Source organism: Bos indicus x Bos taurus, chromosome 28, assembly GCF_003369695.1.
Source record: "Bos indicus x Bos taurus breed Angus x Brahman F1 hybrid chromosome 28, Bos_hybrid_MaternalHap_v2.0, whole genome shotgun sequence".
Taxonomy (NCBI): Eukaryota; Metazoa; Chordata; class Mammalia; order Artiodactyla; family Bovidae; genus Bos; species Bos indicus x Bos taurus.
The window spans coordinates 43,613,694-43,716,297 of NC_040103.1; the positions used below are offsets into that span (position 1 = coordinate 43,613,694).

General features: G+C 44.5%; 1 protein-coding gene across 2 annotated transcripts; it reads right to left on the minus strand.

The window, feature by feature from the left end:
* Positions 1 to 17,266: 17,266 nt before the first annotated feature.
* Positions 17,267 to 90,260, minus strand: ERCC6 (ERCC excision repair 6, chromatin remodeling factor). Of its 2 annotated transcripts, none has more exons than XM_027530364.1 (21): positions 90,147 to 90,260; positions 85,091 to 85,526; positions 83,152 to 83,272; positions 81,214 to 81,325; positions 75,447 to 76,158; positions 58,976 to 59,104; positions 54,796 to 54,954; positions 47,671 to 47,806; positions 37,098 to 37,268; positions 36,419 to 36,595; positions 32,951 to 33,067; positions 31,653 to 31,748; positions 27,356 to 27,571; positions 26,760 to 26,870; positions 26,152 to 26,271; positions 25,507 to 25,601; positions 25,012 to 25,157; positions 24,229 to 24,927; positions 22,146 to 22,350; positions 21,456 to 21,534; positions 17,267 to 20,362 (listed from the first exon to the last, which is right to left on the minus strand). In XM_027530364.1, the coding sequence occupies exons 2-21, from the start codon at positions 85,510 to 85,512 to the stop codon at positions 19,940 to 19,942; spliced, it is 4,446 nt and encodes a 1,481-aa protein (XP_027386165.1). In that variant the 5' UTR covers positions 85,513 to 85,526; positions 90,147 to 90,260; the 3' UTR covers positions 17,267 to 19,939. The 2 variants fall into 2 exon arrangements, with proteins under 2 accessions (XP_027386165.1, XP_027386166.1); XM_027530365.1 differs by having other exon boundaries at positions 85,091 to 85,522; positions 90,147 to 90,229.
* Between the last annotated feature and the right edge of the window lie 12,344 nt (positions 90,261 to 102,604).

Genomic DNA, 102,604 nt, shown 5'->3' on the forward strand with positions numbered 1-102,604 from the left:
CAGCTTCTGCCCCGCGGCGCCAGCCGGGAAGCGTCCCACTGCCGCTCTCCGTCTCCCCGGCCTTCCCAGCGTCCCGCACCCGAGCCTGGCTGTCTGCCCGCTGGGACGCTTAGCCGGGCTCCCGCAAAACACTCACCCAGAGCGGGGCTCAGAGCCAGCGGGACCCTCGGTCTCGTTTCCCCGAAGTTCCTCTCCCCCAGCCTCGAGGCCGGGCTCGTTCCTGTTGGCAAAACAGCGAATAAACAACCAACCAAGCAATCACGGAAAGTAAAGGCTACAGCAAACTTTGATGACGGCTCTTTTTTTCCTCGGATTGTCTCCGACCCTCCGGGCCGGGACCGGAAAGAGGTGACTAACACGTATTGCTACCATTTCCCTCCCCTCTAAAAAAGAGCTTCGGTAAGGAAAAGGTTATTTTTTCTTAATTCTTGTGCGGTAAAATGTATTTTCCAATTAACCAAATTCACCGATCTGTCCCGCTTGGACACTCTGATAATTTACAACCTAAAAGTGTACTTTCTTTATCTAAAGACCAAGGTGACTGCTTTTAATTTTCTCTAACCTCTTTACACTTGATGTTCACCAGACTCATAATGTTAATTGGCTTCATATACGGATCATCAGTTTAATGAAGAAATAAATCCTGTGTTGCTTTATGTTTTAACAGTGATTGCTTTAATGAGGAATGTGACGTGTTCCAAAATCAAAGCTGCAGGAGACATTAGAGGGGGCTTCTATTAGGACGGGAATGCTTATTTAAAGTTAAAACCACGGGTCATATTTCAACAGATTCTATATCAGCACGGGCCTTCCTCACTCCCACCTGGGTTGCTTCCGTCTCTAGAAGGATGCAATTGTGTGGTTGGTCCTCAAAGGCTCCTTCTCTGTATTTAATACACAGCAGCCGCAGTCTTCATTCTAAGAATCATTTTCTAGTTACTAAACAAGCATGCTACCTTACCTCCTGCCCAGCAGAGCAAAGAGAAGCTGGAACAGAGTAGTGAGTCCAACTTTCAAGGTTGTTCACTTAAAAAAAATAAAATCAAGTGGGAAGACAGTACCACACACCCTAAGATTTGTGTGCAGCTGTTACAGAGTGGTTCCCCTAGCGCAGCGCATCCCTACCACTGAAAATTCAAGCCTCCACTCTTAAAAGACAGACAACTTCATCTTGGGCAGAGTGGGCAGTTGCTGACCCAGGCTCTGGCCCCTGAGAATGTTTACAGGGGACGCGCTGGGCTCCCGGCTGGGTGATGGTAGCTTTCCATCTCTGTATCAATTAATAGGAGAGTAAATCTGCTTTCTCTAATGGGTGTTTGATTTTTCTAATTTTAAGCTTGTTCTCTATGAAGAGAGAACTGTCATCACAAAAATACTGAGAGCAGCAATAAAATGCTGGAAATTGGAACATCTATACCTGGAAGCCCTAAATTGTCCTTCTGTTGAATTATGAGTTATTTTTAATTGATTCCTGGAAAGAATTCCAAATCCTTAAAAAATGTAGGGGGTTGAAACTCCAGGTCAGTGTCTCCAATATCACACATGGTATTTATTTCTTACCATTTGCTCTGTTTTAGGAAAATGGAAAAACATTTGGAGACACCACTGTCAACATCTTTTGAGTCCGGATGCATTGTGTTGGATTTGACACTTCAGCTGTACTCAGAAGAGATGTTTCCAACCTCCCTTTCAAAACCTTCTTTAGCAGAAAAAATTTCAGTAAACGCAGTTTAAAACCATAACAATGGGGTCAAGCAGATAAAAATACTTCAATTTTCAGGGAGGAAAAAAGAACTGAATTCCTGTTTACGAGCTTCCAAAGTGTCCGGATGATCCGTAACGTTGTTTCCCTGTTTAAATCCTTTCAAGCCTCTCAGGGGTAGCTCCCTGCGGCCACACAGCTTTCCCAAGACAGAAAGTGCAGGACGCGCGCGCTCAGCAGGGCCCACACACCCTCTGCAAATGTATTGTCATTTGTAGTTTTGGAAATGGCCAGCCAAGGAAGTTTGGTTTGCCAAACGTGATGGAATATGTGGGGGAAATAGCAGCTAATTGAAATTCCAGACGAATGGGGTACTATGAATAGGATAAACACACACACACCCATACACACACACACACACACCCCCATACACACACACACACCCATATATACACACACACACCCATACACACACACACACACATATATACACACACACACCCATACACACACACACACCCATATATACACACACACACCCATATACACACACACACACACCCATATATACACACACACACCCATACACACACACACACAGCCATATACACACACACACCCGTACACACACACACACCCACACACACACACACCCATACACACACACACACACATATATACACACACACACCCATATACACACACACACACACCCATATATACACACACACCCATACACACACACACACACATATATACACACACACACCCATATACACACACACACACACCCATATATACACACACACACCCATATACACACACACACCCGTACACACACACACACCCACACACACACACACCCATACACACACACACACACACATATATATATACACACACACCCATACACACACACACACACACACCCATATATACACACACACACCCATATACACACACACACACCCGTACACACACACACACCCATACACACACACACACCCATACACACACACACACACACCCATACACACACACACCCCCCCCCATACACGCACACAAACACACACACACACAACAACAAGGAAAAGACAGGCATTTTATCATCTTGGAAATTTCCCGTCATTCATTAGTTTCACTGTCATGTGAAAGCAAGAGCAGCTGCTTAAGCACAAGCCGGCGTCCAGTAACTCCACCTGCGATGCTGCAGGACAAAGCGTGTCCCGTGTGGCTCTTGGGGCTCTCCTAGCTGGCTCCAGTCTGCCTGATCCTCACGAGGTGAGAAAGCATTGCACCCGAGGCAGGCCCGCTGCCTGAAGAGTCTGTGCGTATTTGTCGTCATTCAAGCAGGCTCCAGTCCTCAGGAGCAAGGTGAGCTTGAGCCGGTCACACGCCCTTTCAAGACCCCCGTGACTTTCTACACAAAGAGGGGATAAAAACGCCTACATCAAGTTCTGGTGGGAAGATTAAACCCAGTGCTAAAGGGCTCGGGGCAGTGAGAATATTCTGTATATCACAGTGATGGACACGTGTCACTATGCTTTTGTTACAACCCAAAGACTGTACAACACCAAGAATGAGCCCTAATATGAACTCCGAGCTCTGGGCGATTATGATGAGTCAGTGTTGGTTCACTGACTGTAACATCTGATGGGGGTGCTGATAATGGGGAGGCTATGCATAGAAAATTGCTCTAAAAACACAAAGGCTATCTTGTTCAATTAAGGGGAGGAGAGAAATACTGAAAACAATGCCCAGCAGGTAACAACCACACATTTGCTACAACGGTTGCACTATGGTTACTGTTGTCTTGCCACTACTGTGATCCACTAGGGGGCCACGTTCCTGGAGAGATGCTCCTCTGAGCTGCTCTGGAACTTAGAGAAGGCACATGCCTCTTCTGGCTGTCTCCAAGATGAGTCCACCTTGGGCTGAAGCAGCACCACGGGGAGAGTCCCTCTTTGGCACCTTCTCCTACCCCATCTGCCAGTCGAACAAGCTTGTTTCCTTACATTTTTCCCTTCACGCTTCTTTGCTTGGTTTGCTGAGTATTACTCAGCACACGCCTATTAGGCTAGAAAACCTAAACCAAGGCCCTTTAAGCTATATCAGAGGTGTTTTACCTGGCCAAGAGAAATCTTTTAGAAATTCAAATTGAGTGCCTTTAGCCTGGGCGTGTCAACTCTACTTGCCTACAGCCCTCACTGTGCCACCCTACTTTCCTCCAGGTCGCCTCTCATATTTGTGTGACCCACCAGGTTCCCGCAGACATTTGACTTTCCTACCTCTGACATAAATTCTGTGAGTCTAGCATAATTTCCAGACTGTTAATGCATTCTTATCAAATATTAGGATAGGAAAGGGGTATATTGAGGAAGACAGAGTCCACAGTCCCTGGAGTTTCAGAATCTAGTTCAGTCCACTTCTGTAAACATTTATCTAGCAACCCCTCTGTGCTAGGCACAGGAGACACAGACCTGATCTCTGGCCACAGGAGCCAATCTCTAGAGGTTTTGGATAGGAAAGGAAATGGGAGGGAGCAGGGAGAAGGGAAACTGGCACCATCTGGTACTGCTCGGAAAGGCACTGGATTCACTGGTCTTCTCTCCTCTGCCCTAGAGAGCTCTCTAGAAGGGCAGCTCTCATGGTATAGCCCACCTCCTGCTGGGGCAGGGGCTCCCAGGATGCTCCTGCATCCTTTTGCAGCTTCAGATGGAGAAGCACCCTCTCTGCCCAGAGTGCACAACCGAGCCTCCCCTTGCTCCTCAGCATCCTGGCAATCACACCGGAGCCCAAGGGTCTTGACAAGGCTCAGTATCAGCCCTCAGCCTCTTGCTTCCCAATTCCTGCTGCAGGGAAAGTCTCAGGGAGCTGGACCATAGTCTGGGATATGTCCTAAAGCTGAACCTACAGGAATCAATTTCTAAGATCCCGACATCCAGGACTACTCTGCTGGATCTACTGAAGTCACTGACTTGGAGCAAAATCATTTTAGCAACATTTAGTTGTTAATTGTATCTGGCTATTATTAAAGACATCATAATAAGTTGCTGAAAATAAAATGAAATCAATCCAAGCCTAAAATAGAAGAAAGATCTGTCTCCAAATCTAAATGATCTCACCAATAAACCTCTAGGACAAATAGCTTTCAAGGTCAACCCTTCAGTATAAAACAGTTCTCCCCATAAGAATAAAATAACAGAGTTGCTGAACGTTAAGGGGAAGTGGGGAAGTGGCGCCTGGATGGACTGGTTGACAACAGAAGCAGGACTGGAGTCCGTCTCCCAGCCACAAGCCCTGCGCTCTTGACTGGCCCTCTTTAACAAGGCATGTTTCTCCTGAAACAAAATACAGTCAATTGTCCATGCTAAGTGTTCAGTAAATGTGTAGAATTTAATTGAAATGACTATTAAAGAAATGAAATGTTTGCCATATGAATATTAGTAAGCACAATAAAAGCTTTCTAATTTCTAATAGACTCGAATTACGTAAACATCTATGGTGCAAAGGGAGTAGGTTTGTAATCACACAGACTTGGGGTTAACTTTGGCTTCTTAAACCCCTTTCTTGTCTATAAAGCAGGATTGACAATGCCTGCCTTTCAGTATCTGGCTGGCCATCAGTACATCAGAACATCAGTACCTTATTCTCTCTTGCTGTTTCTGTCTCTCTCTCTCATACACACACACACACACTCACACACACACACACCCAGTAGGTGCTTCAGAACTGTGACTTCTCTGTGACATCCTTGCAAACCTGGATTTAGAGGTAGCCCCTCCTTCTCTTCTGACCAGCCCACTGCTGTCTGTGGTCAGACCCCGCCTCTTCCAACCTACTGGCCCTGCCCCCACAGCCAATTCACAGTTCCTCTCACACTCTCTGGTTCTGCCTTTGTGACTCAGCTCACCACGATCCTGCCCAGCATGGACACACCCTGGGTGTATGGAGCAGAGCTTCTCTGCTCACTCCAAGAGGAGGGCCCACTTTGCCTTCCTTCCCTCCTGCCGGCCTCACTCAGAGGGAGCCTCTCAGAGCCCATTCAGATTTCAGCATAAATATTCACTGAATGAAACTGACTGATGTCTGAGCAAGGCTGGTGCAGGCAATTCCCCCCACTCTGCCCCATCACCGATCAGCCCACAGCGCCCCACAGGCCAGCCTGGCAAGTGGCAAGCCTCAGCTTGACATACTGATACACACTGGGGACATCCTCCGTGTACCTGTCCATCCATCCGTTTCTTCATTCATTCCACAACATAGCTGTGGAGTCCCAGTCTGTGCCAGGCGCCTTCAGGGGATGCATTTGTACACAAAACCCCCAGGGACTGAGGAGGTTGCTGTGTCAGGAAAGCCTCTCATAACCACTGTAGCAGAGCTCACCAAAGTCCAGGTTCCAGTGACAGGCTGTACCCTGGAAGGACAGACCCCTGTTCCCCAAGGCTGCCCCCTCCCAGACCCCCAGCCGCATGGGCCAGAGTCCAGCCCAGAGAGGCTGAGCCCAGCTGCTGCAGGAGGGCAGCTGAGGCAGCGATGGACAGGCTCAGCTTTGCCGGGAAGCGGGGGCTCCCGCAAAGCTTCCCTGATGCCATGCTGAAGCTCCAGTTTTCCTCTTCTTCCCCTCTCACTCCTCCAGCAGTTGCTCACTGAGAGCCGTGCTGTGCAAGAGATGGCTTTTCCTTCACTATGCTTGAAATCTCTTAATTTTGTTTGTGTGATTTTTTTTCTAATATTACCTCCCCAAGTAGACTAAAACCTTGAAGGTAGAAAACAGGTCCGCGTGGGTCCATCATGCCATTCTCTGCACTTAGCCCGGTGCCTAGCACCTACCCCTAGGCATGCAATGCAGAACACATAGGAATGAGACAAGCTCTATGCTCAGGTTCAGGAGGACAAGGACGTCAGCAGAGCATGTGGCGACCAGTGCCTCTCCCTCCAGGGCTCGGCTGTGTCCTTCAGTGTTCTCTAGGATAAGCCGGGGCACAGATAAGTACCTGAATCAAGGGCCAACCAATTGTCTCCTCTTTCCTGTATCTCTTACTAATTGCTGCAGAGGGCTTTTGAATAGTCACAGGCAGTCGCTTCTGAGACAATCACGAGCAAAGTGGCCACGCCGTGCAGTTTTACAGGAGGAAAGCTCTTCTAGGCTGTTTTGCCCAACTTGACTCAAATCATTTGAGGGCTTTCGCTCTCCCCACTTCACAACCGCAGTACTAGAATGTACATGGTGCCTCGCGTCTGAAATCCCCTGTGCTGCTTTCCAGCTCCTGAACATCATCTCCTCATCCGCAGCAGATAAATGATTCCCATCTCAGAAGAAGTGCCTTATGATGTGGTAAAAGGCTCCATAGATGTGGTGGTGGAGCTTAGCATGTGTGAGGCCCTGGCCCTACAGAGGAGAGGGCTTGGGAATTGGGTAATAGCCTCTCTGCTTTTGCATCTTCCCCATCTTTCTCCCTGTTCCCTCCCTCCCTCCCTCTCCCTCAATGTCCTGTCTGGTCCAGCCCCTAACTGGCAAAGCCTGTGCTAAATTCTGTCCTATCTAAGGGATGCCCTGTATGCCTTAGCTATCCCAAGATTGTCTGTGTGGGCTCTGACCTCTCACCACCTTTGCCCCTTTAAGCAAGAAATAGAGTTCAGATGGGGGGAGGTACCAGTGAAGAAATGGGGGAAGGGGAGAGGATCCTCAATTTTTAATTTCTGAAGGGGTGTCCACTTGGCTATTGTGGAGAAAGTTTTGTTGTTGTTCAACCAGAATCGATATTGGCTTTATTACGTTTGAAATGTGTAAATGATTGTATGGAACACCACTGACCAAGGTCCACACCCTGCCTCTTTGTAACACTGGTCCCTTTACACAAAGATCATTTCTACCTGACATCTGAGGGCATCTGAACTTATAATAGATTATAAGTTTTTTTAAGTGAATAGATTTTTTTGAAGTGATAGGTTCCTTTTATTCTGCTCCTCAGAAAAAGTGTTTAAAGGAAAAATCAATGAATTGAATGTGAAGATTTTTAAAAAGCACATAAGACAATGCAATTTAAAACATCCACAATATTACAACCTAAGAGAACCATTATTAACATTTTATTGTCGAGCTTACAGATGTTTTATATGAATTTGTTTTATGTATACTTTTTAAAGAACAAAAGTGGGACCATAACATTACCTGGTTCTTACTCACTTCACAATATATTGTGAATGTCTTTCTGTGTCATTAAATGTTCTTCCACAATATTCTTAGTGGTTCTACACGCAGTCAGGATGTATGTTCAGTTGTTGGGCTAGAGACCTTTAACAGTGGCTCAAACAAGACAGTGCATTTCCCTCTCGTGTGGATGTCCACTCTGCTTTGATGGCTTCCTCTCTGAAGTGGCAGGGCTCCTTTAACCTGCTTTCTCCACCATCCCTCAGGTGTGGCCCTTGTCCACATGGCCCAGGAGGAGCCCCTCCACATCTGCCTCACAGCCAGCAGGGAGGGTAGAGAAGGAGGGTTGGTGGCACACCCTTCACGGGAGGGCACAGCCCTTCCAGCGTCTGGAAGGCACACGTGCTACTTCTGCTTGTATCCCCGTGGCCAGGAGCATGTCTCCACCCAGCTGGCAGGGAGACGTCCGTGTGCCCAGATGAGTATCACAGGGTCTGTTATCCTGGGAGAAAGGAGAGTAAGCACTGGGGGGACAGCTGTCAGCATCCGCCACAGTGCTGCTTCAGTGAGGGACTGTGGTGGAACATTCGTACAGCCACCGTTTTTCTCCTAAGATAAATTTTCCAGTAGACAAACTCCTTGAACAAGCAATAAACATACTGAAGATTCCTGAGAGTCATTCGTGCGTATTCAGTCACTGAGCTCTGTCCAACTCTCTGTGATCCCATGGTCTGTAGCCCACCAGATCCCTCTGCCCATAGGATTTCCCAGGCAAGGATGCTGGAGTGGGCTGCCGGTTCCTTCTCCAGGGCATCTCCCCGACTCAGGGATCAAACCCACATCTCCTGCAGTGGCAGGAGGATTCTTTTACCACTGAGCCACCTGGAAAGCCCGAGTCTCCTGTACTTGCTCCCAATTCTGTGAAAGCCTATGCTGCTTGGATATTTTTCCTTTTGTCTTCCCTTCTACCTTGAGCAGGCTTCCCTGGTGGCTCAGCTGGTAAAGAATCCGCCTGCAGTGCAGGAAAACTGGCTTCGATCCCTGGGTTGGGAAGATCCCCTGGGGAAGGGAAAGGCTACCCACTCCAGTATTCTGGCCTAGAGGATTCCATGAACTATATAGTCCATGGGGTCGCAAAGAGTCAGGCACGACTGAGCGACTGAACTGAACTAAACTGAGCGCCTTTCACTTTCAATACCTCGAGCCCTCTTCAACCCTCATCCTTTACCAAGGAGACCAGCCCGCATGAGTGGTAGACATCAGTGACCACCACCCCAAACTGAAAACTGTAACACAAATCCCACAAGCCTGCATCAGCCCTCTCTAGTCTTGGGTGGCAACACACAAACCAGACAGGGTCTCATCACAGCCCAGAGAGTCAGATGCAAAGACACTCAGGCCAGGGGACAATCTGGATGAAGACCCTGATCCCCTAAACAGACCCTTGGGAGGCTGGTTGCGGACTCAGTCAGGAAACCCAAAGCCAGGGGACACTGGGGTGGGAGCTGGAAGGTGGTGTAGGCAGGTTCTGGGAGAGGCATGAGGTCAGGGCTTTCTTTCCCAGGCTAAGGAGGAAGATAGTCACAGGTCAAACACCAGGGGAGTCAGGACTCTAGCACTCTAGCCTGCTGGCTAATTTCTCCTAGAGCAGGGGCATAAACAGTGGTCCTCAGGACTCCCCAAATCTCCTCGGCTCCCCCACCACCAGGGCTGCCACCAGCAGATGGGGCTCTGTTCACACGACAGAATGGCCGTACATCCTGGGTCACAGGTCAGCACTAGTGAGTTGATGAAAATGTGAGCTCAGCTTAAAAGGAGAAGAGGGGAAGTGGGAGGAAGGCAGGAAGGACAACCTTGAGCAACCCCATCTTGGGGACCAGAAAAGGGGAAGGGGGAGGGCTCTCTCTGTCCCCAGGTGGCTCAGCCCAGTTTCCTCAGATTGGGCTGGCGAGGAAGTGTTACCCACTGGCTGAGCTTCTGAGAATGCTGCTGTTATCCTGACGTCCCGTGGCGCTGCCCCAGCCCAGAGACGCCCCTATTGAGCCAGAGCCAACAACTTGCCACTAGGTGGCACCAAACTGCAAAGACACTCGCCCCTTCCTCTTCAGCAGGAAGTCCTGTACAGACAGCTTTCCAAGGAAGACTGGAGCCCCGGCTAATTTATCCGGGTGCTGCCTGCTCCCATCAAAGCCCTGGCACAGGGTAGGGGCTCAGAATGTGTGAATGTCTTCTGGCTGCAGGACAGACGGACAGATGGACGGATGGATGCATGGATAGAGCTGATAACCCCGCAAAAGCTGGGCATGTCTTCTCCTCCAGGTGAGCACTGCAGATGAAGCTGGGATCCACCCTGGGCCTCACAGGTAGCTCTAGCTCAAGAACGGGCCTTTCCGGATGCTTCTGCCTCTGGCTCCTCCTGGGCCCACAGACTGGGCAAAGGGTCTTTGTTATACAAATTGGTGGTTTACCTGCTTATGGGGAGGAGGGTGAAGGGGGTGGGAGGTTGAAGAGAAAGAGATCACTGGGAGTGTCCTAATGATCTCACCCAGGGCGATCAGAGAAACCCCTCCTGTACCCAGTCCCCACCCCAGCCTGGCCAGCCGTCTTCCCACCTTCAAAGCTCCGGCCTTCCCATTATTCATTCCCAGCTCAAAGTCATCTCTTCAAGAGAAGACTCCCAGGGCCACCACAGAACTCTCCCCACATCCCCAACTCTCAGCTCTTCTCCTGCTTTAATTGCCTTCTTAGCCATCAACACTGTGCTGTGTTTTTTGGCCCGCCTCCCTGCTAGCATGCAAGCTCAGTGGAGCATCTCAGTGTCTGGAACTGCATGTAGCAGACAGCATTCTGCTAACCAAGCAGACTCCAGCTCTTCCCCTGGCTGGACCAGCTGCCAGCAGCCCCTGGTCCCCTCCCCCACCCCAGCCAGGACTCCCACCCCCAGGGAGAGCTCATTACCCCTAAGAAGTGCACCTTTGCACAACAATAGGCAACTTCCCCTTAACTACTCTGCCGATTTTAGGTCTTACTTACTTGTAAGACGGTAGGTGTTGCGAGAGGGCATCAGAGGGCAGACACACTGAAACCATACTCACAGAAAACTAGTCAATCTAATCACACTAGGACCACAGCCTTGTCTAACTCAATGAAACTAAGCCATGCCCGTGGGGCCACGCAAGACGGGTGGGTCATGGTAGAGAGATCTGACAGAATGCGGTCCACTGGAGAAGGGAATGGCAAACCACTTCAGTATTCTTGCCTTGAGAACCCCATGAACAGTATGAAATGGCAAAATGATAGGATACTGAAAGAGGAACTCCCCAGGTCAGTAGGTGCCCAATATGCTACTGGAGATCAGTGGAGAAATAAGGAATGATGCTAAAGCTGAAACTCCAGTCCTTTGGCCACCTCATGCAAAGAGTTGACTCATTGGAAAAGACTCTGATGCTGGAAGGGATTGGGGGCAGGAGGAGAAGGGGACGACAGAGGATGAGATGGCTGGATGGCATCACTGACTCGATGGACGTGAGTCTGAGTGAACTCCGGGAGTTGGTGATGGACAGAGAGGCCTGGCGTGCTGCGATTCATGGGGTTGCAAAGAGTCAGACATGACTGAGCTACTGAACGAACTGAACTGATTTTAGGTCCTACAGTCCTAGCTCTGCACCAGCACCATTGCAAACTTCATTCCCTTACAAAGTCCAGGATACACAAATCTATTTTGTTTTAATTACTGCTGTTTAATGAGCCATAGTGAGACTACGGTGAGGGTGCACGAAAGGAGATCATTTAGGAGAGGCCAGTGCGGAGGTGTTGGTGGGTGAGAGCCTTACCTGAAGTTTCATCTGCTGTCGCATGGCTGCCTCTGCCTGATGGAGAGCAGTCGCAACCCAGGACCACGGGGACAATGGGAGCTCCCACAGGCCAGGTGCCTGGCTGGCTCCCCATACTCAGAGAGGCTGCAGACAACTTTTTAAATAATTTCTGACAGTCTCAGATAGTCTCAGATAAGCCTCAAACAAAAATGGCATCTTGTTTTCTCTTTTTTTTTCATTTTTGGGTGGTTAAACAGTTTCTTGTACATATATTCTGTTTGTTGCTTGGTGGCTAAGTTATGCCCCACTTTTTGCGATCCTATGGACTGCAGTCCTCAGGGCTCTGCTGTCCCTGGGATTCTCCAGGCAAGAATACGGGAGTGGGTTGTCATTTCCCTCTCCAGGGATTGAACCAGCGTCTCCTGCATTGCAAGCTTGTTCCACTGCTGAGCCCCCAGGAAAGCCTATACTGCTTTACTGTAATGTATTTCTTTGGGGTTTTTAGGGGGGTTCTGAGTATCCCATGCTTACTTTCCTATTGGAAGGCTCACGATTCCTACTGGAGGACTGATGATTTGTAAGAGCTGTAAATGCAGTAAGATTTTCCCCTTCTGCCTGTCATCTTGTTGTATATATTTAGTTTACTGTACGGCAGTGGCTGTCTGTCTACCCAGGACAATCCCACCCGCTCTGGGCTTTCACCTCAGTGAAGCAAGGCTGTCCTCTCACTGCCCTGGCGATGAGTCGGGGGACGCAGAACCCTCGTTCCTCCTCAAGGCATTGCTTCTCTGGCTACCCAGGAAGGGACACCCCTCCTCCCTACCCCGGGAGGACCCCATTCTCACCATCACCTACATCACTTTCTCTCCGCCCTGCACGCCCGCTTCCCTGTTTCGTAGACACTCCCTCTATTCTAGTGTTACATTTAGGCTCCTGGATCCATCAAATGTTTGTTTCTGCTTAGGAGGGAACAGGAGAAGGAAAAGACAGCCCTGGAGCAGCACTGAGAGAATTCAGGGGAAAGGAACTCTCCAGAAAAGCCACACACAGAGGAGCCTGAAGGCTCCCTGCGTGACAGCTTGCCTTACTTGTCGTGTTCACCTTCTAAAGTCAGGGTCCGTCCAGGAGCGGGATGAGTGGGGACTGCTTTCAGCATCTGCCGCCCCCTCAAAGGAGCCTCTGATGGAGGATTCGGGGAGGCATTGTCAGCTGCAGAGAAGGCGGATGGGCCTTGGAAACAGCTGAGGCCTCCCTCAGTGACACTCTGCTCTGCAGAGCCACAACTGCTCACTCACAAACTGCCCCGACCATTGCAAGAGCTGCAGCCCTGGGAGGAAGGCGCAGGTACCCACCTCCTCCCCCTTGCGTGGGGTTTCCTGGCTCAGCCTGACCCTGGTCCTGGTCACACAAAAGCATGGAGGGGAACAGAGGCATGAGAGAGGCTTGTCTGCCCACCACCAACTACAGACAGGGGATTATTTGAAGAAAGTGGGCATGGGTGGGCTTTCATCTATTCAGTCCACAAACTGTTGCCAGGCTAGAAGGGCCCAGACATACCCAGAGGTGTCCTGCATGTCCAGGGGTGTCAAGGCACGTCCATAGCAAAACAGCAGAAGGCTCTGCAGACTTAAAGAATTCTTTCCCATTTGGATCTCCAGACAGCCAGTGTTCCCAAAGACATGTGCCTATGCAGTTGGGTTTTCCTGCACAATGATAAGCTTCTGTCTGTGATGGGGATATTGATGTTTGGGAGCTGGGGGGCTCATGAACCAGGGTCTCTGACTGCCAAGTGGCTCTGCAGGTTCCAGCCCCACAAAAGGTGAGAGAGGAGGATAAAACCTCAGAGCCATGGAGGGACTGAGCTGGGGCACGAGGCGGTGACAGTCCCCCCCAACCTCAACTCCACCACGATGGACTGATGGAAAAACGGCCAGGCAAGACCCTGCAGGGAAAGTGATCAGGAGAGAGGGGAGGGTCAGAGTCCAGCGAGAGCTGGGGAAGGACTCTGAATGCAGCTTCTACTCCATCTGGGCCAGTGGCCAGCATACCCATGCTTTGGTCCTGCTCATTCAGGGTTTTGACTAAATTCTCAGTGTGCAAAGGGCTAGTTCCAGACAGCTTTCATCTCTAATGTCCCCCCTGCCTGTCAGAGGGGCCGTGACACTCAGGGCACTGTCAACAGAGCGCTCCCTCTTTCAGAGTGTGAAGCCTTCCGCATCGTCGGGCAGGGCTGGGTGGTGCCCCAGGGGGATGCTTGCGCCTGTTGGTGTAGATGACACGCAAGGGGCTCCTGTTCTTTCCTGTCCACTTCCAGTTGACCTTGCCGTAGCTGTCCTTCCGCAGCATGCCCACTTTGTTTGCAGTCAGGACCACAAAGAACAGAAAGCTGCTGGCCGAGGCCTTCTTCTAGATCCAGACAGACACCTGGAGATGCCAGGATCTGAACAGCAAACAGGATGGCCCCGCAGCCTTACAGCCTGGGTCCAAACTCTGGGTCTTATTAGCTGAGTGCTTTTTCCCCCAGTGGTTAACATTCTACATGCCAGACACTTGATATTTTGCATTATCTGAAACCAGTCTTCAGAGTAACCCCATAAAGTAGGTGCTGTATTTATTCCTATCTTACATATAAAGAATCAGAGACTTAGAAATAAGCTGTGTCGAGATAAGTAAATTTAATACGGACCAGTTCCCCATAAGACAAACCAAATGAGCAAGTCATGGTTTTCTGCCTGAGCAGACCCAAGCCAGTGCATGCTTTTAATGCATGCCCCTCTCCTATGAGATACTATATTCCTTGACTGGAACCTGAAAGAGGGAACCCCATTTTCTAGGATTACAGATCACCTGGATTATAGAATCTGTCATCACACTGAGACGGGGAGGAAGCACGGAAGGAATAGTCTGTGTCAGAACTCACAGACTTTAGCTGTTCTTACCAATATTTAGCAGATTTCTTGACTGTCTCTTATTTACAATATACCCTCAGGATTATTTCCAGAAACATTACATTTTCCAGGGAGGGGAGAGGTGTTTGTCTTCTGGAATTTCATCCACTTACAGTTCTTTTCTGGATTGCACTTCTGCACAGCCCTTCACACTGCCATTCTAGGAGTCTAAAAGATGTTTTAATGTTGGAAAATTACTGTGAACTTTACAACACTAAGAGATTTAAAGGGGAAAAACAACACAATTAAATCAATAGACGCAGAAAAAGCATTTAATAAAACTCAGCACTGGATTCAGAACTGGAAAGAGCATTTCTTTAACTGATAAAAATCATTTGCCAGGAAATAAAAGCAACCACATGTTTAATGGTAAAACTTTGGAAATTTAATCTTCAGTGTCAGGAATAAGGCAAGGATGCCGATCATTATCAAATATATTCATTATAATATTGGAAATATGTAATCTAAGTATTGAAATGAAAGAAATACAATTGTCATCACTTGTAGCTGTCAAGATTGTCACATACAGGACAATTTATAGACTTACTGGATTTAATAAAAGAGTTCAGCAAGGTTGCTAAATACAAGACCAGTATGTAAAATCCAACAATACTCCAGTTCATAAGCTAAAAAATGGAATATTTAAAATGTCACGATAGCAACCAAAACTGTAGAATTAGGAATAAATGTAAGATGTGCATGACCTTATAAGATGTAAGTGAAAGACACAATGGAATTATGTCTTTATAATATGTATCATAAATAGACTGACGTGTTCTATTTATAGTTGAGAAACTCAGTATCCTAAACAATCCTCCACAAGCAACCTGTACAGTCATTACAATTTCAAAAACAAGATCCAAATGTAACAAGCTGATTCCAAAACTTAGGAACAAAGGTCCAAGAAGTAAGAAATTTCTTAGAAGATGAAGGGAATCATTCTATTATATTATGATTGCCAATTATAAAGCCACAATGATTAAAACAGTGGGTTATTGGCAAAATTAAGTTAGTAGACCAATTTAACATGAGTACAAAGACCAGAAATATTCCCATAATTACATGAAAATCAGATATAATGTAGATGAAGGCTTATAAATCAGGAGGGAAAGGATGAAATATGTTTTTAAAGGTGCTAGAAAAAGTAACTATCCACATGGAGCTTACAAGAGAATTTATGAGAATGTAATCATGGCTTTAGTTAGGAAAAGGGTTCTCAAGGAAAACTAAATGAAACTGAGTTTGACTATATTTAAAAGCTTCTGTATAATACCATAAATTCTCTGTTCTAATTCTCCATTATCTTTATGCAGAAGTAAAAACATCCCTAACACAACACCTAATAAATACCTGCTGCTGCTGCTGCTGAGTCGCTTCAGTCGCGTCCGACTCTGTGCGACCCCAGAGACGGCAGCCCACCAGGCGCCCCCGTCCCTGGGATTCTCCAGGCAAGAACACTGGAGTGGGCTGCCATTGCCTTCTCCAATTAAATAGCTAGGAACATTTTAGGAATAGGAATAGGAATCAACCTAATATGAACTGTGCAAGACCTTTGTGAAGAAAGTTATTAAAATCACTCTAAAAAAATGAAGCCTATCATGATACTAACGGCAAGAAGATGAAGAAGATGAAGATGAAGTCGCTCAGTGGTGTCCGACTCTGCGACCCCAGGCACTGTAGCCTACCAGGCTCCTCCGTCCATGGGATTTTCCAAGCAAGAATACTTGAGTGGGTTGCCATTTCCTTCTCCAGCAGATCTTCCCGACCCAGGGATCGAACCTGGGTCTCCCACATTGTAGGCAGACATTTTACCGTCTGAGCCACACTAACGGCAAAAACTATATTAAGTCTATTATCCTCAAACTCATGTATAAACTAATACAATCTCAATCAAAAGAGCAACACAATTTTAGTGGAACTTAACAAACTGATTCTAAGTTTCACCTGGAACAGAAAATGCCTAAGAATAAGATAACGGCAGTGAGGGAGAAGGAAAGGACGCCAGCCTGCAGACAGCGCAGAGCTGTGCGAGTCAGACGGTGACGCGTGCAGCCGAGGGAGCAGAGTCTGGACCCACTGTCCAGAAACAGGCAGGGGAACGTATGATAAATCTGGCATTCTTCAAATGCTCGGAGAAACGACTGGACTATTCAATAATAGTAGGAACAATGGCCTTTCTGCCTTAGAGGACGTCTAAGACAGAAAAGAACCTATAGTAAAACTAGGTAAACGTAACACGAACGGGTGACTCGTAAAGGAGGATCTACAAATGGAAATGTTTGTTTTATAAGGAATCAGAAAAATTGAAGTTAAAACAAGGTATTTTCAACCAAAACACTGGCTAGGAAAACAAACTCCCGAGACTGACGTGGGCTACTGTTGGCAGAGTGTGGAGGAACAGTCCTTTGATGGGGTGTGAACTGAAGGAGGTAGTTCCACAACATCCATTACATTTAAAAATCCACCTAATTTGAAGTCCAGCGATTCCATGAAGGTAGAATTACACTTAGAGAAATGAAAAGGTGTCTAGCATGTGTTAAATGAGAAGTTAGTTCTTAAATAATGAGGCTGATAATAATTGCATTTTTATAAATCACATGTAAAACAAAACAAGCTGCTGTAACAAAGAGACTCCAAAAGACAGTGGTTTAAACAAGTCAGGAGTTTATTTTGCTCTTAAGTAACAGGTGAAAAGGAAGCAGTTTGAGACTGGCAGGCCAGACTCCCCATCCTCAGCACACAACGCTGACCCTCTTGTGTCACTGCTTAGGCTCCCACAGGCATGTTGGCCAGCACGAGAGGGGAATGTTGAGTGAAGTGGATACACAATTCCTTATTTCAGGGCATAGTCTGGACATTCTCTTCACATCCCACTGCCTGTCACATGGCCACATTTAACCATTCAGCAGAGTGTTAAGTGAGCAGCCTTGGTGTCCAGGTAAAAAGCAGGAGTCTTAGTAGGAAAGGAGAAGGGAAAAACGGATATTATAGCAGCAGCTGCTGCCACATGTATCTGCAAAGGCATGGAAAACAGCTTGCAAGAATACACACCAAATATAGTACTTATCTCCGGAGCAGGAGCAAGAGGAGTGGGAGGCAGAGTATTGCCTGAAATGTTTTAAACAGTGCTCGTGTTTTAACTAAGGAATTTTCCACATTTCACAAAGATTTTACAATCCTTTATTGTAGCTTAATACCAATACAACCATAGTTGTTAAAATTATGATACTTGGAGCATTTTCACCTACGTTATCTCCACCCAGAGGCATGATGACAAAGCTTACCAACGTCCACACTGAGACACAGGCAAGGCAGTGACCAGCCAGGGTCTCCGCTGCTGGTAGGGCTGAGACAGGCTGGGAGTGAAGACCATCGCCCTGTGACTGCATCATAACTTTTGCCAGCATTTTCTACTTGAAGAGAAGGCTACAAGTTCCCTTGCTCAGTAGGCTTTAGATTTCAGACAACAGAAGTATGATGCCCAAGCACTTCATACTAGTGAACAGCATCAGGACTTTAATCTGAGAACAAGAGGGATGCAATTTTCTCATAGGTTAAAGATAACAACAACAAAAAAGAACTTCCCAGAAACAAAATTCATGAGTTTTGACTCCCTTCTGAGCCAAGTAGTCAAGTCTAGGATGTACCGACCCGTTTAAAAGTCTATTATTTCCAATGACGGCAGAATGAAGACGATAGGATCCTCTTCCTCTAATAATAAACCACTCTAAAAATTGAATGAAATGAACAAGCCAGAATCCAGAAAAAGAAGCAGAAAATCCTGCCGGGAATTATGACTCTGACTATGACATTTCCTGTCTAAAGGGAGGGAGTCCATGGAGCAAAGTTAACAAAATCTCAGAAAACAACTAAAACCCAAGTCTTCAGTCAAAGGCTTCACGTTGCCCAGTAGAGCCTCTCCTTGACTCTGAAACCCACAGCCCTCCTCCCTGAGTGGCGGAGAAGAGCACAAAAGAGAGCTGGGCCCCGCTGCTCACCTTCAGTATGAGCTAGACGGGAGGAAGGCAGACGCAATGCAGAGAAATCAGAAAGCGTACAAACAGCAAGCCAGAGAAAACAGCTCTAAGGAAGAAACAAACTGGACCAGGACAGATCTAGAGGACACAGGAAATCTGGTCAGTTTAGAAAACAAGACTTCAGAGCTGAGATGATAAAAGGAACAGTGAGAAGGAAAGAAAAACAAGGGTAAGAAAACACCAAGGATCGAAACGACAGCGTAAAAGAACTCCAAACACACAGGCAACAGCCAGAAACAGCTGCAGATGAAAAGCAGACCTCTACAACAGTAGAGTCATGGTGAACGCAAAGGGGAAAGAGAGACGAAAAGGCCTAGACAGAAGGAGAGCAGCAAAGCCTGACAGAACGCTACCAGCGTCCTCGGAAAGGAAGACCACGAGTCACAGAAACAATGTTCGAGGTTCGCTCCCAGCACGCCAGCGGTCTGGGAGGAGACGGCGGTCACCATGTGGTGACGGCGGTCTCTCTGCGTGTGTCCAGAGTCACATTCCTGTGCACGGGCACGTGTTGGTGGTTTTATCTGTACTAACTTTTGGTTAACCTTGGGCTTTCTGTTTGTTTTTTTTTAAAGATAACACATTTCATTTTCCTAAAACCAAGAGTCAATGTAGGAGGAAAAAGGTGTCCTTTGCTTAAAATAAAGCAACTTTAAACTGAGAAAACTATAACCTTCTGCAAATACACACCTCATCATTTATTACCAAACTATTCCATGTTTTACAAATAAAAAACTTGCCAATTTAACAGTACCTTAATGGAAGATTGTTTAAAGGCAATCGATAGGATTCAAAAGGTAACAAATTTCATCTCTTTTTTGAGTGGCCAATGATCGGTTTAAGCATCGGTATCGAGGTACCCAAACGATACTGTTAATAGCTACTGATGAACTGATTATCTGAACAGGTCTAACTGAATATAAGACATGTTTTTAGCACCAATAACAAGAATTCTTGCAGTTCTGGTCTATAAACTTCCAAGGAGTAGTAAGTAATGTGTTCCCTGATAGCATCTTCTGGGTAAAGGAACAAATGTGTTCCAAGGATTAATGGTTAGGTCCCTGATTTTGTAACATAATTTATTTGGGGGAAAAAAAAAGTCAACCCAGGTATTTTTAAAACAAGTTTTGGAGAAGAATTTCTTCTTCTCTAAAGTTTTGTTTATGAGGTAGCTATCATTCAAAGTAAACGTCAAATACAGCCAGCTTCCACTGACAAACATGATGATTAAATAATTAACGTTTTCACTGGAGAAAGTCAATTAGAAGTCCAGAAAGTAATGCTGCTCAGCAGTATTCTGGCTTGAGTTTCCAAATGCCTTCGCCAGCAGAAGTTCTATGAAAAGTGCACAGACTTCTCAAGAGTTCTCTAAAGACACAAGACTGTGATGCTGATAACTTGGACTCGAACTCCTGCAGAATCTCCCGGGTGCTGGCCTGGCCATCGGCTTGGGCCTGAAAGGCAATGAAGTTTCTCATTTCCACCAGCAGGTCATCGTGTTCTGTGCTGCAGGGCAGCGGAGCAGCGGCTTCTGGGAGGCGCCCACTTTCACTTTCTAATCGCTCTGGCAAAATCAGGTGGTTTCTAGCTCTCATTTTCGCCAACAGTGAGGACGAAGTGAGAGCCCCGGATGAAGACTCTGCATCTTCAGCTTTTCCACTAAAATGCTCCGAAACATGATCTTTTCCCTCCTTCTTCACAGTGCTGTCCTGGAGAAAGAAGACCAGTGCATGGATATATTTAGTCTCCTGTTCATGCTCCCACTTATTTCTCCAAAGGCTCTGAGGGGCCATAAGATAACACACGTGCCCAGGGTGCTGCGGCTGATGGGGGAAGAACGAGACTCCGTCTGACGTAAAGGGAAAGGAGGAGAATTAAGTGTCTAAATTCACCTGCTCTTAGAGAACACTTCCTAAAAAAACCCCAAACTACACTATTTATTTCATCACTATCTTGAGTGATGAGCACAGAGGGAGGGCCAGGATTCCAGAAAACCGTCTCCAGGAGGTACGGGCTCTGCGGGCTTTTCCTGTTCTTCCTCCTAAAGTTTCCCTGATCTGGGCACCATGGGATAAGAAACAGTATCAGAGCTGTACTTCTTTTCCTTCACTTTTAGATCTTTTACTCCTGTATACCTCATGTGAGTTTCCTCAGAACAGCAGCAGAAATCTAGCTTTTCTTCGTATTCCTACTGCTAAAAGAACGTAACGTGGGAAGTCAAAAAAAGCTTCTCTACTTCTAGATGTGTTCAAGTTAATCTAAAAGTAGGAATCTCAACCTTGGAGTTTTCAAATTTCATAAATAACACAACCCTTAAACAGAAAAAAAAAAGAATTAAACAATACGAACATGGCCTATTATTTACTCTGAGAGAAGCACCCCAGGCCTTTAGGGGTTGCAGGGCAGGGAGAGATGGATGTGATGCTCAGCTTATAAATTACAAGCAACACTCAGGTGATTTTCTAGATCTTTATTCTAGACAGCAGTGGTCCCTCGAGCTTGCACGTCACCTCCGAGTGGGGCAGGCAGTATGGGCAGCAACACCTGTCACCTACCCTGTGTGAACTTCTGGAGGACAAAACAGAGATTCTGCTACGGATCTTGGGTCAAAGGCTTTGTCTTTTCTAGGAAGTTAGCTGGCCCTTTTAAATTCACACAAAAGTGCTTCATAAATGCATGAAAGTGCATGAAATACAAATAGTAGATGTCATTATGCACCTTACATGTGGAATTGAGTGAGATTTCCATGGCCGTTCAATCAAGTAAATCTTGTGAGTGAAAGCAGAAAGGCTATCAGATTACCTGGCATTTCTCCTTTGGAGATGTTGAAGAGGGACGCTGCACGGAGAAACTGGAGTTCCTCTTCTGACCGAACCTGCTCCTAAGGAAACAGAGAGTCATAGTTGATAAAATGTTACTTTGTGAGTTAGAGATGAGAATGCCCTTCCACACCTGAACTCTTCTTGGAGGAATTTTCTTCTGTGTGGTTATTCTCTCATAGCTGTGATGTGTCTGCTCTACCCACCTAGATTCCTATACTTTACTTTTCCGGGAAATTACTACTGCATCCCCAGGTAAGAACCACTCAATACCCTTGCTCAAGTCACAGTGGAAACCACCGTCGAATTCCAGGTAGGAAAACTCCTAGAAGAGCAGAGTAATTACTGATTGCTGAAACACAGCTAATCACCTTACTAAAGTTTAATTGCTATTCTACAACTCTATTTTATAACATCACCTCTTAAATCACCTCAAAAGAGGTTTCTCCTTTCCCCAGAAAATTAGCTCTGGAAAGGAAGGAATGAACGCAAAGAAGGTAAGACGGCAGGTGTATTTCTCTTAAGTTATGCACATCTGGCTGGGCCGATCCCTCCCTGAGGGACTTTCTCCTCCTTCAGGTAAACGGCAGGAGTGTCTCCACCTGTCCCAATTTTATTCCCAGCCCAACCAGTCTGGTCTCCTCACAAGCATGTCAGGGCGGCGACCTCTTACTTTTTTCCTGCTGGTGCACCGGCAAGCGCTCTGTGGCCAGTCCACGTGGGGACACCAGACGCTGCTCCCAGACACTGCTGCCGAGACAGCCTCAGAGCTCTGAGGGCATCCTGAGCCACGCGGTTGGCCTCCGCCTCCACCAGGACATGGTCTGGACTGGCTCCGTCCATGATGGCGTCGTGCTTCATGACGCTGTGCACGCCCGCTGGCAAGAGCAAAGCGCGCCGTGAGCGTGCATTCTCAGCTCACACACGGCCACGCGCGCTCCTCCGTCCAGGCTAGTGTGTTGTGTGTGGAGAAAAAGCCAGGAACATTTTTGGCTGCTACTCACCCACGACCACCAGGACCCACAAACTGTGACAAACGTTGCGGATCTTCACCTGCATCTCTACCCAATGAGGGATGGACTGTCAACTATCACTGCGTTGTATCATCAAAGCATAATGCTTTAATCACCACACTTCCACAAGCTCTTCCCTGCTATCTGGAAAATTTTTAAACCTTCTACTAATCTATCCTTTATTGAAGGGGGAAAATATAAAAGTATAAACAAAAATTACACAATTTCTAAACAGTAATGATCACAGAAACACTACACACCAGAAGAATTCAATAGTCATAACACCAGAAGAATTCAAAAGTCATAGGTGGAAAATTCATAGACCTAAATATTTACATTAATAAAAACGAAAGAACAAAAATAAGTGAACTGAATGCCAAGCCAGTTTTATAAAAATTAGGACCAAAAACATTAAAACAACAACAAAAACAAAAAGGAAGAAAGTACTGAAGATAAAACCAAAAATTACGGAGGCAGAGAACCACCATGGATCTAATTAATTAATCAAACTGGTTTATTGAAAAAAAATCAAGAAACAATCTACTGGTTTAACCTGATCAAGGAACAAGGAGAGAAACAGATAAAAATTGGAAATGACAAGAGGGAAATTATCTTGAAATAGTCAATTTAAAAAAATTATTACAAGAGTATTTTCTACGCCTCCATGCAAATAAACTTGAAAATTAAATGACACATAATTTCTTAAGCAAGCAGATCAGGAACTGTAGGAAAAAACAGAGAAAGTTACCAGTGAACTACCTTACAAGAAAGCACCAAGCCCAGAGGCTTTCCTTCTGAGACATTGTACGTAAGCCTGCTTTCCTGAACAGAGACCCATTCGGAGACCTTTGGTAACTCAAGACCACCACCCTGGGAACACAATGACCTGTGAGATCTGAGCAAGGCAGTCCCAGGGATGATTCAGCTGTGCAGGCTGGCCTGTCCTACAGGGTCCTGAGCAATTGTTAAATCTGCTTTCCTAATTTTTCTCCCTTGATATTAGGTATCAGCTTTCCTCCTTCCAGAATGCCTGCCTCTGGCCACGCCCCTTCCTCTCCCCATGACCTGTCACTTGACCCTCCTGTGGCTGGAAAATCAGACATATAGAGATATATCAGATATAATCAGATACATGCAGAGAAATGTTCTATGAATATTCAGGTGGTGCAAAGCTGTCTCAAGCACTGCAGCCCTCCTGCGTGTGGTCAGAAGTCAGGTCCCACTACTCACCCAAGATTCAAATTCTCCTAGGAAAGAGAGGTGAAAATGATTTTTTTAAATGTCAGCACAGGGCTCCCCTGGTGGCTCAGTGGTAGAGAGTCTGCCTGCTAACCAAGAGACACAGATTCGATCCCTGATCCGGGAATATCCCACATGCCTTGGAGCAACAAAGCCGGTACGCCGTAACTACTGAACCTGTGCTCCGCAGCCCTCGAGCAGCAGCTACAGAAGCCCGTGCGCCTAGAGCCGGTGCTCCTCAACAAGCGAGGCCGCTGCAGTGAGCAGCCTGCACGCCACAACCAGAGAGAAGCCCGCACAGCAAGGAAGGCCCAGCACAGCCAAACATGGATGAGCATGCACAATTATTTCTGAAGTGTCGGAACACTTCAAATCTGACTTCTGGAAGGAAAAACCCTTCCAGTTGAGTGCGCATTCCGCTCTGGCAGGGATGCCTGCCCCACAGAAGCAGCGCCTCGGCTCTCTTCCTAGCACACCCGTGGCAAGTTCGGCAAGAGGAAGTACCTGACTTTCTGAAAAGCTTCTCCAGGACGTAGTCGTCGTGGCTGCGCTCCTTGGCCTCGCTCTCAGCCGCAGGGTCTCGCCTCCGGTACTGCCTCTTCTTCACCAGGTGTGGAATTCGAGTTCCCTCAAACTTGGCGTCTCTGCAGTGCTTAGAGCTCTTCGGCTTCTGATTCGGCCTCAGCTGTTTCTCCATGGGCTCTTCTGCCACGTGATGTTTCATTTTCGACTTGTGCTTATAAAAATTATTTTCCGTTTGCTCATTCTCCCAAAGAGCTTCTCTCTGAACCTGGCAGCTTTCTCTTTTATCAGAAAGACTCTCCTTTTCACTGACGCTTTCCTCACCAGACACCCCGCACGTTCTGCTGACTCTTGGGGAATCTGAACTGTCCCCATTTCCATGGATCACTGAGGACTCCCGTGGTCTGGAGACTGCGTCTGCCTCTTCTCCAAGCCTCTCACTGCTGGTTAGACTATGAGGTGTCTGAACGGCATCATTCAGAGGAATGCCTTGGTCAGAAGTTACTGCATTCACTTCACTGACCGATGCTGCACATACCTCTTCAGATGACATGGCAGCACTTGCAGACGTCTTACAATCAGGGAACTGTTTGTCCACTGGGACACTCTGGTCTGTTCCACAGGCCTGTTGAAGTCTTCTTTTTAAATGGCGTTTGGGTGTCTGAACATCTGAACCAGTTCCTATGAAAGAGAAAAACAAGCTAATGTCATACTGCATAATCCTGACTATTTCATTACTTTAAGTTAAATTATTTCATGGAATACCTGCAAAAATAGCACTTGTTTCAGTGCTCTGGGATGTATCAGGACTGCTCAGAGTGAACAGCTCATAAAGATCATTGGACTTGAAAAATCGTCTTTGCTTTGGATCTTTCAGCACTCTATTTGTCAAAAACTGCTTGAAGATTTGTCTAAAAAGATAAAAATTAAGCTGGTATGAAACAATGTTCGGCTGCACCTCAGGATTCTAAACTTACAGCAACTGTTTATTAATAAGGTTAAAAACAGACTCAGAGACATTAAAAAAAAAAAGCATACACAATAAGCCATCTAAGCTTATTTTAATGAGAAAGAAAAAAAACAAGAAATTATTAAAAAAAAAACATACATCTCTCAGGTTACAGCAACTACTTCAAGATTTCTTGAAGTAATACTTCTTAAAAATCCCCTGCTCCAAACCCTGGCAGCATGTCTCTCCCGCTCACACAACCACAGCCTGGAAAGCAGCTGTGGTCAAGGGGTGCAGCTGTGTGCACTGACCGGTGGTAGATCTTTTCTTCAATGGTGCCTGCGGTTAGAAGCCTGTACACCGTCACTTGCTTCTTCTGGCCAATCCTCCACGCTCGCTCCCGGGCCTACAGCAGAGAAAACCACCAAACAAAGAAAGGGAAGTCGCTCAGTCGTGTCCGACTCTTCGCGACCCCATGGACTGTAGCTTAACAGGCTCCTCTGCCCATGGGATTTTTCAGGCAAGAATACTGGAGTGGGCTGCCATTCCCTTCTCCAGGACACAGCAGAGAAATGTAACTCAACAAGGGCCCTTCTCAGCAACAAGCGCTGACTCAGAGCCCATCACTTCCTTCCACTCCCCAAATTAGAACTTTGGCTAATGAGGCTAAATACACCCAAGGGCTGCTAAGGAACACAAACAGGCAAGCGACAAAACAGACCGAGCCAGCTCTGCCTGAGAAACAGTGGTGTCAGTTCCCTCCCACGTCCTTTCTTCACACAGGTCTCGTGCGGATGCTGCGGACACACTGAGAAGACCCTCCCTCCAAGCGGAAGACAAGACATAGCCAGGACGTGAGCTCTAAGCTGAGGCTAACGTGGCGTGGAGGGCTGCTCCTGAGGGTAAGCCATCAGACAGCATGTCACCAACACACTCCTTTCAGAAAATAAACAGACCTGCGTGTCTGTGCTTGGGTTCCAGTCGGGGTCATAGATGATGACGCGGTTTGCCCCCGTCAGGTTGACTCCTAGGCCACCCACCCGAGTGGTCAGAAGAAACACAAATATGGATGTGTCCTGGAGGTGAGACATATGACACTCAGTACACACACAGTCAGCCACAGCTGTTCACCTCGGCCCCACACGCTCTACACACGGAAGCCTGGCTGCAGGGCAAGCGAGGGGCCGTGCCGTAGAGACCTTTGGGAGGGGGCTGAACACCCTGGAGAAGCAGGAAGGGATGAACAATGTGCACCCCTCCCCAGGCCTGAGAGCCTGGCTGCAGGGCAAGCGAGGGGCCATGCCGTAGAGACCTGTGGTCAGTCAAGATGGCAACTCACAGCCTCTGCTTTTCACAGCAATTACATTATCAATGTCTGAAAACTGGATTTTTAAAAAGGAATACACATTCTTTGTTTAAACACATACACACATCCCAGTAACCCAGAAACGCATCTAGTCAACAGCTGCCCAATCCCAGACGTAGGCACCGCGGGCGCAGACCCCTGCTTCCGTCCCCTCCGCACAGCACCACCGCGGACTTCACGGCTCTGCTCACGTGTTACCTCATTGTATCTTGTAATCAGTGGCTGTCTGGAAGCTATCGCCGTGGTGCCATCCATCTTGAGATAAGAATACTTTTGGGCTCTGAGGAATACTTCAAGGATGTCCAGCATCTGTGTGGGAAAAGTGGTGGAGGATGTAAGAGTTTAAAAATCAAAGGTACGCCTCCGTGAGTATGCGACACTCATGCAAACAGCACCACGCCTTCCCCAAGAGGCTTAAATTAAGAGGGCGGATAAAGAAAATACTACAACGGCATTTTTGGTATTTCGGGGTGGATAAAGAAAATACTACAACGGCATTTTTGGTATTTCCATACTTTTCTTACAAATTTTGTAAAAAGCAGGACATCGGAGTTCAGACAAAACTCAACCACACCCCAAAATCACATGGTATTAAGTCTCTTTAAAAAAGCCAACGTCTGGGCACCAACTCTAGAGAAAGACCCATCTCCTGAAGAGCTTTGCAGCTTCCACTTCAGTATCAGTGGGTGGACGTGCCTTTGGAACCATTTTAAACCATATCCTTTTTTTTTTTTATTATTGATCATAAGTCATAAAGAACCAACTCGCTTCTTGTACGAGGCTTGTACACGCACCTGTCTGGACTGAGAAAACAGCAACACTCGTTGGCCCTGCTTGTGCCATATTTTTAGCAAGGACTCAACAACTATCATTTTCCCAGAACGTTTCCAGTATCCAAACTGATCTTCTCCTAGTTCCTCGTCTGGAATGCCTTTAAGATTCTTGGGGCCTCCGGAAAAGAGATCAGGGTGGTTGCAGATTTTTCTTAGGGCTACGAGTCCAGAGAAAATCTATGGTACAAAAGAATTATGTCCACTCAGATCACCCCATGGAAAATAATATTCACTTGAGAAGGAAAGGAAGGAGGCTGTTCAATACATAACACAGATTAAGAAGTAATCTTTCATCAGCTTTTTAGTTTTCTCCCCAATCACAGCATATTAGGAATGGGAAGAACCTTTACACATCTTTTCCTGACAAAGTTCTCTAAAAACAAAAAGTCCTGTTGGACCAAACATATCTACTGGGGTCATATTCAATTGCTGATGATTCTCCCTCTAAAAAAAAAAAGGTATGCGTATATATTCACAGTATATCAAAAATTGGTTCATATTTTAAACATAAATAAGAAATATCATACCCATTCTCAACAGAAATCTGGGCTTCCCTGGTGGCTCAGATAGTAACGAATCTGCCTGCAATGCAGGAGACCTGGGTTCAATCCCTGGGCTATAGCAAGATTTCCTGGAGAAGGGAACAGTAACTCACTCCAGTATTCTTGCCTGGAGAATTTCATGGACAGAGGAACCTGGCAGATTCCAGTCCATGGTGTCTCAAGGAGCTGGATATGACTGAGAGGTTCCAAACAGGAAAAGGAGTACATCAAGGCTGTATATTGTCACCTTGTTTATTTAACTTATATGCAGAGTACATCATGAGAAACACTGGGCTGGTTGAAGCACAAGCTGGAATCAAGACTGCTGGGAGAAATATCAATAACCTCAGATATGCAGATGACACCACCCTTATGGCAGAAAGTGAAAGAGGAGAGTGAAAAAGTTGGCTTAAAGCTCAACATTCAGAAAACTAAGACCATGGCATCTGGTCCCATCACTTCATGGGAAATAGATGAGGAAACAGTGGACAAAGTGTCAGACTCTTATTTTTGGGGGCTCCAAAATCACTGCAGATGGTGACTGTAGCCATGAAGTTAAAAGACGCTTACTTCTTGGAAGGAAAGGTATGACCAACCTAGACAGCATATTCAAAAGCAGAGACATTACTTTGCCAACAAAGGTCCGTCTAGTCAAGGCTATGGTTTTTCTAATGGTCATGTATGGATGTGAAAGTTGGACTATAAAGAAAGCTCAGCACTGAAGAATTGACACTTTTGAACTGTGGTGTTGGAGAAGACTCTTGAGAGTCCTTGGACTGCAAGGAGATCCAACCAGTCCATCCTAAAGGAGATCAGTCCTGGGTGTTCATTGGAAGGACTGATGTTGAAGCTGAAACTCCAATACTTTGGCCATCTGATGCAAAGAGCTGACTCATGTGAAAAGTCCCTGATGCTGGGAAAGATTGAAGGCAGGAGGAGAAGGGGACGACAGAGGATGAGGTGGTTGGATGGCATCACCTACTTGATGGATGTGAGTTTGGGTAGATTCCAGAAGTTGGTGATGGACAGGGAGGCCTGGTGTGCTGCGGTCCACGGGGTCACAGAGAGTCGGACATGACTACGCGACTGAACTGAACTGAGTGACTAAAATTTAGGGAAATCTGCCATGTAATTTAGCAAATGCATTTAAGTATTACACTCCTAAGAACCTCACTATAAGTTCTATAGTTTACTACGTGAGTCAGAGGTTGAAGTCTATCAGAAAACATGCCACAGAAAATACACAGATGGAAACAATGTGTGGGATGGCTCACAAGAGGGCTTCAGAGCCCCAGAGTGAGAGCGCCCACCTGGCCACCCGCAAGCAAGCAGGCACCTTCTACAGCTTTCAGCCCGTGACTCAGGTCACACTCATAGTATAAAAGTTCAAATGAAAATGATAAACCACAAATTGAGCAATAATCAAAGAGTACGGTTATTCTAACTAGTAAACAGTTCAATAAATAACACATGATGTGAACAAAGCAGAAACACCGTCAGCACTGATCTTTCTTCCTTGAGATCTCTGCTGTCCAACACAGCAGGCACGAGCCACATGTGGCCACTGAGCACATGAAGTGTGGCAAGTTCAAACTAAGATATGCTAGCAATGTAAAATACCCGATTCTGAAGACTCAGTACAAAAAAAGAAGAGTAAAGTATCTCAGGAATTTAAACTTTGATCACGTACTAAAATGAGATTTTAGATTTGTCAGGTTAAATAAAACACATTATTAAAGCCGACTGCACCTGTTTGCTTCTCACCGTTTTTAATGTGACCATTAGAAAATTTAAAATCACACACATGGCTTGCATTCTCTCTCCACTGGACAGTGCTGATTCTACCCACCTAAGGCTTCACAACTCGGAGGCACGTGAAGGTAAGTCAGGGGAGATACAGGAGAGAGGAATAATGTGAATGGCTTAACACCCCCTACAGATGCCAATGATAGATGAAATAAACTGTTAAGAGATGGTTAAAGAAAAAAATGACTTGATCTGGAAAAAAAAACCATGTAGATGTTATGGGATAAAGAAAAAAATAACTTGATCTGGGAAAAAAAACATGTAGATATTATGGGATAAAGAAAAAAATGACAAAAAAAAAAAAAAAGAAAAAAATGACTTGATCTGGGAAAAAAAAACATGTAGATGTTATGGGATAAAGAAGAAAATGACTTGATCTGGAAAAAAAAAACATGTAGATGTTATGGGATAAAGAAAAAAATGACTTGATCTGGAAAAAAAAACATGTAGATATTATGGGATAAAGAAAAAAATGACTTGATCTGGAAAAAAAACAACATGTAGATATTATGGGATAAAGAAAAAAATGACAAAAAAAAAAAAGAAAAAAATGACTTGATCTGGGAAAAAAAACCATGCAGATGTTATGGGATAAAGAAGAAAATGACTTGATCTGGGAAAAAAAAACATGTAGATGTTATGGGATAAAGAAAAAAATGACTTGATCTGGAAAAAAAACCATGTAGATGTTATGGGATAAAGAAGAAAATGACTTGATCTGGGAAAAAAAACCATGCAGATGTTATGGGATAAAGAAGAAAATGACTTGATCTGGGAAAAAAAAACATGTAGATGTTATGGGATAAAGAAAAAAATGACTTGATCTGGAAAAAAAAACATGTAGATATTATGGGATAAAGAAAAAAATGACTTGATCTGGAAAAAAAAACCATGTAGATATTATGGGATAAAGAAAAAAATGACTTGATCTGGAAAAAAAAAACATGTAGATATTATGGGATAAAGAAAAAAATGACAAAAAAAAAAAAAAAGAAAAAAATGACTTGATCTGGGAAAAAAAACCATGTAGATGTTATGGGATAAAGAAGAAAATGACTTGATCTGGGAAAAAAAAAACATGTAGATGTTATGGGATAAAGAAAAAAATGACTTGATCTGGAAAAAAAAAACATGTAGATATTATGGGATAAAGAAAAAAATGACAAAAAAAAAAAAAAAAAATGACTTGATCTGGGAAAAAAAACCATGCAGATGTTATGGGACCCAAGCAGTCTTGCCACCCATATTCACGTCCATCGCCTCCATGTCGGGGCGGGACAGTGGATTTCAGAGCGTCCTCTGCTCCTCAGCTGTGCCTCCAACGAGGACGAACCAAAGACTAAGGAATTTTACATGTCAAATAAATAAATAAATAAAATACAGTTCACACTTTAAGATACTGAAGCACAAAGAAGCTGAAGAGTTTACATGGAGCTTCTGACTAAAGCTGATGGTAAAATTACTATGTAGGCTTAATAAAGAGACATTTACCCACATATATTGCTGAGTATGGCCAATAACTAAAACGCTATTACTTATACAAAAATGCATAATAATAATTCTTCCTCCGTGCACCCAGCAGCCCCGGGCTGCTCCCGACATTCTTCATAGGACCAGCAATCGCTGTAGGACCCCCCGTTACAGACCCCGTGGTCTAGTGCATTTTCCCACTAGACCACACAGTACTGGGTTCAAATGTAACAGTGCTGCAGTACAGATAAAAAGGCAGCTTCTCAAACTGTGTGTATCTGACTTCTGGAAGGGCTTCACAGAAGTAAAGGTTCACACGCGAATGCTTTCAAGACGGCAACAACAGTGAATCTCTGAGTAGTACTAGTCTCCTTTCCTCCCCCGTGTCCCTTGGTCCACAGTTCTTTCTCTCCAGCTTCTATTAATACTATTTGGCTGACCTGCATCTCTCCATTGAGAATCCTGTAAACTTCTTTGGAATCAATGAAATTTTGGTAGACTTTATGTTGTTCATCTGTAAGACGGCAAAATAAGACCTAGGGAGAGAATTTAAAAAAAGACTTAAAAAAATTTAACAGTACAAAATAACTAAAATAACAAAATAAACTAATCAAAACAAGCATGATGTATATAATTTTTACAATGTGCTCTTAATAAGAACAAAACAAAACAAAAATACATCTTAGAGCTGAACAACGAACAGGCCCCTCCTTCACAGCCCCTCCATTTCCGTCATCTTTCCACCTGTGATCCCCAGGCCCCATGGTCCCCACCCCACTGTCTCTGAGTCTCTGAAGCCTGGCTTCCTGCTCCCAAGGAAGCTTAGGACCAGGTCCACAGCCCTTCCCCCATGCCAGCCTCCAAGGGCTCAGACCCTCTCAGCTCACAAGCCGCTCACCCAGACTCCGCTTCAGCAAGCCCGACCAGGCTCCAAAACGTTGCTTGGCGCCCTTCTTCCTTCGTTCTAAGCCACACACAAGATTACCAGACTGGTCTCTTGACACCACCACCTACCCTTCCGGCCAACTGCCCCTACTACTCCACGCCACTGCCTGTCTCAACCTCTGATTCATGTTGATGTATGGCAAAAACCATCATAATATTGTAAAGTAATCATCCTCCAATTAAAATAAATAAAAGAATTTTTTTAATCCAACAAAAACAATAAAAATAGAAACTGAACTATCATGCCTGATTTCCTAATCATCAGTCTCAAAAATAATCTATCAATACCTCTTCATCTGCCACATGTGGTTATTTTCCTTTATTTTCAGACCAACAGGTCCCTACGTGAGGTCCAGGACAATCCTTCCATCTTTGCTGCTGCTGCTGCTGCTGAGTCGCTTCAGTCGTGTCCGACTCTGTGCGACCCCATAGACGGCAGCCCACCGGGCTCCCCCGTCCCTGGGATTCTCCAGGCAAGAACCCTTCTATCTTTGCACTAGATCCAAAAACCTACTCGTCCTCATCAGGTCAGTGCTCCATGCCTTAGACGCTCCAAAGTCCAAGGGGAAAAACTCCCTGAAAGAATGTGCACAGTGGCCACCTCTTCTTGCCTTCCAGTCCCTCCTGAGCCCAGAAGGTTCGCCCGTCACAGGCAGGGGCTACAGCAGGCCCACCTGCCCTGCAGCACCAGCAACCACACCCATTAGCCTCACCAATTCTACTGCGAAAAGCAGAAAGAATGACAGGCACATCGTGCTTTAGTAATGTTTTGATAATACCTGGTTTTACAGACCTGTTCGTTTTTATCTGGCAAAGAAAGGCTCATTTTGACATCCGACTTCATTCTCCGCAGTAGGTATGGATTTATGGTATCTCGTAAGACACACGCACACTTATAAGCAGTTTTAACCTTTAGTAAGAGAAAAGGGAAAACAATTACTCTGTCTAAGGAATGCATTTGCTCTTACCTCACAACTGATTCCAAAGTTTAAATTCTTTTTAAAAAAAGGATGATCAATGGTTGTACAAAACTATTGGAAAATGGTTTGGAAAAATTTAAGTTCCATACACTCCAGGATACAATAGCTTTCGTAAGATGATCAGTAAAAACAAATAAACAAAAAAAACTTCTCATTAACCAAAAATGTACAAAAGAGCAACCAGGTAATTTTGTGCCCTCTTCCACCTCTATTTAATTACTGTTATATACTTAAACCCTAAAGTAGAGATTTATTCAGTGCTTGACCCCACCCCCCCGCAGGGAAAAAACTGCTTTCAAACAAATCTCAGTTTATAATCTTATATTCTCCAATGGCCACAAAGGGGCTGCTACTTCACAAAACTGAAGATCAAACGCTAACTCTAGGGAAACGCCGCAGCAAGGGAAACAGCAGATAATAAGCAGAGATTACTGCCCACAGGAGATTCAGAGCGTAAATTCAAGGAAAGCCCTATGATCCCAGAAATGAAAGGTCACTCACTGCAGCCTAAAATGCAGCAGATGGCTCTGTAATGGATCTTGGCCACAGGAGATGGGCATTAACCGCCCAGAGAAAAACAAAGACCCACAGCACAGGAAACCACACCCCTGCCATTTACTTAAAGGCAAACAAAGACTTCAATAAATTATTGATACTTAAAAAAATCTACATAGGCTTAACAATCTACTATATACTAGTTAATGGAACAAGAAAATCTCCAACCAAAGCTTAAACAAGTTACCAGCAAAATGAATAATAAAAAGAGCTTGACCATAATACATTAATACAGAAAAATTCATGTTAAAAAATTAACATGGTAGAAAACACTTCAAAACATCCTAAGAACACCTCACTCAAGTGTGTATGTGTGCTAAATCGATTCAGTCATGTCCAACTCTTAGAACTGCTATGGATTGTAGCCCGCAGGCTCTTCTGTCCATGGGATTCTCCAGGCAAGAATACTGGAGTGGATTACCATACCCTCCTCCAGAAGATCTTCCCGACCCAGGGACCGAACCCGTTTCTCTTATGTCTCCTGCACTGGTAGGTGAGTTGCTTACCGTCTGAGCTACCCAAGAATGGCAACTATGGCATTACCGACTCGATGGACATGAGTTTGAGCAAGCTCCAGGAGTTGGTGATGGACAGGAAGCCTGGCGTGTTGCAGTCCATGGGGTCACAAAGAGTCGGACACGACTGAGTGACCGAACTGAACTGATGATCTTAAACAAAAAGGAGCAAATAATAGCAACACCCTTGCTCCCAAGGACTTTACAATCTAAAAAAGGAAAAAAGACAAGTGCACAGACTTCTGAAACAAAGACTTCAAGGAAGAAACGAGACTATTTACATCATCCCCAAGTGTCCCCCCATGACTTATCAACTATACAGAAGAAGAGGTAACTGCAAAGCGTTTAGAAACGTGGCACGCTCATCACCCTACCCAAGTAATCAGACCACCACCAACGAAGGGAGAAACCCACAGCACGTGCCTCCAGATAGGAATGGAACGCTAAGAAACGTCATTTCTGGGATATTCTTGCCAATAATGTGTAACCTGATTCCAATCATGAAGAACGGAAAGACAAACCCAAGGTAAGGGACATTCCACAAAATAACAAGCCTATAGTCTTCAAAAATGTCAAGTCAAGCAGGCAAAAGAAAGATTAGAGGAACTATGTCAGATGAAAGGAAAGGGAAGAGACACGGGACTTACTGGACAACCGACACAATGTGAATGGCACACAGGTCACATAACAGAACCACGCCCCTGCTGCAGACCGCCTCCTGACTCACACTCCTGCTTACAAGGTGGTGTGACATCTCTGTCCTTAGTGAATACAACTGAAGGACACAGAGGAAGGGGTACAGTGTCTGCAACTTACTCACATGATTCAGAATACAAAAGATAAACTCCGTGTGCGTGTGTGAGAGGTAGGGGAGAGGGTGGGAAGGAGAAATAAAGCAAATATGGCAAAATGTCAGCAAAATGCTAAAAACCAGGGAATCTGGGTGAAGAGTGTATAGGTGTTCTTTTTACAATTCTTGCAACTTTCCCTTAAGTTTGAAATTATCCCAAAATAAAAAGTTAGGAAAAAAAACAAAAATCAGGATACCTAAAGGATAATGGGGGCTCAATGGAGGAAGAGAACTCTTATAAAAGTTAACTGAAGATCAAAACTCATTTAATCTCAAAATTTTAAAGGTATTAAAATGGTTTTCGATAATCTTCCAATTTTAAAGATCTAATATTCTTTTTCTAGTTTTAATATTTCAAAATCTGTGACCACCTCTTTTGGTGGCAGGCTTTATTTCTGTCATAACCTGGCAGGTACAGGCCCCGCCTAAGGCTGTGCAGAGACTCTGCCCCCAAATGCTACAAACTGCCCTCCAGTTGGCCCCATGTTTCTGTGAGTGACAATTCCACTCTGTCAGTCAGCCAGGCCTGAAAGCTCAGGGGTCAGCTGCAGCAGAGCTCGTCGGGCCTCCCCCACCCAATCTCCTTTACCAGCTTCCTTATCCGCCTCCACGTCTTGTCTGTTCTGTCTAGAAAAGGCCACCTGGGACTCTTGCTGTCCACCTTCTCTTCTCAGGACCGCCACCCACAGCCAGGTCCAGGCTCTCTTCACCCTCACTCCCAGCAACTCCAGCAGGTCCCTCAAGGCCAGCCTCTCCCCCACCACTACGTGCAGCCTGAGCAGCCCTCCGAGCACAGCTGTTCCCGGCCCCCTGCTCAGACGCCTTCAGCGGCTCTTCCCTGCCTAAGCATTTCTGCCTCCCTTCACGACCCCACTGCCGGCGTCCACAGCCTTGCTGCAACTCCCCAAGCACCTCCAGTTGCGGCGAGCATGCCTCTCCACTGCCCGGGGCCATACAGAGTAGCTGCATGCAGACAGCTGCTCTAACCTAGAATGCTCCACTCTTTCCAGCCTGTTTTCCCAGCATCAGGTTAAAGGATATATGTCTTCTTAAATCTTTCCTGGTTTCCCCTTTTCTAAGCGTTTACACTACTTTATAAGATGCACTACCCCAATTTGCACCATTATATGCTGTCCAGAACGAATTCACTCGTCTCATAAACCTGACTGCTCTTGAATATTTTACATGATTTTTTAAAAGCTCATCTGGAAAATTATGTGCTTTTGAGCAAAAATAACTGTGATTTTTATAAGCTGGGTCATTGGCCTTACATTCTGAAAGACTTGGCTACAAAGTATAGTACTTAGTAGGACTGTTTTAAGTATTAAAATGACAGAAATGTTACCTGCCCAATACATTACCTGTACCGGGGAGGCGTTTGAATACCCCCCCATGGTGATGGGGACTGAGAACTGCTCCATAAACACAGGCAGTGTGCCCAGCTTTCCCGGGAAGATGAAGTCGAAGAGAGACCACAGCTCTCGCAGGTTATTCTGCATCGGTGAGCCGGACAGGATGATGCGATGAGGCGTGCGGAACTATTACAGGAAAGAAAGGACTTTGCTATTAAATTCATCTTTTAACACATGATCACCAACCCTACCCCAAAACACTCCCATGCAATCCTTTCATTTAACACAACTACATATCATTTTGGTCTCCTCTAAAATGTAGACATTTTACGCAACTTCAATTCTTCAATTACACAGAGAAAAAATATACATATACATAGATAATGTATATATATGGAAGAATTTTTCTTACTGTTCAAGTTGAAGACTATGGACTAGAGTTGGATGTGGTTACACTCTAACAACTGATCTATACAAGAGACATTCAGTAACATCAACAATTAGAATCTGAGGAAACATGATTAAGGGTAAGAACAAAAAGTGTTCAGCATTAAGGCAAAACATGTATTTCAAACTCCTTATGCAAAAGCACGAGGGAAGATTCCCTAAGGGTGTTATTAAAAGCAGAGAGTGTATTCTCAATGAAATATCATCCACCTGGATACCCCCCTGTTGTAAGAGGTCACACCTGTTTGCAAGCAAGGGTGACGGCAGCATTTGGATTCCGAATTTTGTGTCCCTCGTCCAAGATCACATAGTGCCAGTCATGCCTGCTGATATCATCTTGCATCAGTCGAATGTAGGAGTAAGAAGTGATCAAAATCCCGTGACAACGAGCAATGTCTCGAACTAGTTTCTCCTACAACGATGACAAAACGGCAAAGCCAGTTTTAAATAAGTTAAATGAACGTGACTGTTTTTTTCCATTCTTTTTTTTTAATTGGAGGATAATTGCTTTACACGTTGTGTTGGTTTGTGCCATACAATGTGAATCCGCCATAATTATATATATATATACATATGTATACACATACACACACACACACACATCCCCTCCTTCTTAAGCCTCCCTCCCCTTCCTAACCCAAGCACGACTCTTAAAATCTACCTTTCAACCATGACACAGTCTAAGGCACTTTATAAACATGTACATAAACATAATACATACAACCTAGTTACGTACTATCACACTGGAAATCTACTTTATGTTTCATTAATCTATAAGCTGTAAATGCTGATAATATATTCACTATTATGGGGGAAGAGAGTCAAAGAAAACCAGAAAAAGATGTAACATGTAAACACTTGCCCAACTTTTATTTTTCCAAAACATCCTTTGTGTTACTCCATATTAAACTTCCTTCCATATTAAACTGGGCTTCCCTGGTGTCTCAGACAGTAAAGAGTCTGCCCATAGTACAGGAGACCTGGGTTCGATCCCTGGGTTGGGAAGATCCCCTGGAAAAGGAAATGGCAAACCACTCCAGTATTCTTGCCTGGAAAATGCCATGGATGGAGGAGCCTGGAAGGCTACCATCCATGGGGTCACAAAGAGTCGGACACGACTGAGCAACTTCACTTTCACTTTTCACTTTCATATTAAACTTAAAACAACAAGGTGGATGAAAAATGATTTTTGATTTTAAAATGAAAGCAAGAAAATGAAGGAAAAGTCAAGGCAATAAGAAGGACAAACCCAGAAGCTCTAACGATGTGTAACATGGATTCAAGGAGGACAGAGCACAAGGGATTACAAGAGGTGACTTTTTAAAATGATACCAAAACCTTCTGAGAAGACTAGAGTCCATGGAGCAAAACACTGCTGAGTGCCAGGCAGACACACTGAAAAAGCCGCACACCCACATATATGCCGACTAGATGTCTGAATTCCAAAAACAAAACCAAACAAGAGAAATGCTGCAGCTTCTAATTAGAACAAAACAGATTTTTAAAAAAGATTCCCTTCAGAAGAAAAGGACTCTACCTGTGTTGAATATCTTTTCTGCAACACTAAAAATGTCAGAGAGCAAAGGGAAAATCTTTCCATAATTCTAAGGAGAAAGCAAAGATTCTGCAATTCTGCACTGATCCAAACTAGCAGTCATGCTTGCCAGAAAAAAAGTAAATTCCACCTTCAGACAGTCAAGGACAAAAAATAAACCAGCAGGAGGTGGCCTTGCAGTGGCGTGCTACATCCAGCTGGTGCGGGGCGCCGCCACTGTGAGAACGCAGTCCCTTTGCCTGGTGGGAGGAGGGAGCTGAGGACTCCACACTCTGCACCAGAGTGGACAGCAGAGCTCCCCACCTGAGGCTCAGCACACACGGGGAGCTCACAGCACCTCTGAGAAAGGACGGAGGTCCTTACCTCAACTTACCGATGACAGAACTGTGGCTTAGAGAGAGTAAATAATATTATCAGGCCACAGAGCTGGGAAGAGGTGGAGTGGGATTTGAGAGTAAAAAAAAGAGGCCAACTCCAGAGCTAGTATTAACTAAGCATTAGGCAACACTGCGGAGAAGGCAATGGCACCCCACTCCAGTACTCTTTGCTGGAAAACCCCATGGACGGAGGAGCCAGGTGGGCTGCAGTCCATGGGGTCGCTAAGAGTCGGACACGACTGAGCGACTTCACTTTCGCTTTTCACTTTCATGCCCTGGAGAAGGAGATGGCAACCCACTCCAGTGTTCTTGCCTGGAGAATCCCAGGGACAGGGGAGCCTGGTGGGCTGCCGTCTATGGGGTCACACAGAGTCGGACACGACTGAAGCGACTTAGCAGCAGCAGCAGCAGCAGGCAACACTGCCTCTTAATAATGAAAGAAAATATTTTTAAGGGACGATTACATGTAATATACTTACCAATCTTAAATTACTACAGCAATAATTAAACATTAAAATAGTTAAATAATTAAATGTTAAAATATTATTTTAAATACTAATGAAACGGCTAAGGATCTAAAATACAGATCCTGTATATATATATATGTATAAAATATATATATAAAGGATGTATTTTTGCATTACTGCAAGTCCAGTATAACAACCAAGAGTGAAAACAGGAGAAAAATAAGAGTGTACTAAAAAAGAAAAATCCCTTCTCCAAGGGTAGAATGGGGTGTACACAGGTAATGAATCCTGTTCAATTCTTTACCGTGACAGAAAACAGGCTAAAGTACATTTGCAAAAAACGCAAGCCCATTTGCTGATTAATAGCTGCTGCTGCCGTTCAGTCACTAAGTCATGTCCAACTCTTTGTGACCCCATGGGCTGCAGCCCATTGGGCTCCTCTGTCCATGGGATTCCCCAAGCAAGAGTATTGGAGTGGCTTGCCGTTTCCTTTTCCAGGAAATCTTCCCAACCCAGGGATAGAACTCGGGTCTCCTACTTGGCACGCAGATTCTTTAACACCGGGAAGCCCTAATAATGGTGGTTCAGTCATGTGTCTTCGGCATAAATATCAGAAAAGAACCAGACTGTAGGACTATCAAACCACTGTAAGGCAAAGAAAGGAACAGGCAACAGACAGGTGGTTTCAGACCTAACTGGAGAAGGCGATGGCACCCAACTCCAGTGCTCTTGCCTGGAGAAATCCCGTCGACGGAGGAGCCTGGTGGCCTACAGTCCATGGGGTTGTGAAGAGTCAGACGCGACTGAGCGACTAAACTTAAAAAACTAAACTTCAGACCTGACGTTTATTTCGGGGTTGCCATGTGACAGTGGGCTGGCAGCAGTGACATCTTCCACTAGGAGAGCATGGCCAAAGCCCAGACTGGCACTGAGAATCGAGTACACGGACGATTAAAGACATACCAAGGAAATGCAAACAAAAACCTGCGGGACACGCCACTGCTTCTCAGAATTCCACCTCAGGAGACAGAGGAAGACTAAAGGCAACTGAAAGTGCAAAAGTTAGGTACAAAGGAGCCGAGGCTCACCGTCCGTGAGCTCCTTTTGACGACTCTTAGCAGAGCCTCAGCCCACATACAGGCCCTCATTCCTCACACCCCACTGAGGCGGAAATCAAACCTAGCAGCCATAGCATGAGGTGAAAAAGGGAGAGTGAGACAGTGAGATAAAAACAAAAACCAGGGACGCTTAAGGACAAAACTCGCAGAACTGATAGAGAACGCATGTGAACAGCTCTTTGAAAAGACCCCAAAAGAGAGAGACCTCTGTAAAGTCAGCCTGCAGAACGGACTGACCCGGCAACGTGGGGGACGTCAGTTACACAGAGGCAGCACACAGAAGAGCAGCCACGCAGCGTTCGATCTCACGCCACCCGAAACCTGAGAGGATGCGCGCTAAAAATAAATAAGTTACCGAAATGGACCCAAGAGAAACGAAACAAACCCATCAGACCATACTTAAAGACTTGAAAACAATGCTAAACTTTTCCCACCAGAAGTCTACTAGACCCAAGGGTTTTAAAGTGAAGTAGGTATCAACTCTGTGATTTAAATGGCCCCAAAATACAGAACAAGACTAGCAAAATGCTGTCTTCAAAACCAACAGAAGCAACATACTCACATGTACTCCTCACTAGAGATTCATTGCTTTATAAATAAAAATTTAGCACTATATTAAGTGAATAAGGCATCACAGGAGCAGAATCACTAAATATTAGGAAAACCAATACAATTATTCATATAATCATACATCATATAAATTTTATAAATTCAACATTTTCAAAAATATTACCTTAATAAACAAAGAATTAGAATATTTTTTAATTCAATAGAATATAAGGGGTGTAACACTGACCAAGACAACTGTGAAAGAGGAAGAGAGAAACTGTCTTATATGAGACACACCTCAGGGCTCACCTAGAACTTCAGAGGTAAGAGCCATAACGCCTGGTGCTAGTGAAGGTTCGGCAAGTGAGAGCTGCACCACTGACATGACGCTGCTGAACCTCCTCCCCGTTCATGACGTGCAGTCCCTGCACAAGACCGCACAGAGGCCACAGGGAGTTAACCATCTCCTGACTATCTTTTGGTACCTTATGATGAATACACTGCCCGCCTCCACCCACTTCTCCCTGACCACAGTGCTATCCACGGCCTCGGGCCCCACCATGGCAGCGAGTGTCCAGCGAAGACGTGCAAGGTGTCCAGAGATACACTGCTCCACCTTGCACTCATCCCACCAGTGCTGAGATCCCACCTCTGGCTGAGTCAGAAGCCAGAGGTGATTGCAACAGCTCCTGTGCATCTTAATTTTCCACTGGAATTCTGAGCAGGCAGCCATTGCAACTCTACCCCATCTCCCCCTCCTCCTGGGAGAGCAGCGGCTGCTAGAAACCATGAAGCAGGCAGGGTGAGGGACAGCAGCAAATGGACGCACAGCCACGTCCTATGCCGAGTTCCAGGCATGGAGCTGTGTGCACAGAAACGGGAGAGGAGAACAACGACTGTGTGGGGCCTGAAATACGGCAGAAGTGAAATTACCACTCATGTTTCTAAAGTGTCCACTGCATCAGAGCCAAACCCTGCCCGTGTGGGTCCACGTGTTCATGGCTTTGGAACCGCTCGCTGCTGAATTCACCAGCTCAGCACCGTCATCCCACTACACTCCAAGGAACACCACCCTGAACTGGATTCTGGACGTCCCTGTACCCCAGTTAAACAAATGGGATGCTACGCCGCCCAGTTACGCACCACAAGGGCGATGCTTAGCTTCATGGGTATGTCTAAGAGTTGAAATTTATTTGGAAAATTCTGTGATTTAAGCTATAGCTATCGAAATACAAATTTTCTACTATATTCAGAAAGATGTATGATGATGAGGAAGAATCAAACATGCTTTTATAAAAAAGAGGAAGAAATTTGCTGAACGTCTGCCCTGAAAATACAACCTCCATTTAACAGCCTCTGGGTAAAAACACATCTAAGACTATTTGTTTTCACCTGATTCAATCTCAGAATTCTGTAACTGCCTAGACCAGAGTTTCAATAATGGTGAATTGTTGAATATTATGGAGGTCTCTATCCAAACACTTAAGACAAATCATCTCGGGCGGTCTCCAAATTAAAAGCTTGTAAAATATGTAACCTCTCCTAGTTTTTGCAATTAATAGGGTACATCTGCAATTAGCCTGACTTACTGAATGCAGCGCTGCTGTCATTAAAAGATGTCTGTGAAAGTGCTGCTGTTATTATGGAGGCTCAGGAGACCAATCCCTCCTAGAGGGCAAACAGTGGACTGGTGGAAAGCAGCAGCCATAAATCACACTGTCAGGCAGCAAGGGGAGCCGGGAGGAGCACAGGCACGTGAAGGCCATTCACAGCAAACGGCCCGGCGCTGCCCAGGAAGAGTTTACTGCACCTGTAATTAATTAAAATTTCCTTCAAGCCAAATCTTTAATAAACAAGGATTTGTGCTGACAATGAAGAAAAAAGGGCCCCGGCAAGATAATTTTACAATATCCTTTACAGAACAAGCGCAGCATCGATCATCTCTCGTATCAGGTGTGCACGCCGTCTCGAAAGTTAACAGGAACTAACATCGCTTTGTGTTATAATTTGTGTACTTGGAGCGGATCTGAAATATTTAGGATGCCTAAGGGACCACGTGGTCCTTTTCTACTTTTGTTATGTTTTCTCTCGACTCCCAGCTTTTAAAAAGCCAAGTCTTTTCATGCTAGCGTTTCAGAAAACGGGCCTTTTTAAAGAACATGCGATGGCAGTGGTGCCAGACGGCCCATCCTTGTGTGGACTCTTCTCTGGTCACACCCTGCCTTTCCCAAAAAAGAATTTTAACATTCTCTTTCACTGTATCCACTTGGAGCCAATGTACCTAGACACAGGGTGAAAAAGGTAAAGGATTGTGAATATCTTTGATAAAGCGAGTGTGAACTATCTCAAGCATAATCATACTGAATCAGTCAGAAGCATCAGAATGTCTTTTCTCAAGCACTGAGATGAAGAGGCCAGCCACACTCTGTTTTCAACACCAGGAATCACCTGGGTGAACGCTGCACGCTGGGGAGCACACTAAGTTTACTGTGCACCCGTACGAACCCAACACATTCTCAAAAGATTACTAAAAAAAATACCCATTTTCAGGAGTTCAAACAGGGCTGAGAGAAGCTGAGCAGCTTGCCAGGTCACAAAGCTATAAAATGGCAGACCCAAGACCCAAGCCCTGGCCTGGCAATTGTAACATCTAAGCCTTTAGATCTTTATGCCACTGCTGCCTTTCCTAATCCTATGGCTCTAAATACCATGAATGAATCAAAATGATCAGTCTCCTTGAATTATTAACATCAAAACTATTCCACAGTATTACCATGTCCTACAAAGCAGGGAAAGGTGAGAGAGCTTTAAAGTGACAACTGCTTCAGAATATAAGCAAAACATTTCTCACGAGACATCTTCCAACAACTTGAAAAAAGGGTACTTAATAATTAAACAAACTTTACTACACAGTGCTAAAGATGCCACCACCTGCTGTGAGTTAGTAAGTATTATAAAACTGTCTTATTATCTTTTCATGTATTTTCTTTCCCCAAGAAAATGGTTAGTTTTCCAAGCCAGTTAGAAACATAATATCCATTTTTTGCAACTCAAATAACATCACACACCTAAGTATTGTATTTAACATTCAGAAAATGAAGATCATGGCATCCGGTCCCACCACTTCATGGGAAATAGATGGGAAACAGTGGAAACAGTGTCAGACTTTATTTTTCTGGGCTCCAAAATCACTACAGACGGTGACTGCAGCCATGAAATGAAAAGACGCTTACTCCTTGGAAGCAAAGTTATGACCAACCTAGATAGCATATTCAAAAGCAGAGACATTACTTTGCCAACAAGGGTCCGTCTAGTCAAGGCTATGGTTTTTCCTGTGGTCATGTATGGATGTGAGAGTTGGACTGTGAAGAAGGCTGAGCGCTGAAGAATTGATGCTTTTGAACTGTGGTGTTGGAGAAGACTCTTGAGAGTCCCTTGGACTGCAAGGAGATCCAACCAGTCCATTCTGAAGGAGATCAGCCCTGGGATTTCTTTGGAAGGACTGATGCTAAAGCTGAAACTCCAGTACTTTGGCCACCTCATGCAAAGAGTTGACTCATTGGAAGACTCTGATGCTGGGAGGGATTGGGGGCAGGAGGAGAAGGGGACGACAGAGGAGGAGAAGGGGACGACAGAGGATGAGATGGCTGGATAGCATCACTGACTCGATGGACGTGAGTCTCAGTGAACTCCGGGAGTTGGTGATGGACAGGGAGGCCTGGCGTGCTGCGATTCATGGAGTCGCAAAGAGTCGGACACGACTGAGCGACTGATCTGATCTGATCTAATTCAACAAATAAAGATTAATCAACTTACGTATCAAGTTTCTCTCCATTAGAAAAAGGGATCATAAAAGATAATGAGAAAAGGAAAATCCTAGATTCCTAGTAAATGAGATTTCAACTGACCATTAAGGAGATTCAGAGCCTGAAAATGTTCTTATCCGATTTGATCATTTGATTGAAAATATTGGCCACATTTTTTTTTTTGCATGGTTGCTGAATATTCATTTGATAATTCAAAATTATGCTGTCAACCAAAATGAATATTAACAAAGATAATACAGGATTACATGGTGAGAGAGGTGGGAAGCTAAAAGGAATTTAGGGAAGAAAAATGATAGCTAAGCTCCATGAGAAATTGCTTGATCATTTGATATCTATTTTCCAAAGGAAAAACTTTAAAAAATTTCAAAGTTTAACATCTGCAAGTTACAACAAAACTTTAGAAAAATAATAATAATCTACTGAATAATAATTCTGGCATTATTACACTGTTAAGCTTCCCAAAGAGAAATTCTCTTCCCTTCCCTATTTTCTCCAGCACTGAATGTCCCTATACCAGAGTGCTGCCATTTTATTTAGACAGGACAGCCAGTGGCACAGAATGTTTCCCCATGGAAAAGAGGAATTTCAGCCTACAGGATGGAAAGGTAGACATCAAATGCTGGCTTAGCGGACAGAACAGCACTTGCAGGATTTGAAGTGTGATTAAGAACTGTAAACTCTGTTGCAATTTAACACACACCTGTAAGCCAACGAGTGTGCATGGTGGTAACAACACTCTGCACACAACAAAACACACACAAAAGGAAGCAGCAGAGCGATCAGATGCCCCTCAGTGCTTCATCCAGAAGCCAGAGCTCTGACCTCAGAAATGTTCAGAAAAAAGGAATTTTGTTTCCAGAAATGGAAACAAGGCCTGTGTGGAGGAATTAACACATTTTCCATATGCTTTCATCACAAATAATAAACTGATACTAATATTAATAATAAACTGTGTTTCTAAGTGGATAGTATGGTTTGAAAGATACAGAAGAACACCTTTTCAATCTTTTGCATAACAGCTTACATCTTTAGGGACATGAGACGCTTCATAACGGAAAAGGAAGCATACAAAGAGTTAAGGGTCAGAGTAAAAACACAGGCCTCCTTACTTTTCCTCAAAACTTAAGTAAGAAACTTTCAAATTAAAGTCCTCGGTAAACCATTAAGTACTAGAAAAACTATGAACAATTATATGTATGCACGTATCTGTGCATAACCAGACATCTCAGAAGGTGCAGATCACTGTCAAAAAAAAGTGAATAATCTGTTCTTTAAGGTTCTGTTTGCCCTCCAAGCAAGTTAAGGAAGCAAGACTCATCAACAGAGGCACTGACCAATGTCAATTCTATTTCCATTCGTTAGTCAATGCATTTCATTTGCTTGAAGGCTGCTTTTCAGGCTAACAGAGGAAATACAAGTGGGCCATGATATGGTGAAGGTGTAACAGAAAAAGCACAGAAGAAAATAAAAGGATAAAGAGGAACATGTGAAAAATATGCTTTTTAAAGATATGCCATCAACTAAAGAATTCTAGTACAGGATTCTGCAATACAAAACATTAAGAAATGTCAAAAGACAAAGAAGTGAAAAAAGCAATCAAAAATATTTTACAAGGGTGATAACAAGATAGTTATAACAATTTAGTTTGACTAGAAAAATGATTGAAACTTATTCTCATGCTACTAAAAAAACCACTTTTTAAAAACTGCAGCGTTTACCTCACTTCATTAATTATTTCAACTCACTTGTTTTCCATTTATCGTTTAAAATTCAGGGCAAAGTCAGCTGGTTTCAACAACAGCTAGTAAAAGCAAGATTCCACCTCACCAAACTTGAGCTACCAAATTATAGATACTCCTGTTTCACTTCTAACAAAAGCTCTGCTTACTCATCATCATGAACAAATAGGAATTTGGAGGAAAGGGGGTCTTGGCAGAATTACAAAGACATTGGAGCTTAGTGGCTCACATGTACTTAACTCAGCAGGGTGAACACCAGCCCTCTCAGGGGCACTGCTCTCACGGGCATGCAGACCTCACTCGCGAGCTACGACAATCAGCAGAGAAGGCACGAAGACCTCACTCACGAGCTACGACAATCAGCAGAGAAGAGCTCATAACAAACTGCCACTGCTCATCTACAGAGAAACCTGCAAACCCCAGTGAAAATGTGTAATTATCATCTATTCAGCTATAGGGGCACTTGGGGTACAAAAATGATGAAGACATAGTCTCCACTCTGCAGAGTTTACAGTCTAGATGATAGACAGAAATGAGAATTAAAAAAGCATAATACAAGCTATCTATGCTACCCACAGAAGAACAGATGATAAACTTCCTTTTGGATGATGTGGCTAAAACAACAAGTAAGTGAAGAAATGCCACCTTCAAAGAACAGTGATTATACTTAAATGGCAATCAAGGATTCAGAGAACAAAAAGCAACTTAATTAACTAAAAGGCAATAATACAAATAACGAAAATGTCAAAATGGCAGGCTGTTCTTTTGCTCATTAAAAACACATTTTAAAAGCATGTTAACAAATGCCTTTACTGATTAAAATACTAATTGCATTTTGTACCTACTTTCCTAAAACTGTTAAAGCCAGTAATGCCTCAAATCCAGCCAGTTAACTACTGCATAAGGCCCTTGATTTCTGGTCCCACTCAGGGTATCAGGCTTGTGTTTCACTGGACAAGAACATGTCTTGTCATCACCATGGGCTGTTAGAATGATAAAGCCTGCATTCACAACTGTTCTGAAAATACAGAGTTCTAAAATGAATCAAGAACAATCAATGCATGAAAGAAATATCAGAACATACATCTGAGAAATAAATGGATCAAAGCAAAGACTATCAGGTAAAATGGAAGGTTTTAAAACAAAAACAAGCAAAAAGGTGCTGAAGTATTGTAATGTTACCTTCTTGTGGGTAAAGGACCCGGTTTCGTGCAGAACTGCCACTCTGAATGCAGGCCACCACGTGTGAAACTCCTTCACCCACTGATGCATCACCGTTGTCGGACAGACAATGATGGTCGGACCCAACCCCTCGAACCTGCACCCAGAATGTCCAAGAGGAAAAGACAGCCGTGAATGACATATACGGATGATTAACTGCCAAAACATGAAAAAAGAAACAAACAAAACTCTACAGCTCAAAAAGGAAAATCCTACTGAGGATAAGCCCACCTGGTGAAATCCCTACAGCCCCATTCATCAATGAGTGGACGCATGTATTAAGAGGAACCACCAGCTAATGTGTTAAAAATATCATCTACAGTGAAGTAAATCAAACAAAAACTACCTAACAAGCAAACTTTTCTCTCTTCTTCTATTCCAGATTAGCGAAGGCATAAACGGTATATATCAACCTAAGTGAACATAGAATATGTTCTATCAGTTTGAAGCTTTATAGTTTATCAAGAGTTTTCACCCACAGGATTTCACTCAGTCTCACAGCTCAGGGAAGCCAGCAGGATGAGAACCCTGCAGTGTTCAGGCTGCTGAAGACTGGTGTGCCCAAGGTGCCACAGTTACCAGGAGACGGAGCGACGCCTCAAGTCAGTCTTCTGACAGCTGCAGCCCGCTTTTGCACTACAGCATGCTATTCGCTTCTCCACGTGATACAGAACCAGTGGGTGAGCGCCAGTGACCATTTCTCCCAGAAAGCCCCAGTCAACAGAGCTCAAGCGTCACAGTGTTGTGGAAAACAGCCGAACACTACAGAGAAAGAGCCTTAGCAAGAGCCGCATCTGACCAAGCGATCCCAGGCAGACATTTGTGGACGGAGATACAAGAGCCTCAGCAAGAGTCGCTGCTGACCAGACGATCCCAGGCAGATATTTGTGGACCAGATACACGCTGCAGCGTTCTTTGTGCTGCAGAAAGAGTGGGCGCTACCTGAACACCTGCAAATAAGAGACAGGCTAAACAAACCATCCTCTTTCTTTACTACTGCACAGGCAAGTAGCTAGGAGCACTGCCTGGGTCTGAACCCCAGCTCTGCACAGCTCTGGAACTTCAGTTTCTCATCTTAAAATGGGAACAACAGCCAGTTATATGAAGTTTAAATCAGTAACTATAAAGTGCTTAGAATAGTATATACTAAATACTATTAGAGTTTCGAGGTCTTTCTAAAAACCACATAATTTATGGAATCATCCCAATTCATTTACACATAGGGAGCCAGAAAACTGGTCATTGCCACCATGTCAACATTCATCTCTCCCCCTTTTCCTTCTGAACGGAACAACTTTGTGCAGGTGCCCCCTCTTCCTTCCCAGACATGTACTTGATGGGACTCTGACCACCGTCTGGTTACGGCAAAGAGGGAAGAAGCTGGAAACACAGTTCATCTTCAGCCTGTTAGCACACAGCATTCCCCTAGAGAGGCTCGCCAGTCCACTGAGGGGTCTGGGAAGACTGGCTGGCTCATGGTGAGGAAGCACTTAGGCTCTAGGTCAGGGGTCGCGTCATCTCTTGGTCTCTCCTGCTGCATGTGAACGAGGAAACAAGAGCTCAGCAGCCACTGGCAGTTGAGTTCCTGTGCAAAGAGATCTTATGACCACAAGAAGAACTGGCCTCAGGAGAACCTGGGCTGCCTCTGATGACGCTGTGTCTACAATCTGCCTCCTTGGTAGGTTCCTAGATGTAGCACACGTTATGTAAACATTTAACCCACACTGAAGCCAGGATTCTTTCTACTGGCAGTCAAAATATCCTGATCCATAGTATACCGCAGGCACCTGTCAGTCAGTGCCCTTCCGCCCTGCTTCCTGCCTGTCCACATGGAACCAACGCCCTTTTCTTGTCTGAGCCCAGACCCCACTACATCAGTGTTTCTACCACTTCACCTTCAGTCCTGCTGAGAGACGGGTGCCAGTCGGTGCAGAACATGAAACCCAAGCCAGAGTCAAACTAGCGGTGGGAACCTCTTCCATACGAGACTCACACTCGGCCACCAGCGGCAACCAGGAGCTGAGACGGACAGACACTGGGGCCTTCATGGCCTACCTCTCACTCTGCAGCAGAGTCACCGGCGCCTTCAAACTCTCATTCTCTGTCCCCTGCCTATTTCTGCCCACAAGGATGTGGAGTATCTGAAGCTACCCACTGCACACACTCTCCCCATGCTACCATCTCACTAACCCTCACAGTTTCACTCACTCTCTTTACACTGGTAACGTGAATCTAGGTCTTCAGCCCCAGTCTCTTTTCTGAGCTCAGAAGTACCATTCGCCCAGACGTCCAACTGCCGGCTGGTCCCTCCACACAGATGTCCCCACAGCACCACAGGTCACCCTCCCCTGAACTGTCCCTCCTCCCAAATTTCCTGATCCAATGGAAAGAGCTGCCACCCATGCTCCAGGCACCCTCAGTGGAAATCCAGGCCTCTGCCCACTGCTGTTCTTTACCGCATCCAACCGACAGAGTTCATGTCACACACACTTCCTCTCTGAGTCACTCTGTCTCTCCACTGCTAACACTCCCTTCTGGCCACTACCATCTCTTACCCAGGATACTGCACTTTCTAGCACCATCTTTTCAAGAAAGCACAATCAGAATGCCTCATCCCTTTGCTTAAGAGCCTTTTCGTGTTTGTCCCTCACTCTTGAGATAGTCCAAACACCTCACCCTGCTGTCTGAGACCACGAGGACTGGACCTCGGGCCGCCTCTTCAGCATCACCTCTCTCCAGAGCCCTCGTCCTGACCGGCCCCTCACAGGTCCGCACTCCCCTACAAGCCCTCTTTCAGTTCTTACAAAGCGTACACTCCTCTGACCTCTCAGCCTTCACCTTGTCCCTTCCTTCCCTCTTCTTCCAGCCACACTCCACCTGTCCTTCAGCCCTCAACTTCCTCCCTTCCCGTGCCTTTCTCTCCAGGCAGGTTAAGGACCCTTCCTTGGCGCATCCACACGAGTTAGGACTCCACATTAACCCTGTCATAATATATGTCACCCTGGGTGTGTGTGTGTGTGTGTGTGTGCGTGCGCGCGCGTGCATTTGTGTGAAGCTCCTTCACAGTACAGGGATAGCTTCTTCTTTAAATGATCTCAATGTCTAAATCACAGAAGGCAATGAAAGAATATTGGCTTTTTTAATGAAAACTTCTTTTAAAAGGTTGAAAGAAAACTATATTGAAACATTAAAAGAGATTATTTTCGAGTTGGAGATCATGGTTGACTTTTTTTTTTTTTTGCTACAGTTCAATAAATGATTCTCAAACTTAATATTTTTTTTGTAAACTAAGCCACACAGCACTGGAAATATTCATCTGCACAACTGAAAAATACTCTGTAATTTTGTAGAAAAACAAGCCACAACCTAAATAAGGCTGACCTTTTACTCCAATGTAACAAAATACCTCCACCCATTTCTAAATCCTCCCACCTTTAGCTAGTTACTGCCCCTGCCCCTCTGCTCCAGAGAATGGGCTCAGATCACAAGAAGCCAGGAGCTGACAGCTCCTGAAGCAGTCCCAGCAGTGTCTCAGCCTCCCCCCAAGGGCAGGTACCCTCAAACTCCTTGGGGAGAGTACAGCTCTGCCCTGGCCCCTTCTGTGACAACATTCCCTAATAGGATTAAACGCAGCAACTTCTTATATCCTCCAAGAGCAATTAGAGAGCTATCAATATTCACTTACTATCTAAAATATTTAAAAACAAACTCACTTTCAAATAAACATAAGTACGTACATACGCCTTTGCAGGTCACACAGCAGTTATACGCCTTTTATGACATGGTCGCTGTCAACTGCTACAACATTACGTAAGGCCAACATTTTATTCTGGCTTATGGGTCGCAAGGAGTCAGACACGACTGAGCGACTAACTGAACATCTATTTGGCATTATTATGCCCTTCAATCTCTGCCATTCTCCTAGGAAACCATGGAGGTTTTCACAGAGTGGGATCCAGGAGCAGACCTAGACTGCTGCAGAGCCTCAGAAGGGGCAGCCACACCCACTAGCAATCACACCGACTGTCCCACGCTTCTCCAGAAGGGGCAGCCACACCCACTAGTCAGAAGGGGCAGCCACACCCACTAGCAATCACACCGACTGTCCCACCCTTCTCCAGCCCCCATACCAGTGAGACGATCTTAAGAAAGAGCTAAAGGTACTAGAGCAATTAGTACCAATTACTAAACTGGCTACAGTTTCTTTCATCTTTGATTATCATTGATTACCTAGTAAGTTTACAAGTCAATACCTCCGTGGTCAAATATTTCAACCTGCAGGATAGAAATCTGCCCCTCATAGCCTTGAACTTATCAGGAATTACAAAGTAAAAATATTTACCTTTGAAAGTTTATTAACTTTTTCAGTCCATTTATTTGTAATTAGAATTTCCTAAATGATATCCAAGACTTCAGAGTATTAACTAAAGTTTGCAAGGTTAACCATTTATTTCTTCTCCATCATCAAGTTCAGGGGCCTATCTATCACTATAATACGAATGGCAAAGAGAAAAGTATATAGTATATACGTTATGAACCGGGAAAACAGGCAGTATAGATTTTTATTAGCCCAGTAAGTACGCTTTTCCCTCTTTTTAAAAGACATTACATATAAAACACATTAAAGAAACAAAAATTAAAAACTTCTTTTTACCATTAAGTTCCTTCTTGGTATCCCAGAGACATCCATGGTTTCAGGATCATTGACCTTAAAATTACGATACTAAGACCATTCAAATAAAAGCCCCAGAATCTACAGCTTGCAAGAGTTCAGAGGAAATTTACACAGCCCATGAAGCAATGCTGGCTCATGCAGAACTTGGTTTGACTACACATCTGACCACTGCTCTTTAGGACATAAACCTAGAGACGACTCCAAGTTCATCTGATTCCAAAGGAGGACAGACTATAAAACTGTGAGAAAAAACGTTATACAATTTGCCCTGGCACATGCACAGAAGGGACCAAGCTCCTCTGAACACCTCTACGCACAGAGACCAGTTGTTTGGCTGATATATAACTGCATTCTGGGAAGCCACTTCTACCGATACTATCTTAATAAAGATGATCTGGGCTATAACCCAACGTGCCACACTATTTCATTATGGAAAAAGGAGATGCACATCGACAGTTAAGTGATTACAGCTGCTGCTCATTATTAGCCCACAGCTCACTCCTAGCTGGATTGTCACCACTCGAGAGAACATGTTTTAATTTTTCAATCAAAACTACACGGCAGGGATGATTTTAGGTTTCCCAGGCATGGCATATTAGACCCCACGCAAGTTTCATGGTAACAGGAAAGGAAGGGAAGAAAAGAGATGGGAAATAACAAAATCCCAGAAATCATTTAAGAAAAGAAAGATAGTCTTAGAAACTATCTGGAGCAGCTTGGGGCATTCTCGTCAAAACCCAACCAAAGCGAATGAGAAACGCAGAGGCGAGCCGAGCAAACGGCTTGTTTAGAGAAAGCATTTTATAAACGGTGAATTAATGATATGCCTAGGCAAGAAAACACTAAATGCCCATTTTCAACTTTGACTTTTCCATTCAGACGGAATGTTTTCACATGAAATGTAGCAGAATTTCAGTATCGGAAGAAAAAAACTCTGCTTCGACACTTTATTGTAGTAACAACAGAACATTTAATATTTAAAAATCCGCCAATATATTTTCCCCTTCCTACAACTGTGTAAGTATTTCTAAAATATCCTAAAACTTTAAGTACTGCTCATGGGATGTGTTGATCTGCTAAATTAATGAGAAGAGTAAGGAATAAAAGCAAAGCAAAAAACTCTGAAGATTAAAATAAAAAGTTCTTTACTTAACAGTTTATGGTTTGTATTTGACCCACTCCAATATTCTTGCCTGGAGAATCCCGTGGACAGAGGAGCCTGGCGGGCTACCGTCCATAGGATCGCAAAGAATCGGACACGACTGAAGCAACTTAATCCACAACACACACAACATTCCAGAAAACATTTCTCTGTTGATGAACCAGAGTGTAGACAGTCACGTTCTGCTGTGGCCGCCTTCAGGCACACTAACACTCTTGTAAAGGGGTCGTCAAATCGCATCCTGTGACTGCCTGGGGTTTCTACAACCTAAGTGTCTGGTAAATATCTTGCTGTTACTCATTAGGTAAAGCCTATTAGAATCCAAGGAGCTGTTGGATTATCTGGGTTTAAAATTAAATACTCTACATAATTCATCAAGCATTAATTGATTTACATAATTCATCTACCATTACTGATTTACAGAAAAAGTCAACTTACAGCTTAAATATGGAAATGCTCACTGGATTTCAAGATAAACTATTTCAGTCCTACCACAAAGAACAAGCATGTTTAAATGTTTATTCTTTCAGAAGATTAAAGTTTTAATAGTTTATTTGAATTCCTAAAGAAAATAAAGATTACAACCAAAAAATAGTTTTCTATCATTTTATATTTCTATTATTTAGACTTTGACTTTCAAATTTATATAAAATTCTTAAAGACTGGGAGAGTAGGGAGAAAGCATAGTGAGCAGACAAGTATGTAATGTCATTTGAAAAAAAAAAGCACCATCTACAAATGCTATCACGCATAATGATTATAAAAGAAATCCTCCAAAGATTCAACTTTCCCCATGAATAGACTTTGTACTTACTGTAATGCTCACCTGGTCTCCTGCCAGAACAAATATTTTAATGTAAAATTTAATAAATGGAACTAAAGGTATTATGTCTAATTTAAAATTCCATATTGTGTAAACCATTGATATTAACATAATTGAGTTTGTAAACAATCCATTTGCAGAAGCTAACCTTAGACACTGTATTGACCCAAAATATCTAGTGGGGCTCATCTGCAAAACGAAGCATCAATGCCTGGAATTCATTAGCAGTGTTACATGTTTAATTTCTCCTGCCCTACAGCTCCACTGTCTCGTAAAAATTTCCCTTTGATGTCCCCCCTAAAAGAATTAAAGGAATATTGTAATTGAAATGTCATCAATAATTCACAAGACCCTCCTCCACAGCAATACATCTGATGAAATATTAATTGAGCTCCACAGACTGACAGTCTGCAGAGGAGCACTTGCCTGTAATTTGAACCACGAGTCCTGATCTTGCTGTAGCTCAGACCTGCCAAGAAGGCAATTATCTGGATGGTCTTGCCCAATCCCATTTCGTCTCCCAGAATTCCTCCTGCCTGCTGGCAGTGCAATTCCCACAGCCACCTAACACCTGTCTGCTGGTACCTACAACAACAAACACCAACAAGAAAAAGAAAATGGCAAATGGTGGGTAATACAGATCATAACGCAAAGTACTCATGAATTAATCATTTAGCGAGGTTCTAGCACCAGTCAGAGAAGCATGCCGGATGTGTGTTTTACATGAGTATTATATTCATAAGGTCATACATTTTTGATTACCTAAAGCATAAAATCACACATTTTTCTTTACAGAACATTAACACATTTCTAATTAAACTGATAGATAGGGCAATTAGGGACTATTTCATTTCTTTTTCAACATTAGAAATAGCCTGGTAAACAAGCATAAACTTATTATCTTTTATTCAATATCCTCCTGAAAAAAAACTCAAATGTTTTTAGTTATATAAAGTTCTAATAACTTTTCTATGAAAAGATGCATTAACATTTATTTTTCCAATCTGAACAGCATAAAAAAGCAAGACAGAGAAGACTACAATTTACAGTACATACTGTTGAAAAGTCACTTGGTAATCATATTATCTTTTTATAGGAAAAATTAAATTTTAAGGCCATAAACTAGTCTAAAGAATAGGGCTAATCACAAAATTAGTACATAACAGATGAGTCTGTCATATTACTAGCAGAGGCAAGAAAAAAACAAAAACAGTTTAAAGGCTCAAAAACACAAAAGGTCTTTTAATATTCCAAAGTAGAACTTGGTTCAGTGACTTCATCATAGATACAACGGTCAGTGCTATTAAAATTTTAAATAAATAAATTTTAAGCTTGATTTTAAATTTAAATTTTAAATAAAATTTCAAATAGAAATAATACATTCCCCTCTAAAAAGAAAAGAGAGTTGGTATTTGCCCTTTCCCATCAATGGTATGTTTAATTCAATCATCTAAAAGTGAAGTTTAAAAAGGAACAAAGCAAAATGCATTTCTTAGCATGAAAGAAAGATTTAACACTATGCAATGGCATGAAGATTATCTGCCAAGTTTAAAAATCTAAAGGAAAAAGCACTTAAAAGACAATGACAGCTAAAGACCCCCCCAAAGAAAACGCCAAGGCTAGTGAGATGGCTACCCTAAAAGAAGGCGGTTTTGCTGGTTTACTGCCCAAATGTTTACTCTTTGCTGCGTGGTATCTCTACCTAAAATCTCACGGATTTCAGTCCCTGTGAAACTAGTTTTATTTACTCTTCTCTCAGTAAGTATGTCATCATTAACTTTCCCCAGTATTTTGAAAATCAGCTGTGGAAAAAAATCTAGTCCAAAAAGTTCCCCAAAAAACTGATGTACGTTGACAACCCACTACATTCCAGTCAACCAGCCCCCTCTCACTGAGGCACAAAACTAGGGGGCCGACCCCTCTGGGCAGAACAGGGGCCAAGACGTCCAGGCGGTCGTTCCAGTGCTTTCCCACCACACGAAGCCGTCTCCACCCCACACGGCCCCCATCCCTCTCTGTTTGGGGCCAATCAACTGAAAGAACCTGGAGAGGGCAACCGAGAAACAAGGAGAGGAGGAAGGGTGACCAGCGCGGTATCCAGAGGGAGTCAGGTCGTCCGGATTCTAGGTGACCCACAAGAGGACGTCTCCTCATCTACAGATGTAATTTCCAAGGGCGTTCAAACAGCATCTAAAGGATGACTTAAGGAAAAACAGCGACTAGGCAGCCTTGTAAGTCACGTCACCACATGGGAATCCCAACCACACCTGGGGACACCGTGCAAAGGTGGCGGAGAACAGACCCCTTCCCGTGAGGGCCCCGGGCCGCGTCAGCGCGCTGGACGGCAGGCCCGCACCGCTGGACGGGCACTTCCGGGCCTGGGTTCTGATGCCAGCAGTGTCACTGACGGACTCAGGCTGTATTGCCCTAATTTCCTTAATAATAAAACACTGTAAAACAAGTATATACTTTAAAGGAAAGCAGGCTATGGAATTCCGTTTTCAGAACTGTTTTGAAAACATAAAAAGTTACTCTTCAGGAAAAGTTAAAGACTTTTACAAACTGCTGTAAAAGAGTAACAGAATTACTATACTCCGCTTCCCCCATGAGACTGAAGCACCACAGAAGAACCACAGATCACTGTCACACTAAGCTAAGACTGCACTTACTAGTGTGGCTAAAGATTGACTTTTGTCACGTGATTGCTAAATTACAGAGTCAAATATATTTTCTGGGCAAATTTTCAAAATAGAGTTTTAAAAGTTAACCAGGATGGTGCAGAAAATAGCACTTAAATAGGTAACAGTATCTGCTGACTCCTTTGTGTACAAATATATCCTATTAATTTCATTCCACATAGTGTGGTAAATATGGTAAAAATATATCTACAGCTTAAAATTAAATTGGCCTGGCTAAAGCTTAGTCATGAAAGAAAAATGGAGACTCTGCCAATTATAGCAGAATAAAAGAAACAGAAGTTTTGTAACATTTATGAAATATTTAAAATTCTGCTTTTGAGGTGAAAAATGAAAACAAAATACTTTCAAGGAATGTGCAATTGACACAATATTTTTTTAAACATGTATTTACATTAACTACAATAAGGTTAACAGTCAATACACTGAATTTGATACACTCTTAATAGTAAGTTTAGTTCTATTAACTGTGAAATTTCTTTTGCTAGAAACTCCCACATTTAGACAAAAATGCACATTCGACTTCATTCTTGAGGGTATTTGCCAAATCACTTAATACTCATGTAGAAGTATCCCGTCTTCATTAAGTTAATCTGTAACCTGGGTATTCCTTCCGCTAGTACAACACAGATACTATTTGGCCTGTTTCTTAGTAAGAAATCACTTTAGAGAAGATGAAAAGAGTTGCCAATAAATATTATCTCTATTTATCTTTCCATAGTTAATTTTCATTTGGGAAAAGCAACAGCCAAAGTAGCCACTTCTACGGGCTATAAAACACCTCCAAAAATTACTAGAGATTCCCTACAGTTCTTTATAGTTCTGTCCAGTATAGCAACCCCACCAAGATACTTCACATCTTTAGGATTCAGCTGTCTTATATGTTTATTGGGATAAAATAACTACTCCCTCTGTCCCCTCCACCCTCAAGAGAAAAGTTAGAATTATAATAAAAGCTCTTTGAGAGGAAATATAAAAAGCAGACTCTCTTTAAGTAGACCTCTTGCACAAGTTTCAGGCATGGCTATCAGCTCAATCTATGAAGGAGATTAAACCTAAGTGTCTCAAAGAAAGACGTTTACATCCTGCACCCGACCACCAAGTGATGATACGAGAGACAGAAAGAAGCTACCTAACGCTTTAACTTCCTGCGTGCGTCAAGGAAGCGTTCCTAAAGTACCTTGTTAAGTAAATCCCAGGAGGGATGAGACTGCACACCTGGCTCAGGATTTACATTCATCACAGAGACTGTACCGGACCTTGTAGGCTACGGACACGCACCTACCACAGGGCATCCATTTATCTGCAACCCTGGGCCACTTCACACATAAAACACAGTTTCAGGTACAAACTCAGTCCTGAAGGTGTTTGCCTACATCTTGCCTTTTTATATAAGAATAACATTTACAGGAAATACTTAGATACACATTTGGTCAGCTCAAAAGTATTATATCCTTAGGTACAGTACAAGACAGTCAAAAAAATAATCTTTACAAAGTTTTTATTTCAACACAGAAGTATAAGACCTCTGCAATATTGATTTTAATAAGCAATTCTTCTTAATTAATCTGATTTAAGAAATTAGAGATTTGGTCCCTTAAAAATGCTAAAAACAACAACAAAATAACTTGATATAAATAGCTTTTAAAGTGTTGTTTTTAGTCTGCTGATACAGGTCCACATAGATTTGTAAGTTTATAAACACACTGAATGCACACTTTAGTCAATTTATTATCATCTAATTTTAATGAACAGCATGTGGCTAAAATTTCATTTGACAGTAACCGTATTCAAAATAAATTGCTGTGAGTACCTTGAGGGCCCACAGGTAACTGTATGCAGTTCCTAAAATATTAATTTGTAACAATGGCTCGACGACAGATGTAAAGAAAGGAACACATAGCACATACTTAAAAAGCTTTTTGAACAGAAAACCCGGCATTTTAAAACCTTCGTCAAATTCAGCATCGCTTTCCTCAGAATCATCTTCAAGCCTCAGACTCTTCTCTTTGTCCTTCAGTCTCAGTTTATTCCATCTCCTACCATGAAAACAAAAATCGTATTTTCATTACTTTGGTTCCAAATCAGATGTAATACAAAGAAAAAAAAAAAAAAAAAAACAGACAAAATAGCACAGTCCTTTAGCTTTCTGCTGCCATCATTACCCAAAACACTGATGTTCAAAAGAAAAAAAAAAAGATTATCCTTTCCCTCCTCTTTAATTCAATTCTCATTTGAATTATTATAGCTGCTCTAGAAATATTCCTGTAAGGTCTCATTTCATTATCAAAACTACTTGCTCCTCTCCCGGCATACCCTAAGGGAAAATTTCTCTGCTAGTTCCTAAGATATATGAACTTAATTCTAGAAAAGATTCAGTGGAAATTTCAATATAACTAAATTTATAGATACTAAATGTCATAGCTCCAAAATGACAATGTAAGAAAAAATAAATTTTATTTATAATTACTATTTCTGTGCTAAAGATATGATGGTCATAGGATAAAACAGTACAACATCTTGGAACATAAAGCAAGTTTTTGGTCAAAAGTACTGAGTATCAGATTCACATGTTGATTACTTAATTAGGGAGAGGCATCAACAATATAAAAGTATGGATAATGATACGACTGAGGGAAAAAAAGCGTTCGCTAAATACAATGTAAGTTATAAATTTAGTTATATGATGCTTTTCAGATACGAAATAGGATGAACACTTATGTTTCAGAAGGGTGACCCCATGTATGCATAACGGAAGAAGCGTCTGAAGGTCTGAGAGTATCAGTGACACAGCAAGGCTACTGGCGAGGTGCAGCCGTTTAGTCAGACGGATGTTGCACCCGTGTAACTAAAATGGACGCTGGTGTCGTAGGGGAGGGAAAAAAAGCCAACAGCCTCACATTCTAGTTGCTTCCAAAAATCAGGATAGCTTTTTTAGTATGCATGCAACTGACACTTTGAATCTCACAAAATGGTGGAAATGAAATAGAGCAGTAACAGAGATAAATGCCTTCCAAGTAGAAAGCTCACAGGAAGGGGATGAGAACAGCAACGCATTTAGGAAGTCATTAACCTGCTCTGACCATGCAGGACTAACAGAGAAAGTGTGAGGGAAGGTAGAGGAAAACACGAGAGGATAACACTGCACACGCAGCCCAGGTGGAAGAACGTGCTTCCCAACACCAATCACCAAACCAGCACGGAGGCCAAACACGGGGGCGACAGGCAACCCCGAGCGTAGATGCTGGAAGACCTTAAAAGCATGTCCTCTGATTAATTCCAGCCTGGTGACAATTTCAGCGCTTCAGATAAGGAAAAGAGGGGCTAGCTGAGGCTTACCTGTGATCAGCAAGGAAGAACCAGTTGGTGACCTGAAACTACTTCACAGTGCCTATAAGCAAGCACTGCTGCTGATTTTCAGAAAACAGACAACAGAAGAGGCAGTGCATGGCCAAGCCTAAGAAAACAGCCCCCACATAACCATGAAGTTTAATATGTGACTGTTTTTTATGGGAAATTTTTAATGGCCTTTTTGTGCTTAACCTCTGCAGGCAATCTCTTCCTCTCTTCAATTAGTATTTTTCTTTCTTAAAAGTCAGCACCATGCAATTCAGGAAGTACCTCTAAGTGGCTCTAACAGTCTTAGCTCCTCTTCTGAGTTGCACATTATCTACAAATTTAGGTAAGCGCAACGGCATACAGTAGTGGTTCTCAATACGGGGGGCAACCTGGGCACCCTGAGGGTGACCCCCACCCCCACCCCAGAGTAACTTGACAATGTCTGGAGACAATCTGGTTGTTACAGTGCTGGTGGGAGGGGAGACATACTATTAGTATTTAGTGGGTAGAGGCCAGGATGCTGCTAAACATCCTACCATGTCCAAGACAGTCCTCTACAACAAAATATTATCCGGTCTCAAATGTCAACAGTGCCAGGCTGAGAAAGTCTGATATAAAAGTATCCCTTACAATTAGAACTTAGAAACTAAAATGATGTATATCCATTTTCCTGATATATATGTGGCTCAGACGGTAAAGCGTCTGTCTGCAACGCAGGAGACCCGGGTTCGATCCCTGGGTTGGGAAGATCCCCTGGAGAAGGAAATGGCAGCCCACTCCAGTATTCTTGCCTGGAAAATCCCATGGATCACGGAGCCTGGTAGGCTACCGTCCATGGGGTCGCAAAGAGTCGGACACGACTGAGCGGCTTCACTTTCACTTTCATACATATCTGAAATTTAGCAATCAAGCAATTTCAGATAATGAGATAGCCCTCAGTACCCAAATTCTTACTATCAGAGCTCAGAACCAAACATCTGCATAATAAAAGATATTTCTTTTTAGCAAATTTGTGGATAATACAAATTTTGAGGGAAAAAAAATCACAAAAACTTAAAAAAAAAAACCACAGCCACTTAAAAATACTTCATTTTGCATCTACTCAAAAATAATGTTACAGGAAGATAAAGAAAGCACCAGATGATGCCAGCTTTGTAAGTCAGGCACAGCAAGGTCATTGAATATTTTGCACACAAGAGTTTCACACCTTAAACTTCACAGACAAATGATAGATAGCTATTTCCTCAGACTAAGCCAGTTAATCTTTGTGGCTATTAAATTTCCCACCACATCACGCTGCTTCAACAGTTTCAGCTTCCTCCCTCTCACTCTTTCTTCTCTGAAATATATAGGCATCATGTTGCCACAGAACACACAGCACCTAGGAAACCACATAAGCCACCACAGAATGATTGCATTCCAGTGCCTTCCGCTTCATAAAGAAAGATGAAAAGAGACAAACATTTATCCAGTTTGGCTAACAGATGACTAAAGGCGGTGAGGAAGAAAATCATTATTGCCTACAAGTATTTGTATCACTGTGGAGACAAATTGCCCCAGTAGAATCGTATGCACATATTAAAGACAGGAACTCCCAGCGTTATAAACACACGCACGTGTGGCTCCAGCTAAGAGACTCTCCCGGTTCACAGAGCGGTACACAGAGCGGCCTTCCTCCCGCGCAAACCACCGGGAGGCCTGACCGCCGCCGCCCCGCCCGCGCCACCAGCGCCGGCAGCACGCACCAGCACGCGGAGCGCTAGGGGGTGGAGGGGAGCCAGACTCACCTCAGCTCCGGGAGAAACACATGTCCTCCCATCCCAGGTGCCGACAGGCTCTAAAACTGCTCTCTTCAGGGTGCTTAACTCGTGGTCCTACAGTCTGGCAGGCTGAGCGGCTGCCCAGTCTGCAGGTTTATATAAAAGGGGCTTCCGTGCTGTGAATAAAGCGGGTCTGACATGTGCCCAATGAGCACAGGCTCAAACCCTCAGGCTCAGATGGTCCAGAACCCAATCCCACTCCCATGCATTACCACCTCAGCCCTCAGCAAGCAACTTAACCTCTCTAGCATCTACATTTCCTCGTCTCTGAGATGCGGGAAGAGGGGCATCTGCGTCACTGGATTTGGGGGGGATTAAATGAGGTGCCACATATAAAGCACTTATCATAAGACAAGGGTATAATAGGTGCTCAATGAATTAATGTATTATATATAACCATATGTACTTACTGAAACCTCACACAACTCTGAGTGAACTGCCAGTGTTCACTTACAGAGGAATAAACAGAGGCATGTACAGTTCGACAAATCTGCACGAACATGCGAGAGGACTCTGCAGCAGGCACCTCTGCTCAAAAACCACGACAATCTGTCAAATGGGTGCTCAGTAAATGACTGTGAAAAGCGTGAGCACCATGAGTAAAGACTCTTAGCCATCAGAAGATATCTGCAGGAAAATGGCGATTTAAAAGTGCTATAACAGATCTGTAAATAGTTAATTGTCATGAAGTGTGGCCACCTTTTTATATGATAGTAACAACTATAGAATAACCTAAAAATGGTTGGGAGTGAGTCAAAATTAAGATCTGGACCCAGAGATGTGAAATCTTAAAAGTGGCCTCAGAAATGTCTAAATTCAATTATCTCAATAAATAAGCTAGATGAAGGATTTTAAAAGTAGAACAGGGCAGTAAATAGTCCAATATTTACATTTTTGAAAAAGTAATCACTTTTCATGTTTTCTATCCCCTCGTTTTAAAAGAGTCACACATGTAAGAGTCACAGCTGCAGCCACATAAAACCAAGCGGGCCTGGTGTTCTCTGGCAGGGTTTCCAACTCCCCACACGGCTGCCATAGTCAGCCCGCTGCTGATGCTGCTGGCAGCTACTTAGAAGAGAACCCAGTAATAAACATAAACTTATAATTCTAATCAGATGCAGGCAGGGCAAATGCTCCTTGGCTTCGCCACATTCTCGCAAGAGTGAGAACCTGGCCCAGGCTGTGGGCCCTGGGGCTGATACTGCAGTAACGATCTGTCAGCAGCAGCTCGGACCCAGGGCCCGACAGACAGCAACGCTGCACAACCAGCTGAACTGCACAGGAACAGTATGTCCTTCAGTTGTAACCTACTGGCATGCCTTGTCGATGGAACCCTGAGGATACACCTGAGAAGTTAATTTCTTTTCAAAGGAGAATTTCCAGCATTTCAAGGATGTTCAAAATGCCAGAGCAGAACACAGCCAGCTGCCACCATGCCGAACCTTGAGCCCACTCACCGCTGAGCATCTGCATGCCCTGTACTGTCCCCAAGCTCCCTCCTGCAACACACACATTCATTCACACGCCTGGGGACCCTTCAGACCTCAGCCCGAGCAGCGCCTCTGGAAGAAGTCTTGCACAACCTGTCAGTGAGCTGTCCAGTCCCCCAGGTGCCTTCCTAACCACGCACCTTGGGCACACCTGATGTCTCCACTACCAGAGTGTGAGCATCTTTTGACATCTGTATCTGTCTCCCCTGTTAGACTGGGAGCCACCTGAGGTCAGAGACGGTCTCAGTCATTTTCATATCTTTAAAGACTAGCATAACGCCCACCTCACCAGAGGCTCGATAAATGCTAAAGAAATGAATCAACAGGGTTCAGAATTGGGTGAGGAAGACCCAGGGGCAGAGAACCATGGCTTGAAAATGGTCATAAAATAGATCCCTCAGCAATGGTTCCAGAAACGTCCTGTTCTAGCTCCTTTGGGCCTGCCTCCTGCCGCACTTCCTGCCCCTTCTACATGCATGACTCTGGGCTGTAGCCACTGCATAAACATGGCTGGGTCCACTGCAAAGAACGGGGCTCGGCCAAGAGCGACTGCAAAGTCAGAGATGTTTAATTTAGAATTTTATAAGGAGGGAAAAAAAAAGAGAGGACGCTCATTACATTGAATGACAAAAATTTTGTAAGGTGTTTTCAATTCCTCGTTTCTGTTTTTCAGGGTTTCCCAGGGGATTCACCTTGCAACAGGACTGGTCTTTGCACACCAGCTGATGGGAAGAAATAAGGAGTCCTGAGTTTGGGTCCAAGGCTCCCAAGGACCAGGTGGGAAAGGCTGGGCAAAAGATTCAACTTTTTATGAAAGGATTCATCTCTTGGCAGAGGAAAAAAGAAGTTTACATAGCCCTAATCTATATTTACATTAACAGAAAGGAAGTAATGTTTCTAGTGTTGACACTTTCATCTTTTCTTTAATCCATACATATACTAGTCACAGCTGCAACCCAACAAAATGAGGTGAGTGTGTTACTCACTGGGAGGTTTTCTAATTCCTCTAGTCCCTCAGACTCCAGTGGCAGCTACCAGAGCAGAACCAGCAAAACACAGATGCAAGCTACCCGCTGAGAAGGGGACACTGGACGTGGGCAGAGAGCGACGCTACAGGTCTGTCATTAGCAAGCGGAGGCCTGAACTTCAGAAACATCGTTTGACAACGCTGCATCTGTCTCCTCGACCACCAAAGGAGCCAAATAACAGGTTCCTACAGGACTAAGTGAAGTAATGTTTACTATATGCTTTGGAAACTATTTTTAATACTGCATACATGTCAGATACTATATCACAATTATTGGCAGATTACACAAAAAAGCAAAACTGAGAAATCTGAATTAATTGTAGGTTAAATGTGAATAGTAACAAATGTCAGGACACTGTGGAACTGCAATCTAGGGTGGGCAGGAGTTAAGCGTACCAAGTCTAGAAGATCATCACGCTACTGTGCCTGTACTATCAGCCAAGATGAAGATTATCATGGTCACTCTGAGCACAATGTCCTACTCGCTGAGTGAAGCGAAGATGTAGAAAACCAAGCCTTACAAGGCACAAGAGAAGGATCTGGAACACTGACCTCTAAACAGAGAAAACTATAAAGAACCAGTGTAATCTTGACCCACCCACACTCGGAGCCAACGAGCAGGCTACTGGTTAGAAGAATGCCCCCTGGGCAGATGTCCAGTGCCCCTAGTGTGTTCAAAGGAGAAATAATGTTTTATTTCTCCCCAACTGTTAATAATGTACTTATATAGATATTTTATCACTAAGTGGACATAATCATATTAATAAGAAATATATGAAAGTTAAGAAAAGCCTAACATTAAACAAAACTAAGTTTATAACAGCATATGCAGTATGAGATGGCAATGCATATTAAACATAATTGTTAATAGCACTTTTTACCCTGGAAAAACGTTATCTTTTTCTCGATATTTATATAAGCTCTTCCTCATGATTCTCATAGACCCTCTTACTGGCTTGATGAAATCTTACTAGAAAATGTTTTATCTAATGGACATACAAATAACAAGACTAGCTAATTTTTGTTGAGTGTCTGATATCTGCCAATGTCTCAGATATATTACCTTTTGTAATATTAACATCACCCTTGAAGAAGGTACTGTCATTTACAGACGTGGAGATACACAGGACCTCATAGCTACTCGGCAAAACTTAGGCATTCTGACTCCATGGCCTGTGATTTGCACCCACTATGCCATATATCCTAAAAGAAATCCAACCTTGAACATTCACCGGAAGGGCAGAAGCTGAAGCCCCAATACTTTGGCCACATAATGTGAAGAGACAACTCTGGAAAAGACTCTGATGCTGGAAAAGATTGAGGGCAGGAGGAGAAGGGGGCGACAGAGGATTAGATGGTTGGATGGCATCACCAATTCAAAGGACATGAGTTTGAGCAAACTCTGGGAGAAAGTGAAGGACAGGGAAGCCTGGTGTGCTACACTCCACTGGGTCACAAAGAGTTGGACACAACTTAGCGACTGAACAACAACCAAAATGCCCCCCTAGCTGTGGACAAGCTATGTTTTGAAATTATATATACATACATATTATGTTTTAATACATAATATATTTTTTAAATTTAGAGGCAGAAAACACCCTAATAATAACAACTAAGAGTAACTGCTTAAGCATGCGGGGTGCTGCTGTAAGTGTTTTCATGTATTAAACAATTTAATCCTTACAACTCTATGAGACAAATAGTATTCTTAATCTCTTTTTCTTAATTAAAGAAAGGTAGGCAGGGACAGGTAAAGCAGCCTGCTCAAGATCACCAATGTGAAGGTCTTAACCTGGAGTCTGTGCCCCTGTTACATAATCTTGAGTTTCAAAAACATTTTCAAACTTGCAAAAAAAATCACCCTTTTTCTCACAGCACCAGCCAAAAAGGTCAATAATCACCTCTCCAAATGCTATACAATGAAAACACTTCTACAAGAGCAAACTAAGCTCTAAAACGTCAATTCAAATTTGTCTCAAGAAACATCAGTGTGAAAGTCTAAGGAGAGGAGAGATGGCCACTGTTTGTGTACAATAACACGATTCCCTCCACACCTTGCTGCTGTGCAGGGTGGGTCAAAACTCACTCTTCACTGGACACCTGCTAACTTACGCAAGTAATAGTGAAATCAATTTAACAGTTCTGATTACAGATAATCTGGGCTGAAAAAACACATCAGTTCAGTTAAGTCACTCAGTCGTGTCTAACTCTTTGTGATCCCCTGGACTGCAGCATGCCAGGATCCCCCGTCCATGATCAACTCCTGGAGCCTACTCAAATTCATGTCCATCGAATTGGTGATGTCATCCAACCATCTCATCCTCTGTCCTCCCCTTCTCCTCCTCCCTTCAATTTTTCTCAGCATCAGGATCTTTTCAAATGAGTCAGTTCTTCACATCAGGTGGCCAAAGTATTGGAGTTTCTGCTTTAGCATCAGTCCTTCCAATGAATATTCAGGACTGATTTCCTTTAGGATGGACTGGTTGGATCTCCTTGCAGTTCAAGGGACTCTCAAGAGTCTTCTCCAACACCACAGTTCAAAAGCATCAATTCCTCAGTGCTCAGCTTTCTTTATCATCCAAATCTCACATCCATACATGACTACTAGCCTTGCCTAGACGGACCTTTGTTGGCAAAGTAATGTCTCTGCTTTCTAATACGCTGCCTAGGTTGGTCATAGCTTTTCTTCCAAAGAGCAAGCATCTTTTAATTTCATGGCTGCAGTCACCATTTGCAGTGATTTTGGAGCCCAAAAAAATAAAGTCTTTCCCTGTTTCCATTGTTTCCCCATCTATTTGCCATGAAGTGATGGGACCGGATGCCATGATCTTAGTTTTCTGAATGTTGAGTTTTAAGTCGTCTTCACTCTCCTCTTTCATCAAGAGGCTCTTCAGTTCTTCTTCACTTTCTGTCATAAGGGTGGTATCATCTGCGTATCTGAGGTTAGTGATGTTTCTCCTGGCAATCTTGATTCCAGCTTGTGCTTCATCCAGCCCGGCATTTTGCATGATGTACTCTGAATATAAGTTAAATAAGCAGGGTGACAATATACAGCCTTGACATATTCCTTTCCCAATTTGGAACCAGTCTGTTGTTCCATGTCCAGTTCTAACCGTTGCTTCTTGACCTGCATACAGTTTGAACATTCTTTGGCATTGCCTTTCCTTGGGATCAGAATGAAAACTGACTTTTTCCAGTCCTGTGGCCACTGCTGAGTTTTCCAAATTTGCTGGCATATTGAATGCAGCACTTTTACAGCATCATCTTTTAGGATCTGAAATAGCTCAACTGGAATTCCATCACGTCCACTAGCTTTGTTCATAGTGATGCTTCCTAAGGCTCACTTGACTTCGCATTCCAGGATGTCTGGCTCTAGGTGAGTGATCACACCATCGTGGTTATCTGGGTCGTGAAGATCTTTTTTTGTGCAGTTCTTCTGTGTATTCTTGTCACCTCTTCTTAACATCTTCTGCTTCTGCTACGTCCATACCATTTCTGTCCTTCACTGTGCCCATCTTTGCATGAAATGTTCCCTTGGTATCTCTAATTTTCTTGAATAGATCTCTAGTCCATGCCTGAAGAACTATGGATGGAGGTTTGTGACACTGTACAGGAGGCAGTGATCAAGACTATCCCCAAGAAAAAGAAAGGCAAAATGGTTGTCTGAGGTCTTACAAATAGCTGAGAAAAGAAGAGACGCTAAAGGCAAAGGGGATAAGGAAAGATATACATATTTGAATGCAGAGTTTCAAAGAATGGCAAGGAGAGGTAAGAAAGCCTTCCTCAGTGATCAATGCAAAGAAATAGAGGAAAACAACAGAACGGGAAAGACTAGAGATCTCTTCAAGAAAAAACACATAACATACTTAATACCAGACACACCAATACACAGGCACACCTTGGAGATATCACAGGTTCGGTTCCAGACCTCCACAACAAAGCAAATATTGCAATAAAGCAAGACACATGAATTCTGTGGTTTCCCAGTACATATAAAAGTTACGTTTACATTATACTGTAGTCCAGTAAGCGTGCAATAGCATTATGTCTAAAAAAGTAATGTACATACCCTAATTAAAAAATGGTTAGTTAAAAAACTGTTACCCATCATCTGAGCCTTTAGAGAGCAAAGGTCACTCATCATAGATCACCATAACAAATACAATAATGAAAGTCTGATATACTGAGAATTATAAATGTGACACAAAGATATGAAGTGAGCAAATGCTACTGGAAAAATGGTAACGGCAGACTTGCCTTGTCTTGCTTAAGGCAAGTCTATCTTCAATCCGTATTGCCTATACTGAGATGCCCATACTAAACTACAGAAAAAGCAGACTATACCTCTTATGGGAACTGTCAAATACTAGGAGGCTGAGATCATAAATTAATAAAATGAATATGCCCGCTCCAAAATTTCCAAGGAAGTCACATATTTTGCTGCTTGAAATTTACAACTGACCTTATTGCTCTGTTTTCAGTTTTAAGTTGCAAGGGCCACTAAGATCTGTAGTGACTGTGAGGGGAAAGTCACGCATCATACAGTTAAATCATTCCTAATATAGGGTGAAATTTCAATATCAGGATCATTCTCCACTTATTGCAATATCCATGGAAGAAATTCTACAACAGAAGCACAGTGCATACAATTTGATTTTTAAAAATATATTCAAGGCACCAAGCTGGGTGTTTAATATAGTTTGCATTTCTGTGGTGCAATAGGTTTTCTATTTCAGACAGCTGAGAATCCCTCACAGATTAGTCTAATTTGCTAAATTGAGACACGCGGTGTTTTACTTTTCTTATCTGCCTTTTTATGGTCTATCTGGGTGGACTTAATTGGCACATCTGAGCAGATGAAATACCCTCAGTTAGGAGTCCAGATCTCACAGAGTAAATTAAGACTGATGCAGACAATTATGCACTGGAGCTGAGGATGAGAGGTGTGTGCGGAGCACAAAGCAGAATTAGTCTTCATTTGTGTCTTAGCTTCGTCATTTAAAAGAAGCCAAGATGCTCTCTATGAAACCTCCTTAAGGGAGTTAACTTTTTCTTCTCTTTAAAATATAGATTACTACAAGAAAAGAAAAAGGAAAAAAAAAGAATAGAAGTTTATTTCTTAAGAAAGCAATTAGCTCCCAGAAACTGATGACAAGAACTGTCAATAAATAATTATAGTCTCTGGGTCAAATCTAGATAAATTTTAACCAAATTCAGATTTTTAGAGATCAAATGATTTGGGGGTTTTTTTGTTCGTTTGCTTGCTTTGTTTTTAAGGCACAAGCAAATCAGGCTCTACAATGTAATTTGGCCTTTGCCTAACTGTGACCTGAATTTAAGTGCAGTGCAAACAAAAATCTAATTGAACGATAAACATGGGACAATCACAATGCAAAGGGATTGGCTCCAGAAAAGAGGAAGAGGCTCTGTGAAGACAATAAAATGGAGACAGAGCAGCTGGGAATGTGGGAGCCACAGACTTTAGCACCATTTCAAGCCAGGGCTGGGACCTGCAGAAGGCTGAAGTTGTCCTCATCAAGCCATGGGAGAAACTGATCACTGAGGCCACACTCTTCTGGGTCCACGGCACCAGTCCACGCTGACAGGCCACTCCCTCCTGACCAAACCACCCGCAGCTCCAGCCCAAACCCAGACTTGTCACTTGCTGCTACCCTGGACAAAAGACCTCAGCTTTCTCGGCTGGGGATCCTATCTCCTAGGGGCCGTGAGGACTACAGCACTGGGCCCACAGAGCCCGCAGCACTGCCAAGCGGTAAGCATGCACTAACGTCAGTCACCTTAGTCCTCATACAACCTCCTCCCCTTCCTCCTGGATGCCCCCCTTGCTCAGGCCTCCAAATTTCGAATCCAAGAGACTTTTTCCAGCATTTATCCTCCTGGCACCTGAAAATAACAACAGCCCTCCCCTTCTAGAACTAGGCATGTATACAGCCAAACCCTGCAAACCAGGGTCCAACTCACCCCTGCCACAAGCCACAGTGCTTGGGGGGGGGCGGTGATGAAGACACCATTTCCCAGACAGTTTAGCCGTGTGGAGGCTGCAGGTATTCTGCAAGATTCACACGATGAATGGAGTCATCTGACTTTTTAACTCCAAGCTATTCACACTAAAATAAAGTTTAAAATGTGATAAAAGAAAAACCTTTAAGATTAAAAATGTATCAGAAACCAGTTTTATCAATGGGCACCATGACTACAGATTCGGGTTACACCACACCATGAGGAAAATTCTTTCCCCATCCACATCAGACCTGTCAAGTTTTCTAGACACCCCAGCAACCTCCCCAAACCTTCAGCCGACTGACCTGGGTTTGGGGTTTGGTTTCAGTCCAGGGAGGCAGGGGTGGCCATGTCCTGCTTCTTGGCACCACCGTGTGGCCGTATACAGACATTGCCCATTTCACCCAACTCCAAGTCCTGGCTTCAAACCCCAGCTCTTAACCAGTGAGATCATGGGCAAGTTGATAACTTGAAAAGGCCAAGATAAAGTGTACACCCTGCTATAATTATAACATGTGACAGATATATACGCACAGGATCAACGACTGGAATGAGGGACTTCCCCTGCAGAAACAATGATGCACTGAAGTTTGAGGGTAAATCTGCCAAGTGTTTTAACCTGCATCCTCAGTCCATATCAACATATCTGCACCACTCCACAGACCAGACCCAGTGCTGGGACCAACTTCCTCCACAAAATCTCCCCTAAAGCCCCTCCAGCTGATGTCATTACACTCTTCACCCTCTAGGTCCCATCTGTGCCCTTGTTCCCTAAAAGACTGCAGATTCCTTGCAGGAATGGCGTCGGGCATTCATGCAGTGAGAATAAAGATGAAGCAACAGAGCTGACCTCACATCTCAACTGGGAAATGAACCGTCTACACTGGGGGAACCAGGACTGATCATCCGGTGGGGAAAGGTGCGTGTATGAAACGTGGTCTTCCAGGCCACTCTGGACTCAACCTGGGACACATCACCCAACACCGAATGCATCTTATTTCTATTAAGTGCTTGGCCCCGGGAGATCCTAGATCCTAAAGCAATGCATTTTACGGAAGCCTTCACAACTGACAGCCATACCCTAATGGATACTTGAGTACCACAAAATTAAAATAAAAAATTATGGATGCTTTGTAAGACCTGTTAGCACTGACTTGAGTAAGAACCAACAGAATAACTGCTTCTAAGAAGTGGCCTATTCATCCCGGTACATAACCAGACCTATGAAAATCAGGGAACACCACTGAGGGGACAGCCTGCAAATGCAACAGGAGAGAAGAAAACAGGATAAAAATGTGGAAAAGGCGAAGTTCACAGACAGTACAAAAGATGGTTAAAACTTCCAAGCCTAGCCTGAAATCTTGGCTAAGTCAGAGAAAGTAGGATTGTAAGTGCTATTACCCAGATCCAGAAAATGTTAAGCTGTAGAAAAGGTGTGACAGGGTATTCCTGCTGAACATCAACTAAAACCAAAGATACCTAGTTAGGACTAACCTAGGGCTAATGAAGACATAAGACTCTCAAGCTGAGAGAACTAGGCGGGTGAGATGTCTAGGAATCATCCACTTTTACTTCCAACAGTTCAAAACAATTAGCATGGTTATAATTTAAGCCCTGTTATATAAATATATATAATTCAACACACACTTAAGTTCAAAAGGTACCTGCCCTAGACATATACTTCTAAATTCTAACCGTCAGGAAAAACTCACTTTCTATGTTGTAAACTGGGAGGTGGTGTTGCTCAGTTGCTAAGTCCTACTCTTTGCAGTCCCCACAGACTGTAGGATTCTCTGTCCGTTGGGTCCTCCTGGCAAGAATTCTCGAGTGGGTTGCCATTTTCCTCTCCAGGGGATCTTCCCAACCCAAGGATGGAACCTGCATTTCCTGCGGTTCCTTTACCACTGAGACACCAGGGAAGCCCCTTGTAAACTATATGGGGCTTTATTCTGATCATCAATCATCAAACCATGCTATTAATAAGATAAGAAATCCTAATCTTTTTCTTCACTCAAGGGGTTACCATTACAATTTCAATCTGTCTACAAAGATCAACAACAAGAAATAACAAAATATAGAGTGACTGGCAGTTTTAAAATATCCTTAATATGCTTCTCAATCCTGAGCATTTTAGTTTCTTTTAACATCCCCCAAGCCCAAGAGTATCAAGGGAGATGCAATGTAAACGTTCTAATGTAGATATCTACAGTTTAACAATTATCTGCCTTAATAACTATAGCTATAAAATTTTAAGAGCTATAGTATTTTGGTGGCAATTAGAGTTATTGATATTTCTAAAACTCATTTGAGATTCTACTGTAACTTGAGCAAAAACTGACTTTCTGATATGGCTTTGGATATAACAGTTTTACAATCTTAACATTATTAAGAAAAACTTATTGCCATGAATTTAAACCCATATTTAAAATTCAATCAAAACAAACTGCTCTTGATCAAAATACTGATGTACTTAAAATACATTTAATATTGACTCAATTTAATGGCAAGAATATTCATTCCACTTACAATCAATATGGTGAGATTAACACTTTTATTAATTCTCTACAGCAGTCAAGGAAAAAATATGCCACTCACTGTTCAAGAGTATTGAGCAATACCCCTCAAACAACTTTATAAATATGGAACATGTGAGGTAACTTTAAAGTTGAAATAAGAAATGACAAATATTAAGCCACTCCTCAACCCTGTCTTGCCACGTAAGGTATTACTGCAGTGTTGAGTGTAAGGGCTCCCTTAAAGACCTGGATCTAGGTTGCAGGTACTCAAATCATTTATGAAAAGAACTATGCTCCACCTACTTCTAAAAGGTTAGGTAGGGAATATGGATATGTGGCATATCCATATGTGGCAATAGGAATGGAGAATGTCAGCAGTTCTAAACAAGAAGAAAAGAATATCAGGTTAATCTTCATTCTCCAAGGTTCAGTTCAGTTCAGTTCAGTCACTCAGTCGTGTCCGACTCTTTGCAACCCCATGAATCGCAGCACACCAGGCCTCCCTGTCCATCACCAACTCCCGGAGTTCACCCAGACTCACGTCCATGGAGTCGGTGATGCCATCCAGCCATCTCATCCTCTGTCGTCCCCCTTCTCCTCCTGCCCCCAATCCCTCCCAGCATCAGAGTCTTTTCCAGTGAGTCAGCTCTTCGCATGAGGTGGCCAAAGTACTGGAGTTTCAGCTTCAGCATCAGTCCTTCCAATAAACACCCAGGACTGATCTCCTTTAGTTAGTGGGAAGCTACAAAATTACAATAAACTAGGTCTCCCTACACTGAGGAAAAAGAAAAAACTGTTGAGGATTGAGAAAAAAATATCCTGGGAGCAAATATTTAAAAAGTAATCTGGAAAAAAAAAAAGTTATCTGTTAAGCAGATTCTCACACCACCTTGAGTTTCTCAGTGCTCTTGGCAAGCCAAGTGCTGAGCCCTGAGTCACACAGCGCAGTGCTCCCTGAGACACAGTGGACACTGCAGCGTGCACACTGGTCTTCTTGGTTCGCAAAAAATGTGTGGCAACAGGCAATGCCAACTCCACAGACAAACGTGTCCACCTTCCTTTTATCTTACTTACACCAGATACTGACAAAATCATGGAAATAAGAAGCCAAAGTTAGTCTCTAGCACACACAAAAAAGGCAGTGGGAAGGGTATCTGGACATGTGAAGCCCATTTCGGGCACTAGAAGGTTTAAATTCTTAAACAACGACTTTTTTAAGACAAGGAAGGAGGGATTGAGGAAAGCAATCTTATTCTTTCATACACTAAAACTTAAACTTCAGCTCTCTGGGCTTTCTGGGGGCACTAGTGTTAAAGAACCCACCTGCAAGTCCAGGAGACCTAAGAGGCACAGATTCGATCCCTGGGTAGGGAAGATCCCCTGGAGGAGGGCATGGCAACCACTCCAGTGTTCTTGCCTGGAAAATCCCATGCACAGAGGAGCCTGGTGGGCTACAGTCCACAGGGTCGCACAGAGTCAGACACGACTGAAGTGACTTAGCATGCACACACGTTCTCCTGAAATTACTTCCACCCAGCATACGCCACACAAGCCAACCTCCTCCTCCTCCCCAGCCTCGTGGCAAGGCACCCACTCTCCAAAGGCAGGCACACAGCTCCTACTTTAGTCCTTCGCATGCCTCTTGACCCAGCCTTCCCCTTAAGCTCTTCTTCTTAGACTTGCCCCCAAATCTGAATGATGACCCAGAAGTAGAAACATCTTGGGTCAGCTCCACTGAGGATTCAGGGGTTCTGATGGTTCTATCACCGACCCAATGGACATGAGTTTGGGTCAACTCTGGGAGTTGGTGATGGACAGGGAAGCCTGGAGTGCTGCGGTCCATGGGGTTGCAAACAGTCAGACACGACTAAGTGACTGAACTGAACTGATGTTCTACTGGGCTAAGGCTGCAGGAAGTCCAATCTTTGGATGAATAGGGGTCTAACACACTAAGCTAGGCCAGAACTCTTATTTATTAATAAACCTGCCACCTACAATACATGCATTGAAGAAGGAAATGGCAACCCACTCCAGTGTTCTTGCCTGGAGAATCCCAAGGATGGCGGAACCTGGTGGGCTGCCGTCTATGGGGTCGCACAGAGTCAGACATGACTGGAGCGACTTAGCAGCAGTAGCAGCATAATAAAACACGGCCCCTGTGGACTGACCTTAATCGCTGCTTATAATAATCTTCATCTCCATCGTCTCGGCATCTCACTACTTTCCGGCCTCCTCCGGTGGCTTCAGCTTCTTCCCCAGAACTTGGAAAAAAGTCATCATCGATCTCCTGCACAGTGACTTTCTTCTGCCGTTTCCGGCGATTGAGCACCAGCCTCTGCTCCCAGTCAGAGCCTTCCCCGGGCAGGTCAGCACCCACCGTCTCTTCCAGCTCCTCCTCTGTGGGCAAGTACTCAGACTCTTCATCCTCAGAGTCCCCCTGTGCGTTTGGTCTCACATCACAATCCCAGGGTTTCTTTCCCTTTAGCAATCCGACCTGCCCCTGGAGCTGAAGAGCCCTCTTCTGGAGTTTCTTGATCTGTTTTTTCAGGCGTTTATCTGTTTTCGATACAGCTTTGCCTCTCTCATCTGGTTTGTTTTCATTGAGTGCTGAGCTCGGTTCAGAAGTGGCCGAGGCCGAAGCTTTTTTAGCTGCTCTTTTATTACAAGCTTGCTTCTTTCTTTCAAAGGACAGTTTCGCTTGATCTGCCAAATACTTTTCAAAGCCTGATGCTTCATTGAGCATTAGTTTTCTGGGCTTTTTCTCCTGCTTCTGAGGGATCTTGGTACCAAAAGGTGTCATCTGACCAGTGCGGACGAGCTCTTCCCAAGCGGTCTCCTGAGCGGGCATGAGCATGCTGCCAAGGCAGGAGGGCTCTGCTTCTGAAAAAGGGATGACAATGCATTGGGTACTAACATAAAACTTTCCAGGAGAACAACAGACGTGTGTGCTACTCAACACGGAGACACACACACACACACAAAAAAAATCAGTGAATCAGTGATGTACGATACTATGTATGAAGCACAGAGTGAAACCGACACACTCCAATTCAAAACGGTAACTTCTCAGTAACTTTTCCCAGAATACTGCATTATTAATATGCTTTCCGGGCATCCAAAGACAGACCCAGTCATACGTAACATACAGAGAGGGAAATTTTGCCGTGTTTCCTTATCAAGGAAAGAGTAGTCCTTGAAGAAGCAATCTCCCAAGTTTGCACATCACTGCTAACACCAGCTCTGAGAGGGACTTAAATTCAAGAGACAGCAGGACTGAAAACAGAACTCTAAAGAATTAGCATGCTCCTAAATAGGTTAGACATAAATGGTGGCTCTGCTCCATTCAATAGGATAGCCACCACGTGGCCATTTAAATTTACACTGAGAATTCATTTTTTTCAGTTGTACTTGCCACATTTCAAGAGCTCAGTAGCCACACGTGGCTGAAGGCTACCATGACGACCAACACAGACAGCGTTTCCACTACTGCAACCACGTCTACGGGACGGCACCACATTAGACACGCCAACTGACGGAAGGGACGCGCTGAAACTGGAGTCACGCTGTAGCGACAGGGAGCCGCCCAGAAACCACCGTCTTTCATCGGCTGAGATCGATCTGTAGCAAAATTACTACATCCATAGCCAAAACATCAACGGAAGTAAGGCTTACTGGGAAGGAAACCGTATTCTAAAACCTGTCATCTCTGCAGGCCAACAACGCCAGCACAGTTTTCGTTAAATGGACACTAAAGAAAAACGTGCCTCAGAAAGTGCAGAAATCCTAAGCGTACAGCCCAGTAAGCTTTCAGAAAAATATACCCATACACACCTGAAGAAGGACATAGCAACCCACTCCAGTATTCTTACCTGGAGAATCCCATGGACAGAAGAGCCTGGTGGGCTACAGTCTGCGGGGTGCAAGAGTAGGACACGACCGCGCAACTGGACCACCACATACCTAGACGCTAGCATCCAGGTCAGGAAGCATAAACCGCCTTTGATGGTGTCTCCCAGCTTCTAGTCCACTAGACACTGACCTGTTAACACTGCAGATAAGCTGCACCTGGCACTGAACTTGGAAATGTCTGTGCTTGTGTCTGGCTTCTTATGTTCAAAATTGTGCCTGTGAGTCATGCCTGCTGTTGAATTTGGCTGCAGTCTGTTGGTGCTCACTGCTGTTAGTGCGGTATTCTATTATATAACTCCACCACAATGTCTCCATTCTACTGTTAATGGACATGTGGGTAGTTTCCAGGTTTGGACAACTGAGAATAACGCTGCTACGAGTATTCCAGTACATGTCCTTTGGTAACGCTATGTATACAATTCTTTGGGTATATTAAGCTTTGGTAGACAACACCGAACATTTCCAAAGTGGTTCTGCCGATTTTAAGCTCTACCAGCAGTGTTTCAGAGTTTCAGCAGATCCACACCCTTGCCCTCCCATGTCAGCCATTCTGGTGGGTGTGCGGGAGAGCCGTTCCAAGGCTGTGATGTAGACTTCCCTAAGTGAACGTCTACACAGATCTGCTGATCTTTTGGGTAGCCTCTTGTAAGGAAATGCCCAAATCTTTTGCCAATTTTTGTCACAGGTGGTCTTTAAAAAGAAAAAAAAAGATCTCTAGGAATTCTTCATACATTCTAGACTCAAGTCCCTGGATTAACACAGACACTACAAACATTTATTCCCATTCTGCAGCAGCTTGCCTTTTATGCGATCTTTCAGCAAACACAAGACCTTAGTTGTAATATAGTTCATTTATCAAATCTTTTCCTTTACAGTGAGCATTTTGTGTCTTGTTAAATCTTTGCCCCAAGATCATGGAAATGTTTACTTTGTTATACTATTAAAGCTTTTTTTATCCTTCACATTGGAAGAATCCATCTGGAATTTACTTTAGTGCGCTATATGATGGGCCAATCTTCACTTCATCTTCATGTGGATTAACCCGGCACACTTAACGGAAGGATGATCCTTCTCCACGGCATGCACTGAGACATGTATCATGAACGCAAGTGGCCACATGTGGGTGGGTCTGCTTGCTGGCCCTCTATCCTGCCCACTGGTGTGCTGGTCTGCCTTACGCCACGACTGCACTGCTGTCTTACTTACTGTAGCTTAGTAACGGGTCTGGATAGTTTACTCTTCTTCAAGATCGTTGTGGCTACTCCTGACCCAATGCATTTTCATATAAATGTTACCATCCGCTCACTAGTGTCATTCACCTCAGCCTGCTCTTCCTACCCTACACCCTTCCTACCCTACACCCTCTCCCTCAGAAAACTCCCTGAGGTTCATACTGGGGTGGAATGAAGCTGCAGAAGGACAGAGCTGACATCATTACAATATTGTACCTTCCATCTATAACCATGGTGTATCTCCCTCATTTGTCTTCTCTTAATTTTTCAATGACATTTTGTTGTTTTTAATGTAGAGAGCACCAAAGAAAACTAATTTTTTAAACTAAGAGTTATTGCCAGATATTTTGATTTTGATTATAATTGCCATCTTTACTAAATTTTTATTTTTTACTTTTGCTCATATGCAGAAATATGACTGATTTTTCTATACGGACCTTGTGTTCAATGACACTGCTAAATTCACATAGAACGCCCACTGATTCTTGAAAGATATGACTTTCGATACGATGACCAATCACACATTCCGTAAATAGTGATGGTTTTCTTTCTTTTCTTACATTACTACACTACAGTACAATGTAACAGGAAAGGTGATAGCAGCACCTCATATCATCCCAGATCAGAGGAGCAAAGCCAACCATTGCAAAGTTTATCCCACCGAATTCCAGGGAAGGATTCTTTAATCAGATAATCCTCACAACGATTAAGAAATGGATCATTATGTGGAGAGCAAGGGAAAGGAAATCTCAGAAAAGCATGGGAGCAAAGAAAGGAAGGTCTACTATGCTTATGCCCATCTCAAGACAGACTTGGAAGGTTAAAGAATGTAGCCAAGGTCTATACCTGGGCAATAAAGAGCTGGGGCGCATAAAGCCCGGACGCTCTGCTCTCCTGCCTCCCCAGACAGGGCACAGAGCACCAGGGAGAAGGGACCTGGGCAATAAAGAGCTGGGGTGCATAAAGCCTGGACGCTCTGCTCTCCTGCCTCCGCAGACAGGGCACAGAGCACCAGGGAGAAGGGACCTGGGCAATAAAGAGCTGGGGTGCATAAAGCCCAGACGCTCTGCTCTCCTGCCTCCCCAGACAGGGCACAGAATGCCAGGGAGAAGGGACCTGGGCAATAAAGAGCTGGGGCACATAAAGCCTGGACACTCTGCCCTCCTGCCTCCCCAGACAGGGCACAGAGCGCCAGGGAGAAGGGACCTGGGCAATAAAGAGCTGGGGTGCATAAAGCCCAGATGCTCTGCTCTCCTGCCTCCCCAGACAGGGCACAGAGCGCCAGGGTGAAGGGACCTGGACGATAAAGAGCTGGGGCGCATAAAGCCCAGATGCTCTGCTCTCCCGCCTCCCCAGACAGGGCACAGAGCACCAGGGAGAAGGGAGGGAGCACAGAAAGGATGGACGAGGAACGGTGATAAGAGAGACCAGGAGCCTAAGTGCTGGCTAGAGGCCCAGTGGAAAGAGATAATAAGAAACAGGAGTTCAGAAAAAGGGAGAGGCCGTAAGTGTACAGGTGGCTAGAGAAGCCGTAGGGAAGGGGTAAGATTATTTGGGGTATTATATTATTATTAAAAAAGAGGGCTCAGCGAGAAATTCTGAGAGTAATTACTATTTAAGATAAGCCTAGAAAATCTGGTCAAAAACAACTAAATAGAAATGGCCAGAAGGCTGAAAGAAAAACCAGCAGAGAGACATGGCTCCTGAGAGGCAGGGAAGTAGCAGCTGCTATAGACAGGCCAAGCGGAGCTCTTGGATTGGGGGAAGCAACAATTACCCCTGGGCCGACTTTTACTGAACAAACAATAGGAAGCAAAAGATAACAGCAAGTTCTAGGCAGCCAGATCAAGAAACGGTTTTTTACTAACGAGAAACAACAGCATTTCAGCAGCAGGAAGCACTGGCCACAGGCCCAGTGGACCCTGTAAGACAACTCTCACAGCACACCTAGTATCTTTTTCCGTCACCTCAGTTGAGTCTTCACAATTCTCTTGTCTTACTGAATGGAGCCAGCACAAAATGTTTGCTTGAAGGGCTTAAATCTGTATTTCAACTAGTAAATAACTGAACAGCTACCAACAATTTCTAAACACGCACACACACACACTGACACTCAAGGCATTTCGTTTCAGAGCTTACGTATCTTCCCAAAAGGTTTTCCAAAAGACACCCATCCAGGGCAGTGATATAAGCAAAATCATGGCCATGAACTAAATAACCTGAATTAAGATGCCTTAACAACAGAATTGATGGTTAGAAAGCCTGTCAAACAGGTTCCAAAAAGATTTGTAAAAGCAATTCTATGAATGCTGACTGATGATACTGGGTCAACAAAACATAATTCAATCAAGATGTTAGGTGTCTTTATGAAGTTAATTATACAAAATGTTAAGATTTCTAATTTATTAAACGTAATACTTACTAAATGGGCACCAGGAGCCTCTATTAGGCTGAGTTAAAAATTTACTTTCATTCTCTGAAGCCCCCAAAGACTTCTAATTCGTTCCATCTCACAGTTTCTCTCTCTCTGAACAGTCTCTATCTAAACATCAAAGAGCTGCTAAAGAAAGATAGGAAAATACAAACGAGTCAGACTGGTAGACCCAGGTTAGGGTTAGAGTTAGGGTTAGGCTAGGTTCTATAGCTGTAGAGAATACAATGGCCTGCGTTTGTTTTGACACTAAGCAAATAAATGTATTTGTCCAAACACCCAGGCTGGGACTGAAGAGACACCCTCCACGGAGCAGAGGCATCAGGCAGCAGTTCGGAACAGAGACCCCACCCAGGACCTCACCAGCATCCTCCTCCTCCAGCCCGCCGAGACCGAGTTCCACTTGCACCTCTGCTCCTCCGAGGACGGCCTGGAGTCGTTTTTGTTTTGCCGTGATCTTCTTCAGCTGTTGTTCCTTAAATGGTAAATGGTGAATACAAAAAAACAGCAGTGAAATGATTAAATACAAAAGGCAGCATCATAAAATTTTAAACACTTTAATCAAGGCCAGAATAAAAATAAAACACAACGGCCATATGTTACTATTACTACAGAGAAACTGATCTGAGTAACTGCTACTTTTCTCGAAGGAAGTAGCGTGTTCCCCCAGGCGGCACCCCGTCCCCGTCCCCCTGACCGGGTGGCACAGTCCACTACTGGTAAGCACCTAAGCCCCACATGCACTGACTGTTGACTTGGGAGGCGGCCCTGCTCTTCTTGGCGTCCCCGTCACACACTGGGTAAATCACTGCATTTGTTTCTGACCTTAGCAGCCAAAGGGCTATGAGGTCAATAGGCTTTACGGCAAAGAAACACATCAGTGTTCAAACAGTGGAAACAGTAACCCCCCTGATAACCTACCACATTTATGACTGTCCTTTATAGCACACTACTCAATCACAACATTGGAAAATAAACTCTATTTTGACAGACCCTCTTACTCTGTCCTTCCTGGGCCCCCCTTTGTTTTGTCTTCCTCCTACATCACCAGAGCTCACTATGTGGCCATTCCTAGGGACTCCCCAGTTAACTAGGCCTATGGTAGGTGGTTCTTCTTTCCAAGGTCAAGAATGTTTAAACAGCAGACATGAGCGTGGGGCGAGGGGACATCCTGATTATGGACACCATGTTGTAACGACTTGTAATTTGTTTTATCTTGCAGGTTTTTTCTCAGCAAATTCTCATTTAAAACAGCCTGTCTCTGAACAGTCTCTCTCTAAACATCAGAGAAGAGCTAAAGAAAGACAGGAGTAGACAAACATGTTAGACTAGTACCTAAGTGCTCCTCACTGCTCTTTGAAACTCCAACCCACCAGAAGCCCTGTATTCACACGCTCCCACAGAGGCCAGACGGTCCCGTCTGCTCTGGGGAGACCCCGGCTGCCTCACTCCACTGTAAGCAATGAGTGAGCTGCTGCTATGGAGTTAAGTGAGGAGTCAGTGTGGTGAAGACCACGAACTGTTGAGTGGAAGGCAGAAGGAGGAGCCAAGGCTAACGAGACCCCCAAAGATAAAGCGCGAACAGGCGTCATGAGGACCCTACTCGCTGCAGGGGATCGACTGCAAGCACAAGGCCATGTGTTAGCCACCCTGGACGGCAGCAATAAGGTGATTAAAACGAGTCATTTCTACCCCCCGCCACATGTTGTCATGGAGTGTACGTAAGTTCTAAAAAATGCTCAGACTTTATAAAAACAATGTCAAAAGTAATAGGCATTTCCCCATCCGTAAGTCCAACAACCCTAAGTGCAGCCCCGTCAGTGTGGCTGGGTGGCAACTAAGGCCAGCCTCTTAGAAGAGCGCGCGGGTGTGGGGTGGGGCTGGCGGGAAACAGTCAGCACAGGCATGGGCCGGGCAGGGAAAGGGCCAAGTCCACGCGAGACGAGACCAGACGGCGAGAGGCTGGCGGGCCAGAGAGGAACCTCAGCTGGGGGAGAGAGAGCGGCGACGCGAGGGAGCCCGTGCAAGCACGGGAGTGAGGCGAAAAGTCAAAACAGGGGGCTTCCTCTCAGCTGCCAAGGTGCCTGCACATGTGTGCATGTATTTTTAGAAACACTCTTTAAACCGAGGATGTTCAAGGGAAACAGCCAAAAAATTAAATGCATAAAATTTAATTCTCTATTGTAGATCTGCTCCACATCTTACAAGTACTTCTCAGAAATACTTATTTCCTAAATATTACATGAGCTTAAATAATGACTTTTTTTCAAAACCCGAGACTTAAGTGTTTTCTGGAGTCACCTTGTTACACTTCTGTCGTTTTACAGAGTCTAGTTTCCTGTTGATGTCTTTGTCGGTGGCAGCTTGAGGGCCAAGTTGTTCAATAATTTTATCAATCTGTCTTAAGGATGTCGTACATGACCTGAAAAGTAAGAGAAAATCTCTATTTTCCACTCTGGTAACATTTTTTACAGAAGAATATGAAAAGAGGAATGCTAACAACATGTCCCTTTTACTTCTCATTAACTAGACACAAGAGAAACCAAACCAGACTAACATACGCTCTGGCCACTAACAGAACCTGAAGAATTGTTATAAATATAAGACGACCGCTCATGCTTTTTTTTAATCTGGCTAATTTTAATCTGCTTATTCCCACTGGCAAACTGATTCATTCAGCCTATAAGCATTTTAAGTGTCTATTCACTGATTCATTCAGCCTATAAGCATTTTAAGTGTCTATTCAACAGACTATGCAAAAATGATGGGCAATGTTGTCCTTTTATATGAAAAAATGCATACACTTTTCTTTAAGACGATTTTTTAGAGCAGTTTTAGGTACACAGAAAAATTGAGGAGAAGGCAGTGATTTCCCATATACTCCTTGCCCCAAATACGCACAGACTACCCCATTAGCAGCAACCCAAACATGGGTTTTTAAAGCCCATTATGGGAGTTTCCCAAAGTTTGGAAAAGTACTAAACATATTTAAACATTTTTTATATAAATCAGACATCTGTGACAGTATTTTTCTTTTGCATGACTAGAAGACTTACAGCTATATTATTACACTTTGTAGTACAAACAGAAAAAGCCAATTTATAATAGACTGCTCCTAAAATAAGACATAGAATTGCAACTCCCAACTTTCAAAAGACAAATTCAATATTGACACTTGTGTAATTTGCTGTCTGTATACTTTGTGGATTTCAGCAGAAAAGACATTATCAACGCAACTCACTGGTGGTCCTGGCACCACGTGTCACCCTCTGTCTAGCACTGGGCAGCTCATGACTCTGCAGCACCCTGCTCTGTCACCTCTGCAAGCAGTGGACACATTTCCAAGGTCCTCACACCTGAAGGTCAGACTACAACTATTGGAGAACACCTGCTGCTCAAGAGGCTCAAAGAACACACCAGAAAACTGTGAGCAGAGAACAGGCCCTTTGGGTGCCAGGAGTGCACAGCGCCCTCCGCAGGGGCAGCAGCTCCATACTCTCCCCTCCTCCTCCCGCCGCCCCACCTGACGCCGCCCCACCCCTCCACCTGGCCTCCTTCTCTCCCTGCTTGCAGCACGCTCGGCTGAGCACACTGGCTATGGGGGGCAGACTGGCAATGGAGCGCGAGCTCACCTCAATCCTCTGCCCCCTCTTTCAGCCCAGGTCCAGGCCTCTCCACAACCAACGCGTTCTGCTCAGCACAGCCCAGGTCCGTTTCTCCTCTAAAGCCTAAGTGAGCCTCCATGGCACTTCACCTTTCCTTAGAGAGGCAAAAGTACAATGGAAGAAAGGAAAAGCAGGGAGGGATTTCTCACTGTTTCCAGAAATGCAAATCTGAAAAGGTACCAAAAGACTGGTCCTCGGTTCAGGAACAGGAAACTAGAAAGAAACTATAGGATGGGGGAGAGGGCCGGGGGACGTTCCTGCTATCTGGAGTGGACACATCAGATCTTCACAAACACCTCTCCTGAGAACCATCTGTGCACAAGCTTGTGAGATCTGGGCCAGAGAACAGCACTTCTCTCCAGGACATCATGTGTAAACAAGCTGCCAAGAACTGAACTGAGTAACTACTGTTTACAATGCTCCTGAGGGCTGGGGTTTAAACACAGGTCAAGGACTTACTGACTCCATTTTCTGATTAAAGGTTCTATAAATCCCCTCAATTTCTGGACTACCACAGGTATTGTCTACATTTTTCAGTCGTAAGTAAAATCAGAGAGAAGGTGGTCCACACTCACGTGAGGTCGTCCAGGACTGACCGGTACTCCTTCTCCGCCTCAGCGAGCTGGGCCACGCAGCTGGCCTCATGGATGGCGCTACCAACCTGCTGAAGCACCCCTTGCTCCAGCACATCCTGGTCGTAGACATCTACACCCAACCCCTGCAGCTCCAGGGCCTGTGCACCGGGCTCCACGGCCTGGATCTGATGTCTGTCGATGTGCAGCAGGGCTGGCCCTCTCCTGGGAAGTTCCAAGAGACACCCTTCGGTGGAAGTGGAGGGTCCATTAGCAGAGGAACAAGAGGGGAGGCTCTGCCCCAGGTCCATGTCGCCATCCTTCTCCTGCTTGATTGTCCCCTCCTCACTGCCACTGACATCCTGGCTCCGTGAACAGTCTGGCTCCTGAGTCTGACTTGAGTGCGGGATTCTTTCATTTGGCATCCTCTTCAGACTATCTAAAAGGAAAAAATTTTTCAGCAAGCCCATCAGTTATATAGAATTGTATTTATAAAGTTTAGCAAATATTTCATAATTAAAGCAGATTCATTTCTCAAAAGACCAATAATCCTCCAATTACATAAATTCAAGTTTCCAAGTATTATTTCTCTTAAAAGAGCAAAAACTATAGATCTTCTTGAGTTCTGATAATAAGGAAAATTCCCAACAACAGAAAAAGAAATGCAGTATCATCAAGAACCCTGGGGTACCCAGCTGAGAAAGCTGGCAACCAGTATCCCAAGTGATGCCCGCAGTCTTCTCCAAATCACGTGAAGTCACTTCACTGCTGCTTTCCAAGCGAGCCTCTTCACTGCGTTATGGCACAAAGACCCGCATTAGAGCTGCATGATCAACTGGACATCAGACCCAGTGACTTAAGCAGACAGACTGGTAGAGGTTCTCTACACATCCAACACTGGAAACTTTTAGGTTGACTATTTATTCCAATAAGTAGAAACCTCTGAAAAGAGATAATAAATAACACCACTCAAATCAGAACCTCAGTTAATTAAAAGTCTTAAAAATAACTCCATTTCAATGCATGGTATTTCTCACCAACAAGCTGGCAAAAACATGATGACTGATAATATCCACCACACGTAAGAAAGAGCCACCTCCACATAACGTTGGTGGGAATATAAATTAGTAAAATTCTTTTGGAAGGCAGTTTAGCAATATCTACCAAGATTTAAAATGCACATTACTAGGCACTTATTCCAGAGAAATATTCACATATACATAGGCTATTTATTGTAGCATGTATAATGGTCTTAAACCAGCATTAAATACTCTCAACAGTAACAATATGAAAGTCAAATAAAATGAAAAGCCATGTCGTATGAAGGCATTTATATTGGAAAAAAATGTGTACCCACATCTGTGTGCAAGGAATGCATTCAAAATGATGTGAAGATACATACTAAACCTTTAGCGTTGGAAGGGGGGAGACAGAAGGAGAAGGTAGGAATGAAGGGGAACTTTCACATTTTACAACAAGAAATGAGGAACTCCTCGAATGAAAATGAAAATATGTTTGCTATACTGCCTGTATAACTCCATCTAATAAATACTTTTAAATAGATTTAAGTGACAGCTTATCTTTTTACTTAACCGTGAATAAACTCTTTATTTCTATGAAATGTTCACAAGTTCCCCAACAAGCTCCACTCATTCCTCATTAAATAAAGTGATGCCAGTGGCCAAGCACGAGGATACAAAGATGCCAGGAACTTAGTGTCACCCTGTCCCGAGGGGCTCACTCTCCACTGGAGAAGCATGCCAGTGGGGCACGTCGATAAAAGAGGCACAGACAAGAGGCCAGGCGGACACAGAAGAAGGGACAGTGCACTGGATCTGGAGTTCAAAAAACACAGACAAAGTGAGTTCTGCACATGACCCACGATCTGACACACATAAGGTGCTCATACATGTGGAAAGGCAGGCTCAGAGGGGAATCTAAAATAACAAGTCTGGTCTGGACAACTGAGTCACTGGTGAATTCAGTCACGAAATTTGAATCAGAAAGGAAGCAGATGGTAAGCAGCCAAAGCTGTCCGGCCAGAAGGCAGGCAGAAATATGAATCTGGGCTCTAGAGAAAATCTGGAAATATCAGCAGAGTAAACAGCCCCAGGGATCCCAGGGCACTTGACAGGGACCAGAGATTCTTTTAGAGGATAAGAAAGAGGCTAAGGTTGAAAAGGTTAAAAGTGAACAGCAGAGAAAGAAAATTCCTCTACCTGGGGCCCTTCTGATTATTTCCAGAAGAAAGGATCAGACTGGCACTCTATTACTTTCAACAGAGAGGATTCTGGCTCCGAGCCTTCATACTAGCTGGAATTTTTTCATTGTTCTTATTTGTATGTATACAAGGATTTCCTTTTCAGTTCTTAAAACATATACTAATCAATCAAAATATTAAGTAATAACTCTGTAGTGCAAAGACAAGCTTAAAATAACGATGTTTGGAGACAACGTCTAATAAGGAGTTAGGAAGGAATGGTCAAATGTGGGAAATAACAGGGCAAGTTCTAAGGAAACTCCAAAGGTTCCAGTGGATTTGGAAAGCTGATCAGTGGTTATCTTAGTAAAAGAAATCTTAGCAAAGGGGAAAAAAAAAAATCAGACCATAGTGGGATAAGAAATGGGTAGATAAGGAAATAGAGGCCTAAGGATAGGCTATGGCAGAGAGAGATCACTGGAATAATAAAGGAATTAAAGGATGGGGAAGGAAAATTTGGTCAAGAAAAACTATAGGATGAACAGCGAGTGGGGACTAGGGAGATAATCTGCAAAGAAAGCAGTATATGAGACAGCAGCAAGTACAGAAGTGAAGAGGGCACAGCACACCTGTCTCTGACTCTGGCAGGAGGATGACTCCTGATGGACCTGAACGTACAGGTGCAGAGAGCAGCTTAGGTGGACCACAGAGAAAATACTCTATAAGGCAGGAAATTGGGCATTACCTGAGTCACGGGACACAGCTGGGATGGGAGGTGGGGGAGAGTAAGAATCGGAACTAAGTAACCTGTAGAAGAGAAAAGCTGACGGGGAACGAACACTGGTGACAGGTGCGGAGGCCTACCAGAGGCTGGTTCCCCAACCAGGAACTGCCAACAACCCCAGCTTCCTCCTTCAGTAATCAGCAGTCCCAGGGGAAATGCCAATGTTGGGCGTCTTCAGGGTAGAAAAGCAGATGTTGCCTGGGGGTAAAGATGCTGAGAAGACGTGCCAGAAGTCAATACAACATGGTAAAAACAATTACTCTTCAATTAAAAATAACTTTTTTTAAAAGATGCTGAGTATTTCAAGTAACTGACCTTGGGGTCCAAGCTGGGCAGATTAGGGAAAGAAAAAAAAAAAAAACAAGCCAGGAGGCACTGAAGAGCGAGGAAGGAAAAGGCAGGTGAAAAAGAGAAAAGAAGGAAGAAAGGGATCAAGAAGCCACTTGGAGAATACACTAAAGGGCAAGTCTCCTGGGAATAAGAGATGAAAACCAGGAAGTTCCGGTTAGAAGGCAGAATTATTTCAGAAGCGAAATAAATCAGCTGACATTCAATAGATATTTACTGAGTCAATTACACCAGACAATGTACTCTGCCAAAGAGTTTCTGTCTGCATAGAACTTGGAGCTCTTGCGGATGACATGTATTTTAAGAATTATACATATGTATTTACCTACATAAATACATGCACGCTTAGTTGTTCAGTCATGTCTGACTCTTTGCTCCCCCATGGACTGTAGCCAGCCAGCCCCCTCTGTCCACTGAATTTCCCAGGCAAGAATACTGGAGTAGATTCCCATTTCCTTCTCCAACATAAATAAGTATTTATACATAAATTAAACACACACAAATATAACTGTGGTAACTGCTATAGAAAAGTACAGACTTCTTATAACAAAATAACACAGGAGCCTAACTGATATTAGAGAAGTAGATGTGAGGTCAGGGACACCTCTTTGATAAACTGATATGTGAACCAGCATCTGAAGGATGAAATAACAGGCCAAAAGTGAGTATTTTGCAAACAAACAGCATGTGTGATTTCTAAGGCTGGTAAGAGTTGGTGCTATTGAAAAACTGGAAGAAGGCTGGAGCATTCTGACAAATCTTTATTGTACATGAATTACAGAGTTAAAGAAACTGATAATGACTCATTTACAGAACGTCTTCTAACACTCTGCAAGACTTAACCATCTGGAAAAACAGTATCTTCATTGTCCTCCTTTCAGAACTGGGGCGTCTGTGGGAGGCGCTGGATACTGGTTTGGAGGTTTAGTTGTATATATGCAGAACTGGGAAGGGGAAGGGGTGTACTTGAAGATGGAACCATGGGCAAGGACCAGATCACAGGGAGCCTAGGGAAACATGAACTTGGATTTTTCTCCAAGTGTAATGGAGTGACTCTAACAGTTTCAATCAGGGTGATAATGCCATGACCCAATTTATGTTTGTAAAGACCAGCTGGACTACAGTACGGATAATGGATTGGAGGAAACAGCGCAACATGGACATGCTGGGGCCCGTACGGGTGACAAGTGACAGGAGCTTGGAACTGGTGATAGCAGTGAAGATAAGATGCTACGTGGGAAATCTTTATGCTACAGCATTTATATGCGGACTGCTCAATCCTCCTTCACATACTCCCACTTGACTATATCAACTGCCTGACTTGTTTTTACCCCGAATGTCTCGTTCAAATAACAACTCCAGTTTTAACCGAGATCAAACAGGGCCGGGCTGACCCTAATTGCGGGGGGCGGCGGGAGGGGGGGGGGCAGGACACAGAGCCGGAAAGCTGATGCTTAGTCGCCGGCCCACCTTGCCCTCGGCGGAGCCAGGGGGCCCCCCACCCCCACCGGTCCTCCCAGGTGAGCGCTCCCGAGCAGCACTTCCGGCCGCAGGTGGGAGGGCGCGACAGCCGCGCGCCCAGCCCGAGGGCCCGCTCCTGGCCGCCCGCGCGAAAGGGCTCCATCCCGGCTGCCAGGGGTCCAGGCGGGGCTGCGGCCGCCTGGAGAGTCGGAGCGGGCCCCGGACACGTCCCGTCTGACATTCAACCAGGCCGCCAGAACACTCACCCCAGGGCCGCGCGGCCACCCGTACGGAAACGTACACGCAGCAGCCGCAGTCAGCCGCCGTAGAACTTGGACTAGGACCGGGCGCGGCGCGTGCGTCTTCTACGTCGCCTGCCGCCGTAACCACCGCCCCCAACAGTGACCCGACAGCCGTGCGCGGGCGGGGCCTAGGGCGCATGCGCCGGCTGTAGGGGTGATTTTTGAACCCGGGTGAGGCCACGTGGTTTGAGCTCGTGACACAGCCGTGCTTTTCTACCTGCGAGCCGAGTGCGGAAGTGGTCCTGGTTGCTGATCTCTGGATTGTGGCTAGCGCTTCACGCGTGGTGAAAAATACATCTTTAGTAAAGGGGATTATAAGAATTAAAAGAAGGAATAAGAATGTTTCCAGAAAAGGTAGAGAGGGATACGCAGTGTGCGGAGCGACTGTGCTGACAATTAACCATGAACCCCAAAGAGAAAGTAAGCTTGGGGAAAGGAGCTGTCTTGAGCTCCGCTCGTTTCAGTATCTGGCACGGCTGTTAGTACGTGAGGAATAGGGAGAGGGCTTATTTATCTTTGTTCCCCCTCTTACACACACACACACACGCACCCCGAGTGGTGTGTGTACACAGTGGGCCTACGTCAGTGTCTTGATTGCTTTAGTCAGTCACTTAATATTTGTCCTCAGATCAAAAAGGAGGATTTTTGAGCCGGGTGACAATTCAGCTGGGAACGTTTGAAGAAACAAAAGGGTCACACACAGGTTGAGAACAAAGGGAGAAAATTGAGCTTCACCTGAGGAAGGAGTAGCCCCCTTTGGGTGGCAGCTGTCTCAAACAGCAGCAGCTTCTTTGCCCAGAGATTCCTGCTCTGGGAAAGGGTGGATTTTCCAGGGATCAGCGCCAGAGAGCCTTCTGGGAGTAAGTGACTGTGGGAAGAATCTTCCGGGTCTGAGCAGGAAAAGGGAGTGGCAAGTGTACTTGTAACACTCAGTAATAGCACTGTATCTGTCCTGTTGGCATTGCCAATCTACATATGCCTAGAGCCGTCCCACATCAAAATAACTTGTTTTCTTTTCTCAAAAGGAATAAAGAACTCTGGTCATGTCTTGACCAGACATGAAAATAGTAATGCATTAGTAAGATATTAGTTTGAATGCTTGAATGGGAGAGCAGTTTTTCCCAGGTATACAATGGTTACCACTTTGAGAATGAGGTCCCCTTTCTAATGTGTACTGTTTGGGTGAGCCCCTATAAATCATGCAGAATTTGGACAGGAAGCAAATGGTACACTAAGACTAGGTAGTTGGGGAGAGTTAATAACAGTGTTTACAGAGGTGTGGGCAGGATTTAGGAAAACAACTCAGGATGGGATAGTAACCCTGGGGCTAGTGAGAGGCCAGGAGCCTCTGTTGCCATCTGTTTTGGGCTAGATTGCATCCCTCATTTATTTGAAATTCTAACCCCCAGGACCTCCAAACACAGAACTGTATTTGGAAATAGGGTCTTTAAAAACCCTAAAAACTGTTAAGTTAAACTGAGGTCATTAGGGTGGGCCCTAGTCCAATGTAACTGACGTCCTTATAAGAAGAGGAGGTTAGGACAGAGAGACAGAACGAAGGCCATGGGAAGACACGGGGAGAAGATGACCATCTACAGGCCAAGGAGAGACGACTCTGAAGAAAACAACCCTGCCAACACCTTGATCTCATACTTCTGGCCTCCAGAACTGTACAAAAGTTAATTTCTGTAATTTAACACCTAGTTTGTGATACTTTGTATGGCGGCCCTAACGAACTAATAGATACATCATCCCTGGTCCTCAAGGGATGATGGGAGGACATGGGTTCAGAAGACAGTAGCTGAGTGGAGAAGACCGCTTGACCAGAGAAATGCAACAACCTGTGGTCACTCAGCAAGGGGGAACCGGGGAGGTAAATACCCTGGCCTCACTCTCCTCCATTATTTTACCTGCTGGAGCCTCCCCTGTCAAAACCACTGAGAGGTAATTCCCTGGCAGTTCAGTGGGAAGGACGCCTCGCTTCTACTCTTGGGGGCATGGGTTCGATCCTTGTGGGGAACTGATACCACATGCTGAGTGGCACAGCCGCAAGCAAAACAAAAAACACTGAGAGCCAGAGGGCAAGGAGGCCTGTTGATGCCCGTCCGTACGGACCAGTCTCTTAGAGCACAGGGCAGGGTAGAGAGAGATGCAGAATGAATCTGGAACGTCAAACGAATATGCAACATATCCCATGCAATTATAATTATCCTTTTAATATCCCTTTAATTTAGAAAATGCATGATGATTCAGAGTCACTCTTAATTCAGTAAAGCTTTTTTACATGAATTTGTATTTAGTTAATTAAAGGATCTGTATACTTTCAGTCAAGTTTCCCCTGACCTCTCTAGACAGAGAGTAGTAATAAAGTCCTATTAGAAGCAGATTTTGTTGATTCCTGTGCCCACCTGAACACACAGGACCCTTCTTTTTGTCCACATCCTTAAAAATGAAATAAGTGCACTGTAAAGGAGATATTCCCTCAGCCTTTCCGCCATATGAGGACACCACAAAAAAGGTGGTGGTCCCAGAAGTAGGCTCTCACCAGACACAGAGCCTGTTGGCATTTTGATCTTGAACTTCCCAGCTTCTAAAACTGTGAGAAATTTCTGTTGTTTGTAAGCCACCCAGTCTATGATGTTTTGTTAGCAGCCTACATGGACACAGAATGTAATAGTGGGATTTTTAGTAACTTATTCGTAATACTCATTTACAAACTGAGATATCTAGATGTCAATCAAGACCTCTTCTTTCCTCCATATTCACTCAGTCCCTATTGGTTCTGCATTATTGTTTTGGATTTTAATGCATTTGACTTAACAAGCACTTGTACAGCCCTGACTGGGGGCCAGGTTTTGTCCTGAGTGCTTTACAAATATTAACTCATTTAAATATGACCAGAGTCCCCCTCCCACTCCAGTGTTCTTGCCTGGAGAATCCCAGGGACCGGGGAGCCTGGTGGGCTGCCGTCTATGGGGTCGCACGGAGTTGGACTCGACTGAAGCGACTTAGCAGCAGCAGCAGCAGCAGCAGCAGCAGCAGAGTCCCCCTCCTGCCTTTACTTTCTATTTAGTTATCAGTGTAAGAAACTGTCCCCCTGCCCTTACAAAGCAGAAGAGCTAAGTCGACTCTCTCTGTTAAAAATTTCAGGGTAGTGACGATGCATCAGTTTGGTTCTCCATTCCCCATAACCATGGCAGAAAAAAAATGTACTGGAGGTGCACTGAATACTGCGCAAATTTGATATATCCAAAAACAGAGGTAAAAGCGTATTGTTTAGAATTATCTTGGCAGCCACTGGAAAATACTGTTAAATGTATGTTGAATAAATGAGCTAATAAATTTAAGAACAAAGGCCATATAAAACCATATGCTTCCAATGAAAATGTATGTATATCTATATGTATGTGTGCAGTGTGTACGGTGGGGGAGCATGAGGGATGGTCTCCTTACTTTTGGTCACACCTCCACCACTGTCTCTCTCATTGATAGAGCCTCTGTGTCTCTTAATCTCAGTTTCATATATTCTGTCCAGCTTTGTTATTTTCCTGATTTTTCACAAATCCCTCCCTGATTAGTTTTGGGCATTGCTTGCTTGTTTTCCAAAACATTAGGGTCCTTTTGGTAATCTTCGGCAAACACCTTGCTCTCCAAAGCTGATGTAGAAAGAAGAGAGCCAGATGTGTAAGCAGCTCTTTTACCTAAACTTCAGAAGGACGTACCAGCGTGCCCTGATTTTAGTAGGCTCCACAATTTCAGTGTGATTTTTTCTCGTCGGTAACCAGCATTGTGACTGTTCTCTGTAGCTGTACATTAAGGAGATGTCTAAGGAACTTGTGGTGATTCTGAACACATGAGAAGAAAAGTTATCATTGATCTAGTCTTCGTATCAATGGAAACTGGTGACTGATTAAGAGTGTGAAGAATTTAGCGACTGTAAGAATAACCTGAGGACATGGATGTGTTCACAGAATATAAGACTCCAGCTGAAATTCGTGGAGAGAATAGACTGACATAGACCGTGTGCTGCACTGCTGCTGCTGCTGCTAAGTCGCTTCAGTCGTGTCTGACTCTGTGCGACCCCATAGTCGGAAGCCCACCAGGCTCCCCCGTCCTTGGGATTCTCCAGGCAAGAAGACTGGAGTGGGTTGCCATTTCCTTCTCCAATGCATGAAAGTGAAAGGGAAGTCGCTCAGTTGTGTCCGACTCTTAGCGACCCCATGGACTACAGCCTACCAGGCTCCTCCATCCATGGGATTTTCCAGGCAAGAGTACTGGAGTGGGGTGCCATTGTGGAGCAATTTCACATAGTTGTTCTTTATCAGAATAGCTCCCTCTGAGCAGCCAACTCTCAGAGAACGCTATTACACCAATGGCCACTAGAGGAAGCAGAGCATCAACTCTGGGTTGATTTCAACAGATACATTTGCTTGAGTTGCTACAATAGTAACCAAAAGTGGAAGTCAGGGTGCTCCCTGTTCAAAAGCCAATAAAAATAGGCAAGGTTGGTGGAAAGGAAAGTTTGCTTTATTTTGGATATAGACAGCTGGCAGGGAGGGGAGAGAGGAATGAATGTGGGGGACACAGAGGTGAACAGGGCAGAATCTCTGCTCTCATGAGACTTACATAAAATCAGAGGGAGAAAACCACAAATGCTTTAAGCAAAAATATGAAATAATAAATGCTATAGGAACATGAAATAGGATAATATCTTAAGAGTGATTGGGATGCCCTCCTAGCCAGTGTGGAGTAGTATTCGATAGGAGACATTACAGCTGCAATCTGAATGATAGGAGGAAAGTCACCGTGTGGGATTAGGCAGGAGAGGATCCTTGACAAGAAGTAGAAGAGGACACGTGCACGGCTGGACCACTCAGGACGCCTCTTCTCTGTGCGTCCGCTGCGTGACCAGCGCCTGTTGCACCTACACCCTATTCACGTGCCTGACCTTCCTGCATACTTGCCCCAAGCCCAACCAGTGACTGTTCTTATCGAAAGGGCAGTGGGGAGCCTGCTAGTTTCTCTGGTAACCAATGATGTCACACCACAGATGTCAGTCCCCCCTGTAACTGGCAATTTCCCCTTGCCGGAGTAGAGACTGCTGCCATGACCCGTAGAGTGGGGTGCCATTCCAGGACGCTGCTTCAGACGTGTACACTCCCCCCAGCCATTAAACCACTGATGTCCCTGTCACTGACTCAGCTCTTTCTTTGGTCTTAAAGCTGGTCAAGCACAATCCTTGTAGGCCTGTGGGGTGCAGCCCAACAGCAGGGAAACACAAACTTGGCAAATTTACACACTAGAAAATTGGGCACTGTGGCTAAAGCCATGGAAGGCAGGGGCTGGATACCTAGAGCTCTGTCAACCAGGCCTAGAATTTAGATGTTATTCAAAGTGCAAATCAAATCCACTAGAAGTTTAAGGAGGTTACATGATAAGATTTTATTTTAAAATATTTTTGTATACGGGTGGTCACAGGTGAGGGGCTAGTGGTAAAGAACCCACCCGCCAATGCAGGAGATGTAAGAGATGCAGGTTTGATCCCTGGGTTGAGAAGATCCCCTGGAGGAGGGCATGGCAACCCACTCTAGTATTCTTGCCTAGAGAATCCCAGGGACAGAGGAGCCTGATGGACTACAGTCCATAGGGTTGCAAAGAGTCGGACACGCCTGAAGTGACTTAGCACACAGCACAGTCCTAGGTCAACGAAATAAAATTCTGAGTCCAGAAATAAACCCACATATCTATGGTCAGTTGATGTTCAACACTACTGCCAAGACCATTCAGTGGTTATCTCTTCAACAAATGGTACTGGGACTGGATTTTCACATGTAACAGGATAAAGTGGGAAGCTAAAACCAAAGCTCTTAGATGAAGACTCAAGAGGTAAATCTTCATGACCTTGGATTTGGCAATGCATTCTTAACTATGACACCAAAAGCACAGCAATAAAAGAAAAAAATAAATCAATTGTACTTACCAAAATTAGAGATTTTTGTGCATCAAAGGACACTCTCTAGAAAGGAAAAGACCAGCCACAGAATTGGAGGAAATATTTATTTGCAAGTCTTTTATTTGATAAGGGTCTAGTTTTCAGAATAATGAACTCTTCTGAATCAACAACAAAAAGGAAAGAAAAACCAGTTAAAACAAGCAAAGTACTTGAATAAACATTTCTCAGAAAACGTTGGCTAAAGTTATCAGATGTGGTCTGAGTTAATATTGTCTAGAAAGAAAGCCAGTTTTCCTTCCTCCCACATTCGGGAACAGAAGAAGGACCTAAAAAAGCAATGGTAGTGATTTTGAGGGGGATGGGGCTTATATGTACGTTGCAAGATTAAACTGCCATTTCAGCCTATTACATCCTTATTCATTCCCCCCCCCCCCATATTTGGAGCTAGCACTATGTCTGACCCTTGGAAAGTGGAGAAGTAAATGTCTGAGTCTTTGTTCATGTGCTTCTCTCTGGGCTGTGAGTACAGTGATATTCTATAAGTCCTTATTATTTACTTCAAATTCCGGTCCTTTCCTAAAGCTTCCCCATCACCTTCAGGCTGCACCTCCTTGCTCTCTGAGTCCAGCACACTGTTCAGCAGACTGTTGTGTAAATGGCTGGGCCAGTGTCCATTTCCCCCACTGATGAAGAAATGGGCTTTCTGCTGCCCCCACCCGCTCACCCTTCCCCTCCAGGGGCACCAAATGCCACTCCCAGCCCTGTCCCCTTTCCCAGAGCTACAAGGACTATCAAGCACTTCAGATAAGGAGGTCCAGCCACTGCCTCTCAATGCATCAGCCCCTTGGGGACCCGCTGATCTCAGAGCCGTCAGTTATTGTACCAAGGTTGTACCAAGCACTGAAGCTTTAAAAACTTGCCTCCTCCAGCCTGGCATGAGCCTCTACCCACAACCCACCTCATTTCTGCGAGGGCTGTGCTTAGAGACCCACGAATTCCTCAAAATGCTTTTTAAGACTTCCTGTTCTTTGCTGGTAAATTGTTAATCAGTTTGTGGCAGCATAAATAAAATTAGAGGGTTTAATTAAAACTAATGAACAAGTGAGTGGAGACCAGCCTGGCCGCTTTGCTCTCTGAGCCTCAGAGCAGTAAATAATGAAAATGTCACCCAGCAAGTGATATATGGTTTAGCAGAAGTGAAGGGCCAGCAGAAAGGAGGCCTTAGAGAGCTCCTCCACCGGGGTGTAATTTGCAAGGAGGTGGAATCCCCATTTTGGTGTAACCTATTAACTAATTCCACAGGAACTGTTCCAGTTTTCTGGCTCTTCCCCCCTGCCCCGCACCGCCCAAAAAAGAAAGAAAACAGTAGCACGTGGGATGTCCATTCTTTGTGTAACTGTGGCGTGCTTTAATGTTCTGATCCTCCAGAAAGGGAGCAGTAGACACAAAGATGGGGCCGTACTGTGGGCGGTTAGTGGGCAGAGGTCTGGAATTCTGACTTTCTCAATGCGGAGGAAATAAAAGCGAGAAGTGTCCCACATCCTGCTTGCTTTTCTCTTTTTTTAAAAAAATCTTTATTGAATTTGTTGCAATATTGCTTCTGTTTTGCGTTTTGACTTTTTTGGCCAAGAGACATGTGAGATCTTAGCTTCCTGACCAGAGTTGAACCTGCACCCCCTGCATTGGAAGGTGAAGTCCCCACCCCTGAACCACCCGGGAAGTCCATCCCACTTGCCTTTCAAGTGCTTTCCCAGCCATTCATGTAAGTGAAAAGCTGCTCGTGGTCGTTTGGGCTTAGACCTGGACTCCACTTAATCATGAAGTCCTTCTTGCACGGTTTTACTAAGGCATTTTCCAGGTATGCAATGACCATGCAGACAGGAGAAACAACCCTCCTCCCAATATCCACCTCTCTGGTATAAGAGCTGCGTCTACCTGCACTATAGCTGGTCACCTTAGAGGTGGTTCTGTGCACAGATGCAGGCATCTGATGATTCATTTTGTCCCTGAGTGGAGGCCTGCCCAAGCATAAACATGTTCAGACGAATCTGCCTTTATTATGAATTGCTTCCCTTTTATTTTATGCAGCTGGGGCTGAATCCAAACAACTGTGTGCATATGTGCAGGGAGTGGTAAGAAATATCTATTACATAAATGATGCCTCACACGGGATTCTATTTGGTATTTATGAAATGGATGGGAGGTTGACACGTGAGGTTCTGGAATGGTCTACTGGAGAGTTTCCTTCTGCTCCTGGGTCTTCTTAGCTTGGAACAATGTTTCTCCAAGTGGGGACCGATGCATACCTACCTCAGCATCGTGTGCTTATTAAAAACAGGTTCCCAGGCCTCCCCCGGACCACAGAGCTGGAATTCCCAGGAGTGGGCTGGGAACAGGACTATCTTCAGCTCCATGAGACCCGACACATGATGAGAAGAGGCGCCTGGGACTTCTGGACCAGGGGAGGCCCTTTTGACTCCTTTCCCCTCAGGGATTCAGGGAACCTCTTCTCTTCCTTTGTCCTCATCCTCAGGCACCTCCCCCCACCCTGGGATTTAGCCAGCAATTCCTTTCCTTACATTTCCCTCCACCTCCTGTTGTCTCCCTCTGTCAGCTTGGCCTATTTTGCACACCAGTATAACTATTGTGGAGTCTGGTGGTAATGTTTTCTGCAAAGTTACACAGATTTATATTTCCCGCTGGAGAAATGCGGTATCTCATGTGCCCCTGTTCATAGCAGTGCTATGCACAACAGCCGGGACATGGAAACAAAGTAACGTCCACTGACAAATGCGTAGATAGAGACGGTATGGCACATACATCCAAGGGAATACCACTCAGCCACAAGAAAGAGTGGAGCAATGCCTTTTTACAGCCACACGGACCGCTCGAGATTATCGTGGTAAGCAAAATAAGTCAGAAAGAGAATGACAAATGCATGATATCACTTAGATGTGGGATCTAAACTATGACACAAATGAATTTATCTATAAAACAGAAGCAAACACAGGGAGCAGACTTGTGGTTGCCAAAGAGGAGGGTGGGTGGGGGAGGGACGGACTGAGAGTGGAGTCAGCAGATGCAAATTACTATATATAGGATGGATAAACAACAAGACCCTACTGTGTAGCACAGGGAAATCTATCAATATCCTGAGATAAAATGTAACAGAAAAGAATATTAAAAAGAATATATATGTATGTGTAACTGAGTCAGAAATTCCTGTGCAGCAGAAATTAACACTACATTGTAAATCAACGATGCTTCCAATAAAATATTTTTTTAAAAAAGAATTGTGTTACTTTATTTGTAGTTGGCTGTCCTAGCTTGAGCCTGTATCATAAAACTGATACAGGTAGGGATGGAGGAACAAACAAAAATTAGCAGAGGTCCCAGGAAAAATCCTAATTTAACAAAACAATATTCAAGAACAGTCTGCAAAACCCTTTCAAACAATCAGTGGCTTGGGATCACAGCTCTAAAGTTTTAAAAATCCACATTGGAGATGTGAAATGTGTACCGTAGCCAGCGTGGTGTGTATTGTTTTCTGACTGAAAACAACTGAGGCTTTGGTCTAGGAGGGAAAATGTCAGGTTCAGCAAGATGCCAAAGTGGAAGCAATTTGAAAATGGTTTGGAGATCAATTCCCTGCCCAAAAGGCCTAAACAAACCCAAACCAGAGCTTTTTGCACAAACAATTAGAAATAAAAGCAAAAATTTCATCAGAGCAAAGATGTGCGCTCTCAACATATTGGCCCCTTGGTGTCATTTGAGGGAAATTAATGTGGAAGGCCAAAGAGATGGAGTCTGCATTATGCAATGCTCGGGAGACCTGCCTACTATTTTGTTCCTAGTGTAGCAGAAATAAATTCTGCCCGCAAGCCTTCAGGGAGAAATAAGACATGTGCATAAGTGAGATTAATCAGTGAAGCTAGCATCGACCTAATGAGTCATCTTTGACATCATAAAGCTTGAAAACATAAGGCTGTGGGCTGTCAGATATGTGCGTTCTCATAAGAAACCAGACAGGGCTGTGAGGTGCACGGGTGGGCAGCTCGTCAGCGTGTTGGACCCAGCAGAGAGGAAGAGACAGAAAACTGACTGCCTTGAGGCAGTTTTTCTTACAATTGTTACGTATTTATTGGATGTATCAGGTCTTGGCTGCTGTGCCATGGCTTCCTCTAGTTGTGGAAAACCTGGGGGTGGCGGGGATGGGAGGCGCTACACTTTAGCTGCAGGGCACGGGCTTCTCACTGCCGTAGCTTCTCTGGCTGCAGAACACAGGCTCTGGGGCCTTGAGGCTTCGGCAGTTGCAGCACGTGGGCTCAACAGCTGAGGCTTGCAGGCTCAATATTTGTGGCACACGGGCTTCGTTGCTCTGCGGCGTGTGGAATCTCCCCAGACCAGGGATCGAACCCATGTCACCTGCATTGGCAGGCGTGTTCTGGACTACCAGGGAAGCTCCTGCCTTGAAGTTTTGTTGACCTACTGTGGGACTGCTTCTGTGGAGATGTGGGATGGAGTGCTGGGCTGAAGAAAAATGAAGGTTTGGGGCTCCTGTACTTTCTCCCCACAGGAAGCCCCAGCCTTCTGGTCAAATGGAGCTTCCAGGGAGGCTGCATTCCCATCCAAACCACCCACCAGGATTTCCTGGAGTGTAGCAAACGCTTCTGAGAGACTGGGAAGAGAGGGACACAGAGAATGGGCGGGACAAGATGCCCCTGGGGCGGGACCTACAGAAGTTTCCGGGCCTGCAGCAGAGTGTTTGCAGTGGCCTCGTGTCCACCTCTGCCGCCAGCGTCCCACCCGCCTTGTCACCGCTCCTGCTGGCAGTCCAGCGTCCCACCCCCCTTGTCACCAGCTCCTCCTGGAAGTCCAGCGTCCCACCCCTCTTGTCACCAGCTCCTCCTGGAAGTCCAGCGTCCCACCCCTCTGTCACCAGCTCCTCCTGGCAGTCCCCACCTAGACCCGGCCCCTCTTTTTGCTGTGCATCTGCACTTGCTCGCACACAGCCTTTACTTCCTTTGAACCTGACAGTCTCTTCATGTCCATCTCCTTCCACCCCCAATTATCCCCAGACTCTATCCAAGGAAAGGCTGAGGACCATGGTGCTGTCCTCACAAGTCATACTCCCTTTTAGAAGGCGGCATGTTTCATTCGGTGTCTTGGATGTCCCCATACACTTAGCTGTCAAAACGCCAGACCTCTTCCTCACGGAATCCTGGTCACCTGGCAACTCAGACCACGAGTTCTCGACCCTAGCTTTGAGAGATGTCTTTAAGCGCCTCAAAAGCTGAACCCCGTCTTCCTTCTGTTGACTGATTTCATTTAGATGGTAGACAGCACGCCCCAAGGGCCCTAGAGAGTTTCTCTGTGGTTAGAGCTTCCTGAATGGAGAGCCAGGCCCCTCCACTGCCCACAGCCAGGTTCTGTGAGAGCAGCTTTCTCCCTGTAGAGACAGCCAGCATGGCACACCAGTGCTGGCACCTGGCCCACCCCAGCCCCTGGCAGCCACCGCCAGCCCTGCTGCCTGGCTTGTTATACGAGACTCAGCTGCAGCATCCAGCATCCAGGACACACAGCCACACACCTTCCCCAAGTGGCTGGTCCTAAAAGTCCGCAGCAAGGACATCAGATCTGGCCCTCCTTCCTGAGTCATGCGCACATTTTCTGTCTATGCAGGCAACTGGAGGAGAGTTTCTGGGACTCTTGCTCATGACATCCACTGAGTGCCCCAAAGGGCACATGCTTTGGAGCCATGTGGCAACACGACTTCCCTGGTGTCCTGGCTCAGTCGCTGATGTGCATCCTGGCCAGTGAGTTAACAGCTTGGAGCCTTCGTTTCCTCATCTATCACTCATTCAGTGCCTGCTATGTGCCTGCACTGTTCCAGGCACTGAGGATACAGCAGCAAATAGAAAGGATCCGATCTCTACTCTCCTGGAGCCGACACGTTAGTGAAAGACAGGCGGACAATAAATGAGTAACCAAAGAACTAAATGTCAGTGGTACACGCCACACAGGAGGTCCACGTGGCACAGGGGCTGTGGCTAGACAGGCGAGCGGGGACTTGGATAGTGCGGTCAGGGAGGGCCACTCTGAGGAGATGAGCTCTGAGATGACGTCTGATGACCCAGTGGAGGAAAGGTTGCTGAGGTCAGAATAAGTTCCACTTATTCAAGGAGCAGAAGGGCAGTGAGCACAAAGAGTGGAGGGAAGCAGGGTGACAAGTTCCAAGACAAGGGTGGGGCTGGATCACGTAGGGTCTTGTGAGCTACAGGATCCTCTGTTTAACTTTAATTCTTGTTGTAACAGAAATCCACTGGCTGATTTTCCCCAAGAGAAGGATAACAGATTTCAGTTTTCAGAACTTTGTTGTCTGTTTGCGTGTGATGAGTAGATGGTGGTGTTGGGGGGCGGGGATTGGGAGTGGGTGGCATAGAAGTGGGTGACTATTATTGCCCAAGAA

What these genes read in the sequence shown, in the direction of transcription:
- ERCC6 (XM_027530364.1), bottom strand. Translation starts at nt 85,512, where the DNA reads ATGCCAAATGAAAGAATCCCGCACTCAAGTCAGACTCAGGAGCCAGAC. An exon ending in GGTCCTTTACCCACAAGAAG is followed by an intron (nt 37,269 to 47,670) that starts GTAACATTACAA and finishes TCATCGTTGTAG; the next exon opens with GAGAAACTAGTTCGAGACAT. An exon ending in ACCCAAGCACAGACACGCAG is followed by an intron (nt 25,602 to 26,151) that starts GTCTGTTTATTT and finishes TCTCTGCTGTAG; the next exon opens with GCCCGGGAGCGAGCGTGGAG.